Source organism: Podarcis erhardii (genome assembly GCF_964252035.2).
Source record: "Podarcis erhardii genome assembly, chromosome: 7".
NCBI classification, from domain to species: Eukaryota; Metazoa; Chordata; class Lepidosauria; order Squamata; family Lacertidae; genus Podarcis; species Podarcis erhardii.
The window spans coordinates 86299820-86418531 of NC_138511.1; the positions used below are offsets into that span (position 1 = coordinate 86299820).

Consider the following 118712-nt stretch of genomic DNA (forward strand, 5'->3'; position numbering starts at 1 on the left):
GGGCGGGTGCCACTACCGAGAAGGCCCTTTGCCTGGTTCCCTCTAACCTCACTTCTCGCAGTGAGGAAACCGCCAGAAGGCCCTTGGAGTTGGACTTCAGTGTTTGGGCTGAACGATGGGGGTGGAGATGCTCCTTCAGGTATACTGGAATTATGCAGAACTTGTCACCAGCCTAGAAGATGCACAAATGGTATAGGGGACTACAGAAATTCGGCTACATGTTGAAGCCATGAATACCTTCGTTTTATATTATTCCTTACTCACCTTCATCATAAGGTCTCAGGTGGGTTCTGGCCCAGGCATCTGGTTGGCCGCAATGAGAATAACATTGCTGGACATGGAGACTCACTGGCCTGAACCAGCAAGGCTTTATTTATGTTTTCAGTTCTAGTGTTTTTAATACATAAAACGCTTCCAAAACATTCTGTTCCAAATGCAGCAGAATTCAGCGAGAGTGGTGGATCCCAGAAATCAATACCGTAAGTGCCAAAGACCTTTAAAAACAAATGTGAGCACCTTGAATTTAGGCAGTTCCAAGTTGGAGACTGCAGACTGCATTAGTCTCTGCTAGGTGAGAGCTGAACCATAAAGAAGACTGATCGCTGAAGAATCGATGCTTTTGAATTATGGTGCTGGAGGAGACTCTTGAGAGTCCCATGGACTGCAAGAAGATCAAACCTATCCATTCTGAAGGAAATCAGTCCTGAGTGCTCACTGGAAGGACAGATCCTGAAGCTGAGGCTCCAATACTTTGGCCACCTCAGGAGAAGAGAAGACTCCCTGGAAAAGACCCTGATGCTGGGAAAGATGGAGGGCACAAGGAGAAGGGGACGACAGAGGACGAGATGGCTGGATAGTGTTCTCGAAGCTACCAGCATGAGTTTGACCAAACTGTGGGAGGCAGTGGAAGACAGGAGTGCCTGGCGTGCTCTGGTCCAGGGGGTCATGAAGAGTCAGACACGACTAAACAACAACAACAAGGTGCTAGGTGCTGCAACTATCAGGTTGTAGCTTGGCATTTGGGACAGAGAAGGAATCAATGGCTGGCCTCCATTTTAAAAAATATGAAGACCATCTGTTACCCAGATCTGTCCTGTTCACCTTTAATTGATTTGTAAGAGACTGTTCATTTTGCCAGCCAACCCAACCTTTTTACATTTCTCCCCTTCTACGTATGGCTGGATAAGACTCTAGTCCACCAATGCTTATATTATAATGGATTTGTTAAATCTGTAAGGTGCCACAAAAAACTCCTGGAAGTTACCGGCATCAAACTTCTGTTCTAGTTGTTACGAATTCAATTCGCCTCTGCCCACCTGCAGATCCACTTGCCATCTGGTTGGTTGAACTAGTTCACATGTGCAGCTGGAACATACACATGTGAACTCACCCCCTGTTAACACTCATATTGGAACTGAGGGAGATCCAATGTCATGGACTGGTTGGGTGCAGAGGAATGGTGGAAGGAACCAGCTGGGGAACCACCAAGCGAAGAAGACTCAGAGCCAGGGGGTGAGTGGTGGGATGACCATGAATGGTCAGAGAGAGAAGACTGGGAGGAGGAGATGTTTGAAGCTGAAGAGGTAACAGGCTTTAGTGAGCTGGGAGAGTCTGTGGCAGAGAGCAGTCCACAATCAGAGGCAGAAGCTGGCGAATGGGAGGTTGGTCAAGAGGCAGAGATGCGTAAAGCCCTCTACGGCCTAGGACCCTCGTACCTAGGGGACCGCCTCTCCTGGTATGTCCCACGGAGGACCTTACAGTCTTCAAACAAAAACATCTTGGAGGTCCCGGGCCACAGGGAGGTTAGGCTGGCCTCAACCAGAGCCAGGGCTTTTTCGGCTGTGGCCCCGATCTGGTGGAACGTTCTGTCACAAGATACTGGGTCTCTGCGGGACTTGACATCTTTCCACAGGGCCTGCAAGACAGAGCTGTTCCACCAGGCCTTTGGCCAAGGCACAGTCTGACCCCCTCCTTTGGTAATCCTCACAGAACTCTAGCCCAATGGTTGCCATTAATTTGATTTGAATTGATTTTTAAATGAATTGATTTTAGAATGCTGTGTTACTTTTATTGTTGTTAGCCGCTCTGAGCCCGGCTTTGGCCGGGGAGGGCAGGATATTAAAAAAAATTATTATTACTATTATTATTAGTAGTAGTAGTAAGGCTGTTGAAGAGGTAAAGGTCTCTCTCTCTCTCCTGCTGCAACAAGCTCCCCTTTGTCTCCCAGAACCACGAGAGTCATGAAAAGGGCGGAGGAGAGATTGGTGACTTGTAGACGCAGTCTCTGCTTGCTTGCGGGGGGGGGGGGATCCTGGAGAGGAGGGGACTTAGTCAGCTGTGAGGAAGTGAAGACCTTAAGTCTCAGCAACTGCTTCATGACCCACCAGAGATGAGTTGCTGTGCTCATTAGGCCTGACATTAGGCCTGTGCTACTAAAGAGTTAACTCCAACTTGCACAGTGCGATTGACTGCTGGCTTGCTCCTGTCACTCATTTTCCAGCCACCTCTGGGCCATGAATGTAAGCCAGTCACTCTCAGTCTAACCTTCCTATTTGTTTTGAGGACAAGAGAGAGAACACCTTGGGCTTTGTGTAGGAGAAAAAGGTGACAAATAGCCAGAGCCCGATAAAACCCTTGCAGGCACGAACAACTGCTTCTTCAGGGGGGAAAAAAGTATTGGGTTGCATCCAATGTAGGGCTAAATACCTTGTTCTTTCCATGCCAGGATTTTTGCTTGTGCAACAGAACTTTCTCCTTCCCTCCTCCCTGTGTGGCCCCTCTTTTCTGGGGTTCCCCAACCCACTGGAGCAGATTTGGGGAGGTTGTGAGGTGTGCCTTGAAGCGAGACAGGGGAGAGAAGTTATAATTGCATGTGCAGCAATCCTTGCACTGGACTACTGCAACGCGCTCTACGTGGGGCTACCTTTGAAGGTGACCCGGAAACTGCAATTAATCCAGAATGCGGCAGCTAGACTGGTGACTGGGAGTGGCCGCCGGGACCACATAACACTGGTCCTGAGAGATCTGCATTGGCTCCCAGTACGTTTCTAAGCACAATTCAAAGTGCTGGTGCTGACCTTTAAAGCCCTAAACGGCCTCGGTCCAGTATATTTGAAGGAGCGTCTCCACCCCCATCGTTCTGCCCGGACACTGAGGTCCAGCGCCGAGGGTCTTCTGGTGGTTCCCTCATTGCAAGAAGTGAGGTTACAGGGAACCAGACAGAGGGCCTTCTTGGTAGTGGTGTCCTCCCTGTGGAACGCCCTTCAGATGTGAAGGAAATAAGCAGCTATCCTATCTTTAAAAGACATCTGAAGGCAGCCCTGTTCAGGGAAGTTTTTAATATTTAACGCTGTACTGTTTTTAGCACTTGATTGGGAGCCGCCCAGAGTGGCTGGGGAGACTCAGCCAGATGGGTGGGGTATAAATAATAAATTATTATTATTGTTGTTGTTGTTGTTATACTGCACTGGCAGATTTGTTCGATGCTGCCAGAATGGTGTGGGATTGCAAACTTTATTGCCTTACTCATCTTTTGGAACAGACTCGCATGTGCTTGTTTTTGTAAAGCACAGAGCATGGTGATGCTCAGCTCCGACAATCCATCAGGTTCTGTTGCAGAAAGAACCTCTTCTCTCTCTGGCTCCTGTCCCAAAAGAACTTAACATTGGGCCAGAATGCCGGAGACCTCAGGGAGATGTGTTTTTAGCTGATTCCCGGGAGATGGGATACTCAAGGTAAGCTGTGTTCCAAATGGGCTGAAAGGGGGAGGCTCTCAGATGCACCAGCTGGGCGCCTGCCACGGCTAAAGAGATAATCACAAAGCATAAATGTGGTTATGTAAAAGGCCAGCATTCTGCAGCAGGGGAGGCTCTGCTGAGGGCGGCCAGGATGGGATTGGCGTTGTCTCTCGAACGGTGGGCTTGCTGGCAGGAGGACCAATGGGATTGTCCGAGCCAGAGACTGCCCAGTGCTTACAAAAACAAATAAATCCGACCTCGTTCCAAAGATGAGTAATGCAACGAAGTTTGTGCACGGTTGCACGTTCTGCACCATCCCTACCCCCCCTGTCGCCAGAAGCAGTGCAGAGCTTGGCAGGAGTAATTAAACCTCCCCTCCCGTCAAAAAAGTCAGAGGTTCATCTTGAAAGAGGATGGGGAAATGAGGCCCAAACTGGACACAAATGTTAAATGTGCATAATGCATTTACCGGTAACTAAGTTGAGTTTTGTGTTTGTTTTTTCAAGAAATGCTAATATCATCAGCTAGGGAGGGGGATTATTGGGTTTTCGGCAACAGCGGAGGGGGGTTACCTATTATTATTCTTTGGCGATCACTCGTAGCCAAGTAAGATTTTATTCGATAAAAACGGTTTTAACAATGAGTCCCTAAGTGACTGTGGAGGCCAATTCTGGACCCACACATCCTTCCACAGTGGGGACATTGGTTCCCAGGCGGGAGTTGATCACGGTGAGGGTTTGCCAAGCATGCCTTCCTCTTAGCGTGTTTCTCCCTTTTGTCCTGAGTTTGAGCGTCTTCAAAGCCCATGACATCTTTGGTAAAGGCTGGACTATGACTGGAGCGCCCACAGGCCAGTGTTTCCCAGTTGTCAGTGTTTATACTACATTTTTTTAGATTATACCTAGATAATTTTACCTATTATCTCCTCTGCTGCAGTCCTGAGGAAGACCCAAGTGTTTGTTTGTGCAGAGGGTGGGGGAATTCCCACCACACAACTGCCACAAATGTGGGAATTTACTCCCAATGCAAAGACTGTCTTCAGAAGTGGGGTTTTCCTCCGACTGTGGGCAGGAGAGGAAAGAGTTAATTTTCAAAAAACAACAACCCAACATTGTATTGGTTTTTAAACAAATACATAATTATACAGAAAGAGTTCGTTAAATTTCTCCTCCACACTTGGTGTGATCCAGAAAGCCTTCAGAAAAACCACAACTGAACCACACAGATATTTGATATTTTCCTTTGTAGACAATTCAGAGATCCACCTTTAAAGCCCTAAACGGCCTCGGTCCAGTATACCTGAAGGAGTGTCTCCACCCCCCATCATTTTGCCCAGACGCTGAGGTCCAGCGCCGAGGGACTTCTGGCGGTTCCCTCATTGCGAGAAGCAAAGCTACAGGGAACCAGGCAGAGGGCCTTCTCGGTAGTGGCGCCCGCCCTGTGGAACGCCCTTCCAGCAGATGTCAAAGCAATAAACAACCACCTGACATTCAGAAGACATCTTAAGGCAGCCCTGTTCAGGGAAGTTTTTAATCTGTGATATTTTACTGTATTTTTAGTTTCTATGGAAGCCGCCCAGAGTGGCTGGGGAGGCCCAGCCAGATGGGCGGGGTATAAATAATAAATTATTATTATTATTATTATTATTATTATTATTATTATTATTATTATTATTATCTCACGTCAAGCCTAGTTAGGTCCTAATTCAGCCACCCTCTCTGCCCTATGGACTTTTAAAAATCAGATTGCCAATCAAACTGCATTATATTGAAACCGTATGGTCTAGAAAATTGTGTGCTGTTTATTTTTATCATGAAAACGGATTCTCAGACCAGGGCATTGAAAAGCCTCCCCTTTCTCACACGACCCTGCCATCTCTTAATGGAGAGGGAATCCTTTGTGATGAGGCCCCCATCTGTGCGGAACCCTCCCCTGGCATCACCCCCAACATCTTTTAACCCCCGTTTAACACACCTGAGCTGCTCAGAACAATTCCATCTGGCTGTGGCTGCTTTGCAAAAAACACTGCTTGTATTAAGATCGCTGTGTTTTACCTAACAGAGTTGAAAAGGTGGCCATGTTTGCCCGAAAGAAAAATGCCAAAGTAGTCCGTAATTGGGCGATGCCTTTATTAAGCTCACCAAAACGTCCAAAAAACAAGGGTGCAAGGTTTCGGACCACCCAGACCTCTCCACCAGGCTACATGTTCGAAACATGGGAGTGGGAGGGAGAGAGGTTGGTGTTTGTCAAGGCATCCATGGCTGCTACACCTGTTAGGTTTTAAGATGAAGGCCGAAAGTTGCTAGCAGGCATTCAAATCAGGTAATTTCAGGTGCTCGCAGGTTTCGTGTTGCACAGCAGCCGCCTCTAGAGGGGAAACACATAGTGGCTGGACCTCTGTGAAGACAGCTGCCAGCTGTTCCTTCTTCACACAGAAAGGATGCCTTAATGCAGTGTTGTTAAACTGTGGAACTCATTGCTGCAAGAAGCTGTGACGGCGATCAACCTGGATGGCTTTAAAGAAGGACTGGGCAAATCTATGGAAGGGGATAAGGCTATTGATGTCTACTAGACCTGAGGCTCTGTCCTCACAATTGGAGGCCATCAGCAATGTCTAGGCAACACGACGACCATGTACATACGCAATAGACAATATTTTATAGACTTCCTTCAAACCATAACAAGTCCAAAATGAAATCTTTAGTCTCAAAGCCTCTGGAAATCTTTAAATGAAGCGAGGTACCAGACTTTGAACGATGAAAGGCAAGCTGTGAAGCTTTGTGTATTCAGCAAATAGGATGTCCAATGAATGTAAATATGATATCGAATGAATGTACAGTGTTACCTCAGGTTAAGCACTTAATTCGTTCCGGAGGTCCGTTCTTAACCTGAAACTGTTCTTAACCTGAAGCACCACTTTAGCTAATGGGGCCTCCTGCTGCTGCCGTGCTGCTGGAGCACAATTTCTGTTCTCATCCTGAAGCAAAGTTCTTAACCTGAGGTAATATTTCTGGGTTAGCAGAGTCTGTAACCTGAAGTGTATGTAACCTGAAGCGTATGTAACCTGAGGTACCACTGTATGTGACTACATTATTACATGAGCACTGTTCCGCAGCATTTGATATTTTCATTTACATACATTCATTCGATAGAAGATGGGTTTATGAAGCAATTCTGTATTGTCCCACCACGCTGATGAAGAATTCTAGAAAACAGTAGTCAATATCTGGAATCACTGTTCAGTGTTGGACAAATTTGCTGAATACACAAAGCTTCACAGCTTGTCTTTCATCATACAAAGTCTGGTACCTTCCTTCATTTAAAGATTTTCAGAGGCTTTGAGACTAAAGATTTCATTTTGGGCTTGTTATGGTTTGAAGGAATTTTATAAAAGATTGTCTATTGCGTATGTACATGGTCATCGTGTTGCCTAGACATTGCTGACGTTCTCTTTGCAACGGAGGAGTTTGTTTGATTACTTATTGCTGTACCATGGCCAAATGGGCTCATACCTTAGCCTTCACAGTTGGAGGCAGCAGTGCCTCTTCTCGTTTCTGCCTCCCTCTTTAGATTGTGGAATCATAGAATTGCAGAGTTGGAAGGCACCCTGAGGATCATCTAGACCAACCCCCTGCAATGCAGGAATACGCATTGTCTCCCACGGGGATCGAACCTGCAACCTTGGTGTTAATAGCACCATGCTCTAACCAACTGGGGACACCGGTGACGCTGTGGGTTAAACCACAGAGCCTAGGACTTGCCAATCAGAAGGTCGGTGGTTCGAATCCCTGCGACAGGGTGAGCTTCTGTTGCTCGGTCCCTGATCCTGCCCACCTAGCAGTTCGAAAGCACATCAAAAGAGCAAGTAGATAAATAGGTACCGTTCCGGTGGGAAGGTAAACGGCGTTTCTGGTTCGCCAGAAGCGGATTAGTCATGCTGGCCACATGACCCAGAAGCTGTACGCCGGCTCCCTTGGCCAATAAAGCAAGATGAGCGCCGCAACCCCAGAGTCAGTCACGACTGGACCTAATGGTCAGGGGTCCCTTTACCTTTACCTAACCAACTGAGCTATGTGACCATGAAACAAGAGGTGAGAGGTGGAGAAGAGGAAGAAAAAGAAAGCTAGGAAGATATTGATTTTAGCTGCTGTGCTGGGTAAAAGGACTACCTAGTTTTCCTTTCATTCCTTGTTCTAGGGACACCAGGTGAAACCAGTTGCAAAGACAATAAAAATCTTTGGGGCTTTTAAGAGCTGTTCTAGTATGGTGGCAAGAGAGGCTGAACTATGAATCAGGTCCCAGTTTTATTCTCTTCTCTGCTGCAAACTCACTATGTAGTCTTAGGCGAGCCATGACCCCATCTGCCTCTATTATCCCATCTGTACAATGGGTGTAATGACAGCAGCCCACTTCATTCTGCCCCTCATTTTGCATTTTTCAACCAACGCTCAACATTCCGCCGCTCCTGAGCATGCTCAGTCCTGATCGGGCTTTGCAATTTAACTCCGCGGTTTGTGCAAAGAAAGCCCAAACGACTCGCTTTATGAACCCCTCAGTCAGCAAATAAAAACGAGTGCAGAACCTCTGTCAGAAATCAAGGCTTATTTCTTTTCTCTTTTCTTTTTCCTGCTGTTTAATTTTTTTTTTCCTCTCTCTCTCCCCCCTCCACTCAAAAGTCATTTTTGAAAATGTCACACATGTACAGAGACAAACAAGCATATAAATATCAGTGTGAACAGGACTGGAGGAGATGAGGAAGGCACTCCACTTCGCCAGCGGAGCAGTACGGGTGGCAAGACTTTTCGACCGAAGTGTGAGGTTGGGGAAGGCTGCGGAGCGAGCCCTGATCGAGTTCTTGTAGGGAGGAGAGAAATGAGCAAGGTTTTTTTGGTGGGTAGGATGAGATAGATGGCTAAAAAACACCCAAAATGGTTGTGTTGTAGTGTGTGTGTGTGTGTGTGTGTGTGTGCGCGCGCACATATCTGGAGGGTAGGGGGAAGTGAAGTCTCTTAAAAGGCAACATGCGGAAGGACAACTCTTTAGGGGCCCCCGCCTTAAGGATGGATGGATCTAGGGAGGCCAGAGAAGCTCGTGTGGATTCCAGGTTGACACAGAATCCGTAAAGCGGCAGAGCTGCGCAGGAGAATTTTCATAGCTGCACCTTCTCCCTTTTGCCGGGCCAGCCTTGGGGACAAGCGATGGCTCTGGCGACTGCCTCCGCTGCGGAAATATTAAAAGCAGCAAGAACTGCCCTGTATGGAATCTGGGAAGAGTCTGGGGGAAATTTACGGGAGCCAACAGCCCAGCTGAGACTTTCAAAAGAGGACTAGAGAGGCGCATGGAAGTCTTTTGTTTTCTGTGGACTGGACAGCTCAGTGGAAACCGCCAGCTTTTCTCCAGAAAACCCAAGCTGATCTATTGAACAATGGAATCAGGGTGGGGGTCTCAGGACAATTCTTGGTCTCTAGCTGGACAGAGTTGTGGGGTGCAGGACAGAGAGCGCTGCTCCCCAGCAGAGATCAAATTTCCTTGCGCAGTGGAATATAAACTCCTCAATGGGGATTTCCTGTATTCAGGGAGGTTGGGAAAATTCCTTTGCTGCAGAATGGGTTTTCTCTGCCCCATTACGGTGGCTGGGGACGAGGGGAAGAAGGGGCCATGTAAAAAGTCAGGCGGTAGTCCTCTCTTTGGTACGGAAGGGGGTCTGACCTACCTGCCCAGGGCCCTGGCAAAGAACAAGGTCCCCCTAACCCGGTGGAGCCCCAGATGTCATGAACAGAGCCCTTAAGACAACGTGAGAGTTTGTAGCCCTAAGACGATGCACTGGGCATCAAAGGCAGACAGAGGTGATATGTCTGGGCGATGAAACCCTCTCCTGATTTTTGGGGGGTTGGGGGGGCAGAAGCACCCTGGCGTGGGGCCGTCGGACATGCAGCAAATTGCGGGCAAACATCAACCACAGTAGCAAGGTGTGGGGCCCTTCCTCTTCCGTCGTCCTTCCCCACTGCTGGGCTTGACTGTTAGGCAAAGCGACATGCCGCCCCCTTGCTTGCTAGCGCAATTCAGCGGGCAGACGGCGATATGTTTTCTCCTAGCGCTAGCAGACCTCGCGTTGGAAATTCCAGTTAAAACAAACCCCTATTCTCGGAGCCAAATGTTTTGTTTTTTTTGCAGCTCACAAGCAGGTGTCTGGGACTGGAAACCGCCTCTGTGCCACAAAGGTAACTCTTTTTTAAAGTGGTTCCCTGGCTTTTGGGGGGGTGAAGGGAACCCCCAGATTGGTTCAAACAAGGATGCAGAGGGCTTTCTGGCAGAGACTCCATTTGCCCTCTTCCTAGAACGATGCAATTTCAGCGCCGTTCCTCTCCAACTCGTAAAAAGGACTCAGGATTATTTTGTGGCTGTTCTATCCACCTGCCCCAAGAACGGAGGTCTGATTTGTGGGATTTGGAATGGTTGCATGTGATCCCAGAGCACAGAGTGTCTGGAAGGGTTTCAAAATGGCAGGGATTTGGGGATAAAGGAGGGTCTCTCTTTAACAGAGCAGGGGTGCGAGCTTCCCTTTGCGAGGCGACAAGTTTGCAGAGGGCACAGGCAGACACAGGAGAGATGGTTTGGCTGTAGGAACCGCAGCCAAAGTCAAGAGATCTAAATCAGTGTTTCCCAAAACAGCTTGGGTCTCCAACCTGTTTTGGAACTACAATTCCCATCACCCTTGACCACTGGGTCCTGCTGGCTAGGGATGATGGGAGTTGTAGTCCAAAAACCCAAGATCGTTGGGAAACACTGACCTAAATGACCCTCAAAACAGGGAAGCAGGGTCCTGTTTGCTCTTAACATGGACTTGGCAAACTTTGGCCCTCCAGATGCTTTGGCCTACAACTCCCATGATCCCTACCTAACAGGACCAGTGGTCAGGGATGATGGGAATCGTAGTCCAAAACATCTGGAGGGCCGAAGTTTGCCTATGCCTGGACTTGAGCAGCAAAGGGCCCGGATTCGGGGTGTGGAGGAAGAAGGAAGCAAAGCCAAGATTTGCAACTTGGGAAATCAAGGTTTATTCATTGTAAGGAAACAGGTGTGTCTTAAAAGCAGTCTTCCTCCAATAGGGGTTCCCTCCAGCTGTTTTTGGACTACAGCGGTGACTGATGGGAGTTGTAGTCCAAAATGTCCAGCGGGTACTAGGTTGGGGAAGCATGCTTTAAAGATACAAGCACAGTTTTCCCGTGGCAATGGGGAAACCGGACCGGTTTTGCTCTCTGGGCTGCCTCAGAATACCCTCCCTAGGAATGAGTTCTTGCAAGGGCACAGAGGAAATCCCTCTGATGCCCTCAAGGGTTTGAGTAGCTGGTTTTTTAAAAAGGACGGTGCAGGTATGCCACCAGGAAACCGCAGCACACTTTGCCTCTGGTTTCTACAAGTCAGCCGTGAGGCTGCATCCTCGATAGACACAAGGATGGATACAAATGGTCCTGCGAGCCTTGCATGGGTACCACCAGCGACGTGACGTCAGGAGAGCAAATTTCCCCAAATGGAAGTCTGAAACAGCTTAGGAAACATCCTATTTTTCAAAAACGGGGGTGGGACAAAGGCAACTCGAAGATTTTTCACATCATCTCCCTACACCAGTGACCAGAAACTTGCTGCCCTCCAGAGAGAGCCAAAGGCATGATGGGAGTTGCACAATGCCTGGAGGTCTGCAGGTTAACCCTTCCCCTCCCTTAAACCTGGAGATGAGCTGCAATGGCTGGAAGAGAAAACAGGTGTCATTTTAATCCCCGCCACCCACGATTTCCCTTTTCATTTCTAAGGGCCCTGTGCCTCCTTAGATGTAGATTTTATTTTCTACTTTTCCATACGTTGGCTTTTTGGCGCCCCCCCCCCTTCTGTAACTGGGGGCAGGCAAGAAATCAAACCCAAACGGGGGGAAACGCAACCAAATGCATTTTTTTTTGAAAAAAACAACCCTCAACACAACAAAAATCCTGTAAAACACAATCACACCACACCCTCTTGCAGACCCGAGGAGAGCGGAGAGGAGGGGGAGGCGATCCTTCTTCTTCGCCTCGTCCCCCGTCCCCGCCGGGCTCTGCCCCTCACCTCCCGTCCTCCCTCCGGGCCGCTCTCTCCCTCAGCATGTCGCAAGGCTGCACCCAGTTGTTGTCGTGCAGTCCCACCCGGCAGCCCGGCGTGTCCTTGTCCGTCCGCCGGCAGCACATCCAGTAGGAGCGTCCGTAAGGCAGGTCGTGATGGTAGGGCTTGGGGTGCCAGCGGCAGAGGGAGACGTCCCCTTTCTCGTAGTGCTTCTTGCACTGCTTGCAGGGGTCGTCGCGGTACAGGGGGTCCCGGGTCCAGCGCGAGTCCGTGGCCTGCACGCCAAACGTCTCGATGATGTACTTGAAGTAGTGGCAGGAGCACTTTAAGGCGGCCAGCGACTGCGTCGGCAGGTAGCTGAAGATCTTCACCATGATATGGTCCGGGAGAAGCAGCATGTACTGCCTCGGCTCCAGCAGACGCTGGATCTTGAAGCGGATCTCGAGGAAATCATGCGAGACGTGACGGTAGAGGCGGCAGAGCGAGGTGTCCGCGGACGTCGGCTCCAGGCCGGGCCCGTCGGCTCTCTCTAGGCTGCCCTCGCCACCGCTGGCAGGGTCCAGAAAAGCGCCGTCCACGTCGCGGCCGTCCTCCTGCCGAGGCACCTGGGCGTGCAGGAAGAAGAGCTGGCCCGGCGGCGGGTCGTCGCAGGCCGAGCACAGCCCCTCTTGCGTGGGCGAGCCCACCGTCAGGCAGACCGTCTCCTCCTTCATATTCTTGGTGCTGTCCTTGCCGAAGAAGACGCACTGGTCCACCACGCCGGTGACCACCACGTCGACGTGGAAGCCGGAGACGCAGTCGCGAGCCACCGCGGCGGCGGGGCCTACCGTCTTCTCCCCGCCGCCCCGGCAGCCCTCCGCGATGGCGTCCAGCTTGCCGGAGCCGCCGGGGCTCTCCCGGCAAGTCATCTCCACGTCCGGGGGCTCGCTGGTGACCCCGTCTGCCCCTTTCGGGGAAGCGTTGGCCAGCAGGAAGTCCACATTGTTGGGGAGTGTGTCCCGCGAGGGGCTGATGAGCTGGTAGAGGTCGCAGGTGATCTTGTCCTTGGCGCGGGTGGCGCTGCCCGTGGGCGACCCGCCGCAGCTCATGAACATGCAGTTGGGGCGGGCGCCCTGGCCGCCCTCGGTGGGCGAACGCGGGTCGCGGCTGCTGGAGATGCGGAAGGCGATGCGCACCTCACCGGGGCTGTGCTGGGAGTTGGCCACGCATTCGGGAGACTCCCGGCACAGGCCGTTGGGACGCAGGACGCTCCGCTCCCGCTGCTGCGACTCAAAGTGGGCCACCGCCTCCGCCACCCGGCTGCAGTCCGAGCCGCCGCCCGGAGAAGGCGCCCTCTTCTCCTCGCCCTCCTGCTCTGCCGACACGAAGACCATGGGGGACGGCGGCGCGGCCGGCACGCTCGGCCTGGAGTAGTTCTGCAGTGCCAGGGCGGTGCGCTGCTCCACCAAGGCCACCATCTCAGCCACCGAGAGCAGGTCGGTGGAGTCTCCGCCCGCCGGCTCGGCGTGGGACTCCGGGCAAAGGCACACATCCTCCGCTTCCTTGCTGCTGCTGCTGCTGCCGGCGTCCTTCGCCTTGACCGGGCAGGCCTTGCTCTTGCCGGGGTCGTGGGACCTCCGCCGCCGCTTGGCCTTGGAGCTGTCACTCCCCCAGTTGCCCTTGACCTTCATGGCGCTGGCTCGGCTGCCGCTGCTGCACTGATGGGCCACAAAGAAGGCAATCTTCTCCTTGGTGTTTCCCGGCTTGATCACGTACCACGTGTCCAAGAGCACCCGGCCCTCCTCCACCTGGCTGGGGCTGGGGGAGACCGTGGGGGGCGGCGGGGGCGGAGGCGGCGGGGCAGGGGGCGTGTTTTCGGAGCAGGCCTCGCCACCGCCTTCTTCTTCTTCCTTGGCTTTGCAGGCAAAGTCCCCAAAGGTCTTCTTCACCTGGCCTCCAGGGCACTGCTTGTTCTGGGAGTAGGTGCCAAAAGGCCGCGGGCACCATAGCTGGATGTGGGAGAAGGTGTTCTGATCCATCACTGTCTCATGGCAAGGGGGCAGGGGGGAAGGCGGCCCTTCCTTTCCCCTAGCTCATGGATGCGCAGCTCGTGGGGCCTCGGAGGTGCCTGGGGGAAGAGGAAAAGAAGAGACATCAGCCGGCTTGCAATCGCAACAGGTGGGCAGGACTGGGCGCGGGCTTTCTTTCCGCGCAAAGTTGTCACGAGGGGCGCAGAATTCAGCTTTCCAGCAGGCGGGAGGGGAAATAAGCTTTCCGGTTTTGAAAAGGCACCGTCAGGTTTCTAGCCCTCATTGTGTGAAAGCAAGAAGGTAACCTTTAGCAGGATGTCAGGAGCCACACAACAGACCGCTGCATTGTTCCTTACCTAGTACCAAACTGTGGGACAGCATAATAAGAATACACCACGCCTGGATAGCTCAATTGGTTAGAGCGTGGTGCTGATAATGCCAAGGTTGCAGGTTCAATCCCTGTGTGGGATAGCTGCATATGCCTGCCTTTCAGAGGGTTGGACAAGATAATCCTCAGGTCCCTTCCAATTCTATTATTATTATTATTCTACTGTTATTTTAATCACACACCGTAATTCAGGCCCATAGTATATCTACCTACCTAGCTAGCTACCTAGCTACCCAGATCCATCACAGAACGGGGTGTGGCACTAGAAATGGTGATTTCTCAAAGGTTATTATTACTAATATTATTATTTTGTTATTTATCATACAGTGGTACCTCAGGTTACATACGCTTCAGGTTACAGACTCTGCTAACCCAGAAATAGTGCCTCAGGTTAAGAACTTTGCTTCAGGATGAGAACATAAATTGTGCAGCGGTAGTGGGAGGCCCCATTAGCTAAAGTGGTGCTTCAGGTTAAGAACAGTTTCAGGTTAAGAACAGACCTCCGGAACGAATTAAGTACTTAACCTGAGGTACCACTGTATTTGCATACCACCCCATACCCATAGATCTTGGGGCGCTTCATGACAAAACTGCAATATAAGAAACACAGTGTACGAAATACAAATACCAGCCCCTTTCCACGACACATTTTAAAAGGGCATCGGATCTCAACCAGCCAAAGGCCTGGTTGAAGAGGGCCCTTTTCGACTGGTGCCTAATGAAGGTACCAGGTGAGCATCCCACAAGTGAGGAGCCACTGCGGAAAAGGCCCCGTTCTGCGGGGCCCAAACATACGGGGGCCATTCCCTCAACCCCAGCAAATTGAAAATCAACGCTTTGGTTTCAGGTCTCTGGATCTCATGATTGAAGCAAAGAAAGGCAACGAACTGGCAATGGTTGCAGAAGCGCTGGGGGGGGGGCGGCATCGGAGGCCTGAATCGCGCTCTCGGAGCCCCTCCACCCACTGCGTTCATCCACCAGCGACTACCTGCTCTAGTTATCTCCCGCTTGGACTACTGCAATGCGCTCTACGTGGGGCTCCCTTTGCAGGTGACCTGGAAACTGCAATTAATCCAGAACGCGGCAGCTAGACTGGTGACTGGGAGCGGCCGCTGAGACCATATAACACCAGTCCTGAAAGACCTACATTGGCTCCCAGTATGTTTCTGAGCACAATTCAAAGTGTTGGTGCTGACCTTTAAAGCCCTAAATGGCCTCAAAGGCCCAGTATACCTGAAGGAGCGTCTCCACCCCCCATCGTTCAGCCCAAACAATGAGGTCCAGCACCGAGCGCCTTCTGGTGGTTCCTTCCCTGCGAGAAGTGAGGTTACAGGGAACCAGACAGAGGGCCTTCTCGGTAGTGGCGCCCTCCCTGTGGAACACCCTCCCTTCAGATGCAAAGGAAATAAGCAGCTATCCTATCTTTAAAAGATATCTGAAGTTTTTAATATTTAATGCTGTACAGTGTTACCTCAGGTTACATACGCTTGAGGTTACAGACTCCACTAACCCAGAAATAGTGCTTCAGGTTAAGAACAGAAATCTGCTTCATGGTTGAGAACAGAAATCGTGCTCTGGCGGCGCAGCAGCAGGAGGAGGCCCCATTAGCTAAAGTGGTGCTTCAGGTTAAAAATAGTTTCAGGTTAACAACAGACCTCCAGAACGCATTAAGTTCTTAAACTGAGGTATCACTGTACTGTTTTTAACATTTGATTGGGAGCCGCCCATAGTGGCTGGGGAAACTCAGCCAGATGGGCGGGGTATAAATAATAAATCATCATCATCATCATCATCATCTGTGATATTTTAGTGTATTTATGGTTTTTATTATTATTATTATTATTATTATTATTATTATTATTATTACACCTGAGCCCCTCACCCCATGCATACCTTTGTCCATGGCTTCCTCACCTGCTTCCCCACCCCACAGTCTGACCAGCTATGGGCAACGCAGGCTGTGCCCCACCCACCCCTGGCCAGCTCAGGTTCTGCATGGCCTCCTGCTGCATAATTTACTCCAGGCTTATAAGGCAAGAAGGGAAGCTTGACAAGATTACGGATCCTATTACAGTGTCCTAAAGGGCAGGACAGAGGCAGCCGCTGCGGCACAGATGGAGCTGGCTGGCTGGGGAGGCAGCTGAAGGGGCAGCTGTCTGGGCAGGAGCTATGGGGCAGACAGGCTCGACAGCAGGGGCAAGGACAGCAGTTCAGTGTTTCAGGGAAGTTTCTCCCTGTTACCGCCTGCCTTCTTCGCGGGGGATTTTAAATTTTCGCTTTGCATTTGTACCCCACTTTCCCAACAACGCGCCACAATTCCCGCAATTCCCGCGCCGCAATTCCCGCTATAAGCTTCCGGGGTTCCCCGCACAAATGCTTTGAGAAAGCAGTGAGTGAGCTGGACCCCAAAAAATGGGTCCAAAAAATGATCGTTTATGCTAAATTAAGATAGCCTATCCGAAAAATTAAAGAACAAAACAAGGAAAGAATTCGTTTCAAAATGGGAAGTATTTAAAATATACTTGGAAATGAATGATACTGACCTAAAATCCAGTGTGACATTTGAATAACTCCAGCAATATCGTTTGCTAGTTATACGATTTAACATATTTTGAACATGTTTTGAGTAATAAAATGTGTTGGCAGTAAAGAATGGTAATTTGATTTATGGAGTAGATGGGAAGTCGAGTTTAAAAAGAAGAGACCATGACAGTGTAGGGATTATGAAATTTAAATTAATTCTCTAGGTATGGCGCGACTGGTGGTACTTTCACTTGGGTTAATTTTGTCCTTTTTTGTTGTGTGTTGAGCAAATAAATTAAAAAGGAGAGAGAGAAAGCAGTGGGCGAGGACAGGGCTCCCCCAAACTTTGGGGGATGTTTTGGCACTTTCGGAAATCTGGGTCAAGGGGGGAGGGAGGGAGAACCACGCATAGAACCTTGAGCTCACCGGAGGAGAAGATGGGATAGAAATCCAATAGGTAAAAAAATCAAAATAAAAATATGTTCTCAGTGCCCACCTAGGAAATTTGCATGTGAGGGGGGGGGGGCTTCCAGCCCCAGAGATGCAAGACTGCAGATACGGACTCATATTAGTTATTTCCTTCTTTCTTTGAAACCTTGCCAGAGCTTTTAAGGAAGGCCCGCCAAGCAAGCTCACCCTGGCCACCCACCTCGTGTGGGTTGGGGCCGCCTCCCAACACCGGAACGATCAGAGGCATGAAACAGGATTAAAGGCCTCTGGGTTCCCGTATTAAAGCTCACAATCATCCCCTTGCCCAGAGAGTCAGGAGCGACAGATTCATTTGCACAGAAAAAACTACAAAGGTTTGTGCAGAGTGCTGTACAGTGTTCACCCCCCCCCCACGATCTTAATCAACGCGGGTGGCGCTGTGGTCTAAGCTACAGAGCCTAGGGCTTGCTGATCAGAAGGTCGGCAGTTTGAATCCCTGCGACGGGGTGAGCTCCCGTTGCTCGGTCCCAGCTCCTGCCCACCTAGCAGTTCGAAAGCACGTCAAAGTAGATAAATAGGTACCATTCCGGCGGGAAGGTAAACGGCATTTCCGTGCACTGCTCTGGTTCGCCAGAAGCGGCTTAGTCATGCTGGCCACATGACCCGGAAGCTGTACGTCGGCTCCCTCGGCCTGTAAAGCGAGATGAGCGCCGCAACCCCAGAGTCGGCCACAACTGGACCTAACAGCCAGGGGTCCCTTTACCTTTACATATTCGCTCCTCTTTACCCAGTTAACTGAAGGAGAGCAAAAGATGAGAGGAGGGGCAAACCAAATTCAAAAAGTGGATTTACTCCTTTGCCAATTTGCAAGTGCTTTATTCGGGAAGAGAAGAGTGGTGCCAGACTAGCATAGGGGCAGATAACTCCAGATGTGTCCCAGGGCCAATGGTCTGGGGTGATAGGAACTCTAGTCCAAAACATCTAGAGGATGGTACCCACAGGACTAGCAAACCAACCTGCAAATATCAGGAATGCCTCCGGAGTAGCTGCAATGGCTGTTGCCCGTCTCTGTTATGCCCACATTTAGGGCTAGGTGATATCTGGTTTTCAACATCACGATATATCACCAGCTAAACATTGTGATGTATATCACAATGTCTGACTTCGATATATATCACGGTGTTACGTAACCTTCTGGTTACGTAAACTTCGGGATGCGCGCGCAGCAAACCCGGAAGTATTTTACTGGGTTTTGATGTGCGCACATGCGCAGAAGCGATCCTCCGGTTGCAAAAATCTCGGGATCCGGCCAGGCTTCCGGAACGGATCCTGCCCGCAACTGGAGGTACCACTGTAATAAGCTATGGAGAGGCCTTGGCTGGCTTCACGGCTTTTCCCACATTGTGATTTTTGCATCGCACACACAAACACATCACGATTTGCAATACAATGCCAGGTCAAGAGTTATGAAACCAGTCTCATGATATGGACTTGAAACCAGTTTGGGACAATATATCACCCAGCCCTAACACACATCCTGATTCGTGATATATTGGCAGGTCGAAAGCTATGAAACCATTATCAGAATACAATGGTACCTCGGGATGAGAACGGGATCTGTTCCGGAGCCCCATTCACATCCTGTACAAAACGTAAGACTGGTTGTGTTTCGCCGCTTCCGCGCGTGACATCATTTTGACCGCCTGCGCATGCGCGAGCGCTGAAACCTGGAAATAACGCGCTCCATTACTTCCAGGTCGCCGCAGAGCGCAACCCGAAAATACTTATCCTGGAGCATATATATCCCGAGATATGACTGTATGGACTTCAAACTGGTTTTGGACAATATATCAATATGCTGACCAGCCCAATGTACTTTAACTCTCAATCGTTTTTGCCTCTGAGCTTTTGACACACGGAGGTGGTTGCTGCTCATGCAAATAGGTCTGACATTAGGACGGGGATCGGTGCAAATGCCACAGAGGTCAAAAGCAATGATGTTTATCCATGTGAGATGCTTTTCCCCAACCTGGTGCCCTCTGTATGTTTTGGATGAGAACTCCTGCCAGCCTCAGTCAGCACTGCCCAGGAGAGGCAGGTGGGTGAAGACTGATCTCTGCAGTCCCTAGAGGCATTTTGAGACTAGGAGGGGCCCGTCAGCTCAAAGCCTGCAGCTTCCTCCAAGACCACCTATCACTTTTCCCTTCCTCCTAAGCCTTTTGGTGGCACCGGCCAAACTTATGGAGTAGCAGCGATTCCAGAGGAGAAACCAGGCAAGCAAAATTGCACCGGAACAGAATAATAGAATCATAGAGTTGGAAGAGACCACAAGGGCCATTGAGTCCAACCCCCTGCCAAGCAGGAAACACCATCAGAGCACTCCTGACATATGGTTGTCAAGCCTCTGCTTAAAGACCTCCAAAGAAGGAGACTCCACCACACTCCTTGGCAGCAAATTCCACTGTCGAACAGCTCTTACTGTCAGGAAGTTCTTCCTAATGTTTAGGTGGAATCTTCTTTCTTGTTGTTTGGAGCCATTGCTCTGTGTCCGCTTCTCTGGAGCAGCAGAAAACAACCTTTCTCCCTCCTCTATGTGACATCCTTTTATATATTTGAACATGGCTATCATATCACCCCTTAACCTCCTCTTCTCCAGGCTAAACATGCCCAGCTCCCTTAGCCGTTCCTCATAAGGCATCATTTCCAGGCCTTTGACCATTTTGGTTGCCCTCCTCTGGACACGTTTCAGTTTGTCAGTGTCCTTCTTGAACTGTGGTGCCCAGAACTGGACACAGTACTCCAGGTGAGGTCTGACCAGAGCAGAATACAGTGGCACAGGATACTAATAAGAGCGGTGGACTCGTAATCTGGTGAACCAGGTTCGCTTCCCCGCTCCTCCACATGCAGCTGCTGGGTGACTTTGGGCCAGTCACACTTCTCTCAAGTCTCTCAGCCCCACTCACCTCACAGAGTGTTTGTTGTCGGGGAGAAAGGGAAAGGAGAATGTCAGCCGCTTTGAGACTCCTGAAGGGGAGTGAAAGGCGGGATATCAAATCCAAACTCTTCTTCTTCTTCCTCAACCTCGGCCCTCCAGATGTTTTGAGACTACAGTTCCCAGCATCCCTGACCACTGGTCCTGCTAGCTAGGGATCATGGGAGTTGTAGGCCAAAAAAAACACCAGGAGGGCCAAGGTTGAGGAAGCCTGCCCTAGGCCTTAGGTACGTGTAAGGCCAGGCTTGTGGGAAGCTCCACATGACTAACAAAATTCTACTTCTCAAAGGAGCTGGACCATTCCAGATTGCAGGATTTTTTTGTGGGGGAGACGTCGCATGGCTGAATGCTTCCCCACAAAAAAAAAATTATGTGCACACAGAAAATGGACATATCAGGGAAAGCAAGCAGATGCAAGACTTCTCCAGAGTTTTTGCAGAGGGTTTCCCCCCTGCCCACATTCCATGAACCGGGGTCCCCCATTGCCAGGGATATTGGATGCCCCCCCTCAAAAAAGCACTCCTATGCAGATAATCTGCAAAAGTCAACTGGCACCAGAGTATTTTCCACTGCCCCTCCAATCCAGGGCAAAGGGCACCTTTTCCCACCCGAGGGCAGCATGCCCTTTGGGGTGGCCTTCCGAGGGTGCAAAGAGGATGTGGGGAAGGGGGCCAAAGGGGGCAGAGCAACCGATGCAAATTTCACCTTCGTAAAGCAAGGTAGAGGGACGCGGGTGGCGCTAGGAGCCTAGGACTTGCCGATCAGAAGGTCGGCGGTTCAAATCCCCGCGATGGGGTGAGCTCCCGTTGCTCGGTCCCTGCTCCTGTCAACCTAGCAGTTCGAAAGCACGTCAAAGTGCAAGTAGATAAATAGGTACCACTCTGGCGGGAAGATAAACGGCGTTTCCGTGCGCTGCTCTGGTTCGCCAGAAGCAGCCTAGTCCTGCTGGCCACATGACCCGGAAGCTGTACGCCGGCTCCCTCGGCCAATAAAGCGAGATGAGCGCCACAACCCCAGAGTTGGTCACAACTGGACCTAACGGTCAGGGGTCCTTTACCTTAAAGCAAGGTAGTTTCTGCAGGCGCTCCCACGCCCCTCTCCATCATCATCCCCCCACTTGCAAGCCAGAGGAACGGTCAGGGTTCAAGGGCAAGTTTCTAGCCAAGCAAGAAACACCTGGGATGCAAAGCAAGGCGCTGAGGAATGCTGCCTGGGGAGAGTTCAGAGAGGCGTGGAGGGCCACATCTGGCCCCTGATAGGTTCCTTATTCATACCTTAGAAAGCGGTATCATTTTAGCATGCATATTTTACTGGCAGAAGCTTAAAAAAAATGCAACTCTCAAGTTGTTCTAACATTGCTTTTGCACTAGGCATCCACTTGACAATTGATTATTATTTGCGTAAAGGTAAAGGGACCCCTGACCATTAGGTCCAGTCGTGGCCGACTTTGGGGTCGCGGCGCTTATCTCGCTTTATTGGCCAAGGGAGCCGGCGTACAGCTTCCAGCTCATGTGGCCAGCATGACTAAGCCGCTTCTGGCAAACCAGAGCAGCGCACGGAAACGCCGTTTACCTTCCTGCCGGAGTAGTACCTATTTATCTACTTGTACTTTGTGCTTTTGTACTGCTATGTTGGCAGGAGCAGGGACCGAGCAACAGGAGCTCACCCCGTTCCGGGGATTCAAACCGCCGACCTTCTGATCGGCAAGCCCTAGGCTCTGTGATTTAACCCACAGCACCACCCGCGTCCCTATATTATTTTCTTACTTGTTGCATATCACCCACTTGCTTCGCTCCACGGAGCTCAAGGCAGATCTCCATCTCCACATTTAATCCTCACTACAACCCTGGAGGAGACTCTTGAGAGTCCCATGGACTGCAAGAAGATCAAACCTGTCCATTCTGAAGGAAATCAGCCCTGAGTGCTCACTGGAAGGACAGATCCTGAAGCTGAGGCTCCAAGACTTTGGCCACCTCATGAGAAGAGAAAACCCTGATGTTGGGAAAGATGGAGGGCACAAGGAGAAGGGGACGACAGAGGACGAGATGGTTGGACAGTGTTCTCGAAGCTACGAACATGAGTTTGACCAAACTGCAGGAGGCAGTGGAAGACAGGAGTGCCTGGCGTGCTCTGGTCCAGGGGGTCCCGAAGAGTCGGACATGACTAAACGACTAAACAACAACAACAACCCTGTGAGGTAGATTAAGCTGAGAGGTGCAGTGACAGGCCCAAGTTCGGCCGATGAGCTGCAGGGATTTGAACCCTGGTCTTGCAGGACATCGCCCAACCCTTTAACCACTAACGTTGTGTTACTAATACAGGACACATCATTGGCTACGGCGCACTGTTAATAAACTTCTTAAATGGATTTTGTTTCCCCCACATGGGGAAAAAGAGCACCGGCCAGTTATACGGGAAACTTTTCTGTTTGGGGATATTTCCCGTAGCTACAGTTTGACCCCTTGCAAAACAGGCTTCAGAGGGGAGAGTGAATTATGCGCAAAGCCCAAACGACATCAGTGTCAGAAATTAGGCGGGCGCCAGGCGCGTTTTGCAACTGACACGGGTCCAACTGCACCCACATGGAGATCTCTGGATGCTAGGTTGGCAACAGACATCCCCACCTGGCTGGCCCCTCCGGCTTTCTTGAGCAGGTAAGCAGAAGGGCCAATTTATTGCATTTACATCCCAGCCTTTTCTCCAAGAGGTACATGGTTCCACACACACCCCCTCAGTTAATCCCCACGACGACCCTGTGAGGTAGGCTAAGAGGCTGTGACTGACTCCAAGGTCACCCAGCAAGCTTCCTGAGTGGGGATTTGAACCCTGATCTTCCAGGCCTTAGCCTGACACTCTAACCAATACTCCACACTGGCTTCCCACAGCTCTTCTGCTACGGGGCAGCTATATAAATCAAGTAGGTAAATAAATACAGTGGTACCTCGGGTTACATATGCTTCAGGTTACATACGCTCCAGGTTACAGACTCCGCTAACCCAGAAATAGTGCTTCAGGTTAAGAACTTTGCTTCAGGATAAGAACAGAAATCTGGTTTCGGCGGCGCGGCAGCAGCAGGAGGCCCCATTAGCTAAAGTGGTGCTTCAGGTTAAGAACAGTTTCAGGTTAAGAACGGACCTTCGGAACGAATTAAGTACCTAACCCGAGGCCTCTGGTGGCGAACGGGATCCGGTCCAGAGCCCCGTTCACAACCTGAGCAGAACGCAACCCGCGTATGCGTGTGCGCAGGTCGCAATTTGCCACTTCTGCGCATGCGCATGACGTCATTTTGAGTATCTGCGCATGCACGAGCGCCGAAACCCGGAAGTAATCCTTTCCGGTACTTCCGGGTCGCCACTGGACGCAACCTGAAAACGCTCAACCTGAAGCAAACGCAACACGAGGTATGACTGTATGGGGGAAGCAAAATGTCACTTAGAGAAGGATCTGAAATATTTTCCTTGAAGCCTGGATTTGTTTTGTTCTAGGTTGTTTTATATGATGTTTTAATGTTTGGAAGCCGCTTTGAGATAGATGATAGATAGATAGATAGATAGATAGATAGAGATAATAGAGAGATAGAGAGATAGAGAGATGATAGATATAGATGATAGATAGATAGATAGATAGATAGATAGATAGATAGATAATAGAGAGATAGAGAGATAGAGAGATAGATAGATAGACAGACAGATAGACAGAGAAACAGATGAATGAAATAAACAACAACAACAACAACTACAACAACAAACCCCACTGGTGGGCGAGGGAATGGTGCCCAGACATTCTGTTGTGACTCCTATAACCTAGGTTTAAGGTGCCACTTGTCGATTAGCTGATGCACCTGAATTTCTAACACCGCTTGGAACAATTGCACCCAACGTTCAGCACTGAATGAATGGAGTCATGTGAAATAACTACGGACAGGTAGACACAGGCACACACTTCCAAGGTGGCCCCCCAACCACCGATCAACTTGCCGTCCCACCTGCCAAACCGGCAGTCTGCCCAAGGCTGGCTTCTATTTCTGAAGCGCAAGGGTGCTGCCTCGCTTATAGCCAAAACAGCAGACCGAACCCCCTTTTCTTAAGGCAAATGGAGGTTATGTTCTATGTCTGCCTCTCCCCGCTGCACTCTTGCGAAGTCACCCAAATCCTGGGGAAGTCCACGTGGGGGAAAGGTGGGGGGGCAGCAGCGTTGGCCAACCTGGGGCTCTCCAGGACCCCAGGTTGGCCTTTGAGGGTTTCGCAAGAGGAAGCCCACCGGAGTCAACAAGTGCAAGGGGTGCCACCCATGCAGAACCCCCCAGGGAGTCTTCACACCCACCCTCCACCTCCTGCGCTGACTCGGGCCGTGAAGACAAACTTGGGTGCCGTCCCCCTCCTCCCTCCCCCCCCCCCGTGGCTTCTGGGATCTAGCTCTGCCAGGGCCCCGATCCTAATAAGGGAGGGGAGCAAGCGCTTGCGGAGTCTACAAGGGGAACAATGTCCTTCCAGGAAAAGGACCCGATGCGTCTGGGATAGGTGGGAGCCCGGCATCCTCAACACCACCCACGCAAGGTGTCAACTCGCCCGGGCAAGCGCCCAGGGGGAAGTTCTGCGCCCCTTGCACCCCAGCGCCAAGGCTGCAACCCGCAACACAGCTCTTTGCAAAGAAGGGGGGGGGAGTCATGCATTTGGGGGGAAAGGGGGGCCAGGCCAAGAGTCCCTCTCCAGGATCTCAGCTCAAGAATCCATCTGCACCCCAAGAGAGGGGGGAAAGGGCAACAACAGCACGCCATCTCCCAGGGTTCTTACCTGTTACTCCCAAGCCTGGGGTGGGAGGAGTGGGTGTGTTCTGGAGGAGGCCTCCGCTGAAACCTACATCCTTGCTTTGGGGCCTGGAAAAACCAGCATGAAATAAAGCAAAACAGATCCACAGGTTGCAAAGGATGTTTTTCCTTCCGTTTTTTTTTCTTACCACCCCCCTTTTGTTGTTTTTTTTTGCAAACACTGCTTAGAAAAGGGGGGAGGATCAGTTTGTAAAAAAAGAAAAGCAGGGAGAGATATTGGGATTTTGCAAGCAATCAAAGCTTCCCCCCCCCTTTTGCTCTGTGTGTGTGTGTGTGTGTGTGTGTGTGTGTGTGTGTGTGTTACTGCTCCCTTAAAGGGCCAGCAGGCCCATTCCACCGGCCCCTACATGCCCCCCCCTTGCAATACAATAGGGACCTTTAATCCATCAGATTGCAACTCTCCCTCCTGGCCCCCCCCCTCCGCGCACCATCCGCACCATCCGCCAGGCTCAGCCATTTGTTGACAGGCATATGCATGGCGCCTGGCAGCCAATCGGAGGGCCGCGTTTGGGGCATGCCCATATATGGATGACAGCAGAGTCTCAGCCTACCCAGGCTTGTTGTTTTGCCTGTGTGTGTGTGTTTTTTAAATCCCCACTCCCTGCAAGGGACCGTCTACAAAGTGCAGAATGCAAAGCAGGAGGAAGAATAAGGAGGGGACTCCAAGGGAGCAGCGATCATTCCCAAGCCTGACCGAACCATCGGAAAGAATGGAAACCTAGGATAAAAAAATAAAGTTCTGAGGCCCAAAGCTCTCAGGATGTCAGGGAGGGGAATTGTCGCTGGTGGGAAACTCTGTATATTCAGGGGCACTCACGGCCCATTGCTAAACCCCACATTTAAAAGAAAATAATAATAATAATAATAATAATAAATAATTTTATTTATATCCTGCCCTCGCCAGCCGAAGCCAGGCTCAGAGTGGCTAACAACAATAAAAGTAACACAGCATTCTAAAAATCAATTCATTTTAAAATCAATTCAAAATCAAATTAATGGCAACCATTGGGCTCCTGTTGATGTTTTTTTAAAGCTGAGGCCGGGCTCAGAGTGGATAACAGCAATAAAAGTAGCACAGCTTACATAAAATCATAATCATTTAACTAAAATACATTCTAAAATCCATTCATTCTAAAATCAAGAGTCAAATTAATGGCAACCATTGGGCTACAGTTCTATGAGGATTACCAAAGGAGGGCGTCAGACTGTGCCTTGGCCAAAGGCCTGGTGGAACAGCTCTGTCTTGCAGGCCCTGTGGAAAGATGTCAAGTCCCGCAGGGCCCTGGTCTCTTGTGACTGAGTGTTCCACCAGATCGGGGCCACAGCCGAAAAAGCCCTGGCTCTGGTTGAGGCCAGCCTAACCTCCCTGTGGTGCTGAGGGTGTTCTCCTCCTTGCCATTGTAACTGAAAATGTTCTCATGCTTTCTTTTAAATGCCAGGTTTAGCAAGGGGCTGCGAAACAACAGCAGGAAGAGTGCCCTGAGCACATACAGAGTTTCTCAGCAGTGACAAAACAAAGCCTCCCTGGCGTCCTGAGAGCTTTCACAGCAAGCCTGAGCCCCTCAACTTGTTTATTTATTGTAAGCAATGACAAACCTAGACGGCATCTTGCCAACAAAGGTCCGTATAGTTAAAGCTATGGTTTTCCCAGTAGTGATGTATGGAAGTGAGAGCTGGACCATAAAGAAGGCTGATCGCCAAAGAATGGATGCTTTTGAATTTTGGTGCTGGGGGAGACTCTTGAGAGTCCCAAGGACTGCAAGAAGAGCAAACCTCTCCATTCTGAAGGAAATCAGCCCTGAGTGCTCACTGGAAGGACAGATCCTGAAGCTGAGACTCCAAGACTTTGGCCACCTCATGAGAAGAGGAGACTCCCTGGAAAAGACCCTGATGTTGGGAAAGATGGAGGGCACAAGGAGAAGGGGACGATAGAGGACGAGATGGCTGGACAGTGTTCTTGAAGCTACCAGCATGAGTTTGACCAAACTGCGGGAGGCAGTGGAAGACAGGAGTGCCTGGTGTGCTCTGGTCCAGGGGGTCACAAAGAGGCGGACATGACTAAACGACTAAACAACAACAATATTTGTTTGGAAGCCGCCCAGAGTGGCTGGGGAAGCCCAGCCAGATGGGCAGGGTATTATTATTATTATTATTATTATTATTAGGCGAGAGGCGGCACTAAACTTTGGTGTCGTGGCAATTTTGGACCCCGAGGTCTGCCACTGACTTTGGACACAGTGGACAGGCAGCTATGTGACCATGATTCCAGCTCCAATGAAGAGGGGGTTGTCTCTCTCACACACATCGGTGGGTTATTTACTTATTGCATTTAAATCCCAAATTCTACCCAAGGAGCTCCATGGTTCTCCCCCTCCTCGTTTAATCCCCAGAACTCTGTGAGACAGGCTAGGCGGAGTGATGCAGTGACAAAGTCTCTCTCAGTGAGCTTCACACCCAAGCGGGGGATTTGAACCCTGGCTAACCAGGCCACAGTCCAAGACTCTAACCACTGTGCCACACTGCCGCTCAGAGGTACTACAATACCAGGTCCATGCACGGCGTGGACAGAGCAAGCCCCTATTTCATCTCCCAGCTCCCCAAACCAACGCAATAAATACGGTCCTGTTTTGGATACTGGATATTAAACTGAAAAGAACAGATTCTGCCAGCTTCTTGGAGGAAGAAGGGCACAAGTTTCTAGCTCTCATGCCTATTTGAAAACACACAACCCTCCACAAGGTTAAGGCAACCATTAAAGAAATATCCCAGTGCCTGAACTTTTTTTGTGTTTTAGCTTTAAAGATTCTAGTGGCTGTATTACGTCCAAGGCCTGGTGGCTGTTTTGGATTCAAACGGCAGAAAAACAATACCTTGTAGTGTTTCAGATGACAAGCGATTACGACTCCACACAAAAATCTTTTATTTCTGGACACTTCCTTTGGTTCCAGATGCTGAATTTTTAACAATTCAATGGACCCCCTGCCCTAGGTAATCACCCCAAAAGCACCAATCCTTTTTGCATAAAAGTGGGGGGGGGGGATTTTATTTTTCTTATTACATTTATATTGCTGCTTTTCTCCATGGACACAAAAGATGACATACAGGATTCTCCCCTTATTCCTGTGAATATAATTTGCTTTTAACTGTTTTTAATACTGCATTTCCGGCCCTGGGACCTGCTGGTGAAGGGCAGGTGAGAAATTTTGCTATTACTGTTGCTCATATTATTTAACCTCACAACAATCCTGTGAGGTAGGCTTAGGCTGAGAGGCAGTGACTGACCCAAGTCACCCAGTGAACTTCGTGGCTGAGTGAGGATTTGAATTCTGGTCTCCAAGGTCCTAGTCAGATGATGACTGACCTGTTTGTAGCTGAGATACAAAGCTAATGACAACAGATGCTCTTAAAATGCCCTCAGCTATTTCTTGGTGGGGGGTATTCAGTTCAACAATAACAGTGCTGAATTGGGGCCACCTACCTCCCTGAACTGGGACGCGGGTGGCGCTGTGGTCTAAACCACAGAGCCTAGGACGTGCTGATCAGAAGGTCGGTGGTTCGAATCCCCGCGACGGGGTGAGCTCCCGTTGCTCAGTCCCTGCCCCTGCCAACCTAGCAGTTTGAAAGCACGTCAAAGTGCAAGTAGATAAATAGGTAAGGTAAATGGTGTTTCCGTGCTCTGCTCTGGTTTTGCCAGAAGCGGCTTAGTCATGCTGGCCACAAGGCCCAGAAAAATTGACTGCGGACAAATGTCGGCTCCTTCGGCCAATAAAGCAAGATGAGCATCACAACCCTAGAGTCGTTTGCAACTGGACTTAACTATCAGGGGTCCCTTTACCTTTACCTTCCTGAAAGCTTTGCTACCGCCTCCTATTGAACCCTTCTCATTTTGCTCACTGAAATGTGTTTTGGCGCCTCTGCTCCAATTCACAAAACGGTTGCCAGAGTATAACATCTCACTAACTTGGTATTTTTCTGTCTACATGAAGATTTTGCAAGAGCTACTTCAATATGGTTTCCCGATGGGTCTCATCTTTTTAGCCAACATGCTTTCGCCCCCACCAAATCTCTGTGGCAATGAGTTCCAAAGATCAATGACGTATTGGGAGAGCATTTTTTTGTTGTTGTTGTTCCTTTCTTAGAACTGTGTCAGTTTCGGTTCCTTTCTTAGAACTGTTTCGGTTTCAGTTGGAGAAGGAAACAGGGATGTGGAACACACAAAAACACTGCCATGAATTTTTCTAACGTGTTGATAGAAAAGATATATATCACTGGAATAATCTTTGGAACAGCCATGTAAGGTAGGCTGCTCTTATCACATTATGGCAAAAACAGAAGCCTAACTTGAGGAAGCTTTTGCCAACTTAGTCCAGATGTTTTGAATTCCAATTCCCATCGTCCCCATCTAACAGAGAAAATTGCTTTAAAATTACCTGGGATATTCGTAGCCAAGGTAAGAGTGAAACTGGAGGCATCCCAGTTCACATGCTTCCAATTCAGTTTATACACTTCTACCAGGAACGAAGTGAGTATGGGATTGCAACCACAGCTCTCAACAGCAGCAAGGGCATCTGCAGGTCTGCGGCCAACATTTTGCAAAAGGAGGGACTGCAGGAGGCTCAGATCCAAGAAAGGCTCACAGCCTCACAAACGCCAAAGGTTAAGCATTTCCCGTCCGTACGCAAGGCAGTGCTCTGCTTCTGGCTCCTCGCCAAGCGCAATGCTTGAAATTAAATCTAGCTGTCAAGCGCTTCATCCGCAACCATGTAATTAACCTGTGTAGCTCGCCAACGCAGAGAGAGAGAGAGAGGGAGCAGGGAAAACTTTAGAGGCTGCAAAAATGCTGCAGTTGCGCAAGGGAAGGTGATAACTGCACGGAATTGAACGCTCCGGGGCATTGTCAGACAACCTGACTCACGAGTGCGCCTTTTTAAGTATTTTCAAGGCGCTCTGTTCCGAGGTGCCAATCATCTTTCGCAACGAAACAGCAGAGAGAGTCTGTCAACTCTTTTTGAGCACGCCAGGGTGGTTCAGATCCCCAAATAGCCATGGGATGCTCACTTGGGGACACCTTGTCCCTGCTTCTCTCTGCCAGTCACTGCCCCCCCCCCCCGCCTAAACCTGCCTCACAGGGTTGTTGTTGTGGGGATTAAACAGGAGGGGTGGGAACCATGCAAGCCATCTTGAATTCCCTGGAAAAGGAAGTGATACAGAAATGCAACAAATAAACAAATACAGGGGAGGGAAACAAATAAAGCCCAGCACTCACAACACATCACAGGCAGAAGCGAAGCCCAAAGGCACTAAAGAACAAAAGACAAAATTCCTGATATTGTTCAAAAGACAAAATTCCTGATATTGTCCTAAACTCCGGAAGGGGAGAAGATGGATTAAGTAGAGTGGATGAGGGGCTGGGATTTTGTTTCCATCTGAGGCAAGGCCAACTAGTTTTTGACTTAGGGTGGTATTCCACCACCGCCACCACATATTTCTCTTGTCTCCGTGTGGATTAGCTACGGCAACCATTTCTTCCACACACCTTTCTTGTTATTGGATTGGCAACATGATGGCTCAGTCACTAGAGCACACGGCTCTCAACCTCAGGGCTGTGGGTTCAAGCCCCACGTTGGGCAAAAAGATTCCTTGCATTGCAGTGTGCCAGATGGGACCCGCCACCACCTGCTCACTCCTGGCATATAATCTATTCGAGATCAGAACTAATCTCCTCCAGAAGCTGGGTTCTGAGACTTCAGTTGCGTCTGGTCCCAACTGGGCCTGTCCATTTCCTTAGCATCGAAGGGTAAGATTGCACCCAAGAGAAACGATCGTGCCAACACCTGCGCAGTGTGCCTTCGTGTTTGATTTACAACCAGCGAAAAAACTGATACGCGTTCCCTCAGTCTCCTTTCTACTTCCTTGTCCAGAGCTCGCAGCTCTCCCCCCCCCCATTTCCCTATTCCTCTCTCCCATCAAAAGTCAACCCCCCACTGCAGAAGCCCCACTCCGACCCACACAGAGAAAAGCTTAAACAACGACCACAACATTGCCAACAGCTTAGGCATGCGCCGCATGCACTGGGGGCTGGCTCCCTCGCCTCCCCTCAGAAAGGTTGCCAACTTTTCCTCTCCTTTCAGCTCCACCTGCTCCTGTGCCTTTGACACCAGCAACCTGCCCCACACCACGTGGAAGCAGGGCAACATTTCCTCCGTGTCACCCTGCCAGGAAAAGCTGCTCAACTCTGCGTGTCTGGCAGCTTTCTTTTTAAAAAAATTTAAAAAAATAAAAAGCAGAGGCGCAGCCCTGGTCAGAAAAATGTGGCAACCCTATTTCTACTCCCCACCCCAAAGATATCTCCCAAATCCCACCAACTCATTTCACCTGGCCCCATTTCTGGCTCTCCCCGCTTCTGGCCCCTCCCACCTCTTCCCCGCAACACACCTGGCCAGGTAGACAACCTCAGGTGCCTTCCTTACACCAGCAGGTCCTCGGACTTCCGGGTTGGAAGCCGCGCATGCGTCGAGCGCCCGCTTCCGCGCCCAGCCTCTCGCTCCGCCCCTCTCCCCTCTCGCTAATCGCTGCCGCAAAGGGTCCTGGGAAGTGTAGTCTTCTCTAATTGGCCGCCGCCCTTTCCTCACAGAGCCTGGCGTTCTGCGGAGAGGGGTGTCTGGGAATTGTAGTCCCTGACCATTATGAAAGGTTTCTCCCCACCCCACCCCCCGGACTTTAGTTCTGAGTTCCTCTGAGCACGTGGCGCTCTCTTTGGCTTGAGAGCAGTACATGGGAAAAGGATCTAGGAGTCTTGGCTGACCACAAACTTGACATGAGCCAACAGTGTGACGCGGCAGCTAAAAAAGCCAATGCAATTCTGGGCTGCATCAATAGGAGTATAGCATCTAGATCAAGGGAAGTAATAGTGCCACTGTATTCTGCTCTGGTCAGACCTCACCTGGAGTACTGTGTCCAGTTCTGGGCACCACAGTTCAAGAAGGACACGGACAAACTGGAACGGGTCCAGAGGAGGGCAACCAAAATGGTCAAAGGCCTGGAAACGATGCCTTATGAGGGAGCTGGGCATGTTTAGCCTGGAGAAGAGGAAGTTAAGGGGTGATATGATAGCCATGTTCAAATATCATAGAGGAGGGAGAAAGGTTGTTTTCTGCTGCTCCAGAGAAGCGGACACGGAGCAATGGTTCCAAACTACAAGAAAGAAGATTTCACCTAAACATTAGGAAGAACTTCCTGACAGTAAGAGCTGTTCGACAGTGGAATTTGCTGCCAAGGAGTGTGGTGGAGTCTCCTTCTTTGGAGGTCTTTAAGCAGAGGCTTGACAACCATATGTCAGGAGTGCTCTGATGGTGTTTCCTGCTTGGCAGGGGGTTGGACTTGGTGGCCCTTGTGGTCTCTTCCAACTCTATGATTCTATGATTCTATATCACACAACCGAAATCTGCAGCTGAGCAATGAATGCCTCTATTAGGAACAACCGAAAGGTCCACAATCTATGGGCAAGTTTTAATAATAATCATCATCATCAGGGCTTTTTTTGTAAAAAAAATTTAGGGGTACTCTCATTTTCAACATTTTCAGTTCATTTTCAAGTCTCAAACATAGAATCAATATTCATAAATACAGTGGACGCTCGGGTTGCGAACGTGATCTGTGCGGGAAGCACGGTTGCAACTCGCAGCGCTGTGTGTGCGCACACACAGGTTGTGATTCGGCGCTTCTGCACATGCGCAAAGAGCAATTTAGCCCTTCCGCGCATGCATATTAGCCAAAACCCGGTAGTAACCCATTCCAGTACTTCCAGGTTTTGGCGGGTCCGTAACCCGAAAAAACGCAAGCTGATGCGTCTGTAACCTGTACAGTGGTACCTCGGGTTAAGAACATAATTCGTTCTGGAGGTCTGTTCTTAAGCACCTGAAGCACCACTTTAGCTAATGGGGCCTCCCACTGCCGCTGTACAATTTCTGTTCTCATCCTGAAGCAAAGTTCTTAACCTGAGGCACTATTTCTGGGTTAGCGGAGTCTGTAACCTGAAGGGTATGTAACCTGAAGCGTATGTAACCCGAGGTACCACTGTATAACTGTACACACACATCTAAATATATAAAATAAACCGTGCGTTTGAAATAGTACAGGAGAGCAACCCTGAAGCCATTTTGACTCTCCCAATGACCTAAAATATTCCTCTGCAGTAAGGGAGGCAAATGGGGAAAGTCTTCCCATTGCCTTTTTCGCTTACAAATCCTGTTTTAAGGGCATATTTGTGTAAGAATAGGGTGGGCCTGTGACCTGGACTCAGGAGCTAAAGTATTAACCATCACAAAAGAATGGCCAGCTGCCCAGGTAATGCAATCAGCGACCATTATCAGGTATCCTGGCAGGCAGGATTTCTGCTGTAGACCGCCTCCTATAATGTACGTATGATGATTTTGGGGTGGTCTCTGGCTAAGGGGGTTGGGCAATGTGAAAAGTCTTTAAAAGTTCCTGCACACTTTTGTTCAGAGAGAAGGAGGGAAGGGAACTCTCTGTTGCAACAGAAAAATCAAAATCTGCCTTGCTTTCCACTGGATCCTGCCTCCATCCATTCTTCTCTGACCAATCATGGACTCAAGAGTCCCATGGGGAGTTGGGCAAGCAAAACCCAAACCAAACCAATTTCCCCCCCCCATCAATGGTTCTTGAACTTAATCTGTTCCTGGAGTCCATTCAACTCCCAAAACCGTTCAAAAACCAAGGAGCGGCTTCTGATTGGCTGCAGGAGCTTCCTGTATGCTCAAGCAGAAGCCGCGTCAGACATTCGGCTTCTGAAAAACGTTCGAAAACCGGAACATTTCCAGGTTTTCGGTGTTTGGGAGCCAAAACGTCTGAGTACCAAGGCATTCAAGAACCAAGTTACGACTGTACCGCTTAATATGTTAAATATATCCCTAAGCGGTGTATGGGAAACTGAAGCAACAACACACAACTTAGGACAAAATAATTGCTTAAAGACACAGTTGCATATAAAAATGGTTACGTGAATACAAAGTTACGAATATATAAAAATCGCTATCAATTCTTTTTCTTTCTGACACACTCTTCCTCTCCCGGGTCCAAACAAACTCTCAGCTCACCCACAAAAGTCTCACACCTGGAAATAGTGAAGGTTACCCTAATCTCTCACTCTAGACATGCTTTTTATTGGGAGGTTGTAGCTGGGGTTTTTTTTAGGAGCCCAAGGACAAAGTATTCCTAAGCATATACAGAGTGCAGTTTTCCCTTCTGAGAGGAGCAGCTTGGTTTTTTTCAACTCAGCCCGAGGACAGTGTGCCTTGCAGCATATGCAAAATACCCCTCCGTCAGAAGAGTACACCATTTATAGACAATAAGAAACACAGAGGAGATAAATAATGAAAACACAGTGAAACTTAATTTTTGCACATTTCATCAGTGAGGGGGTCTTATGTTTTTGGGTGTGAGGAATTCAAATCTGCTATTATTTTTGTGATTAGACAGCATTTAGCTTGACATTCAATGAAGAAGCACATAAACTGCTTTTGGGAAAAATAATAATTGTAACTTCTGAAGTTGCTAGGGAATGCTAAATAATAATGAATAAGGATAAAATATAATAACTGCAAGTACTTGGCAATCATTTTTAATGATCTCTGTGCAATTTCCACTCATTTTACTTTTCAAGCAAAACTAAAGTATATTTAACCAAATATAAATTTAACCATATTTAACTATATTTACACTATATTTAACCAAAATATCTTTTGAATTCTCTAGTTACGTCATAACTTTTCAGCACCCCTCTCAACGTGCCCCACCTCCCCATATTGGAAAGGAAAATGGCAGTGGAAAATGCGAGCCAACAATTTCTCTAACTTCATGAAACAGTCAACACTGTCTAAACTTCCTGCAAATGAATCGGGACAAATGCTTAATAGTGCACAGATTTGCTTGGAATGCCAGGAGGGGAAAAGGAAGAAGGAACTGTGATAGGAATTTTATTTTATGTGTATCTGAAGAAGTGTGCATGCACACGAAAGCTCATACCTAGAACTAACTTAGTTGGTCTTTAAGGTGCTACTGGAAGGAATTTTTTTTCTTTTATTTTGTTTTGACTATGGCAGACCAACACGGCTACCTACCTGTAACAGGAATTTTATGTTACAGATAAAATTGTTGGTCTGCCATAGTCAAAACAAAATGAAAAAATTCCTTCCAGTAGCACCTTAAAGACCAACTAAGTTAGTTCTTGGTATGAGCTTTCGTGTGCATGCACACTTCTTCAGGAATTTTATGGTCTTAGATATATGGTAATGTTCATAAGTGTACCAACCAAGCACGTCCATAGATCAGCACAGGAAGACCAACCAGGAACCATTTTGATTCCTAAACTGAGCAAATGTTTTCTCTGCAAGGTCAAAGAGGGAAACCTCCCCATTGTATCTTTCCTCACAAATCCTGTCTTAAGGACACATTTAAGATAGGAGTAGGGTGTGAGCCTGTGACCTGGCCCAGGAACTAAGTATTTATCACTACAAAAGATTGGCCGGGCTCCCCAGGCAATCCAATCAAGGAACCTGCCACAAGGACAGGAGAAAAACAACATTCAAAATTTCTGTTTTAGACCGCCTTTTTTGTGATGTAGGTGTGATGTATCTGAGGGGTGGTCTTAGGTTACACCCCTTCTGTGATGTATGTATGATGTTTCTGGGGGTGGTCTTGATCTACAGGGTGGCAATTTCAAAAGTCTTTATAAGGCCTTGCATGCCATTTTTCTGGGTCCCTCCTCATTTCCTGCATGTGAAGGGGGCACCCTGTTGCAACAGATAAATAAAGATCAGGCTTACTAGCTGCTTTGCTTCTCAATATTCTCTGGTTGGCCTCTGTTATTCTCTCCTACCAATAGGGAACCTATGTAAGGACTCTATATGGGCTCTTGGATACCCCATAAGGGAAAAGGGCAATTTTTGTGTAAAACAGAACGAAACCCCAATTGTTACCTTTTTCTAGAGAACAGCAACTGTGGTGTTAATGAGGTTCCAAGGCAGCATGCAACATGGATTCCAAGGAATACTTCACAAGTAGTTTTCGTGTGGTCCGTCTCAGCTAGCTATAAGGCTGAAGAGGTCTAGATCCAGCAGGTATCAGTGACAAGGAGCCGCTTTGAAGAGAAAAAGCATGGAGCACACAGCAGCGAACTTCTCTCCGAAGGATTGCACTAACCTACAGGACTGGGAGCTGCCCTTTATAGGGCCAGAACTGCAGAGGGAGGTGGTCTTAGAGACAAAGGATGATGAGATTAAGGACCATGTGGGGCAGAAAAATGATTAAGTAGTGAGGGACATTCCTCAACAGAAGGAATTGGGCGGGGAATTCCTGGGACACCCCAGTTGAGTGAATCAAAGACCATGCTCCCGGTGAAAATGGGATTAGGAAGGGGTTATCTCACTTCAAAGGGACGCGGGTGGCGCTGTGGGTTAAACCAGAGCCTAGGACTTGCCAATCGAATCCCCGCAGTGGGGTGAGCTCCCGTTGCTCGGTCCCTGCTCCTGCCAACCTAGCAGTTCGAAAGCACGTCAAAGTGCAAGTAGATAAATAGGTAAACGGCGTTTCCGTGCGCTGCTCTGGTTCGCCAGAAGCGGCTTAGTCCTGCTGGCCACATGACCCAGAAGCTGTACGCCGGCTCCCTCAGCCAATAAAGCGAAATGAGCTCCGCAACCCCAGAGTCGGCCACGACTGGACCTAACGCTCAAGGGTCCCTTTGCCTTGACCTATCTCACTTCAATAAGGATAGTTGTGCCTAAACACAAAAGGAGATGGATTTGGGATTAACGCAATCTATGAGTAATGGGCCTCCGCCCTACAGAAGGACAACATGCTAAGAACTAAATAACCCTTGATTAATTTAAGGAGGGTGTTGTTTTGTGTTTTGATTTCTGGGTTTGATTAGATCAGGGTTTAATTAGATTCTGCTTCTGGCTCATCTAACCTGATTTGGACCCAAGATCTGTTGCTGTCGCCTCTCACATCTAGCAGTCGGTCCTCTTTGTATCTCACATGCCGTACGTCACAAAGGTGACAGCTCAGTTTGAACAATGTACATGGAACTGGTTGTTGTGTTCACCGTTTCAAAACACTGGTTTGCCTTGACACCAATCCTCCCTTGTAGAGGAGCCCAGAGTGCTGTCACCCAGTGGCGTAGCGTGGGGGGTGCAGGGGGGCCGGCTGCACCGGGCGCAACATCTGGGGGGGGGGCGCTTGCCGCCTCCGGAGTCGCCAAAGAGCCTCAGGCGCAGGCTGTAGCAGAGCCCCATGTCTCGCGGAACTGACAAGCTGTGCGCGCTTCCGGGCTGAAGGTGTCCGGCAGGCAGCGGCTCTCAGCGCTCGCCGCGGAGGGCGCGCCAGGCAGCCCCTCCTCACAGCCCCGTTGCCGCTGCTGCTGCTGCAGCTGCTGGGTCATGTTGCATTTTCCTCGCCTCTCTGCCCTCCTCCTCCGGGCAAGCGGCGTCGTTTGGGCGGCAGCGCCAGCGGTAACTCGCCTCAGATCACCTGACACGGACCCCCCGCCGACGCCGTGGCTACCTTACCGTAAATACCCCAGCCCAGGCAGCAGCAAGAAGAAGCTGGCAGCGGCGGCAGGTTAGGGGTTAGGGGCACAAATTACTTGCCTTGCCCCGGGTGCTGACAACCCACGCTAGGCCGCTACTGTCACCCCTTAGCTAAAGACCCCCAAACACCTGTCGGTCAGCTAAATGTGTTCACCTGCCTATACCTGTATTCAAGAGACTGTGGTTCACAAAAATGACCTTTAGGTCCCTCCCAACTCTACAATTCTATGATTATACGATGTGCCACTAGGCATCTTGCCCAATGTCCACACACAGTGACACAAATCATTTGTGGCGCATTGGAAGGTTGACCAGAAGAAAAACACCATCAGCTCTTTTCCAGTTCATATTTCATTTCAGGTCATTTCACTTTAAATTCGTATTCCGCCTTTCTATATTGCTACACGCAAGGCGGTTGACAGCAACAAAATATACAGCAAAAAAACAAACGCCTTATAATAATCTGATCCAATACAAAAAGTCGTAATGAAAACATAGCTTTAAAAGGGAATGGTTTATAACAAATAAAGTAACATTCAATCTATTTGAATATAATACAGTGGTACCTCATGTTAAGAAGGGACACAGGTGGCGCTGTGGGTTAAACCACAGAGCCTAGGACTTGCCGATCAGAAGGTCGGCGGTTCAAATCCCCGCGACAGGGTGAGCTCCCATTGCTGGGTCCCTGCTCCTGCCAACATAGCAGTTCGAAAGCACGTCAAAGTGCAAGTAGATAAATAGGTACCGCTCTGGCGGGAAGGTAAATAGTGTTTCCATGCGCTGCTCTGGTTCGCCAGAAGTGGCTTGGTCATGCTGGCCACATGACCCGGAAGCTGTACGCCGGCTCCCTTGGCCAATAAAGCGAGATGAGCGCCACAACCCCAGAGTCGGTCACGACTGGACCCTTTACCTTTACCTCGGGTTAAGAACTTAATTCGTTCTGGTGGTCCGTTCTTAACCTGAAACTGTTATTAACCTGAAGCACCACTTTAGCTAATGGGGCCTCCGGCTGCCGCCGCACGATTTCTGTTCTCATCCTGAACCAAAGTTCTTAACCCGAGGTACTATTTCTGGGTTAGCGGAGTCTGTAACCTGAAGCTTCTGTAACCTGAAGGGTCTGTAACCCGAGGTACCACTGTAGTACCCAAAAAAATTTAACTATTGAAAAATATAGTTCTTATACTGGGTTGCATCGAGGCGATTCTTACACACACTACAGGTGAGTAGGTGAGTCCGCAGGGGCACAAACAGTTTCAGAAGCCTCTCCAAAGATGGGCTGCTAACCTTTTTCTCCAGCTGGTCCTTCCAGACAGTCAATAAAAACAGCCGCACGCAATGTGCCATTCACATATCTTGTTATACGAGAGTTTTTGCATCTTCCAGGAATCCACAGCTGCACCGGGTAGTCTTTTCTTACCACTGCCCCGGGTAGCCTCCTTATCATGTTTCGGAAAAGCTGACAATCTTCTTCCATATCCTCTCGGATGTCAGAAGACACCGGCGGTGGGGGGGTGCTCAGCAGCTGACTGGGGGGCAACCAGGGCTCGGAAAAGTCTGCCTGGCGACAGCGGACCCCGCAACTTTGTCCTCCTGGGACTTCATCCTGACGGGGACGTACTGAAAAGATTTGGTGCTGGTGTGTACCTGTGGAGCACACGCTGTGTTGCCAAGGCCGCCGGGAAGGCCCTTATCTCCCGGGTGTCTGTGGAGCGCAGGATAAGCAACCTTTCTGCGGCGGCTGCTTCGGCTGTGCCAGGAAGCCCAGTGGCTGAGGGTCTGGCCTTGCTTCTCCAGCAGGCTGCTGCCCACCTTCCACCTCTGCCATGTCCTTTGGATCTGGGATTGGACCTGGAGGGAGAAGAAAGAAAATTGGGGGTGATTGGTGGTGCCACGGCAGCCTGCCTAGCACCATCAGAAGCCAATAGAGTGGTACGGTGGTGCCTCGCAAGACGAAATTATTCCGTTCCGCGAGTCTCTTCGTCTTGCGGCTTTTTCGTCTTGCGAAGCAAGCCCATTAGCGGATTAGTGGATTAGCGCTATTAGCGGCTTAGTGGATCAGCTGATAAGCGGCTTAGTGGATCAGCTGATAAGCGGCTTAGCGGCTTAGAAAAAGAGGGGGAAGGGGAAAAAAACCCGCAGGAACTCGCAAGACATTTTCGTCTTGCGAAGCAAGCCCATGGGAAATTCGTTTTGCGAAGCACCTCCAAAACGGAAAACCCTTTCGTCTAGCGGGTTTTCCGTCTTGCGAGGCATTCGTCTTGCGGGGCACCACTGTACTTCGGGTTACCTACGCTTCAGGTTACAGGCTCCACTAACCCAGAAATAGTGCTTCAGGTTAAGAACTTTGCTTCAGGATGAGAACAGAAATCGTGCTCTGGCGGTGCGGTGGCAGCAGGAGGCCCCATTAGCTAAAGCGGTGCTTCAGGTTAAGAACAGTTTCAGGTTAAGAATGGACCTCCGGAACGAATTAAGTACTTAACCCGAGGTACCACTGTAGAAAAAAGACAGTCACAGAACCGAGAAATTGCACAAAACAAATGAAATACCGTGAAAATCCCTGAAACGAGAAGTACCGGTAATTGACTAGAAATATTATCTTATAGGGGACGCGGGTGGCGCTGTAGGTTAAACCACAGAGCCTAGGGATTGCTGATCAGAAGGTCGGTGGTTCAAATCCCCGTGACGGGGTGAGCTCCCATTGTTCGGTCCCAGCTCCTGCCAACCTAGCAGAGAAGAATGGCAGATTCCGAAATGGCAAAAATGATTGGAAGAATTAGAAATGAGGAAGACCAAAACCTTAATAAGGAATGGGGAAAATTTACAATTTATCTTAAAAACCATTGTAAACAGTTAAACAGTTAAACCCGTTAGTAGGATTGGAATAGCACTTGTAGTTTAATGGTGAATTATGGATGTAACGGAGATGTAAAAGGTTTGGATTATTATAAAAGATGCAGGAGGAAATGACTAACAATAGAACCCACGAAGTGGAGGAGGGAAGTCCAAGAGATTTTTGGGAATCTTATTTCTATGTTGTATGTTGCATATGTGATTGTAAAACTTTAATTTAAAAAATCAAATACCGTATTTTTCGCTCTATAAGATGCACCAGACCACAAGACACACCAAGTTTTTGGAGGAGGAAAACAAGAAAAAAATATTCTGAATCTCAGAAGCCAGAACAGTGAAAGCAGCAATCCCTCTTGCTGTTCTGGCTTCTGGGATAGTTGTGCAGCCTGCATTTGCTCCATAAGACGCACACACATTTTCCCTTACTTTTTAGGAGGGAAAAAGTGAGTCTTATAGAGCAAAAAATACGGTAAATAATTTATTTATTTTTAATTAAAGCCATCCAAATTGGTGGACATTACTCTAACCACGACACAGCGCTGCCTTAGAATTCAGGGGAGAGGGTGCCTCTGAGCACATGCTTAGCCCAGGAGTTTGTGACCATTACCTGGAACAAGCTTAGTAGTCCAAGTTTGCACAAAAAACCACTCCTGGACTTTGAGCCAGCCAGCTCTACACTTGCACAAGGAGGAGCAGAATGCCTTTTTGATGACCTACCTCTTTATTGACAAAGCAGTAGAGGACGCTCACCAGCAGGCCCTGAAAGATTAATAATAATTTTATTATTTTTTTTAAAATGTGACAGGACAGAGGACTGATAACACGCTGCAAACTTATAATTGCAGCAGGCTGAAAAGTCAGGTAAGGTAAAGGGACCTCTGACCATTAGGTCTAGTCGTGACTGACTCTGGGGTTGCAGCGCTCATCTCGCTTTATTGGCCGAGGGAGCCGGCATACAGCTTCCGGATCATGTGGCCAGCATGACTGTTATGTAGTGAGGTTTCACCCTGGGCCAGCAGGGGGATACTGTATATAGTTTTCACTCAGGTCTGTAGATAGTTTTCCCTCAGGTCCACGTCAGTTATTTTAGGCGGGAACTCTGGGCTGTTGTTGTTACAATGTTGACAGCCGGCTGCCTATAAAAGCAGGCCGGCTGAGCTGTTTGCAGTCAGTTCTATTCCAGCTTACAAAATAAAGAGCTACTTGGAGAAATCGCTGTGCCGTCCGCTATGTCAACCCACAACTTAACAATGACTAAGCCGCTTCTGGCGAACCAGAGCAGCGCATGGAAACGCTGTTTACCTTCCCGCTGGAGCGGTACCTATTCATCTACTTGCACTTTGACGTGCTTTTGAACTGCTAGGTTGGCAGGAGCAGGGACCGAGCAACAGGAGCTCACCCCGTCGCAGGGATTCGAACCGCCAACCTTCTTATCGTCAAGTCCTAGGCTCTGTGGTTTAACCCACGGCGCCACCTGCTTCCCATTGAAAAGTCGGGTGCACATGCTCTAAATGATAAGAACAAGGATATCAAAGATCTACCCAGTACCTGTAAGGAGTTGAGCAACAACTCAAAGAAGAATTTGACGTAGCGCAAGGTGCCCTGGGCCTGTTCCTCAGTGACCAGCACAAATACCACCTCATGAATCCCCAGCAGTGGGATGAGGGTCAGCGTTGACTTGGCCAACCTAAAAAGAAGCGAAGAAATGGAGTGAATTTCTGGGCATGTGCGAAGCAGAGAACTAAGAGGCTTTGCCACATTGGTCACGCACGCTGTAAATATCCCCTCAAAAATCCACAGTGGGTTGTGTTGCGCTGCACACACCTATGGAAGCCATTTTGTGACATGCCTCACCCTCGCGGCAGCCATTTTGTGGCTGGCGCCCATGACACTATCTCATCCCGAATTTGTGCTCACTAGCCAAAGCAAGGGTTGGGGAAAGAAGCAGGGAAGCTTTGCTCCAGAGGTTGCAAAGTATTTATCTGGATGTAGCTCTCTTGCTTTTGTTCTCTTTTGAAGGAAGTTCTACAAGTAAAGCTTGAATTCAACTTATGGGCCTGGGCAATGTTTTATTCCAAAAGGAGTCATTTTTTTATTCCAGTTGCATCATGCTGTGCATTGTTAATATCAGCAATAAGCCATGGGTGGAATGGGTGCATGCTCTAGTTATCTCTTGCCTGGACTACTGAAATGCGCTCTACGTGGGGCTGCCTTTGAAGGTGACCCAGAAACTACAACTAATCCAGAATGCGGCAGCTAGAGTGGTGACTGGGAGCAGCCGCCGAGACCATATAACACCGATCTTGAAAGACCTACATTGGCTCCCAGTACGTTTCCGAGCACAATTCAAAGTGTTGGTGCTGACCTTTAATGCCCTAAACGGCCTCGGCCCAGTATATCTGAAGGAGCATCTCCACCCCCATCGTTCTGCCCAGACACTGAGGGCCAGCACAGAGGGCCTTCTGGCGGTTCCCATGCTGCGAGAGGCCAAGTTACAGGGAACCAGGCAGAGGGCCTTCTCGGTAGTGGCACCCGCCCTGTGGAATGCCCTCCCAGCAGATGTCAAAGAGAACAACTACCACCTCAGGTTAAGTACTTAATTCGTTCCGGAGGTCCGTACTTAACCTGAAACTTCTTAACCTGAAGCACCAATTTAGCTAATGGGGCCTCCTGCTGCCACTGCGCCGCTGGAGCACGATTTCTGTTCTCATCCTGAAGCAAAGTTCTTAACCTGAAGCACTATTTCTGGGTTAGCGGAGTCTGTAATCTGAAGTGTATGTAACCTGAAGCGTATGTAACCTGAGGTACCTTGCTGGTACCACTGTACCAGACTTTTAGAAGACCTCTGAAGGCAGCCCTGTTTAGCGAAGCTTTTAATGTTTAATAGACTATTGTAATTTAGTGTTCTGTTGGAAGCCGCCCAGAGTGGCTGGGGAAACCCAGCCAGATGGGTGGGGTATAAATAATAATAATAATAATACAGTGGTGCCTCGCAAGACGAAATTAATCCGTTCCGCGAGTCTCTTCGTCTAGCGGTTTTTTCGTCTTGCGAAGCAAGCCCATTGACGGATTAGCGGATTAGCGCTATTAGTGGCTTTTAGTGGCTTTTAGCGGCTTAGCGGCTTAGCGGATAAGCAGATAAACGGCTTAGCGGCTTAGAAAAAGGGGGGGGGGAGGGAAAAAAACCTGCAGGAACTCACAAGACATTTTCGTCTTGCGAAGCAAGCCCATAGGAAATTTGTTTTGCGAAGCACCTCCAAAACGGAAAACTCTTTCGTCTAGCGGGTTTTCCGTCTTGCAAGGCATTCGTCTTGCGGGGCACCACTGTAATAATAATAATAATAATAATTATTATTATTATTATTATTATTATTATTATTATTATTATTAACAGATAGTTCAAGAAGTCAACTCTTTCTACAAAACGCCTGATTCGGTGATGGGCAATCTCTTGCCTTTCGACTGCCCCGGCGATTTCTCACCTACCTGAATTTGTAATCTGTGTAACGCATCTGTTGCGCCCGGAGTTTGGAGACCAGGATGTTGATGATGCGTATGAAGATCACAAAGTTGACCTGGAAAATGGGAAAGAAGGAAAGGGGTCTGATTGGCAGTAACCCCTTCAATCCAGCCGTGTCACCCCTCTGATGTCTGCCACCGATGTCATCGATGCCACAGGCACATCAACATTAGACAATCAGCACGTCCTCAATAATTGTTTTTTTAGTCTGCCTGTTCCTGTATTGGGGGGGGGGTTAAGAACCACATGACATTCCCTCTGTTCTGTTCACATACCTGATGTCCCAGGGCAAAAAACACCAGCGTTTCTCCTATGCTAGTACAGTGGTACCTCGGGTTAAGAACTTAATTCGTTCTGGAGGTCCGTTCTTAACCTGAAACTATTCTTAACCAGAGGTACCATTTTAGCTAATGGGGCCTCCCGCTGCCGCCGTGCCGTTGGAGCACAATTTCTGTTCTCATCCTGAAGCAAAGTTCTTAACCCAAGGTAATATTTCTGGGTTAGCGGAGTCTGTAACCTGAAGCGTCTGTAATCCGAGGTACCACTATAGTGCAAAAAGGATATTTGATACACTCACATGACACTTCCTCCTTAATATGTGTTTGGTTTGCTTGCCTCGTGTCAGATTTCCCCTGCTTTTCCCCCTTGAACAGTGCACAAAATGGGGTGTTTTCAAGGGACGTGTGGAAACGCCCAATGGTACCTCAGGTTAAGAACTTAATTCATTCTGGAGGTCCGTTCTTAACCTGAAACTGTTCTTAACCTGAAGTACCACTTTAGCTAATGGGGCCTCCCCCTGCCGCCGCACCGCCAGAGCACGATTTCTGTTCTCATCCTGAAGCAAAGTTCTTAAACTGAGGTACTATTTCTGGGTTAGCGGAGTCTGTAACCTGAAGCGTCTGTAACCTGAAGCGTCTGTAACCCGAGGTACCACTGTAAATCTTTCTAACCTACTGAGAGGCACCAATGCTCTGAAAGCGTATAAGGCAGTTTCTCTGTTCCTTGGCAACTTACAAAGATTGCTAGCAGAATCGGGCAACGGATGATCCACCAATAGCCCATGTTGTCGTTTCTCTCCCAGCATCTGTAGAAGGAAGTGGGGAGCAATTAAAAAGGGGTCAGCGGGTCGAAGGAGGGATGCCAACCCCCGTCTACCATTTACAGTGCTACAATTCCCGGTACCCTTAACAAACTACGTCTCCCAGGATTCTTTGGATGAAGCCACGTGCCTTAAATCATAGCCTCGTGGAGTTGGAAAGGGGACGTGAGGGTCATGTTGTCCAACCTCCTGCAAGGCCGGAATCTTTTGCCCAGCGTGGGATTTGAACCCACAACCCTGGGATTAAGAGTCTCATGCTCTACTGACTGAGCTGGGCTCTAAGTGGGGGGGTGTCTTACAACAATAACCCAGCTATTGTCCATGGTGGGTGGTTCTGATTGGGACTGGCAAGCAGTGGCGTAGCGTGGGGGGTGCAGGGGGGGCCGGCCGCACCGGGCGCAACATCTGGGGTTAGGGCAAATCCACGGGTTAGGGGGCGCAAATCCACGGGTTAGGGGGCGCAAATTACTTGCCTTGCCCCGGGTGCTGACAACCCACGCTACGCCACTGCTGGCAAGGCAGAAGACCGGGAGCCCAATGTTAGGTGCAGCCAGAGAGACAATGGCACGTGGAACCCTGGTCTAAGAGGATGGTCTGAAGGTGCCTGGGACCCTCAACTTGCTGAGGCTAAGCAAGCTGGGGTTGGGGTCAGTGCCTAGATCATCATCATCATCATCATCATTATTATTTGTGAAAATATTATTTTCCCCCCCAGCCCCAAAGAGCAGCGTACAGGCTGTGCACAACCTCTCCCTGCTGGAGGGGTTGCGCGCGGCTATGGCACAAGTTTTGGCTTCCTCTTTAGCCCCATGCAACCTCTCCCTGCCAGGAGGGGCTGCGCAGGGCTAAAGAAGCCATAGCCACGTGCAGCCTCTCCCTGCCGGAGGGGCTGCGCGCTGCTATCCCTGAAGCCTGGAGAATGAGAGGGGTCGGTGCGCACCGACCGCTCTCACTCTCCAGGCTTCAGCAAAAGCAACGCAAAGCCTCCAGAGCGCGGGGGGAGCTCTCCCTCTGCGCTTCGCGTTGCTATCGCTGAAGCCAAGGAGCCTGCATTCACTCCATAGGACGCACACACATTTCCCCTCAATTTTTGGAGGGGAAAAAGTGTGTCTTATAGAGCGAAAAATACGGTAGATTAAATAGGGACTGCTCCGGCGGGAAGGTAAACGGCATTTCCATGCGCTGCTCTGGTTCGCCAGAAGCGGCTTAGTCATGCTGGCCACATGACCCGGAAGCTGTACGCCGGCTCCCTCGGCCAATAAAGCGAGATGAGTGCCGCAACCCCAGAGTTGGTCACAACTGGACCTAATGGTCAGGGGTCCCTTTACCTTTAAGTCGTTGAGAGCAATTTTATACCACCCTTTTTCCAAGGAGTTTACAGAACAAGCACAGCATTCCTCTCCCTCCCCCTGTTTTATCCTCTGACAACCCTGTAAACTGGTTTTGACCGTTGAGGTTCCACTAGGAAGTCTGGCATGATAAATAGCCACTGCTCTAGAAGTGCAACCTATGCTCTTTTATAACCCTAAGAAATATATACATCAGATGTGAAGTAGAATATTTTTTTGGCCCAGGTACTTACTCATTGTTTTCATAGAAGTATCTCACAATCACCCAAGGGATGACAAAAAGGATTGGTGCCCCTGCAAGAGACATAATTAAGAAGACTCAGCTAACGTATCTGGATAATGGGTACATTTGCCTTCTACCTCTCATGATTCCTTTTTGTTTTACAGGTAGCTTTGAGCACTGTTGCCTCCATTACTGAGCATCCCAGCCCCTGAATTAAGCTCTCCCGCATGGTTCGCAACCACCACCGTTCTCCCAATGTCTCTTTTCTCGTCAGGACTTGGCACTGGGCGGCTAACTCACCCCATCCGATGAGCAGGTAGCCTGAGAAATAGCTTTCTTCCGAAAAGGCCATTGGTCCTAGTAGGTTGTGTAGATAGAGGCCTTCTACCAGGAGCCAGTAGTAGTTTGCACAGACGCAGTATTGGGTTAAGATCTGTGCCAGCCGGCAGCTGGCCACAGCCTGAAAAGGAAGAGGAGGAGAATGTGAACGCTCGTTTTTTTGGTTCCCGAGCTCTCGTGGGAGCCAGCTGATTCGCGCCAGAGTGCCAGTCCCCAAAGCTGGACATTTTGGGATGCAATCAGAAGCCCGAAATAGCTTCTGTAATTATCAGGGACTGAGAAAAGCAATGACAAACCTAGACAGCATCTTAAAAAGCAGAGACATCACCTTGCCAACAAAGGTCCGTATAGATAAAGCTATGGTTTTCCCAGTAGTGATGTGTGGAAGTGAGAGCTGGACCATAAAGAAGGCTGATCGCCAAAGTATTGATGCTTTTGAATTATGGTGCTGGAGGAGACTCTTGAGAGTCCCATGGACTGCAAGAAGATCAAACCTCTCCATTCTGAAGGAAATCAGCCCTGAGTGCTCACTGGAAGGACAGATCGTGAAGCTGAGGCTCCAAGACTTTGGCCACCTCATGAGAAGAGAAGACTCCCTGGAAAAGACCCTGATGATGGGAAAGATGGAGGGCACAAGGAGAAGGGGATGACAGAGGACGAGATGGTTGGACAGTGTTCTCGAAGATACCAATGTGAGTTTGATAGAACTACGGGAGCCAATGGAAGACAGGAGTGCCTGGCGTGCTCTGGTCCATGGGGTCACGAAGAGTCGGACACAACTAAATGACTAAACAACAAGAGCAGAGGAGGAATGGTGGAGATCCCATCCTGACCCTTCCAGGAAGAGGAAGACAGTTTAGATTTACAACAGGGGTTTGAGGGAGGTCACAGCTCAGAGGCAGATGAGGTGGAAAGTTGGGAGATAATGAGAGAGGAGGAAGAGGAAGAGTCTTTAGAAAGCATTCCAGACTTCCCCCCTCTCCCAGAACCCAGCGAGCCTTGAAAGTAGGAGAGCAAAGACCTCAAAGGCAGAGGGGCACTTATCAGCACCCATAGGAGAGACGATGAGACTGACGAATGAAGAAGTGGGAGAGGCGGGGGGGGGTGGAGATTCACCTGGGACAACGCCATTATCCAAGGGGCTGGGTTCTATAGCCTCTCTCTGTAAATACTGAATAAAAAGCAAACGGTAAGGAACATGAGACTAGGGCCCTTCAGGATTTGACCTCCTTCCGTCGGGCCTGTAAGACAGAGCTATTCCACCTGGCCTTTAATTTGAATTCAGCCTGATCTTTTACTTCCCTTCTCTTCCTTCCCCCTCCCCTTTTATGAACATCACACGCTCTGAGACCCCACAGCTAATTCTCCCCTGGCCTCCTCGCTGGCCCAAGTAGGACCAATTCAGCCAGCTAGCCCTGGGAATTATCTTATTTCCCCTAGATTGATTTTTGAGTTTTATTGTTATTCATGTTTTATACTATATTTTATGCTGCTTTTATAATTAAGTGTTTTAAATTTGTTGTGAGCCCGGTTTTTGAACCGGGAAGGGCAGGGTATAAATAAAAATTGATATTATTATTATTATTATTATTATTATTATTATTATTATTTCATTGTCTTTCTCCGTTCCTGGGCAACTGGCCATGGGAGTCGCTGGCAGCGGCCTGACACTAATTCTGGGATGTCCCACTTAAATTGGGACAGTTGAGCGGCACACAATGGCCCATTTAGTCCAGCCTCCCAATTCTCACAAACAGATGCCCGGGATAATACTATCAGCAGGATCTATGCTCAAGAGCCCTCTCCCCTCCCTTGATTTCCAGCTACCGCCTTCTGCAGGAGTAAGTTCCATAGTTTATGGAACATCTCCACCCCGATCGTTCTGCCCGGACACTGAGGTCCAGCTCCAAGCACCTTCTGGCGGTTCCCTTGCTGCGAGAAGCCAAGTTACAGGGAACCAGACAGAGGGCCTTCTCGGTGGTGGCGCCCGCCCTGTGGAACGCCTTCCCACCAGATGTCAAAGAGAACAACAACTACCAGACTGTTAGAAGACATCTGAAGGCAGCCCTGTTTAGGGAAGCTTTTAATGTTTAATAGGTTATTGTATTTTAATATTCTGTTGGGAGCCGCCCAGAGTGGCTGGGGAAACCCAGCCAGATGGGCAAGGTATAAATAACAAATTATTATTATTATTATTATTATTATTATTATTATTATTATTATGCCTTGCTTGAATTAATTTCTTTGGTCTGTCCAGGATCTCCCAGCACTACGCCAATGCTGCCCCTCTGGTCCCAGCTGGACCCTTCCCACCTTGTTGTTCTTATTGTCGTTTAGTCGTTTAGTCGTGTCCGACTCTTTGTGACCCCCTGGACCAGAGCACGCCAGGCACTCCTGTCTTCCACTGCCTCCCGCAGTTTGGTCAAATTCTTGCTGGTAACTTCGAGAACACTGTCCAACCATCTCGTCCTCTGTCGTCCCCTTCTCCTTGTGCCCTCCATCTTTCCCATCATCAGGGTCTTTTCCAGGGAGTCTTCTCTTCTCATGAGGTGGCCTCAGCTTCAGGATCTGTCCTTCCAGTGAGCACTCAGGGCTGATTTCCTTCAGAATGGATCAGTTTGATCTTCCTGCAGTCCATGGGACTCTCAAGAGTCTCCTCCAGCACCAGAATTCAAAAGCATCCATTCTTCGGCGATCAGCCTTCTTTATGGTCCAGCTGTCACTTCCATACATCACTATTGGGAAAACCATAGCTTTATCTATACGGACCTTTGTCGGCAAGGTGATGTCTCTGCTTTTTAAGATTCTGTCTAGGTTTGCAAACCTTCCCACCTACCCTCCCTCAAATTGCAGTTGCAGCGATACCTGTCCCAAAGGAAGGTGGGAGAGGTCGCCTTTGTCCTGGAAGTCCTTGGGGAAGTGCAGCTGCAGGAAGGTGTCCCGGGTGAGGATGGAGACGGCCCGCAGCATGAAGGACGCGAAGAGATTCATGTGGATGTAATTGCGGATGCAACGGAGTTTCCTGTTAGTGGGCAGAGAACAATGGGCAGGGAGAAGTCAGTTGTGCCCCATATCTGCACCTCGAGCCAGGATCCAAGACGGCTAGACAGGGTTTTAACGGAGACCAAAGCTCATTCTTGCACTTGTTGTTTTTGTTTTATTCATACAGTGGTACCTCGGGTTAAGTACTTAATTCGTTCCGGAGGTCCGTACTTAACCTGAAACTGTTCTTAACCTGAAGCACCACTTTAGCTAATGGGGCCTCCTGCTGCTGCCGCGCCGCCGGAGCACGATTTCTGTTCTCATCCTGAAGCAAAGTTCTTAACTTGAAGCACTATTTCTGGGTTAGCGGAGTCTGTAACCTGAAGCGTATGTAACCTGAGGTACCACTGTAATAATAAATTTTATTCATACCCTGCCCTCCCCAGCCAAGACCGGTCTCAGGGTGGCTAACAACCAATAATAAAAACAAGTTGATTAAAATACAACTTAAAAAAATAAGATTAAAATACAACATTAAAACATTAAGATGCAGTCTCTTCACAGGAGGAGAAAGGAAAAAAGAAAGGGGGAGGGAATCAAGTTGATTCCAAGCCCTCTGGGGCACAAGTCTGGGCAGTGTGTATGGAGGTCCTGGGTTGCCCAGATGACAAGAAACCCCACTCTCAGCCTGGCTGATGTGGTCCAAAGGAAAGCAGAGCAATATGTTTGGCACCAGCTTGGCTGCAGGAGTTACCAAACAAACCCTTGTGTTGCAAAGAGAACGTCAGCAATGTCTAGGCAACACGATGACCATGTATATATGCATAGACAATCTTTATAGAATTCTTTCAAACCATAACAAGTACAAAATGGAATCTTTAGCCTCAAAGTCTCTGAAAATCTTTGAATGAAGCAAGGTACCAGACTTTGAACGATGAAAGACAAGCTGTGAAGCTTTGTGTATTCTGCAAATATGATGTTTAACACTGAATAGTGATTCCGGATATTGACTACTGTTTTGTAGAATTCTTCGCCAGTGTGGTGGGAGGATATAGAATTGCTTCATAAACCCATCTTATATCAAATGAATGTATGTAAATGAAAATATCAAATGCTGTGGAACAGTGCTCATGTAATAAAGTAGTCACATACATTCGATATAAGGTGGGTTTATGAACCCCACACATCCCATCCTTGCACTAGTGTTTACTGAACCACACCAAAGTGCATTGATGTGCACTGTGTGGTTAACTTTTTAATAGTCAGCAGGGGGAGCTGTTGCACTACTCTGTTCTAAGGGGCATGCCTTAGTGCATGGGTAGGCAAACTAAGGCCCGGGGGCCGGATCCAGCCCAATTGTCTTCTAAATCCAGCCCGCAGACGGTCCGGGAATCAGCATGTTTTTACATGAGTAGAATGTGTCCTTTTCTTTCAAATGCATCTCTGGGTTATTTGTGGGGCCTGCCTGGTGTTTTTACATGAGCAGAATGCGTGCTTTTATTTAAAATGCATCTGGGCATAGGAGTTCAATAATTTTATTTTATTTTTCAAAATATAGTCCGGTCCCCCGCAAGGTCTGAGGGACAGTGGACCGGCCCCCTGCTGAAAAAGTTTGCTGACCCTTGCTTTAGCGGAAGCCTCTCTTGGCAGGTGTGATTATTCAAACCACACACCCACATCTTTCAATACCTCTCGTTTTTCCTGCGTGGTACCCCGGGGGAAGGCAGTGCCCCATGTCGTCTTTCTCAGTACCTGAAAACTGCCAACAGGATGAAGGCCGCAAGCAGAGCCACCAACGAAAGGGAGTAGCCCACTGTGTACATCAGTCGGAACTGCTCCAGAATCCACAAATGTTTCTGGGGGGGGGGGGAGGAAACAGAAACACAGCTGGAATACACCTCAGCGGAAAAGGGCACCTCCATCACAGGTTGCAAGTGACGCAGGAAAAGCATCACTATTAATAGGCTTATGAGCAAAAGGTCTGGAAGGAAAGAGTGTTTAAAGTGTTGGTGCTGACCTTGAAAGCCCTAAACGGCCTCAAAGACCCAGTATACCTGAAGGAGCATCTCCACCCCCATCGTTCTGCCCGGACACTGAGGTCCAGCACTGGGGGCCTTCTGGCGGTTCCCTCCCTGCGAGAAGTGAGGTTACAGGGAACCAGGCAGAGGGCCTTCTCGGTAGTGGCACCCGCCCTGTGGAACGCCATCCCATCAGATTTCAAGGAAATAAACAACTACACTTCAGGTTGCGTTTTTTGGGGTTACAGACCGCCGAAACCCGGAAGTACCGGAACGAGTTACTTCCGGGTTTCAGCAGTCACGCATGCGCAGAAGCGCCGCATCGCAACCCACGCATGCGCAGATGCGCCACTGCGGGTTGCGGACGTGAATCCTGCATGGATCGCATTCGCAACCTGAGCGTCCACTGTATCTGGCTTTTAGAAGACATCTGAAGGCAGCCCTGTTTAGGGAAGTTTCCATGTTTGATGTGTTATTGTGTTTTTAATATCCTGTTGGAAGCCGCCCAGAGTGGCCGGGGAAACCCAGCCAGATGGCCGGGGTGTAAACAAACAAACAAACAATTATTATTATTATTATTATTATTATTATTATTATTATTATTATTATTATTATTATTCAGAACCAGTGCAGCGCACGGAAACACCGTTTACCTTCCCGCCGGAGCGGTACCTATTTATCTACTTGGACTTTGATGTGCTCTCGAACTGCTAGGTTGGCAGGAGCTGGGACCGAGCAACGGGAGCTCACCCCGTCGCGGGGATTTGAACCCCCGACCTTCTGATCGTCAAGTCCTAGGCTCTGTGGTTTAACCCACAGAGCCACCCGCGTCCCACAGCGCACCCGCGTCCTTTCCCTTAAAGGTAAAGGTACCCCTGCCCGTACAGGCCAGTCTTGACAGACTCTAGGGTTGTGCGCTCATCTCACTCAAGAGGCCGGGGGCCAGCGCTGTCCGCAGACACTTCCGGGTCACGTGGCCAGCGTGACAAGCTGCATCTGGCGAGCCAGCGCAACACACGGAAACGCCGTTTACCTTCCCGCTAGTAAGCGGTCCCTATTTATCTACTTGCACTTAGGGGTGCTTTCGAACTGCTAGGTGGGCAGGCGCTGGGACCGAGCAACGGGAGCGCACCCCGCCGCGGGGATTCGAACCACCGACCATGCGATCGGCAAGTCCTAGGCGCTGAGGTTTTACCCACAGGGCCACCCGCGTCCCTGTCCTTTCCCTTACGACATCCCTATTTTCATCAGAGGAATGTTGGAGGGTATGGAGTTATGCCACCCTCAAGCCAAGTAGATACAATCTTTAGAAAACATCTGAAGGCAGCCCTGTATAGGGAAGGTTTTAATGTTTAACATTTTATTATGTTGGAAACCACCCAGAGTGGCTGGGGCAACCCAGTCAAATGGGCAGGCTTACCATTATTATTATTATTATTATTATTATTATTATTATTATTATTATTATTATTGACATCCCTATTTTCATCGGAGAAATATCAGAGGGTATGCTTCTGCATCTAAAAAGCCTCCCTAGGCTTCTTTGCCCAGAGTTACCTCCAATTTTGATGGCGAAATGTTTGATTCTCAAAATCCTGATATGTGCTATTATTCATTTGCAAAAGGGAAAAAGATCCGTCCAGCGATTCAAGGCTTTTTAGCTAATTGAATATCTGCCTTTTCTCGGCGCAGCAGGTACATGAAATACGTTATCGTGTAAATCAAAACCTCAGTGCAGCTGCCTTTTTTTGAGGTGGGGATGAAAGTGGAAGATCACTGAGAGTTTAATGGATGAAAACTGATGCCGTTTGTTAGATGGAAAGGCATATTTAATTCCTTCTTTCCTCTTCTCCCAATTTTCTACTATGGTCAATGTATTAAAATACATTGGTCTGTTAAACATTAAAAGCTTCCCTAAACATTATCATATCATGTCATATCATATCATATCATATCATATCATATCATATCATATCATATCATATCATATTACACACACACACACACACACTGGGACACACACACACCAAAAGCATTAATCTGTCCGTATAACTCATCATCATCAAAATTCAAGTCCACAATATTCACAGCATCCAGAAAGTTTTGTACACTGGTAGGAGATATCTTTAGTTGAGTTTTTGTCGATTAATCTACTCGTGAGATGGATTACGGCTTGCAGCAGCCCTCAGTAGCAGTGCTTTCCAAAGACTGAACATTTTTGGACCTGTCCCAAGGTGAAAGACTTGTGAAAGGGAAAAGTTTTATAATGAATTGAAAAAAATGTTGAAATATACATTTATAAAGAAACCAGAGGCCTTTCTTCTTGGAATAACAGGTTTGGAACTGCCCAAGAAAGATGTTAAATTATTTTTGTATGCCACAACTGCTGCTCGCATTTTGTTAGCTAAAAAGTGGAAAACCCAAGAATTACAAAACAACAGAAGAATAGCAGATGAAGATGATGGATTTTTCGGAGCTAGCTGACCTAACCGGAAGAGTCCACGACCAGAAGGAGGAGATCAAGAAGAGTGGAATAAATTTAATGGTTATTTAGTTAAATTTGTTAAGTTAAACTAACTGAAAACAGCTTGCAGATACTTAATGGGCTTCGGATTTTATTTATGTTAAGTGATGAATCAATATGTTTAATTCCATAAGATGAAGATCTAAGGATCTTTAAGTTAAATCTCATAAAAATTGGGATTTGGAAAACCTTTAAAAGGACATGCAATGCAGTGGCATAGCGTGGGTTGTCAGCACCCGGGGCAAGGCAAGTAATTTGCGCCCCCTAACCCGTGGATTTGCGCCCCCTAACCCTAACCCCCAGATGTTGCGCCCGGTGCGGCCGGCCCCCCCTGCACCCCCCACGCTACGCCACTGATGCAATGAAATTCAACCAAGGGGAAGCGAGGAAGTCACTTAACAAAGTTAATAACTGTAATTTTGAATAAGGCTATGATTTATGTTTGTCTGTTTTGTGTGTTTGTTTGTTTGTTTGTTTATAATATTGTGAAAACTAATAATTTTTTGGGGGGGGAGGGGAAACCAAAGACTGAGCATTTAAAGCACAAACGCATTAAATATGGATTAAGAATCCAGAGCGACTCTTATTAAGGAAGGTCTCTTCTTTCCCTCCTCCCTGCTTTTCAGATGTGGAGTTTGTGGTGCAATGAGTTCACCTGGAAGGGGAGCTCTTTGTCGACGGCTTCGCACTGAGAATGATCTCGCCATGGGTGCCCCGACTCATCCACCACCCACTGTCCGTCTGGGCCGCATTTCTGGAACACAAAGCCACCTCGAACTGCAGAGGACGTTTTGGGGAAGGAGGAAGAGGCAGGAAGAAGATACAGATGGTTTGATTATAATAATAAAAATACGAATAACGTATATCCATGACAATACAATTTGATTTCATAGTTGTATCCCATTCTGCTGTGCTCAGAAGAATCATTGGTGACACCATTTAAAGCCCTAAACGGCCTCAGCCCAGTACTGTATATCTGAAGGAGCATCTCTACCCCCATCGTTCTGGCCGGACACTGAGGTCCAGCTCCGAGGGCGTCTGGCGGTTCCCTCCCTGCGAGAAGTGAAGTTACAGGGAACCAGGCAGAAAGGGCCTTCTCGGTGGTGGTGCCCGCCCCATGCAACACCCTCCCACCAGATGTCTTTGGAAGCCCAATGTCCGACACAGTTTCCAATTGGGTGCAGGAAGCTCCTGCAGCCAATCAGAAGTCGCGCCTTGGTTTTTGAACAGTTCCGGGAGTCAAACAGACCCCCAGAACGGATTAAGTTCGACAGCCAGGGTACCACTGTATCTGACTTTTAGAAGACATCTCAAGGCAACCCTGTTTTTAATGTTCAATGTTTCATCGTGTTTTTAATATTCTGTTGGGAGCCGACCAGAGATGGCTGAGGTATGTATGTATGTATGTATGTATGAATGAATAAATAAATAAATAAATAAATGTTGCTGTTTTGTTGTTGTTGTTGTTGTTGTTGTTGTTGTTGTTGTTGTTGTTGTTGTTATATAGAATCATAAAATTGGAAGGGAACCCGAGAGTCATCTAGTCCAACCCCTTCCAATGCAGAAACAACAGTTCTGAAAGTTAGCAAACATTGCAACCAGTCTGGGGGCCCAGACTTAACAACAACAACAACAACAACAACAACAAAATTTATTTATACCCCACTCTCTCCAGCCAAGACCGGGCTCAGGGCGGCTAACACCCGATATAAAAACAAATTGATTGAAATACAACTTAAAAACAAGATTAAAATACAACATTAAAACATTAAAATACAGCCTCATTTCAATGGAAACTCAAATCAAAAACTTTTTTGGGGGATGAAAACGTCAAGTCTTCATTCACCAAGGCTAACTATCCAGACTGGTCCTACATGGGCCAGAAAAAAGCCAGGGAAGTCCCCAAATAGGAGTTCCATCACAGGAGGAGAAAGGAAAAAGGAACAGGGGGAAGGAATCAAATTGATTCCAAGACTTAAGAGATGAATGAACCGTATTGGGTGCCTTTGCATCTATACTTACCTTGCTGGTGCCAAGGCAGGTACCAGGGGCAAGGGACCTTGGCAGAGGTGTTTGGAAGAGCATCGCCCCAGCAGGCGTACATGTCAAATGTACGGTTGCACACCAGACCTGGAAGAAGGGCAGAGCAAAGGGGGAAGAGGTCGTTCAACGCTTTTGAAAGGGGGATTAAGCCAAGGGACAGAGCAACAGCAGGAAGAAGGGGATCTCTCAATGACTGCTGTTCATGGTGGCATAATAGAGCTTCTGCCTTCAGGAGAAGTCTACCTTCCGAATGTCAGTTGTTGGGGAGCCATGTTTGTGAACATTAACAAGTAAATCAGGTATCGGAAAACACCCAACCTATACACTTTAAAATGTGTTTGTGAGTGGGGTGGGGGGGAAGGGTTTTTTGTTTGTTTGTTTCTTGTTGTTTTTGGTTTATATTATGTATTCCGTGTTTTTTATTTTGTGTTTTTGTGTCGCAAACCGCCCCGGAATCGACGGATGAAGAGCGTTAATGCAAATTTAGTAAACAAACGAAACAGAAATAAATAAAGCGAAACGCCATTCTTGGGAAAAGTTGGGCAAATTTTGGCGTACCGGCCAAACAGCCTTGCACAAGAAATTTCATTTGCAAGATACCGCTTCTTGGCGACATTTGAACTTAAAAAACTTTGGATTCCTGGAGAAGGCAGGATGAAAGAGAGGGAGGGTGGGCAAGTTGGGACATTTCAAAGCTGTGCCTATTATTGGAGATTCAATCACATGCTGTCAAATTCAGGTTGCATGATCAGATTGTATCTCATCAGCTTTGATCATGCAACACCTTTCATCAGCAACCTTGGATAACAGATCCTTTTCTCCCCCCGCCCCCCACAACAGACTTTTTGCAATACGGAAAATGAATGAACTGGAAAGCGTGGCTATGATAGGAATTTTATGGTCTTAGATATATGGAAATGTTCATAAGTGTACCAACCAAGCACATACATAGATCCACACAGGAAGACCGACCTGGAACCATTTTGATTCCTAAACTGAGCAAATGTTTTCTCTGCAAGGTCAAAGTGGGAAACCTCCCCATTGTCTCTTTCCTCACAAATCCTGTCTTAAGGACACATTTAAGATATGAATAAGGTGTGAGCCTGTGACCTGGCCCAGGAACAAAGTATCACTACAAAAGACTGGCCAGGCTACCCAGGCAATCCAATCAAGTAACCTGCCAGACAGGAGATAAACAACGACAGGAGAAAAACAATATTCAAATTTCTGTTTTAGATCGCCTTTTCTGTGATGTAGGTGTGATGTATCTGAGGGGTGGTCTTAGGTTACACCCCTTCTGTGATATATGTATGATGTTTCTGGGGGTGGTCTTGATCTACAGGGTGGCAATTTTAAAAGTCTTTATAAGGCCTTGCACACCATTTTTCAGGGTCCCTCCTCTCTCCTGCGGGTGAGGGGAGCACCCTGTTGCAACAGATCAATAAAGATCAAGCTTACTAGCTGCTTTGCTTCTCAATATTCTCTGGTAGGCCTCTGTTATTCTCTCCTACCAATAGGGAACCTATGTAAGGACTCTATATGGGCTCTTGGATACCCCATAAGGGAAAAGGGCAATTTTTATTTACAACATGGGACAGCAATTACTTGACGCAACGCTATTTAACCTCTCTGCAGACACTGTGCAAACAAACCAGGACGGATGCTCAATAAAGCAGTGGTTTGGAAGAGACTTCATTATACTGCTAAGAGCATAAGAAAAACTCCGTTGAATCAGGCCAAAGGGGAAGAAGATCCCATGCTCTCTCTCTCACTTGTGGGACGCGGGTCCTCCAGGATCTTGCGATAGCAGGCTGCCTGGTACTGCTGCCATGCCTCAAACATCTCTTTGGCTGAGTTTTCGGTGGAGCTTGCCTGCGACAGGGGAGGGAAATGAAACAACAACAACAGGTACATATCAGCTAGTCACCTAAAGGTTTTGTCCAGAGGACATAGCTCTTCCAAAAGTTGCCTGATGTTTAGTTAGGTTACTTAAAGGTAAAGGTAAAGGGACCCCTGACCATTAGGTCCAGTCGTGGCCGACTCTGGGGTTGCGGCGCTCATCTTGCTTTATTGGCTGAGGGAGCCGGCGTACAGCTTCCGGGTCATGTGGCCCGCATGACTAAGCCGCTTCTGGCAAACCAGAGCAGCGCATGGAAACGCCATTTACCTTCCTGCTGGAGTGGTACCTATTTATCTACTTGCACTTGGACGTGCTTTCAAACTGCTAGGTTGGCAGGAGCAGGGACCGAACAACAGGAGCTCACCCCATCGCGGGGATTCGAACCACCAACCTTCTGATTGGCAAATCCTAGGCTCTGTGGTTTAACCCACAGCGCCACCCGCGTCCCTTGCCAGAGTACATAGCTCTTCCCAAAGTTGCCTGACGTTTACTTAGGTTAGTTGCCCACTTATTATGATTATTATTTTTGCAAGCCTTGCACCTGAGCCTTGAAATTGCAGCCTGGTCCACAGAAAGCAAGCAGAGAAAGCAATTTCTATCGCTTCATCATCACACCAAAGAAAAAGCTTTGCTTGCATTTTTGCGTGTCAGGCCCCTGAACAGCAGCAGGACGTATATTTATTTTGCTTAGTGTGTACTTTACCTGCAGGTTCATTCCCCCACCTTGCCCCTCTCATTTAAAAAAAATAAATTGAGGGCTTTGGGGCAGGGGGGGGGGCTGCCTGTGCTTTATTAGGTTTTGTTTTTGTTTTACCTGTTGTTTGTGTTGGTGCCCCCTTCCTGCTGTGATTTGGGTGATTCTGTGGGGCCCATGTTTCTTAGATTCCCAAAGGTGCTCCAAAGCCCGAAAGAATTAGGCAACCCTCCCAACTGTACGATCAGTGCCGGATTTACGTAGAAGCTAAACAATCTATAGCTTAGGGCCCCACTCTCTTGGGGGGCCCCCAAAAAATTAAAGAGGAAAAAACCCCTGGATGTACATTTCCAAAATATAAGATAAAAAACTAATAAAATAAAACCTACATACAGCAACGGTGTTTTGTGTTGTGTAGGCTCCTATGATGTAAGTCATGGGCCCCCGCCTGCTAGCCTGCTCCCTAAAATATCACGGGTTTGCTCCTTTCTCTATATAGGGTGCCTACATTCTGTATGGACTGGTTGTGTTATGTACTGAAGTTCTCACCCTGGGCCAGCAGGGGGATACTGTAGATAGTTTTCACTCAGGTCCACATATGCAAATAAGGGATTGAAAGTGACATTCAGTGATTGGATAGTTACAGAAAGTTGTTACTGTTGCCTTCTAGCTGAGCTCTATGTAAGCAGGCTGGCTGAACCCTTCAGTTCAGTTCTGTTCTGGCCTGTGAATAAGCAAGAGCTGTTTAAAGAATCGCTGAGTCGTCTGATATGTTCACCCACAACTTAACAGGTTGCATGGCAACATGCGCAAATGGCTTTAGATACCTATTAGGCCCATAAATTACCCTGTACAGTGGTACCTCTGGTTGTGAACGGCATCTGTTCTGGAGGCCCGTTCGCAACATGAATAGAACGCAACCCATGCCTGCACATCTGCGCATGCACGGGTCGTGATTTGCCGCTTCTGCGCAAAGCACCGAATCACAACCTGCGCATGTGCAGACGTGCCGCTGCAGGTTGCGAATGTGCATTCCCGCATGGATCATGTTCACAACCCGAGTGTCGGCTGTTTTAGGATGCGGATGAGACCCTGCTCCTCGCCCCCAGCCTCACCTCCGCGTTCTTTTGGAGCAAGACAAGCAAAAGGAAGAGATCAAGGGATCCCTGCATGCTTCGGCTGAGGAACAGACACGAGGCCAGTGAGGGGCATCCATCTCAGGCTCCTCTGGCTAGCAGCCTTCTGCAGTGGGAGTCCGCCTCCATCCACACTGGACCCACGTTCGGTGGAAGAGTTCTGGGGGTGAAATAATAATAATAATAATAATAATAATAATAATAATAATAATTTATTTATATTCCACCCATCTGGCTGGGTTTCCCCAGCCACTCTGGGCTGCTTTCAACAGAATATTAAAATACAATAGTCTATTAAACATTTTACGTTCTTCTCTGTAGAACTACTAAGCTGCATATTCCTTGTATGGGTTTGTTACCTGAAATTAAAAATAAATTAAAAAAAAATTTAAAAGAGAAAAACCACAGAGTCTTTCCAGGTAGCTCCGATTTCTAGATGAGATTCAACTGCATACTGGCAAATTCGGGATGCTCAATTCACATTGATATGGGGCTCTTGTTCAACAAAAGCAGAGACATCACCTTGCCAACAAAGGTCCGTATAGTTAAAGCTATGGTTTTCCCAGTAGTGATGTATGGAAGTGAGAGCTGGACCATAAAGAAGGCTGATCGCCGAAGAATGGATGCTTTTGAATTCTGGTGCTGGAGGAGACTCTTGAGAGTCCCATAGACTGCAAGAAGATCAAACCTCTCCATTCTTAGGGAAATCGGCCCTGAGTGCTCACTGGAAGGACAGATCCTGAAGCTGAGGCTCCAATACTTTGGCCATCTCATGAGAAGAGAAGACTCCCTGGATAAGACCCTGATGTTGGGAAAGATGGAGGGCACAAGGAGAAGGGGAAGACAGAGGACGAGATGGTTGGACAGTGTTCTCGAAGCTGCCAGCATGAGTCTGCCCAAACTGCGGGAGGCAGTGGAAGACAGGAGTGCCTGGCGTGCTCTGGTCCAGGGGGTCACGAAGTGTCAGACACGACTAACAACAACAACAACAAGCGACAAGGAAATGCACCAGAAAGTGTGGGTGACGCTTGCATGACTCAGCTTTGTCTAACCTCCCTGCAAACAGATCAGAATAAATGGGTCACCTGGAATTTAACCGACACTCCCCTGTTGGGCAGAGGTTTATGCAGGCTGCTATTGCCAGTTCCCAAAATCTGGGCTCCTTTTGGGTCCTTTTCTGCAGCTAATCCACTTCCTTCCAGCCCGAGTCCCCTTGCCCCTATATTCCTAGGCCACAGAGGGATGTTCAAAACTAAGTGCCCTAAAAATAGGCCCTAGACTTCTCATTCTGTCAGCTGCTGTTCCGGAAGGTTCTCACGGGAACCCGCCAAGAGTGTGTGCTTAGCAAGATGCCTTGAGAGACCGACTCCCTCCAACCAGTTGCTCTCCGCCAGCTTTGGCTGTGTGCTGTGGTCCCAAGCAGCCAAAAGCAGGCTGGCGAAGGCTGCTCTAACCACTGGGCCGCACTCCGCTTCTCCTCCCTCCTTTCGCTTTTCAGGATGCAAAAGAAGCCCTCAGGCATTTATCCACAAGCTGTCAGTGTCTTGTTTCCGCGCTCAGCGATGTTTACTTGGCTAAAAGCTGTCAGGAGGAAGTAAAAATTGGAAATCGATGCTCACTTCTCCGCAATGCACTTTAAAACAGGAGGGGGCCGGCCTCATCCGGCTGGGCACATTAGGGGTGCAGCAGCAGGACAGAGGAAACAGGGAAGGGACAACAAGGCAAGTCGTGTGTCGTCTTCTCCCCGTAATTCCAAACAGAGCCGGTTCAAGACATTTTGCTCCCAGAAGCAAAGGGCAAGTTGGCATTCCAGTTTCATGTACAGAAGCTGGTTTGACCAGAAACTGAATCTTATTTGGGCACCAATATCAGAGCTGGACCATAAAGAAGGCCATTCCATCATTATAATTTTACTATTTATACCCCACACATAAGGTCCGTATAGTTAAAACTATGGTGTTCCCAGTAGTGATGTATGGAAGTGAGAGCTGGACCATAAAGAAGGCTGATCGCCGAAGAATGGATGCTTTTGAATTATGGTGCTGGAGGAGACTCTTGAGAGTCCCATGGACTGCAAGAAGATCAAACCTCTCCATTCTGAAGGAAATCAGCCCTGAGTGCTCACTGGAAGGACAGATCCTGAAGCTGAGGCTCCAGTACTTTGGCCACCTCATGAGAAGAGAAGACTCCCTGGAAAAGACCCTGATGTTGGGAAAGATGGAGGGCACAAGGAGAAGGGGACGACAGAGGACGAGATGGTTGGACAGTGTTCTCGAAGCTACCAGCATGAGTTTGACCAAACTGCGGGAGGCAGTGGAAGACAGGAGTGCCTGGCGTGCTCTGGTCCACGGGGGCACGAAGAGTCGGACACGACTAAACAACAACCAGAGCTGTTCCAATGCCTCACTGCTTGTCCCTGGCACCTGCGGATACTACCTTACTCTCATACCCTCCAAGTGTCCCTATTTTCCAGGGACAGTCCTGCAATTACAGAAGCCATGCCATTTTCTGATTTGATCCCAGAATGTCCCATTTTCCCTTTTTTTTTTTTTTTGCTCCCCTCCATGTCTTGGAGAACAGGTAGCGTGTCTGTGCATAGGTGTAAAAAAAACGGGAGTCCTGTTTATCCTGAAAACAAATCACCTGTGTCAAATGAAGGTAATGGCGAGCATGGCGTACAAATTTTGTAATTTTGAAGGAAAATGTCGCCAATCCACGTTAAATGATTGCATTGCAATGTTTCAGCAGCCAGCCATTTCTTAGGAAACGTGTGGACTGTTTATTATTGTCAATGGAGCCTTATACTGCAATCCTAAGCAATTTTACTCAGAAGTAAGTCCCACTAGGTTCAATAAGATTTTACTCTCTGGTATGGTCCTGATCATTCCCTCAGTTGTTTCTTCTTCTTCTTCTTCTTCTTCTTCTTCTTCTTCTTCTTCTTCTTCCCCACCTTTTTCATGACAGGGACTCAAGGCAGCTTACCCCTAAAATTTTATTTCATTCCATTTATCTGTTGACGGTCTTGCACACGTTCCCTTCCTTCACACATTTTTTTTCTTTACAACGACCCTGTGAGGTAGGCTTGGCACAGAAGTTGCAATTGTTGACTGATGTAGATGTGTCATAGCTGTAACGTTTGCCTTTTTTTAAGGGAAATTCCCTTATTCCGAATAATAATAATAATAATTTTTATTTATACCCCACCCTCCCCAGCCAAGGCTGAGCTCAGGGTGGCTAACAAGAAATAATAAAAACAAGTTGAATGAATACAAGTTGAAAACAAGATTAAAATACAACAATTAAAATACTGAAACATTAAAATATTAAAATGCAGCCTCATCACAGGAGGAGAAAGGAAAAAGAAAAAAGGAATAGGATTCCTCGCAAGTAAAGAGAAAAGTTGACAGCTGTGAGATGTGTGCATTTGACATCTATGTGTGCAGGAGATGAAAAGGCGGGAGAAGCTTCCGGATGCAGAGATGTCACACCCTGTCTTTCTCTGATGAAAATGTTGTTGTTGTTGTTTAGTCATTTAGTCGTGTCCGACTCTTCGTGCCCCCATGGACCAGAGCACGCCAGGCACTTCTGTCTTCCACTGCCTCCCGCAGTTTGGTCAAACTCATGCTGGTAGCTTCGAGAACACTGTCCAACCATCTTGTCCTCTGTCGTCCCCTTCTCCTTGTGCCCTCCATCTTTCCCAACATCAGGGTCTTTTCCAGGGGGTCTTCTCTTCTCATGAGGAGGTCAAAGTATTGGAGCCTCAGCTTCAGGATTTGTCCTTCCAGTGAGCACTCAGGGCTGATTTCCTTCAGAATGGAGAGGTTGGATCTTCTTGCAGTCCATGGGACTCTCAAGAGTCTCCTCCAGCACCAGAATTCAAAAGCATCAATTCTTCAGCGATCAGCCTTCTTGATGGTCCAGCTCTCACTTCCATACATCACTACTGGGAAAACCATAGCTTTAACTATACGGACCTTTGTTGGCAAGGTGATGTCTCTGCTTTTTAAGATTCTGTCTAGGTTTGTCATTGTTTTTCTTCCAAGAAGCAGGCATCTTTGAATTTCGTGGCTGCTGTCACCATCTGCAGTGATCATGGAGCCCAAGAAAGTAAAATCTCTCATTGCCTCCATTTCTTCCCTTCTATTCTCTATCAGGAAACTTCGGAGGTCAAACTCTCTTGTCCCAAACCAGGACTTTGCCACCAGCCTCCTCTTCCCTCTTCCCTCATCCTTCTCTCTCCCTTCCCGCTCCCTAGGCTTCTGACGCAGACCTGGTCTGTCTGCTCCTCCTCATGTATAAACTAAATAAAAATACCTTTTTATTTGATTAAAAGAAGGAGAGACGGCCTGGCCAGAAACCAGGATATTATAAGGATCAGAAACAGCCCTGTGCCCTTTCTTTTACATGGAGATAATCTGCAAAACCAAACAGAAGGAAAGGAAATGATCCTGCGTGTCCTCAGCAGTTTTACTCAGAAGCAAGCCTTAGCTTGCGAGAAAATTTGGCTTATTTTCAGCCTTAAGGACACACCGCTGCTCCCCTCGCATAGGGTTGCCAACTCTTTTTCCTTATTCCTGCTCCTCTGCCTTTAATAGCAGTTGGCTTCACAAAGATATCCTTTGATGGGAATGCTTTTCTTCGTTCTGTGAAAAGCTACTTCTTCTTTCTTCATTTATTCATTGACAGTTATTCAGAAATTCAGTGCAGGTCATATGGAGGGGTGGCTTCTGTTATCCTGAGCACATCGTGGCCCATCTCATAAAAATATAATGAAATGACAACTCCCTCAGAATCTTAATATATATATATATATAAAAATAAAATTATGAATGTAGTGGGTGGAGATATGTGGGTCATTCAAAATGAATGCCCATGACAAAGAATATTTTTATAATATATTGATATAAAACAGCTACTTAATGTTTAAAAAAACAAAACAAAGGCAGAAAAGAGACAAGAAAAAGGAAGACCAAAGGAGAGACAAAGCAAAAGAGGAAAGAGAAAAAAAGAGAAAGAGAAAAAGATTTCCAGCTCTCTGTCCTGCAGCTAAATATAGTATTCAGTCCATAAGATCCATCCATTCTACCTTCTATAAACCAGTATTTTTCTCATCTTCATTTTCTCCTTCACACAAAAAGTCCACAAGAAATTTCCAATCCTTAATAAATGTCAGGAATAATTTTTCTCCAATTAAACACCTCAACTTTGCCATCTCAGCCAAGTCCCTTTTATATTCTATGAAAAGCTTCCACTGTTCATATACTTTCAGAACCAGCTGCTGTTAAAGGCATTTCCCATATATTAATTTTAAAAAATAAATAAAAGTTGTGGCCTTCCCTTTGACTCCCCTGCCCAAAAAACGCCTTGGTTGCCTCTTCAATAATGAGAAGCCCCACAGAAATCAACAGGACTTATTTCCAAATTCTAAGATCAAAGTCAGGGTCATAGCAAAGATTCCATTATTGTGTTCCAATTGATCCTTGCAGAATTTCAGAGCTGGAAAGCAACCAAAGGTTGTTATCCAAAGGAGTTTTGAAACTTGTGTCCGCCTGTCATTATCAATACAGTGCCTATTTGAAATCTTCAGGGGCTAGACAACAGTTTGCAACATGAAAGCTGCCCAAATCACCTTCCGCCTGGCAACCAGTCAGGGGTAGTTTCACACCCTCCTCCCAAAATTGTATTTTCTCTGCCACACAAAACAAAAGATTGCTTGCCAATCAGGAAAAAACAACAACCACCCTCTTCTTTCTCTAATCCAGGCATAGGCAAACTCGGCCCTCCAGATGATTTGGGACTACAACTCCCATCATCACTAGCTAACAGGACCAGTGGTCAGGGATGATGGGAGTTGTAGTCCCAAAAACATCTGGAGGGCCGAGTTTGCCTATGCCTGCTCTAACAGATCTTCAGAAACCTTTCAAGCCATAGGGTTGCGGCGCTCATCTTGCTTTATTGGCCGAGGGAGCCGGGTGTACAGCTTCCGGGTCATGTGGCCAGCATGACTAAGCCGCTTCTGGAGAACCAGAGCAGCGCACGGAAACGCCGTTTACCTTCCCGCCAGAGTGGTACCTATTTATCTACTTGTACTTTGAGGTGCTTTCGAACTGCTAGGTTGGCAGGAGCAGGGACCGAGCAACAGGAGCTCACCCCGTCGAACCGCCGACCTTCTGATCGGCAAGCCCTAGGCTCAGTGGTTTAACCCACAGCGCCACAAGCAGTAGTAATAAGTAATTGAGGTTTCAAGGGCAGGATTCAAGCACAAGAGCCCTCTGCCCTCCAGCAACTGGTATTCAGAACAATTTCTGCCTCTGACTGTTGGGGTCAGAGCATCGTCCTTGTGGCTCATAGCCACTGCTAGCTTTCTCCTCTATGAATTTGTCTAATTCACTTTTAAAGCCATCCTAATTAGTGTCCCTCGCTCCTTCCTGGGGCAGAGAGTTCCACAGTTTAACACTGCACTGAGCGAAGAAGAACTTTCTTTTATTTGTCCTGTTAACGGAGAAATCTGAGGGCTCCCTTGGACAAAAAAACAAGGACACCAGCCAGGAATACCAGAGCAAAACAGCAGCCAGTAGGCTTGGTCTTTATTGAAGACTGTCCGCAGGACTCCCACCTGCCACAAGGTGGAACAAGATGGAAACCCCAAACAAAAGAGCCTCCAAACTTTTATTAGCTGCTCATCCCTATGTTACACCCCCCCAAACTACATCACAGTTACATCACGGTTACATCACGAAAGGGGAGGTCTGGTGGCCGTAATCTGAGCATCCTGGACCCTGCCCCATGGTTTTCCTTGCCCTCCACCAAACACCCATCAAGGAAGCAAAAGAGATATTTACATTTCCCTGTTTCCCAGCCAAGTTCATCGCACCCTTTTGTCTTCATCTGGGTTTGTTCTTTCTGGAACGGCTACCTGTCTGGCACTCAGGTATCAGGATGCCAGGGATTATCACCCAGGCAGAGGGGCTGCTGAGTAGCTGAGCTCACAGGTCTATATGAATTTCTGAAGTTTTCCCTGTGAGCCAGTACATAGATACATTTATCAGTGAATTCTTACATTTGGTATCGTGCAGCAAAGGCCCTTGGAATAGATAGGAAGAAACTGCGATGAAGTGTTTTGTAGGGACAAATCACAAAAGTCCCAAAAGCGATTGTGCTGGTTTTGGTAGTGGGCTGCATGTGCATGATATCTGCTGGAGGGGCAACCCCCCCAACCTATACATATATTCCTGCAACAGTCCCAAACCTTCCAACATTTAGCCTCCATGCATTCCAGTGTTATTATTCCAGTCGCCTCCTCTCGAAATTAAAGGATCCCAGACGAGCGAACGAGAAAGCAGAAGGGACAGAGTCCCGGGACCCTGTTGCTAGGGTCTCTGTTTACTAGGATGAGAAGCAGACAGGCTTACCTGTTAAGGTGAGCGATTGCTTCCTGGCTCCTCTGCCATCCAGCCGCAGCCCAGCGCATCTGGCAGTCTTCTCTGCTGATGCTCTGGAGTTAAAAGGCGCCTTGTCAAGGCAGGAGGAGTGGGTGATTCAAGAGCGGGGAGAGAGAGGAGACAGCTGCTGGGAGGGAAAGCATGGGGGCGAAGAAGCATCATTGCAGACAGGTGCGCTGCTCCTCTCGACTTCGCTTCCTCTCTGGGGACCGTGGGCTGTGCTCCATGCCCTCCCCAGGGCTTGACTGCGCATCGCACCCCTTGGAAGCTGTTCCCACAGCTGCGTTGGATTGAGGAGTGGGGGCCTCATCCAGAGATGCACAAGCAATCCAGGCCTCGTCCAGCAACTTTGAGGCAGCAGCAGTGGAAGGGGGGGGGGGAAGGGGTGGCGTCTAGGGAAAACCTTATTGCTCTCTGTTGTGTTTACCATTGCTGGAGATGCAGGCTGGGGATGTTTGCTTTGCAAAGGGCAGGGGGAGAAAATAAAAAAGAAAGAAAGAAAGAAAGCAGGGGAAATGGTGACAAAACATTTGGCGCTCTTCAAAGTCCTATGGAAATAGCAACGACGTTTTTTATTTTTATTGTTTGCAGTGTTTCCCTAAGAGCGGTGCACAAAAACGATTTAAATCATGGGTAGGGAAACTAAGGCCCGGGGGCCGGATCCAGCCCAATCGCCTTCTCAATCCGGCCCGCGGACGGTCCAGGAATCAGCGTGTTTTTACACAAGTAGAATGTGTCCTTTTATTTAAAATGCATCTCTGGGTTATTTGTGGGGCATAGGAATTCCTTCATTTATTATTATTTTTCAAAATATTGTCCGGCCCCTCACAAGGTGTGAGGGACAGTGGACCGGCCCCCTGCTGAAAAAGTTTGCTGACCCCTGATTTAAATGATACAATGGCAGGATTTTGGGTTTTATTTTCCCTCCTTTTTTTAAGCTTCAGACAACAATTCAAAGAGAAAACGGTTTTATTAAAGCCACTCGCCATATTATCTTTGTCTTAGAAGAGGTACATCTGTAAGATTATCAGAAGGGTTGTGTGATTATTGCAAGTTACACCGATTTAATGTACAGTGGTACCTCGGGTTACATACGCTTCAGGTTACAGGCACTTCAGGTTACAGACTCCACTAACCCAGAAATAGTACCTCAGGTTAAGAACTTTGCTTCAGGATGAGAACAGAAATCGTGTAGCGGTGGTGCGGCAGCTGCAGGAGGCCCCATTAGCTAAAGTGGTGCTTCAGGTTAAGAACAGTTTCAGGTTAAGAACGGACCTCTGGAACGAATTAAGTACTTAACCTGAGGTACCACTGTACTTATCTTCCACCTTCCTCCAAAGCTGGGATGCAAGGCGGCTTACGATACTTAAAAACATCATTATAAAATACAGAGTGATGAAAACAAACTAGTTAAAAGCAGTAATTAGAACACATCAGAAGAGATTCAAAACCAGCAATTAAAATAGAAGTTTCCCCCCAACAGCTGCCCAATGATGAGTGTTGTCTGATTGTGTATAATTGTAATGGGGCATTAAAGGGATGCCCAGCTATAATGACCATGAAAAGACGGCACTTTTTAATTAGGCAGACAGAGTGCTCTCAAAATTAGGATCATTAGCATGGATGGCAGCCTAGGAGGCTGGGCGATACTGGCAAAATTCGGGTAAGTAAGATCTGGCTATGTTTAAATTAGAGTATGGTTTAAATTTTTTGGCAATGCTATCCAGGACCTAAGCCTTAGCTTCCGAAGTTGGCTAAGGGGTTGGCTGTTGTTGTTTAGTCGTTTAGTCGTGTCACTCTTCGTGACCCCCTGGACCAGAGCACGCCAGGCACTCCTGTCTTTCCCTGCCTCCCGCAGTTTGGTCAAGCTCATGTTGGTATCTTCAAGAACACTGTCCAACCATCTCGTCCTCTGTCGTCCCCTTCTCCTTGTGCCCTCCATCTTTCCCAACATCAGGGTCTTTTCCAGGGAGTCTTCTCTTCTCATGAGGTGGCCAATGTCTTGGAGCCTCAGCTTCACGATCTGTCCTTCCAGTGAGCACTCAGGGCTGATTTCCTTCAGAATGGAGAGGTTTGATCTTCTTGCAGTCCATGGGACTCACAAGAGTCTCCTCCAGCACCAGAATTCAAAAGCATCCATTCTTTGGTGATCAGCCTTCTTTATGGTCCAGCTCTCACTTCTACACATCACTACTGGGAAAACCATAGCTTTAACTATACGGACCTTTGTTGGCAAGGTGATGTCTCTGCTTTTTAAGATGCTGTCTAGGTTTGTCATTGCTTTTCTCCCAAGAAGCAGGCGTCTTTTAATTTCGTGGCTGCTGTCACCATCTGCAGTGATTGTGGAGCCCAAGAAAGTAAAATCTCTCACTGCCTCCTTTTCTTCCCCTTCTGTTTCCCATATATTCTGCCCAGTGTAGTTGTCGAACATCAAAATTAAAAGTCTTTTTATCTTCAGGACTTAGCTGGCTCATGAGCATATTGATGTTATCCGTGTTTTGGCATGTCCGTCTTAAGCATATCCTGCACCCTGGTGCAAAGATCCGTCTGGTGTGGTGCCCCTCCTTTCCCAGAGTTGCCAACCTTTTTTAGGGAGGATGGCGCTGCCGGGGCTGGAGGAGGCGGGCAGCAGCTGGAGGGCAGCTCCTCCAGCGAGGAAGAGGCGGAGTCTAGGCATGGCAGCTCCTGGCTCAGCTGGCTGCTTCGTGCCATGGTGGCCATGGCAAGTGGAGGCTCCGGGCACGGCGCTGATTTGGCATGGTGGAGGCGGGCAAGGGCAGCAAGTTGATCTCAGGAGGCGCCGCGTCCAGCCTCTGCCTTTTCCCTGGCGCCCTCCAGAATTTGATGCCCTGGCACCTTGCGCCACTAGCCTCTATGGCTAAGACGGCCCTGTGTTTTCGCCTACAACTCCCATGATCCCTACCTACCAGAGGGAAGAAGAAGAAGAAGAGGAGGAGTAGGAGAAGGAGTTTGGATTTGATATCCCGCCTTTCACTCCCTTTAAGGAGTCTCAAAGCGGCTAACAATCTCCTTCCCTTTTTCCCCCACAACAAACACTCTGTGAGGTGAGTGGGGCTGAGAGACTTCAGAGAATTGTGACTGGCCCAAGGTCACCCAGCAGCTGCATGTGGAGGAGCGGAGACGCGAACCCGGTTCCCCAGATTACGAGACTACCGCTCTTAACCACTACACCACACTGGCTCTCAGGGCTGTCTGAAAGGCACTTCCCGGGCCCTTTATCTGTCTAGGAACTGCTGCGGATTAATACCTGGCAACCAACGATGAAAAGGAGCTGGCCCTTGAAAGGGTTTGCTGAATGGAGAAACCTCCCTCTCTCGCTCTAGGGCTGGCAATGTCGCTGTCTGCCGGCAAAGATTCAGCACTGCTGCCGAGAGATAAAAACCAAGGCCCACAGAGCCAGAGCCAGTTCTGAGAGATCTTGTCAGTGAGATCTAGGCTGCAGTTGGATGCAAGAAACAGAAAAGCCCTGAGAAGGGTGGAGTCACCACCCAGAGAGCTTTACTCTAAAGTAAAAATGCTGGGCTCTGCACTGGGGCCTTATACCAGGATGGATCAAGCCTACAAAGTCAGAGTAACGGTTCGTGAACAGAACATGTATGCAAGCAAGCAGCAGATCGCAGGGAACTGAGCAGCCTGTGTCAGATAGCAGGAGCTGCAGGACCCCGGAGAGCTCCCAGGGATCACAGATGTTACTCTATAGCAGGCATAGGCAACCTCAGTCCTCCAGATGTTTTGGGACTACAATTCCCATGATCCCTAGCTAACAGGACCAGTGGTCAGGGATGATGGGAGTTGTAGTCGAAAACATCTGGAGGGCCAAAGGTTGGGGATGCCTGCTCTACTATGTCAATGGGATGTATAGGGTGTTGGGGGGGGGACACACACATTGTGCTTCTTTTGGGGTAGCTTCGCCCACCCCGGAATAAAAGATCTTCCGAGGATTCTTTGCGACGATCGGAACAAGTTTCTTAATCATCTTCCAATGTATTCAGCCTATGAATGTTTCCCACCTCCGTGGCATACTAGTCAGAAAATGAGTGTCACGTTTTGAGGAAAGTTTGAGAAGGAAGAAACTCAAAGGAGCAGAACGGGAAGCCTAAAGACGGGCGGCAGAACTGCAGAGTCAGGGAACACTCTTGAGGGAGTAAACGACGTGAAGCACAAGTCGTAAACACATTAATAAAATGGGTGGTTTTTACAGAAAATGACAAAATTGCAGATGCTTTTGCATCTATTTACGGACTCGGGTTTGGAAATGTCAGGAGTGTTGTGGAGTAACAGAAAGGGTCCCAGGAGACAAAACTGGGTTAGAAACACTCAGGGCAATTTCCTCATCAGGGAGAAAAACCAAAATTAAACACTACTTTGTTTTAGCATGATGTTTGTTCCTAGGCTTGCATGTTTCAAATCGGATCGGAAAACCATCAAATCAGATTGGAAAACCATCTTCGGGCAAAGTCCCACGGAACTGTAATCCAAGCTCACACGATAATATATAAGTGGAACAATTTTTCTCCCCTGTGTCGAATGACGTCTGCACTTTGGCCTAAAATTAAATCATTTCTACCAGACAACCACCAAACTCGCTCCCTTAAACATTTGGCAATTAAGTTTGAGGTTCCGGGTAGAAATAATTCACTTCTATGCGGAACTGAGCCCTCAGCACTTAATTTCCGAGAAACGGGTAAACCCCTCTGAAATATACTCAGAGTCGCAAAGTGATTTCATGCTCTTTATTCAGCTCATAGTGGTGAGGAGGAATGAATGAATGTCCCCTCAAAGTATCTGCTTTATATACATTATTTACACAATGGGCTGCACATGATTGGCTAATTCCAGGATTCTACTGTAGGCCAATCAGGTTGTGGATTCACTTCTATCTGGAGCATGATTGGGTGGTTCCTGCTAACCAATCATACTGCTGCATTGTTCTAGGACCAATCAGACTGCTGCATTCTGAATCCTATTGTTCTAGGACCAATCAGACTGCTGCCTTTTGGAGCCTATTGTTCTAGGACCAATCAGACTGCTGCAGTTTGGATCCTATTCAACTCAGTACATAACACCCTCAGGTGGATAATAACAGTAACAGGAAAAATGGCAAGGGAATGTGTGCGGAAGGTGGTCAGGACCTCTGGTGGATAGTTTTGTGGGCACTGGATAAGTTTCTTTCTCATTCTCCCTTGTGAGAAAATAATAATGACCTATCATACAGAGTTGCTGTACAGAAGGTCAGCAGTTCGAATCCCCGCGATGGGGTGAGCTCCCGTTGCTCGGTCCCTGCTCCTGCCAACCTAGCAGTTCGAAAGCAAGTCAAAGTGCAAGTAGATAAATAGGTACCGCTCCGGCGGGAAGGTAAACGGCATTTCCGTGCGCTGCTCTGGTTCGCCAGAAGCGGCTTAGTCATGCTGGCCACATGACCCGGAAGCTGTACGCCGGCTCCCTCGGCCAATAAATCGAGATAAGTGCCGCAACCCCAGAGTCGGCCGCGACTGGACCTAATGGTCAGGGGTCCCTTTACCTTTACCTATCATACAGAGTTGCTGTACAGGTTCATCTACATTGTAGTTTAACACGGATAGGAATAATAATAATAATAATAATAATAATAATAATAATAATAATAATAATAATTTATTACTTATACCCTGCCCATCTGGCTGGGTTTCCCCAGCCACTCCAGGTGGCTTCCAACAAAAAATTAAAAATATATTAAAACATCAGCCATTAAAAACTTCCTTAAACAGGGCTGCCTTCAGATATCTTCTAAACGTCAGATAGTTGTTTATTTCTTTGACATCTGATGGGAGGGTGTTCCACAGGGTGGACGCCACCACCAAGAAGGCCCTCTGCTGGTTCCCTGCAAACTCACTTCTCGCAGTGAGGGAACCGCCAGAAGGCCCTCGGAGCTGGAGCTCAGTGTCCAGGCTGAACGATGGGGGTGGAGACGCTCCTTCAGGTATTCTGGGCCTTTGAGGCCATTTAGGGCTTTCAAGGTCAGCACCAACACTTTGAATTGTGCTCGGAAACATACTGGGAGCCAATGCGACCGGTGTTATATGGTCTCGGCGGCCGCTCCCAGTCACCAGTCTAGCTGTCGCATTCTGGATTAATTGCAGTTTCTGGGTCAGCTTCAAAGGTAGCCCCACACAGAGTGCATTGCAGTAGTCCAAGCAGGAGATAACTAGAGCATGCACCACTCTGGCGAGACAGTCTGCAGGCAGATAGGGTCTCAGCCTGCGTACCAGATGGAGCTGATAAACAGCTGCCCTGGACACAGAATTGACCTGCGCCTCCATGGACAGCTGTGAGTCCAGAATGACTCCCAGGCTGTGCACCTGGTCCTTCAGGGGCACAGTTACCCCATTCAGGACCAGGAAGTCCTCCACACCAGCCCACCCCCTGTCCCCCCAAAACAGCTTTCTGTTTTTCCATTAATCTGTTATCCAAATCCCTGCCTCCCCACATTTTCTCCTCCTTTGATCCATATTTTCTCATACCCTCTCCATTAAAGAGTGCCCCTACGGGGAGGCAGGGATTTAAAGGAAGATGTCCTATGGACAAGGGCAAATTAATTAACTGAGTTATAGGAAGCTTACAATTCATGTTAAATGACAGTGTGGGTGAACCCTAAATGTTAGTGGTCACAGGCAGCCTCAAGAGAAATTCCCAACTGTATTCCTGAGAATGTGCCATACAGTGGTACCTCAGGTTACATACGCTTCAGGTCACATACGCTTCAGGTTACAGACTCCGCTAACCTAGAAATAGTGCTTCAGGTTAAGAACTTTGCTTCAGGATGGGAACGGAAACCGTGCGGCAGCAGCAGGAGGCCCCATTATCTTTTTTTTTTTTAAATAATTTTTATTAATTTTCATAAAACAAAAAAACACACAAATAAACAAACAATACATGACTTCCCCATGCCTCCCCTTCACTGCACCCCTGTTTCAAAAATTTTTAGCAATCCTTCATTCCTTTTCAAAATTTGATTTCCCTCCAAATTTTCTTAACTTGAATATTTACAGCTATAGTTCTCTGTTTCTTAACCCTTAACATTTTATCAGTCCGAGATTTTGCAACAGTTCTTAAGATATAATTTAAATTTTTTCCAGTCCTCTTCCACTGTCTCCCTCCTCTGATCACGGATTCTGCCGGTCATCTCTGCCAGTCCCATGAATTCAGTCACCTTCGTCTGCCATTCTTCCAGAGTAGGTAATTCTTGCATCTTCCAATACTTTGCCAGGAGAATTCTTGCTGCTGTAGTTGCGTACATAAAAAAGGTCTTATCTTTCTTTGGTACCAATTGGCCGACCATGCCCAAGAGAAAAGCCTCCGGTTTCTTTACAAATGTCCACTTAAGGACTTTCTTAATAGGAGGCCCCATTATCTAAAGTGGTGCTTCAGGTTAAGAACAGTTTCAGGTTAAGAACGGACCTCCGGAACGAATTAAGTACTTAACCTGAGGTACCACTGTATTTCTGTTTTGCTCAGTGAGGAGTTCTGTGTAACTTGGAAGTCTCCACACTGGCAAAAGCCATTCCAGTAAATGATATTATCTAAATTTACCATATCTTCCTTTCAGGTAGCCTTTAAGTGGAAACCCCACATTGTACGTTGTTCTGGGATACTCTTAAGGAATTCTTCAAAGAAAGGAGAGCCACCACATTCCTAGCCCTCTCACCCACCAGTCGCCAGTGTTCACTGTATACCGTATTTTTTGCTCTATAAGACTCACTTTTTCTCTCCTAAAAAGTAAGGGGAAATGTGTGTGCGTCTTATGGAGTGAATGCAGGCTGCGTAGCTATCCCAGAAGCCAGAACAGCAAGAGGGATCGCTGCTTTCGCTGCGCAGCGATCCCTCTTGCTGTTCTGGCTTCTGAGATTCAGAATATTTTTTTCTTGTTTTCCTCCTCCAAAAACTAGGTGCGTCTTGTGGTCTGGTGCGTCCTATAGAGCGAAAAATACGGTATTTGCATCTATCCAGATTTGAAGTGCCTAGGACATCTCTTTATTTGTAGTTCAACGGGGGTCACATTCTGTGACTTCTGGGATTGGCTGCTTGTGTTTAGTACGAAGAAGTAAAATAAAATACTCACTGGAGTATAGTTTACATTCTTTGCTTTTCCCTGTCTGAACATATCAATCCTTGTCATTGAGGAAGAAAAGCAAAAGTTCGCCAGACGTCAGAGAGGCCCAACGATGGGGGTAAAAATTAAAAAAAAGGAACTAGGTATTGGAAAGGCATGTTTGCAAATACTGTAATTTTAACCCACTGGTTTTCTTATTTCTCTGCATGTATTTATTTGATTTCTAAGTTTATTTTCCACTACTAAACGCTTGAGTAGCCACTTCATCTCTGCATTTCCAGGAAGCAGTCTCTGTTCCAAGCTGTTGTGCATACTTTTTAATATTAACTGGAAAGCCATTACCTATGGATACATTGCATGCAGCGTCAGGGGCGATATTTCTGTGAATACTAGTTGCTAGGGAACACAAAACAGGACAGGGCAATTGCCTCCATGCTCTGCTTGTCGACTGCCCGGAGGCATCTGGTTGGCCAATGTGGGAACAACATACTGGACGAGGACAGCGTTTGATCTGATTCAGCAGCCAGCATTTTCTCAAGTTCTTATGTACTAAACACTTCACTTACCTTCGAACAGGGGGCGGACTCTGATAATACAGCACCCTGGGAGAGGACAAAATTTACGCTGTGGGTTAAACCACAGAGCCTAGGACTTGCCGATCAGAAGGTCGGCGGTTCGAATCCCCACGACGGAGTGAGCTCTCGTCACTCTGTCCCTGCTCCTGCCAACCTAGCAGTTCGAAAGCACATCAAAGTGCAAGTAGATAAATAGGTACCGCTCCTGCGGGAAGGTAAACGGCATTTCCGTGCGCTGCTCTGGTTCGCCAGAAGCGGCTTAGTCATTCTGGCCACATGACCTGGAAGCTGTACGCCGGCTCCCTCGGCTAATAAAGCGAGATGAGCGCCGCAACCCCAGAGTCGGCCACGACTGGACCTAATGATCAGGGGTCCCTTTACCTTTACCTAACATAACAAAACACACAACAAAGAAAAAACACATTACAACAATAAACTAAACACCAAGAAAAATGATTTCTTCAAATACCTAATTCTCATTACATTGATAACTGACTTCCTCAAATCCCCTCTAACTGAATTTCATTCTATCACCTATATAACAGTTCTCCAAATTCATATTTCTAATTACATTGATTTCTTTCATTTACTAACCCTTCCTCATTTATTAATATTTTAATCCTTAATATTTACTACCACATATTCTTATTCTACCCCTAAGCCTATTTATTACTTCCAAGAATTTTCTATTTATCTAATATCACAATATTTAGCTAAATATTATTTAAATTTCTTGCAATCCTCTTGTATCTTCTCTTCTTTCTGGTCGCAGATTCTTCCAGTCAGGTCAGCCAGCTCCCAAAAATCCAACATCTTCATCTGCCATTCTTCTATTTTTGGTATTTCTTACGATTTCCAGGTTTTGGCTAATAAAAGTCTTGCTGCTCTGGTGGCATACAAAAACAGTCTAGCATCTTTTTGGGGCAATTTCAATCCTAGCATTCCAAGTAGAAAGGCTTCTGGTTTCTTAATAAATGCATATTTCAACATTTTTTTTCAACTCATTATAAATCTTTTCCCAGAAGTCTTTCACCTTGGGACACCACATATGAAAAAAGTATCTTTTTTTCTTTGCATTTCCAACATTGATTTTCATTTGTATGGTAGATCTTTGCTAATTTCACCGGGTTTAAATACCATCCATACATCATTTTCATAATATTTTCTTTTAATACAGTACATGCAGTACTTCTTCCACAGCCTTTCCCAATCTTCCAACATTATATAGTTTCCTACATCTCTTGCCCAATCAATCATCACATATTTAACTTGTTCATCCTTTGTATGCCATTCCAACAATTGTTGTTGTTGTTTACTCGTTTAGTCGTGTCCGACTCTTCGTGACCCCATGGACCAGAGCACGCCAGGCATTCCTGTCTTCCACTGCCTCCCACATTTTGGTCAAACTTATGCTGGTAGCTTCCAGAACACTATCCAACCATCTCGTCCTCTGTCGTCCCCTTCTCCTTGTGCCCTCCATCTTTCCCAACATCAGGGTCTTTTCCAGGGAGTCTTCTCTTCTCATGAGGTGGCCAATGTCTTGGAGCCTCAGCTTCACGATCTGTCCTTCCAGTGAGCACTCAGGGCTGATTTCCTTCAGAATGGAGAGGTTTGATCTTCTTGCAGTCCATGGGACTCACAAGAGTCTCCTCCAGCACCAGAAGTCAAAAGCATCCATTCTTCGGCGATCAGCCTTCTTGATGGTCCAGCTCTCACTTCCATACATCACTACTGGGAAAACCATAGCTTTAACTATACGGACCTTTGTCGGCAAGGTGATGTCTCTGCTTTTTAAGATGCTGTCTAGGTTTGTCATTGCTTTTCTCCCAAGAAGCAGGAGTGTTTTAATTTCGTGGCTGCTGTCACCATCTGCAGTGATCATGGAGCCCAAGAAAGTAAAATCTCTCACTGCCTCCATTTCTTCCCCTTCTCAGCAGGTACCCATATAAATATATGCACTATGTCACACGAGGCTGGCAACATCAACCCCACCATGTGTGGGAATCCCTTGCAGATGACCAAAGGCCAGGAGAGAGACAGTCAGGTTGTGCATCCGTAGGTGTGACCAGAGGAGGAATGACCGCTGGGAGAAGAAGAAAAAGAAGAGTTTGGATTAGATATCCCGCCTTTCACTCCCCTTCAGGAGTCTCAAAGCAGCTAACATTCTCCTTTCCCTTCCTCCCCACAACAAACACTCTGTGAGGTGAGTGGGGCTGAGAGACTTCAGAGAAGTGTGACTAGCCCAAGGTTACCCAGCAGCTGCATGTGGAGGAGCGGAGACGCGAACCTGGTTCCCCAGATTACGAGACTACCGCTCTTAACCACTACACCACACTGGCTGAGAGAAGACCACACTGAGAGAAGACACGCCATGCTGCATCTACGGCAGCACAACAACTGGACACCTTCCTCTGCCCCAGCTGCAACAAAACATGTCTCTCCTGTATCGGTCTCTACAGCCACAACAGACCCCATGACTCTTCAAAAGTTTGACTTGATCCCCAAAAGTGCACTCCTCCATTGTCTCCCAAGACAGGTGGATGCTAACAAGGCATTGAAAAATCCTGCACACACCCCATTCTGCCCCGCCCTGCTCCGCCTCTTTCTGTGATTTTTTGGGATCACTTCCGGGTTCAGCACAATGCATGGTCACAGTCGAACACATATCAGACGTGCCTAAAATGGCAGACCCTCCAAGTGTCTCTATTTTCCAGGACAAAACAAATTCCTTCCAGTAGCACCTTAAAGACCAACTAAGTCAGTTCTTGGTATGAGCTTTCGTGTGCATGCACACTTCTTCAGATACACTGAAACAGAAGTTTCCAGACCCTTCTATATAGTGAGAAGGTGGGGAGGGGTATTACTCAGAAGGGTGGTGGGAATGGGTGATTGGCAGATAGCTGTGATGAGCCTGTTGACGACTCTTAACGACTGCAATAGGTCTTACAGGAAAAAGCAAGGGGTGAGAAGGTGAAAAATGGCTTTGTCATGTATAATGAGATAAGAATCCAAGGTCTTTGTTCAGACCAGGTTTCTCCATGGTTTTGAGTTTGGTGATAAGTTGTAATTCAGCAGCTTCTCTTTCCAGTCTATTTCTGAAATTCCTTTGTAGTAAAACAGCTACTATTTTCCAGGGACATCCCTGATTTAGAGAAGCTGCGCCAATTTCTGATTTAATCCCAGAATGTCCCACTTTTCACTGGAGAAATGTTGGGGGGTATGGTGATTTCTGACCCCCGAGCCATTTGAAGGCAATCCTGTATAGGAATTATGTTATGTACTAAGCTTGGATCCTAGAAGAATAGGCAAGTAGGATCCTAAAATGCAAGAACTGATTGGCTTGCAGGAAAAGACCAATCAGGCTCCAGGATAGAAGCAGAATCAGCCAATCAGATGGGACTCATTGTGTAAATAACGTATATAAAAGCCTGACGTTTGGGGGGGGGCAATTCAATCACTGCTTTACAAGCTGCAAGAAAGAGCATGAAACCACTACAGGACTCCAAATATATTTCATGTTTAATGTTTTATTATTATTTTTATATATGTTGGAAGCTGCCCAGAGTGGCTGGGAAAACCCAGTAAGATGTGTGGGGTATAAATAGTAAAATTATCATTATGGAATGGGACATCCCTATTTTCACTGGAGAAATGTTGGAGGGTATGAAACAGTTGTTGCCTGTACATTCACCATAGTCCATGAGCTGGCTGTGACCAGGTGACCTGTACAGGTGCTGCTAACTGCTGCTGGGACAATCTCCTCCTTCTTCATTGTAGGATTCCTTATCTTTCATGGGACTTGGCCTGGCAGAGAGCTTTTCTAACAGAGGAATATCCTCTGTGGAGTAGGATATCCTAGAACTATGTGATCATAGGGTGTCCAGCTAATTTGTAATTTTGCATTTATATATTAAATGCAGAATGCCTCAGCAGGTTCATTCTCCATTTTAAAAAATTACATAGGTGCTGAGAATGACTCTTCTTTGCCTAAGATTTTGGAGAGCTGCTGCCATCAAGGTAGACAATACTGGGTTAGACGGACTGAAAGAAAAATAATCTGGTCTGGTATAAGGCAGCTTCTTGGAAAGTTTTATACTATGTGTTTTGTGTCAGACAGGTTGCAATGTAGATGAGGAGGGGTTTGGAGATGATTCTGCTACAGCAGGCATGTCCAAAGTCTCTTTCGGGGGCCTAATCTGGCCCGCTCGTCGGTTTAATCCTGCCTCTGTGGCAGTTTATTTCTTTGTTTGGCCCTTTCGTTGGTCCTCACGGCCCTTCACTTCATCAAATACAGCAATACCCTTATTGGTTTCAGTAAGGCACATAAGCATATAAATTGACCCTATTCCCCATACAGCTTTACATGTGCAGTTTGTCCAGTGAACATAGTCTTTTAAATATGGGCTACTGGCCTTGCAGATTTCCTGGGCGGAGAGTTCAGCAGCTTCTGAGGCCACGGCCTCCTCAATGGCTTTCTGCAGCGTGAGGTCTGGCTTGGCAAGGAGACGCCGTTGCAGATGGATGTCCCGGACCCCGCAGACGATTCGATCCATCAGGGCATCGTCTAAGTCTTGGAACTTGCAGTGCATTGCAGCCTGTCGCAGGGTGGCGGTGTAGTTGTTGATTGGCTCCCCCTCTGCCTGGTTCCGGTGGTAGAACGCATGGCGGGCAGCAATCTTGGATGGCTTTGGCGCATAGTGGTTGCGGAGCTTCTCTTGAATCGTGTCCCACGGTGTTGCCTGGACTGCTAGAATCGCAACCAATGCTCGGGCCGTCTCAAACACCTCAGGCCCACAGAGGCTGAGGAATAGGCCCCGCTTACGCTCCTGTGATACTTGCGTCAGCTCGTTGGCTTGGAGGTAGCAGTCGAACCGAGCGAGGTAGGAGTCCCATGATTCAGAGGCTGGTGCAAACGGCGGTAGAGGCACAAGTGAAACCATGGTTCCGATGCCGGCGTGAAGGGCGATGGATGGAACACTGTGCTCTAGCCAGAACCATCAGCTCTGAATTGGGTCTGTTCAGTGATTTCGCTCAGTGATTCAGCTCAGTGATTCAGCTCAGTTCAGAGGGTGGCTACATCTGGCTGTGCTCTGTTGTCCATCCATCCCACCTTTGTCGCCAGTGTTAAGTTGTGGGTGAACATATCAGATGACACAGCGATTCTTCAAACAGCTCTTGTTTATTCACAGGCCAGAACAAAACTGAACTGAAGGGTTCAGCCAGCCTGCTTATATAGAGCTCCACTACAATGCAACAGTAACCATTTTCTGTAACTATCCAATCGCTGAACGTCCCTTTCGATCCCCTATTTGCATATGTGGATCTGAGTGAAAACTATCTACAGTATCCTCCTGCTGGCCCAGGGTGAGAACTTCAGTACATAACAATAGGTACTGAGAATGACCCTTCTTTGCCTTCTTTGTTTTATACTATGTGCTTTGTGTCAGACAGGTTGTAGTGTAGATAGGGAGGGGTTTGGAGATGATTCTGCTACAGCAGGCATGTCTAAAGTCTCTTTCAGGGGCCTAATCCGGCCCGCCAGTCGGTTTAATCCTAACCTCAACGACTAAAAAAAGGTCAACAACTTTGGCCGGCCCTTTGGCCAGCCCTCATTGTTATGTACTGAAGTTCTCACCCTGGGCCAGCAGGGGGATACTGTAAATAGTTTTCACTCAGGTCCACGTCAGTTATTTTAGGCGGGAAACCCTGGGTTGTTGTTGCTACAATGTTGACAGCCGGCTTCCTATAAAAGCAGGCCGGCTGAGCTGTTTGCTGTTCAGTTCTGTCCAGCGTACAAATAAAGAGCTGCTCTGGAGAAATTGCTGTGTCGTCTGCTATGTTCGCCCACAACTTAACACTCATGGCCCTTCACTTCATCAAATTTGGCCCTCTCTGAAAAAGGTTTGGACACCAGTGTGCTACAGGATTTAATGTCTAGTGAGGTCCCTGCTCCTAGTGAGATTTGTAGGCCGGGTGCCCAGGGCTGGGCTTTTCTGTGGTGGCCCCTTGCCTTTGGAATAAACCTTCCCTCTGAAATAAAGGCGCACCTCTTTGCTCAGTCTTCTGGGAGGCATATTGTGCATCTGAATTTGTTGATTTTGCTGGTTTTGTCATTAAAAATTGAATTATGTTTTTTGCTCTTTTGGCTTGGGTTGTCTCTATTTCTGCCCTGGACCTTTGGCTGCATGATAAACAAACACCTTTAAGAAATAAAAAACGGAATCAGGGTTTCCTACTGAATTTCAAAGGTATTTAAAGTATAATAAATTTTGCATTTTGTGTCGCCAATTAAAAACATACATTTTTCCAAAGGCTTCTGACAAATTCAAATGATGTTGTTTGCCGCTCATGTTTCTGATACTGAGGCTTTTTGCTTGTTATTGGGAGTTGCTTCGTGTATTTTTTAAAAATAAATGAATTGGGCATGTTTCTGCGTAAATGTTTCTTTTAAAATATATATGATGTCTTTTTATTTGTGCTTAAATTTCACAAGTTGCTAGGGGAAAATTCTGTGTAACAAGTATTCACCATGTACTGTTTTTGTTTGAAACTTTGGTCTCCGAATTTTATTTGAACATGACATAAAAATAAGCATAGGCCTTAGTTGAGATTCCTGAATTGCAGGGGGTTGGACTAGATGACCCCAGGATCCCTTCCAACTCTTAATATTCTATCATTCTATAATCCTTGTAAGTAATGTGAAGGAGATTATGCGTAGAAATATTTTAGTTGATGTTTTAGATTGTAAAATGCTATTTTATTTGTTGATTTATTTTACCTTGTGGGCTTATAGCCGAATAAAGTATTATCTATCTATCTATCTTAATATTCTATCATTCTATAATCCTGCCTTAAAGGGGAAACCTAACCTTCCCCATGGCAACCAAATCGAGCTTGGGCGGGCCTAGCTGCGCCTCTGATTGGTCCGCCGGCGACGGAGGCGCTCTGTCATTGGCCGGCGATCCCGTGTCACATGACCGACCATCATGGCGGCGCCCATGAGGCTGTGCCGGGGCCTGAGGTTGCGCCCGCGGTTTATGCGCCGGGGGCTTCCGCTGCTGTTCTCGAGGACGCGGAGCGGCCACCCGGCGGAGGCAGCCGCTGGGAGAAGCCGGCTGTACGAGCACGCGCGGGGCGGCTGGACGGCGCGCCCTCGGCTGAACTTGGAGGCGCTGAGCGCGCAGCTGGGCGAGGCCGAGCGGGAGCTGGAGACGCGCAAGGGGCCCCTCGGGCCGCGGGACCTGCGCGAGATTGTAAGCGCGGGCCGTGGGTGGGCTCGGCTGGGCGCGCAAGAGCTGTTGCTCCCGCTCTCCTGAGGGCTTAGCCCCAGAAGGTGCTTTAAGCGCCAGGAGTTTAACCCCGTCTTCACCAGCTAGCGTTTATTACTGAAATTTTATTGATGTTAGCCGCCCTGAGCCCGGCTCTGGCCGGGGAGGGCGGGGTATAAATAAAAAAATATTATTATTATTATTATTATTATTATTATTATAGCCGCCCTCTTAGGTGGCTAACATTGTGTATGCAAGCCGCTTTGCCCTGGCTTTAAAAATGATTCATTCAAGTTTCAAGTTCCTGTGGCAAAGTACTGTTACATTGCAACAAGAATAAGACGAGCAATGATGTCAGCAACGGAGTTCAAATTGTAAACACCAAAGGAACGATAACAAACAGTAGCAACATTTGAATTTAATTCTCAAGACCTTAACAGACGAAACCTGGTCATAAATATAAGCACCAACTCTGTGAATTGGCCATATTTCCACTGTTTTTTGTAGCATAATACTGCTTATAATGTCTTATTTCTTTTATAAATTGCTTTCTGGTCATTGACCATATTAAAGATATTATTATTATTAAGTTTCAGGTTCCACCTGGCTGTCAAGATTAGTAACAGCCTGGTCATGAGTGTCTAAATAAAGGCTGTGAAGCCATGCCAGGGTAAAAGGTAACGGTTCTATGGCTCTCAAGCATCTGGGTGTCAAGGGAACTGTTTCCAGGTTCTTGCATTAGCAACTTAACGTAACTGAAGCTCCATACATTTTCTTTCCATTGTTTTTCACTCTCCACTTCCAGTACTACCTTCTTCTGTGCATATGATCTGTTTTTGAATAATCTTATTAAACTGCTGTTAGGCTGTATCATATTTTTCTTCTTTTTTCCTGATGCCTACTAGGTTGCCACTTGGCAGAGATTAGTCGAGGTGCAAGAAGAAATTGCAGTACTTGAAGCTGAGAAAGAGAAGGTGGCTGAAGAAGTGGGGAATATTGTGGTGAGTCCACATTATAGCAACTATTATGGAGCAACTAAAAAGGACGCGGGTGGTGCTGTGGTCTGAACCACAGAGCCTAGGGCTTGCTGATCAGAAGGTCAGCAGTTCGAATCCCCGCGACGGGGTGAGCTCCTGTTCCTCGGTCCCTGCTCCTGCCAACCTTGCAGTTCGAAAGCACGTCAAAGTAGATAAATAGGTACAGCTCCGGCGGGAAGGTAAACGGCGTTTCCGTGCGCTGCTCTGGTTCGCCAGAAGCGGCTTAGTCATGCTGGCCACATGACCCGGAAGCAGTACGCCAGCTCCCTCGGCCTATAGAGTGAGATGAGCGCCACAACCCCAGAGTCGGTCATGACTGGACTTAATGGTCAGGGGTCCCTTTACCTATGGAACAACTCAGAACCACTGTAGAAGATATGTTTCAATAAATAAAAGAGGAGGAAGGAAAAGCCGGATGCTCAGGGCTGCCTACCACAAATTCTGGTTTTGTGTTTCCTTTCTTGTTGTTGTGTTACAGCCAGAAATTTGGGGGCGGGGAGAGAGAGAGAGAGAATATGTGTATATGTATCTTGAGAATCTCCTGCCAACCTAGCAGTTCGAAAGCACGTCAAAGTGCAAGTAGATAAATAGGTACCGCTCTGGCGGGAAGGTAAACGGCGTTTCCGTGCGCTGCTCTGGTTTGCCAGAAGTGGCTTAGTCATGCTGGCCACATGACCCGGAAGCTGTACGCCGGCTCCCTCCGCCTATAAAGCGAGATGAGTGCCGCAACCCCAGAGTCGGTCACGACTGGACCTAATGGTCAGGGGTCCCTTTACCTTTACCTATCTTGAGAATAATTCTAACTCGCTCTTTCATCTTCCCTTTCCAGAAAACCCAAGACAGAAGTACTTTTCAGTCGGTAAGAAAGTTCTTTATCCTTTCCTGCTACTTTAACATCTGTAGCTTTAAAACAGAGAGCGAGTGCTTTCTGGTATGGCAAAGGGAGAAGAATCACTTCTGGCATTTCTTTGCCTACAGATTTGACAACTCTCTCCCAAACCTTTGGCTCGTATAATCTTGTCAGGTCTGTGCCATATTCCTTCTAGTATTTGAGAATTTTACTTTCCTTTTTTGGGGAGCTAACAACGGTGCAAGAGAAAGGACTGCACTGGTGTAAACAGTGGCCAAGCTTCCAAGCCATTTATTGTTTCCTACCCATGGCGGCTGTGTTTCATTTCCACGGCCAGAGACAGTATGCCCTGAATACCAGTTGAGCAATTCCATTTTCCAGTAAATAATATAAACCCCCCAAGGCATGGCAAAATTCATGCACAGACAGCTTTGATGGAATTTAAGCAAGCCCCAATCTTGCTTCCAATGTTGGCTTCAAACTCTGTTTCCCCCCATTTTGTAGCGCCTTTTTCTCACCTCTCAAACTTGAGCAGGAAGCAAACCAACAAAGCAACTGTGTGCACCAATCTTAAATAGAAGCGTACAACTTCTGAACTCTAAATTGGAGCAGAACTGTTGTGACATGTTAGCCAAATCTGAGAACTCTTTCGTAGGCTTGAAGTCTGTGTTTGGGACCACTTCACGGGCTAGGACCCTTCCACCTATGGGACCGCCTCTCCCAGTATGCCCTGCAGAGGACCTCAAGGTCCATAAATAGCAACACCCTAGAGGTCCCGGGCCCTAAGGAAGCCAGATTAGGCTCAACCAGAGGCAGGGCCTTTTCAACACTGGCTCCGGCCTGGTGGAATGCTCTGTTTCATGAGACCAGGGCCCTGTGGGATCTGATTTCTTTCCGCAGGGCCTGTAAGACAGAGTTGTTCCACCTGGCCTTTGGCTTGGAATCAACCTGATCCCCTCCCCCTCTTTCCTTTTTCCTTTCTCCTTCTGTGATGGAACTCCTATTTGGGGACTTCCCTGGCTTTTTTCTGGCCCACGTAGGACCAGTCTGGATAGTTGGCCTTGGTGAAGATTTGACGTTTTCATCCCCAAAAAGTTTTTGATTTGAGTTTCTACTGAAATGAGGCTGCATTTTAATGTTGTATTTTAATCAATTGTTTTTATACCTGGTGTTAGCCACCTTGAGCCCGGTCTTGGCTGGGGAGGGCGGGGTATAAATAAAATTTATTATTATCACTTGTGTTTGGAACTGCATTTGGAACCTCTTTTGCCCACGTGGAAATGAAGCAAAGGGCTTTTCCTGTCCGGTTGGCCTGGAAGCTTTTTAGAATCACTAAAATCAAAGCCTCTTGAAGAATCATGCCAAATTCTCTTGAGGGAGTTCCCTGTTAACATGTATTTCCTTCCTTTTCTCATTGCTGTTGAAAGACCGGAACTGGGATCCAAATAGCAATAAATGCCCTGCTTCTTATTCCCTCCCTGCTTGGGTCTGACAGCATCCTTCTCCTCCTCTCCTTCCCTTTCAGCACCCTGCCTACAATGCGTTGCGGAAGCAGGGAAGGGAGCTCCGCCTTCGTCTCAATGCTTTGCGCCAGCAGGAGCTGGAGCTGGATGAGAAATACTACCTGCGCGCCCTCAGGCTGCCCAACAGGACCCATCCAGATGTGGTAAAAGAGTCTGATGCGAGAGGAGCAACCTAGAACACTCGGGGACTCAAATTGAGCATGACTGGGGGCCACTGCCAAGAAGGCCCTGCAGTGCTCTCCAGCTGAGAAGACTTCCCGGGTCAAGGATATATGCAGCCAAGGGTTCTTCTGCAGATAAAAAGAAGGGGGATGCTTGGATAATGCAGTAACATTTTACTCCATTCCTTCCCTTGCTTGTGGGTGGGGGTGCACACAGAACAGTTCGCACCTTTGTGAGTTTCCCTAGTCACCTTTCACCTGATAGTTGTGGCTGAGTGACTGGCCAGTGCCCAGTCGAGAGGAGGTGCTGGGAAGGAGCTTGAGACCTCCAGCTGGCTAAATGTGTGGGGCTTCAGGCTATGCCCACCCAGTACTCCAACAAGGAGCTGCAGGAGAATATTCCCTGGGGGAAGAGCATGTGTCTCCTCCTCCTTCGTGTGCCCCATAGCCGAGAGCTCCAGAGGGTGGCAGCACGAGAACGGGGCCTTCTCTGCAGTGGCTCCCCATCTGTGGAATGCTCTCTCCATTATACACTTTTAGGCACCAGGCAAAAACATTCCTTTCTATGCAGGCCTGTGGTTGATCTGATTTGCATCCTATGCCTTTTTAAAATGTGGTTTTTGGGGGGAGGCGGCCACTGGGTTGTTGTTTTTATTTTTATTACGTATTTTGTGGTTTGATATCTGGATTTTATTCTGTGAACTGCCCTGAGACCCATGGCTATAGAGTTGTATATGAATTCAATAAATTCAATAAAATAAAATAAATGAAGAGCGGGTGGTGTGGCACCCAGCAACGGTAAACTGAATAATAGTAGTACAGTGGTACCTCGCAAGACGAATGCCTCGCAACACGAAAAACGGGCAAGACGAAAGAGTTTTCCGTTTTTTGAGTCGTTCCGCAAGATAAATTTCTCTATAGGCTTGCTTCGCAAGACGAAACATCTTGCGAGTTTGTTTCCTTTTTCTTAAAGCCGCTAAGCCGCTAATAGCCACTAAGCCGCTAATAGCCGTGCTTCGCAAGACGAAAAAACCGCAAGATGAAGAGACTCGTGGAACGGATTAATTTCGTCTTGCGAGGCACCACTGTGGTAGTAGTAGTAATAATAATAGTAGTAATTATTATTATTATTATTATTATTATTATTATTATTATTATTATTTATTATTTATACCCTGCCCATCTGGCTGGGCTTCCCCAGCCACTCTGGGTGGCTTTCAACAAAATATTAAAATACAGTAATGCGTCAAACATTAAAAGCTTCCCTGAACAGGGCTGCCTTCAGGTCTTCTAAAAGTCTGGTAGTTGTTGTTCTCTTTGACATCTGGTGGGAGGGCGTTCCACAGGGAGGGTGCCACTACCGAGAAGACCCTCTGCCTGGTTCCCTGTAACTTGGCTTCTCGCAGGGAGGGAACCGCCAGAAGGCCCTCGGCGCTGGACCTCAGTGTCCAGGCAGAACGATGGGGGTAGAGACGCTCCTTCAGGTATACTGTGGTCGTGGCAATACGTGTGCAGGAATAGAGGGATGTGGGGGCATGGGCACCAAGCCTTTTGACATACCCCTGCCCATGGAAGCTTCATAGAAGCATAGAATTATAGAGTTGGAAGGGACCCTGGGGGTCATCTAGTCCAACTCCCCTCTTCCATGCAGGAATACGCAGCTGTCCCTTATGGGGATCAAACCAGCAACCTTGGCATTATCAGCACCAGGCTCTAACCAACTGATGGCCCCTTCAAGCTCCTTTGCCTGAAACCAGTAACCGTTCCATGTAAAATACCCTGGTGGTTAGCTCCTCAGAGCTAGTGTGGTGTAACGGTTAGAGTCAGACTAGGACCTGGGAGGGAAAAAGGAAAGGGAAAGGGACCCCTGACCATTAGGTCCAGTCGTGGCCGACTCTGGGGTTGTGGTGCTCATCTCACAGAGTGTTTGTTGTGGGGGAGGAAGGGAAAGGAGAATGTTAGCCGCTTTGAGACTCCTTCGGGTAGTGATAAAGCAGGATATCAAATCCAAACTCCTCTTCTTCTTCTTCATCTCGCTTTATTGGCCGAGGGAGCCGGCGTACAGCTTCCAGGTCATGTGGCCAGCATGACTAAGCTGCTTCTGGCGAACCAGAGCAGCGCACGGAAACCCCCCTTTACCTTCCTGCCGGAGTGATGCCTATTTTTCTACTGGCACTTTGAGGTGCTCTCGAGCTGCTACGTGGGCAGGAGCAAGGACCGAGCAACGGGAGCTCACCCCGTCGCGGGGATTCGAACTGCCGACCTTCTGATTGGCAAGTCCTAGGCTCGGTGGTTTAACCCACAGCGCCACCCGCGTCCCACAGCACCAGGGAGACCGGGGTTCAAATCCTTACCTAGGCCATGAAGCTCTCTGGGGAGGGAAAAAACCTTAGGAACCTAACCTACCTCACAGGGTTGTTGTGTGAGAATAAAACAGGGAGGAAAGGAGCTCTGGGCACCACCTTGTGCTCCTAGGAGGAAAACGTCAGCTAGAAAATGGATAATAAGTAAATAATAGGGAGCAGAAATTCCTCTGACGCTTCCATGCCTTTAACCTCTGACCTCTTCCTTTCCCCAGCCAATTGGAGATGAGAGCCAAGCACGGGTATTGGAGGTTGTTGGTGAAAAGCCAGGTGAGAAAAAATTCCTTTCATCACCACTAGGGGGGGTTACTTGGTTCTTTCCAGGCAGCGCTTGCGTTGCCTTTTTAAAAAATACCTGGATCTGTTAAATTCTTCCTTATTCCTGGTTTAATCTTCATATCCCCCTGTGTTTTTCTTTTCTTTTTTTAAACAGCATTTGACTTCAAGGCGAAAGGGCACCTGGAAATTGGGGAAGACCTGGATATCATAAGGCAAAGGTGTGTATGAGAAATTGGCGGTCTCGTCCCTTCCCATGCAAGGCTTTCTGCTTAAAAGGGACCATTTGGGGAAAAAGGAGACAGTCCTGAATCCCTTTCAAGCACAGAGAAATGAAGCAACAGCTCCACTTGCTGGTAGAGAATGAGAGAGTGCCATTTACCGTATTTTTCACTCCATAGGGCGCACCGGAACATAGGGCGCACCTAGTTTTAAGGGGGGGTGGAAATCAAGGGGGAAAATCTTATTCTCCCCCCCACCAGCCCCAAAGAGCAGCGTACAGGCTGTGCACAACCCCTCCCTTCCTGAGGGGTTGCACGCAGCTATGCCACAAGCCAAGACAGTGCTGTCTTGGCTTTCTCTTTAGCTGTGCGCAACCTCTCCAGCCGGGAGAGGCTGTGCGGGGCTAAAGAAGCCGTAGCCCCGAGCAGCCTCTCCCTGCCGGAGGGGTTGCGTGCGGCTAAGGCACAAGCCAAGGCAGCCAGCGGGATCCATCCCGCTCGCTGTTTTGGCTTCCTCTTTAGGCCCGCGCAACCTCTCCGTGCCGGGAGAAGCTGCGCAGGGCTAAAGAAGCCATAACCACATACAGTGGTGCCTCGCAAGACGAAATTAATCCGTTCCGTGAGGCTCTTCATATAGCGGTTTTTTTGTCTTGCGAAGCAAGCCCATTGACAGCTTAGCGGATTAGCGCTATTAGCAGTTTAGCGGCTTTTAGCCGATAAGCTGATAAGCGGCTTATCAGCGGATCAGCTGATAAGCGGCTTAGCGGCGGATCAGCTGATAAGCGGCTTAGTGGCTTAGGAAAAGGGGGGAAAAGGGGGGGAACTCGCAAGACATTTCGTCTTGCGAAGCAAGCCCATAGGGAAATTTGTTTTGCGAAGCACCTCCAAAACGGAAAACCCTTTCGTCTAGCGGGTTTTTCGTCTTGCGAGGCATTCGTCTTGCGGGGCACCACTGTACAGCCTCTCCCTGCTGGAGGGGCTGTGCACGGCTATCCCTGAAGCCTGGAGAGAGAGAGGGGTCGGAGCGCTCCCTCTGTGCTTCGGAGGCTTAGCGTTGCTATCGCTGAAGCCAAGGAGCCTGCATTCGCTCCATAGGACGCACACACATTTTCCCTCAATTTTTGGAGGTGAAAAAGTGCATCCTATAGAGTGAAAAATATGGTACTTTCAATAGAGTCTGGAAAAATTAAGTTTCCCCCTTCTTCCCTTAGTCAGTGCCACTAATATTCTCTAGGCAGCTGCCTCTTCCTAGGGAGAAGTTCATGGCTTAACGGTAGAGGATCTGCCTAGCATGCAGAAGGTGTCAGGTTCAATCCCAGTGGCATCTGGGAAAGGTAGAACTGGAAATGTCTCTAATCTGTCGCCTCGGAGATCTGCTTAATCATCATAAAAAATTGTATTCATACCCCACCCTCCCCAGCCAGAGCCGGGCTCAGGGCGGCTAACACCAATAAAATCACAGTAAAAACATAATAGGGGGGAAAGGGGGGGGCAATTTAAAACACAGGTTAAAATGCAGTTTAAAATGCAGCCTCATTTTAAAGTACAGTGGTGCCTCGCAAGACGAAATTAATCCGTTCCGTGAGTCTCTTCATATAGCGGTTTTTTCATCTTGCGAAGCAAGCCCATTGACAGTTTAGCGGATTAGCGCTATTAGCGGTTTAGCGGCTTTTAGCGGCTTATCAGCTTAGCGGATCAGCTGATAAGCGGGTTAGCTGCTTAGAAAAGGGGGGGGGGGAGGGGAAAAAACCCGCAGGAACTCGCAAGACATTTTCGTCTTGCAAAGCAAGCCCATAGGGAAATTTGTTTTGCGAAGCGCCTCCAAAGCGGAAAACCCTTTCGTCTAGCGGGTTTTCCGTCTTGCGAGGTGTTCGTCTTGCGGGGCACCACTGTAGCTGATAAATCAAGACCATAAGGGGAGGGAAACGTAAGGGTCAGACTGAGTCCAAACCAAAGGCCAGGCAGAACAGCTCCGTCTTGCAAGCCCTGAGGAAAGATGTCAAGTCCCGCAGGGCCCTAGTCTCTTGTGACAGAGCGTTCCACCATGTCGGGGCCAGTGCTGAAAAGGCCCTGGCCCTGGTTGAGACCAATCTAACAACCTTGAGGCTCTGGACCTCCAAGGTGTTGTCATTTGTGGACCTTAAGGTCCTCCGTGGGGCATACCAGGAGAGGCGGTCCCATAGGTACGGGGATCCTAGGCCTGCTTCCTGTCTATTCTGACAGTGCTGACCCAGAAGTGACTGACTTGCAATGTAAAGGGGAAATGACAGTTTCAGAGTTGCCCTGTAATTTGTAAACACATACGCAAATCATATGTTCCTCAATTATATAAATTCCTCCTCCGAGAGCCCTGCCATCTACCATATTGTTCACCCTTCTCTCTCTGTTTGTGTGTGTTGAGCGAAATTTCTAAAGTGTGCGTGCGCACACACTGGAATCCCAGTAATGTGCCCAAAGCATAGCTGTCAACCGTCCCTTATTTGGCAGGAAAGTCCCTTATCCCAGCACGGTGTCCCGCTGCTGTCCCTTATTGATGATGTCCCTTAAATTTCCCAGGTTTCAAAGGAAGCAGCTCCCCTCCCTCCCTCCCTCCCTCCCTCCCTCTCTGCCGGCCAGGGAGGAGGGAGGCTCCAACTGTGTTGCTTGGCTGCGTTGCTCACCCAATAAGGAGTCTAAGAACGACCGGGGGGTGGAGCTTGCATGCCTTGTGCCGATCCAATCGGCCGCGTTGCCTGGGGACTCGCCTTTGCTCAGCGCTTCCCAGCGGAGAGGGGACGGTGGTTTTCCCTGCTGCATCCCCTTTGCTGGGTTGCTGCTCTGTGAGAACCACCGCTTGAGGCTTTGTCTGGCTGCTGGCTGGGCTTTCTGCCTTTGGCTTGGAGGGGCTCAGAAATTGAACATACCTGTGCTCTGAAAATCCCTTATTTTGGCTGCTGATCCCTTATTTTCGAGGCTGCTGGTCCCTTATTTTCAAATCTGTAAGTTGACAGCTATGGCCCAAAGTTGTTGGGTATCAAATTTTGGCCTTGCACAGGGCGCCATATTACCAAGGTCTGCCCCTGATTAAACCTGGAACCTTCTGCTTGCAGGGCAGACACCCTGCCACTGAGCTGTGGCTCTTTAAAATATAAAAAATATCTACATGCTGCTAGGGAACAACTTGCACCTTAATATCAGCAAGACAAAGGAGATGGTGTTGGACTTTCAGAGGAAGAGAGGAGAACTAGCCCCGCTGTACATCGGGGAGGGCTGTGTGGAGAGAGTCTCTTCCTTTAAATTCCTAGGAGTTTATCTCCATGAAGACCTTACTTGGAAAATAAATACAACCCAGGTGGTTAAGAAAGCCCAACAGAGACTCCATCTCCTCAAGAGTATTGCGGAAGAATAAGGTCAATCAACATTTGATGATCTCCTTCTACTGGTCAACAATAGAAAGTGTCCTTTCATACTGCATCACGGTGTGGTACGCTGGTTTGACATCATGTGATAGGAAGTGCCTACAGAGGGTGGTGAATACAGCACAAGATGTTATGGGCTGTCCTGTGAATCTGCTGGATGAAATAGCGGAAGAACGTTGCCTCAGGAGAGTGAGGAAAATTCTCAGGGATGATTCACACCCTGGCCGGCACTTTCTTGATCTCCTGCCCTCAGGCAGAAGATATAGAAGCAGAATTAGTCGCACCAACAGGGTAAAGAACAGCTTCTGTCCATGGGCTGTTAGGCTGTTGAATTAAAAGATAACAACTGACTTTCGGGTTTGGTGGGTGTGCGTCAGTAAACAAGGGGAATTAAGACTAAGAGCGCTGAGTGGGGGGTGCTCGTGTAATCTCACTGCATACAAGTTGTACAAGGGACAATAAAGTACCGTATTTTTCGCCCTGTAGGACGCACTTTCCCCCCTCCAAAAATGAAGGGGAAATGTGTGTGTGTCCTATGGAGCGAATGCAGGCTCCTTGGCTTCAGTGATAGCAACGCGAAGCCTCCGAAGCCTGCGCTCTGGAGGCTTCGCATTGCTTTCGCTGAAGCCAGGAGAGTCTGCTCTTTGAGGTTGGCGTTGGGGGAAAGCAGCGCTTCCCCCTATCGCCAGCCCCAGAGGATTGGGGGGCAGCAGGAAGGCGCACGACACCTTCCCGCTACTCTCCGACCTGGTTTGGAGGCTGGCGGTGGGGGAAAGCAGCGCTTCCCCCCACCGCCAGCCCCACAATCTGGGTCGAAAAGCCCGCAGGAGCCGCACAGCCCTTAAAGAGCGCACTGCTCTTGGGGGCTTTTCCCCAAGGAGGGAGAAGGGACTGACTGGCCGAGTCCGTCCCTTCTCCCTCCTGTGGGCTTTTGCGGGAGGTGGGGGAATTCCCCCACCTCCCGCAAAAGCAGGGAGAAGGTCTTGGAGCAGCGCACAGGCTGCGTGCAGCCTGTCCGCTGTTCCCAGAGCTGGGGGGGGGGAATCATTTTTTCCCCCTTGATTTCCCCCCCTGAAAACTAGGTGTGCCCTATGGGCCGGCGAGCCCTATAGGGCGAAAAATACGGTATTTCAATTTAGCTGGATACAACCCCACGTAAACAGGCTCTGAGGCCTGGAATAAATTGCCCCATTGTTGCAGCCACCAGCTCCCTGAAAAAGCGTTGGAGGAATTGCGTTTGTGCGAAGGCAAGCAGAGGAGCGAGTGAGCAAGCAAGACAAATTGCCTAATGCCCTGATGGAGGGACAGGGTGCTAAATATGATTCAGGCAGGACAAAGGGAGCCTTTGGTCTCTGAGTGGATATTTCCAGAATTTGCCGGCACCCATTAGCTGATTGGAAGCCCTTCTCCTTCCTGCAAAGGGATCAATATTTGATGGGTGGCCTTTGAGATGAGCTGTTTGGCCCCAGGGCCTTTTCCAGTAGCAGGCTGCTTCCCACCCACCACCCACCCCCGTGATCTGTTTCACAAAGCTCCCTCTGAGCCTCGGGCCAAAGCTAAGAGCCTCTCCTGTCACGAAAGGAAGCCTGCCATTGACTAAATGCGTTCGTCATGGAATTGGCACTCTTAACGTGGCCGTGGGGACATGTTTCCTGGAGAGTGTTGTTTTCCTTGGTGCAGCTGGATATTGGGAACATGGCAGGGAAAGGACCAAAGCTCAAGGGTCAAGCATCTGCCTTGCAAGCCGAGAGTTCAATCCCCAGTATCTCCAGGGAAGAGCTCCAAAGAGACATTTGTTGCAACAGGGCTCTTTAATCCAATTTGTGCAAACCTAAGTTTCTTTTTTTTAAATTTTTTATTTTTTATTGAATTTTGCAAGAAAAGAAAAAGAAACAAAAACCAATACATAACACTGTAAGGTAAAGGTAAAGGGACCCCTGACCATTAGGTCCAGTCGTGGCCGACTCTGGGGTTGCGGCGCTCATCTCGCTTTCTTGGCCGAGGGAGCCGGCGTACAGCTTCCGAGTCATGTGGCCAGCATGACTAAGCCGCTTCTGGCGAACCAGAGCAGCGCACGGAAACACCGTTTACCTTCCTGCCGGAGTGGTACCTATTTATCTACTTGCACTTTGACGTGCTTTCGAACTGTTAGGTTGGCAGGAGCAGGGACCGAGCAACGGGAGCTCACCCCGTGGCGGGGATTCGAACCGCCGACCTTCTGATCGGCAAGTCCTAGGCTCTGTGGTTTAACCCACAGCACCACCCGCATCCTTACATAACACTGTAAACACATCTATATACATGTTTTCCAAAGTGCAAACTAAAAAAGAAAATACTTTTCATAACCAATAATATAACCCTAACCCAAAATCATGCTTCAGACATTACAATAGATGAATCTTAGTTAAAATATTATAAAAGGCTTCCACCGCATTCACCGCACATCTCTTAGTTATCTTGCTCGCCTTCGCATCTGTTCTTCAATCATTTCCCTTAAATTCTTTCATAATCAGTCAAATCTTTATGTTCTCTATATTCTTCACAAAGTTAGTCTAGGCACAACCAAACTTTCATATTTGAGCCCTACTTGTATAAATATTCATTTAAGCATTCCCATTGTTTCTGAATTCTAATTTTTGATTTATGCCTTATTAAATCCTTCAGTTTTGCTAACTCCAGGTACTCACATAGTTTACGTAACCATTCCCCTTTTGTTGGGATATAATTTCCTTTCCAATGACTGGCTACCAATATTCTACCAATGTTGTTGTTGCATACAGAAAGATGTTGATTTTGTCTTTGGGGATATCCTTACTCCAGATTCCTAATAAATATGCTTCTGCCTTTTTGATACATGATACTTTTATCAATTTTTTAATCTCTTCATGAATCATCTCCCAAAATTCATTGATCTCTGGACATGTGGTGGACATGTCCAGTTTGCGCAAACCTAAGTTTCTGGTGATGGAATGGCTCCCTGCAAAATAGTGACAGTCTGATAACTTAAAATAGAATTACTTGCAAGTATCAGGCTCTGCCTAGGATTTAAATATGTGATGTCGTAGAATACTATGGTAAAAGTTAAAATGAAAAGAAAGAAAGATGTTAATCGACCAAGTAAATTTTATGTGAAAATAGTTTTGGAAAACTGTTACAATGATTTACTCTATTTTTTGCTCTATAAGACTCACTTTTTCCTTCCTAAAAAGTAAGGGGAAATGTGTGTGCGTCTTATGGAGCGAATGCAGGCTGCGCAGCTATCCCAGAAGCCAGAACAGCAAGAGGGATTGCTGCTTTCACTGTGCAGCGATCCCTCTTGCTGTTCTGGCTTCTGGGATTCAGAATATTTTTTTCCTTGTTTTCCTCCTCCAAAAACTAGGTGCGTCTTGTGGTCTGGTGCGTCTTATAGAGCGAAAAATACGGTATGTGGAAACTCAGCCAGGAGGAATTGAGGAAGTCACCCAACTATGTTAACAAAAGGGGAATTATTACAGTTTGGATAAATGTTCGTTTGTTTTTTGATGTTTTTGTGTTTGTGGATTTGTTTGTTATAAATTTCGAAAACGAATAAAAATAATTGGAAAAAAAATAATAGTGATAGTCTGGGAGTAGCTAGTGACTCCTGAAGCTCTTGGCTTAAAAGGCCAGCTAGCCCAGCCTTACCTCCCAGGAGCCAGTGTGGTGTAGTGGTTAAGAGCGGTAGTCTCGTAATCTGGTGAACTGGGTTCGCGTCTCCGCTCCTCCACATGCTGCTGCTGGGTGACCTTGGGCCAGTCACACTTCTCTGAAGTCTCTCAGCCCCACTCACCTCATGGAGTGTTTGTTGTGGGGAAGGAAGGGAAAGGAGATTGTTAGCCGCTTTGAGACTCCTTCGGGTAGTGATAAAGCGGGATATCAAATCCAAACTCTTCTTCTTTTTCTTCCCCCAAGCAAGGTGACCCACATGAGCAGATCAAGCCCCACATCCCTGGGAAGCTCCTCAATGCCTTCTTCTTTCCTCCCCTCTGTTCCGCAGGCGCCTATCCCACATCTCGGGCTACCGGTCATTCTACCTCCGTGGGGCTGGAGCAATGTTGCAGCAAGCCTTGGTGCAGTTCACTTTCGACAAGCTGCTGAAAAAGGTACCGAACGGTCTTTTTTTGGGGGGGGGGGTACCCTGTGGAGCGGATGTGGGTGGCGCTGTGGTCTAAACCACAGAGCCTGGGGCTTGCCGATCAGACGGTCGGCGGTTCGAATCCCCACGATGGGGTGAGCTCCCGTTGCTCGGTCCCGGCTCCTGCCAACCTAGCAGTTCGAAAGTGCAGCAAAGTGCAAGTAGATAAATAGGTACTGCTTCGGTGGGAAGGTAAATGGCGTTTCCGTGCGCTGCTCTGGTTCGCCAGAAGCGGCTTAGTCATGCTGGCCACATGACCCGGAAGCTGTACGCTGGCTCCCTCGGCCAATAAAGCGAGATGAGCGCCACAATCCCAGGGTCGGTCACGACTGGACCTAATGGTCAGGGGTCCCTTTACCCTTTACCTTTACCCTGTGGAGCAGAGTGTCCTGATCTGCTGGGCCAGAGGAGGGCTTGTGGGGGTGGTGCTTGGGTGCATGGATGCCAAAGAAGGACTTCAAAAGCGACGGAGTGATTGGTTCTAGTGCTTTATTTAAAAAAAGGTGTGGACTTACTGCAAATCAGCCTGCCAGGTCTCCCAGCCTTTACAGTACAGTGGTACCTCGGGTTACATACGCTTCAGGTTACATACACTTGAGGTTACAGACTCCGCTAACCCAGAAATATTACCTAGTTAAGAACTTTGCTTCAGGGTGAGAACAGAAATGGTGCAGTGGCAGCGGGAGGCCCCATTTGCTAAAGTGGTGCTTCAGGTAATAATAATAATAATAATAATAATAATAATAATAATAATAATAAATAATTTTATTTATATCCCGCCCTCCCCAGCCAAAGCCGGGCTCAGGGCAGCTAACAACAATAAAACAGTACAACATACCAAAATCATTCATTATAAAATTAACTCAAATCAAACTGATGGCAACCACTGGGCCAGAGCTCTGCGGAGATTGCCAAAGGAGGGAGTCAGGCTGTGCCCTGACCAAAGGCCTGGTGGAACAGCTCTGTCTTGCAGGCCCTGCGGAAAGATGTCAAGTCCCGCAGGGCCCTAGTCTCTTGTGACAGAGCGTTCCACCAGATCGGAGCCACAGCCGAAAAAGCCCTGGCTCTGGTTGAGGCCAGCCTAACCTCCCTGTGGCCTGGGACCTTCAAGATGTTTTTATTTGAAGACCGTATGTTCCTCTGTGGGACATACCAGGAGAGGCGGTCCCATAGGTACGAGGGTCCTAGGCTGTATAGGGTTTTTAAGGTTAAAACCAGCACCTTAAACCTGATCCTGTACTCCACTGGGAGCCAGTGCACGAACGGTTTCAGGTTAAGAACGGGCCTCCAGAACGAATTAAGTTCTTAACCCGAGGTACCACTGTACGTGGCTTACTAGCTGAACGTGTGAAAAGGATCTAGGGGTTTTGGTGGACCACAAGCTGAACATAAGTCAGCAGTGTAATGCAGCTGCAAAAAAAAGTGAATGCTATTCTAGGCTGCATCAACAGAAGTTGTGTCCAGATAACGGGATGTAATAGGACCACTCTATTCCGCCTTGGTCAGAGCACACTTGGAATACTTTGTCCAGTTCTGGACACCACAATTTAAGAAGGGATATTGACAAGCTGGAAGGTGCGCAGAGGAGGGCAACCAATAATAATAATAATAATAATAATAATAATAATAATAATAATTTATTATTTATACCCCGCCCATCTGGCTGGGCCTCCCCAGCCACTCTGGGCGGCTTCCATAGAAAGCAAAAATACAGTAAAATATCACACGTTAAAAACTTCCCTGAACAGGGCTGCCTTAAGATGTCTTCTGAATGTCAGGTAGTTGTTTATCGCTTTGACATCTGCTGGAAGGGCGTTCCACAGGGCGGGGGCCACCACCGAGAAGGCCCTCTGCCTGGTTCCCTGTAGCTTTGCTTCTCGCAATGAGGGAACCTCCAGAAGGCCCTCGGAGCTGGATCTCAGCGTCCGGGCAGAATGATGGGGGTGGAGACGCTCCTTCAGGTATACTGGACCGAGATGATCAAGGGTCTGGAAACCAAGCCTGATGAGGAATGGTTGAGGGAGTTGGGTATGTTTAGCCTGGAGAAGACTGAGAGGGCATAGGATAGCCATCTTCAAATATCTCAAGGGCTGTCACATGGAAGAGGGAACAAGCTTGTTATCCCTGCTCCGGAGAGTAAGCCTTGAACCAAAGGAGATTCCGACCAAACATCTCTTGCATGACTCCTCTGTTCAAGGACAGAATATGTGAGAACCAGGCATGCAGCTCTTCATCCTCTTCCTTTCCCCCTACAGGGCTTTATTCCCATGACTGTTCCAGATCTGCTGAAAGGAGCCGTCTTTGTAAGTAGCTTCACCCCCCCCCCAAAAAAAATATTCATGGTAAGGTTACCAGATTTTTTTCCAGTGAATCCGGGGACACTTTTCAACTTCAGTAGGAATGATAGCATTTTGTCAGGGGACTGATTTGTAAATCCGGGGACTCTCCCTGGGAAACGGGGATGTCTGGTAACCTTAGAGCCTGCTTCATATGGAGGCAGATCTTTGGTCCATCTAGTTCAGTATAGTCTACACTGATTGGCAGTCATGCTCCAGGATTTCAGGCTGGGGTGTGTGTGTGTGTGTGTGTGTGTGTGTGTGTGTCTTCCAGCCCTACCTTGAGATGCTACTGGAGCCTTCTGTATGGAAAGCAGAAGCTCTGCCTCTGAGCTTCCAGAGCATCCTCTCTGGCACCCCCACCGTGTGTGTGGTTCTTGTGGCACACAACAACAACAACAACAACAACAACAACAATAATAATAATTTATTATTTATACCCCGCCCATCTCGCTGGGTTTCCCCAACCACTCTGGGCGGCTTCCAACAGAACACTAAAATACAGTAACCTATTAAACATTAAGACGCAGGTGGCGCTGTGGGTTAAACCACTGAGCCTAGGGCTTGCTGATCAGAAGGTCGGCGGTTCGAATCCTCGCGACGGGGTGAGCTCCCGTTGCTCAGTCCCTGCTCCTGCCAACCTAGCAGTTCGAAAGCACATCAAAGTGCAAGTAGATAAATAGGTACCACTCTGGTGGGAAGGTAAACGGCATTTCCGTGCACTGTTCTGGTTCACCAGAAGCGGCTTAGTCATGTTGCCCACATGACCCAGAAGCTGTATGACGGCTCCCTCGGAGCCGAGATGAGCGAGATGAGCGCCGTAACCCCAGAGTCGGTCACGACCGGACCGAATGGTCAGGGGTCCCTTTACCTTCACCTTTATTAAACATTAAAAGCTTCCCTGAACAGGGCTGCCTTCGGATGTCTTCCAAAAGTCTGGAAGTTGTTTTCCTCTTTGACATCTGATGGGAGGGCGTTCCACAGGGCGGGCACCACCACCGAGAAGGCCCTCTGCCTGGTTCCCTGTGCTCTCACTTCTCGCAATGAGGGAACTGTCAGAAGGCCCTCAGAGCTGGACCTCAGTGTCCAGGCAGAGCGATGGGGGTGGAGACGCTCCTTCAGGTATACTGGACCGAGGCTGTTTTCAACACAGTGTTCCTCACAAAGCCAGAGTCTGGTTGCCCTCTGAAGACGGGGGTTGGCACGTGGCCCTTTTTAGCCTGGAGGCCACATACCCTTCTGAGCAGTCTTCCGAGGGCCACACAATAGTGGTGGGCGGTGCCAGAGGCAAAAGTGGGCGGAGCAACGGATGTAGTTCCTTCTCTCTCTCTCTCTGACTCTCTCGTTTATTTGGTTTTTCAGATTAAAATTTTACAGTCATACAGTGGTGTGGTACCTTAGTTCTCAAACTTAATCCGTTCCAGGAGTCCGTTGAACTCCTGAAACCCTTCAAAAACCAAGGTGTGGCTTCCGATTAGCTGCGGGAGCTTCCTGCCTTCAATCGGAAGCCGCGGAAGAATTTGGCTTCCGAAAAATGTTCACAAACCGGAACGCTCGCTTCTGGGTTTGCGGCATTTGGGAGCTGATTTGTTAGACAATTAAGCCGTTCGGGAAAAAACAAGATTCCAAGGAATCTCCTGGACTTCCATCCTCCCCTTAGTTGGTCCTATTATTAATCTTTTCCTCCTGCATCTTTGATGGTGATCCAAATCTTTGGCGTCTCCACTGTGTCCAGAATTCACCATTGATCTATAGTTTATTCTTGCTTGTCTGGAGACGGAGGAGACTCCTCTTCTGAATAAGAGTCCAGAAGGGACCTGCAACTAATTAGAAATGTCAAAATATCCCCTCGGTATCCACTCTTGAGAACAGAGCATTTTAGAGCTAGTTTTCTGACCAAGTTCTGAGCATCTCCCTTAAGAAATACCTTTCACTGAGCTGTGTTTTTAGGTGATGCCCGCTGCAAGCAGGCCTCAGCTTTCAACCTGGCACCTTCCCGTTGTTGCTGGATTACAGCTGCTATCATCTCTGACCACTGGGCATGCTGGCTGGACCTGATGGGAGCCCTGTAGACTCACCCACCCACCCACCTGTGTCACATCTCTCTCCTCTTGCTTCCCAGGAAGGTTGCGGCATGCCCCCAGAAGCCAGCTCTTCCCTCCTGTACAACATAGACCCTTCTCGCTTTGAAGACTTGAGCCTGGCAGGCACGTCCGAGGTTGGCATTGCAGGTATGGCAAAAGGGTGAAACTCTGTGGACTTGTAAAAGGGTAAAAGAGTATTGGGAAATGATCCATAATTAAAGTTGTTGTTTAGTCATTTAGTCGTGTCCGACTCTTTAGTCGTGTCCGACCAGAGCACGCCAGGCACTCCTGTCTTCCACTGCCTCCCGCAGTTTGGTCAAACTCATGCTGGTAGCTTCGAGAACACTGTCCCACCATCTCGTCCTCTGTCATCCCCTTCTCCTTGTGCCCTCCATCTTTCCCAACATCTTTTCCAGGGAGTCTTCTCATGAGGTGGCCAAAGTCTTGGAGCCTCAGCTTCACGATCTGTCCTTCCAGTGAGCACTCAGGGCTGATTTCCTTCAGAATGGAGAGGTTTGATCTTCTTGCAGTCCATGGGACTCTCAAGAGTCTCCTCCAGCACCAGAATTCAAAAGGATAAATCCTTTGGCGATCAGCCTTCTTTATGGTCCAGCTCTCACTTCCATACATCACTACTGGGAAAACCATGGCTTTAACTATACGGACCTTTGTTGGCAAGGTGATGTCTCTGCTTTTTAAGATGCTGTCTAGGTTTGTCATTGCTTTTCTCCCAAGAAGCAGGCGTCTTTTAATTTCGTGGCTGCTGTAACCATCTGCAGTGATCATGAAGCCCAAGAAAGTGAAATCTCTCACTGCCTCCATTTCTTCCCCTACTATTTGCCAGGAGGTGATGGGACCAGTTGCCATGATCTTAGTTTTTTTGATGTTGAGCTTCAGACCATATTTTGTGCTCTCCTCTTTCACCCTCATTAAAAGATTCTTTAATTCCTCCTCCCTCTTTAAAAGTACTTCCCCACAAAACCCCAGAGTCCTTCCTGTTGGGGATAATCCAGACTGAAATTCCCAGGTGTCAAAAAAGGTTATTTAGGTATGTTACTACTGTGGCCCGTGTTTCATTAGTCCCAAAATGGAAAACGAGCGAGGTCCCAACCAAAGAAGAATGGCAACTTAAGTTGACAGGATATGCACAACTTGCAGACTTAACATATAGCATAAGAGCGCAAGAAGAACAGAAGTTTAAAGAAGATTGGAAAACGTTTACTGAAGATATGGGAAATAATTGTGTACAGCTGAAAACACTGGCAGCATTAAGATAAATTCAGCAGTGTAAATAAGTTAAGATGGATGCAATAATGGAATACTGAATGGTACAGTGGTGCCTCGCAAGACGAAATTAATCCGTTCCGCGAGTCTCTTCGTCTAGCGGTTTTTTCGTCTTGTGACACAAGCCCATTGACGGCTTAGCGGATTAGCGCTATTAGCGGCTTTTAGCGGCTTGGCGGATAAGCAGATTAGCGGCTTAGAAAAAGGGGGGGAAAGGGGGGGAACCGCAGGAACGCGCAAGACATTTTCGTCTTGCGAAGCAAGCCCATAGAAATTTGTTTTGCGAAGCACCTCCAAAACGGAAAACTCTTTCGTCTAGTGAGTTTTCCGTCTTGCGAGGCATTCGTCTTGCGGGGCACCACTGTATATTGAGTCCTGGGAGAGAACTTCCTTAGGCTCCAGAGAAGCCACATCGGCCTGCCCCATCTTTATGTCCCAAGATGTTTTCGAATTCCCATCGTTTCTGGCTGTGCTTGTTCCTTTATTATTCATGACACTTTTCACTCATACGAATCACAAGCAAAAAGAATTACCGTATTTTTCGCTCTATAAGATGCACCAGACCATAAGACGCACCAAGTTTTTGGAAGTGGAAAACAAGAAAAAATATATTCTGAATCCCAGAAGCCAGGACAGCCAGCGGGATTGCAGCGCAGCGATCCTGCTGGCTGCCCTGGCTTCTGGGATAGCCGCCTGCAGCCTCTCCCGGGCAAGCGGAGCCAGGCAGGGCTCCCCCAAGAGCCACACTCCCTTTAAAGAGAGAGTGCAGAGTGTGTGTGCAGCTCTTGGGGGCTTTTCCCCGAGGAGGGAGAAGAGCTGCCCTCCTCCCTCCTCGGGGAGAAGCCCCCAAGAGGCACACGCTCCAAGCGGCTCATTAAAGGGAGCGGTGAGCAGAGCCTCGCACCTGCATTTGCTCCATAAGACGCACACACATTTCCCCTTAATTTTTAGGAGGGCAAAAGTGTGTCTTATATATTTTTTCTTTTTTTTAAAATAGTATTTATTCAAATTTTAAAGATTACAAAGATAAAAAAAATAAAAGGACAAAAAAAAGAAACAGAAAACAGAAACAGAAAAAAACAGAAAAAATACAATTGACAAAAAAAAAACCAGATCAAACCTTTACATAACTTTCTTTCCTTTGCTTATTTCCTTGACCTCACAGCTCCCTCTTTTGTATTCTAGTTCAATTAGATGTTTCAGCAAATCCTTTCCAGCTTTGTTTTTATCCTAGTAATTTATCTTAATATGCTGTAATTCTCGTCTTTCACCAATTAAAAAATCAATTTTAACCTAGTCCTTTATATCATTTCTGCTAAAACCACATTACTTCATTCCAACAACCTTCTAAGATTCCTTAATTTTGCAATGTTTCTGTAGATAAACTTTAATTTTTTTCCAATCTTCTTCCACCAACTCTTCACCTTGGTCTCGGATTCTGCCAGTCATTTCCGCCAAAAAAGTGTGTCTTATAGAACGAAAAATACGGTAGCAATAATGTACTAGAACATCCCAATTACAGCATGAGCTATATAGAATAATTAACAAATCGTCAGCAAAACAAATACAAATCGTCGGTAAAACAGCCACCTTCTATGAAACACCATAGCTAACTCCACTGTGACACGAGGGTTATGTTCCCGGGTACTGTGCATAACCGTGAATCACGTACCGCGGGGAACACTCTCTAGCCCACGGAAATTCTTGAAAAACCCTTTAAAAAAACAAAAAAATCCGCCAAATTCCATCCCAATTGCTCCCTCCAAACCTCCTTTCTCAAGCTCCCAACTCTCCACAGGCCTCAAAGGTTGGTGCAAAGGCTGTTTTCCAACTATTTTTGTGCCGTTTTTGCAGATTTCCTGCTCTTTCCAGGCCTTTAAAATTGATTAAATCAATTTATTTAATTATTTGCTGGAGCTGTGTGTATACGTGGTCATGTGTAAAAGTGGGGAGTAGGGCTGGGCGATGTATCGATACACTGTCCAAGACTGGTTATAAGTCCATATTGTGATATTGGCTTTATAGTTTTTGACCTGGCGAAATCATGTTGTGAATTATGGTGTGTGTGTGTGTGTGTGTGTGTGTGTGTGTGTGTACGCGCTATGCAAAAATCACAATGTGGGAAAAACCGTGAAGCCAGCCAGTGCCGTTGCAAAGCTCCATCCTTCTTTCAGACATCATGATATCTCAGTCTATCACAATGTTTAGCTGGTGATATATCGTGATGTTGAAAACCAGATATCGCCCAGCCCTAGTGGGGAAACACTTGTATTAACAAAACTCTGCTCTTATCTCCAAAAGAAAGAGAGAGGCAGGCTGCACATAAAATGTAGAAACAAAACTCTTTTGAAAAGTTATTGATAGTTCCTTCCTCATCCCTGGTTGAAAAATGTACGTTAGCAAGGCGGGGTTGGCGAGAGCAACCGGGGCAAAGGAGTTAAGGAATTGTGCCCCAATTTCTTCCCTCAAATCCATTCCCACCGCCTTCTCTTCCTACTAGGGTACTTCATGGATCATGCGGTGAATCTGAAAGACACCCCCGTCAGGTGAGAAACTTTCTTCGCACCTTGTGGATGCATTCAGGTGCCGCTGCGCACATGTTCAGAACGTTAAAGGTAAAGGGACCCCTGACCGTTAGGTCCAGTCGTGGCCGACTCTGGGGTTGCGGCACTCATCATGCTTTATTGGCCGAGGGAGCCGGCGTACAGCTTCCAGGTCATGTGGCCAGCATGACTAAACCACTTCTGGCGAACCAGAGCAGCGCACGGAAACGCCGTTTACCTTCCCGCCGGAGCGGTACCTATTAATCTACTTGCGCTGGTGTGCTTTTGAACTGTTAGGTTGGCAGGAGCAGGGACCGAGCAACGGGAGCAGCAGGGATTCGAACCGCCGACCTTCTGATCGGCAAGTCCTAGGTTCTGTGGTTCAGGTTCCGTTCAGAACGTTACACATGATGAAATACGGGCTGTGGCATTCTAGAGTCTAACGTTAGTAATTCTTGGGGTCCGTGCGTCTGCTCTGAGCCTGGATACACCCCACCCCCTCAATTCCAGAGAGGGCCGCAGCTTTTGTTTACGGCATTAGAAAACAACTGGTCGGCCCCTGTGAGAACAGGACTCTAGACTAAATGGGCCATTGGCCTCATTCTGATGTTCTCCTTTACATCATAGGGTTTTCTGCAGGGGGAATCGGCTGCTTCAAACATCAGCTGCTCCCTGGCTGCGTGCTTTAGAAGTCTTAAGGCTGCACATCTTCACAGCCTTGAAAGCTATGGAAAGATCACGAGGCTCCAAAAATAACAGAGTGGCAAATCAAATTACAGGAATTGGTGGAGACGGCCCAATTGACTAGTAAACTCAGTGGAAACTCAAAGCAAAAATTTGCGGTGAAATGGGATGGTTATAGAAGATATGTTCAAAAATACAGTAATAGTTTTGACTATGTGCTAGCATTCGAGTGATAAAGGAACTAAAAGGAGGTGGATAACAATTAAGGATTTATTATGTTTTCAGAATGTATTAGAAAAATTATATAGAAAGGTTTATTGTTTTGTCTACATTCAAATGTAAGTTGAAATATATGCAAAGGGTCTTGACAGGAAGTCAAAGTTGAAGAAAAGATTTTGGAAGATAAAAGGGGGGAAAATATTTACTTTCATTATCATCATTTTGTGTGCGGGTGTGGGTGTGTGGGTGTCTGCACATATGTGTGTTGTTGTACGCAATGTTTGGGAGGAAATAAGACGGTAAATAACAAATAACAAACTAAATATCGATGTATGTAATTTTTATTTCTTAATTATATTTAGTGGCAGTATGGTTGTATTGTTTTTTGTAACATAAAATCATTCAATAAAAATCATTTTTCAAAAAAAAAAGAAAAGAAAGCTACAATCTGAGGTGTTCCCAAAGTAAAGGAAGGATTGAACTCTGATTAATAAGAATACACACAGAGGCTTGAACCAGCAAGACTCTGGGAAGGGTGCGTATAATAATCGGTCTCCACCCTCCAGCCCAGGTCGTTTTATTCACAAAAGAACTTTTTACAGAGTTCGTAAGAACCAATCAGATTTCTTCTGAGCATTTCAACAAACCCCACTTGGGGACAAAGTTAAACTACCCAAACTAATTAAGCACACATATTTCTGGGGTAAGCAAAACAGAACTACAAAGGAGTGCATTTGGCAACCCCAAGCAATATACATGATAAGAAGTATAGCCAGGAAGACAGGGATCATTAGCACCTTCAGGTGAGATCTGTTTCCTGGCCCTAAGATTAACATCCTTCAGGTATCTGAAGAAGTGTGCATGCACACGAAAGCTCATACCTAGAACTAACTTAGTTGGTCTTTAAGGTGCTACTGGAAGGAATTTCATATCAAAATAGTTTAAGCCCAGTCAATGCAATGCTTTCATTGCTGACACAGGTGGCTTACTCTATATTTGCTATAATTCCTCATAGCAACCCCACCTGATCACTACAACAATCTGAATCATTTAAAAGAAAGTTGAGGGGTTCGCGCCCCCCCCCCAATTAGGAAGCCAACTATTTGTTCCATCCTTGTAAGGTTTTCTGCCCTCCCGTGGAATTGCGATGTGCACCCACCCACAGACCCCTCTGCCCTCCTCTGCCCAATTCCTCTTGACCATTGACCTCACCAGCCCTTCTGTCTCTTCTTCCGCCTCGGCCAGGACGGTGTGTGTCAGCACATGCTACAGGGCGGAAACAGAAACTCGCCATGAGTCGTGGGGACTGTATCGAGTGCACCAGTTCACCAAGGTGAGGATGACGTGCGCTCGAGGTGTGGCGCCGTTGGAGGTGGGGAGAAGGGACAAGGTCTGCAGCACAGGCCTTGGTCCTGTATACCTGAAGTAGCATCTCCACCCCCATCGTTTGGCCTGAGGTCCAGCTCCGAGGGCCTTTTGGCAGTTCCCTCCCTGCGAGAAGTGAGGTTACAGGGAACCAGGCAGAGGGCCTTCTTGGTGGTGGCGCCCGCCCTGTGGAACGCCCTCCCTTCAGATGTCAAGGAAATAAGCAGCTATCCTATTTTTAAAAGACATCTGAAGGAAGCCTTGTTCAGGGAAGTTTTTAATATTTAATGCTGTATTGTTTTTAACACTCGATTGGAAGCCAACCAGAGTGGTTGGAGAGACTTAGCCAGATAGGCGGGGTATAAATAATAATAATGATAATAATAATAATTATTATTATTATTATTATTATTATGGCACTGACCCAGGCCTCAGCAAGCTGGGGGTCCCAGGCACCTTCAGACCATCCTCTTAGACCAGGGTTCCACGTGCCATTGTCTCTCTGGCTCCACCTAACTTTGGGCTCCCTGTCTTCTGCCTTGCCAGTCCCAATCAGAACCACCCACCATGGACAATAGCTGGGTTACTGTTGTAAGACAACCTATCTGACTTTTAAAAGATATGTGAAGGCAGCTCTGTACAGTGACGTTTTTAATGTTTAAAGCTGTATTGTGTTTTTAATATTCGGTTGGGAGCTGCCCAGAGTGGCTGGGGAAACCCAGGCAGATGGGCGGGGTATAAATAATATTACAGTGGTGCCTCGCAAGACGAAAAGGATTAGCGCTATTCGCGGCTTAGCGGATCAGCTGTTAAGCGGCTTAGCGGATCAGCTGATTAGCGGCTTAGCAGATCAGCTGTTAAGCGGCTTAGCGGATCAGCTGATAAGCGGCTTAGCGGCTTGGGAAAAAGGGGAAAAGGGAAAAAAAACCGCAGGAACTCGCAAGACATTTTCGTCTTGCGAAGCAAGCCCATAGGAAATTAATTTTGTGAAGCACCTCCAAAACGGAAAACCCTTTCGTCTAGCGGGTTTTCCGTCTTGCGAGGCATTCGTCTTGCGGGGCACCACTGTAGTATTATTATTATTATTATTATTATTATTATTATTATTATTATTATTATTGGTGCATCCTGAGATTTTTTGGGGTGGGGTGGAGCAGGATGGAGCTCAATGAGAAATTTGATACCTTAACAGATGCTAATGGCACATCAAGCGTGTTGTTCAGTTCGGCGCAAGCACAGCAAATGCATGGGATCTGTTAATCGGACTCATCCCAAGGCTCTCTTGCTTTTCGCTTTAAACAATGCAAGTTTCTAGTCCTCAGCGCTGCAAAGATAGCCCGTTCTCCTTGAAAAAGCAGAAAGCCAGAGGGCCCAGGTGATGTTAGCTTTCCTGCTGGGATGTTGGGCTTCAGAGCTGGCGTTCATAAGAGGTGCATTGTAAGAGGCACGCAAAGTTTACATGGGGCCTTGGAATGCTTCCTGCAGGGTTTGGGTTATGTTGGGCTCCCTCCGCTGCTTCAGCACAGAAAGTGGAGAGGTGGTGTTGTGTAGTGGTTAGAGTGCTGAACTAGGACCTGGGAGAGACCCGAGTTCAAATCCCCACTTGCCCCGGAGCTCAGTGGGTGAGACCTTGGGCCAATCAGTCACTCTCAGCCTAACCTACCTCTGGATTGTCGTGGGGATTAATTGGGGAGGGGGACAGATCAGATAGATAGATAGATAGATAGATAGATAGATAGATAGATAGATAATTTATTACGGTCAGAGACCAGCTTATAAAACACAATTGGGGGTACAATCCCAGAAGGAAAACAAACAATTAAAACAATGTACAACAATAAATTTAAAAACAATGTACAGCAATAAACTACCGCAGGGAGCTGACCCAGAGTCACTCATAGAACAGAGTTTGGGGATTTTCTTAACGAACTACTTTGAGTTGGGAGTTCGTCTGCACCTACAGATCTGTACACAGAATCTGGCGACCATTCGGGTCGTCTTCTGATCTTTGCCTAACAGGAAAAGGTCAAATTTTTGCTTTTCCAGGAGGTCAGCGAGCCTCACCAGCAGGGGATCAATGGTCTCACTACATGCCTCTTCATAAAAGGGACATCTCTATAATCATACACTCTCTCCCCACAATCCAGGTGGAAATGTTTGGGGTCACTGCCAACGAGACGGGGTTCGAAAGCGAGACCTTGCTGGACGAATTCCTGGCCGTGCAGAAAGAAATCTTCTCTGAGCTGGGACTGCACTACAAGTAGGGAGTTGCGCCAGAGCTGGGGGGGTGGCGGCTGAGGGACCCCTGCTCGCCGCTGGCAGCTGGGGACGTGGGTGTGTGATTGTTGAGGAGGGGGAAAGAGGGCTGCTAGGCCAGCCAGCAGAGACATCCCGAACCCACCTTAGAGGTTATACTTAAAGGGACCCCTGACCATTAGGTCCAGTTGTGGTCGACTCTGGGGTTGTGGCGCTCATCTCGCTTTACTGGCCGAGGGAGCCGGCGTACAGCTTCCGGGTCATGTGGCCAGCATGACTAAGCCGCTTCTGGCGAACCAGAGCAGCGCACGGAAATGCTGTTTACCTTCCCGCCGGAGTGGTACCTATTTATCTACTTGCACTTTGGTGTGCTTTCGAACTGCTAGGTTGGCAGGAGCAGGGACCGAGCAATGGGAGCTCACCCCGTCGCGGGGATTCAAACCGCCAACCTTCTGATCGGCAAGTCCTAGGCTCTGTGGTTTAACCCACAGCGCCACCCGCGTCCCTAGAGGGTATACTTAGGCATGTTTAAAATACAGTACAGTCATACCTCTTGTTATGTTTGATTCATGATACGTTTTTTCTGGTTGCGTCCGGCGGCGACCCGGAAGTACCGGAAAGGGTTACTTCTGGGTTTCGCCACTCTCGCATGCGCAGACACGCAAAATGACGTCATGCGCAGAAGCGGCGATTCGTGACCCACGCGCAGACCCAGTTTGCGTTCTTTGCAGGCTGTGAACGGGGCTCCGGGACGGATCCCATTCGCAACCAGAGGTACCACTGTACTAACAAAGCCAAGCAACGTCCAGGGAACATCAGAATGCTGCAGCACAATTGCTGACAGGAGCGAGATCTCACCAGCCTATCACGCCCTGCTCAGAGACCTGCGCTGGCTGCCGATTCGCTGCCAGGCCCAATTCAAGGTGTTACTAATAGCGCATAAAGCTTTTAACAGTACAGTTTACAGTGGTACCTCGGGTTACATACGCTTCAGGTTACAGACTCCGCTAACCCAGAAATAGTACCTCGGGTTAAGAATTTTGCTTCAGAAAATGAATGAATGTTAGAAAAATGTTGGAATGATGTTATATGGCTTTAGCAGAAATGTTATAAGGAATTAAGGACAAATGGATTAATAGAGTATTAAAGGGAAAATAAGGTTAGAATGTGTTAAGATAATTATAGGATTAAAAATAGTGGAAGATGGAAAGGAATTGCTGAAAGAATTAATAGAAGTGGAATACAAAAAGGGAGGTGTGAGGAGGTCACGGAAATAAGGGAATAAAAGATAAGATATTGAAACTATTTGATGTGTTTTAAATTGTGTGTTTTTTGTCTTGTTAGTTTAATGTTAGTGTTTTGGGGTTTTTTTGTTTTGTTTTTTGTATTGTATTGTATTGTGTTGTGTTGTATTGTATTGTATGGTTTTCATTCTTTGTAGTGTTTAAACTGTTGGAAAAGGTAATAAATAATATTATTTTTTTAAAAAAAGAACTTTGCTTCAGGATGAGAACAGAAATTGTGTGGCAGCAGCAGGAGGCCCCATTAGCTAAAGTGGTGCTTCAGGTTAAGAACAGTTTCAGGTTAAGAACGGACCTCCAGAACGAATTAAGTTCTTAACCCGAGGTACCACTGTACCTACAAGATGCTCAGAAAGTTGAGGTCATTTTAATCTATTTCTGTACAGTGGTACCTCGGGTTAAGTACATAATTCGTTCCGGAGGTCCGTAATTAACCTGAAACTGTTCTTAACCTGAAGCATCACTTTAGCTGATGGGGCCTCCTGCTGCTGCCGCGCAGCCAGAGCACAATTTCTGTTCTCATCCTGAAGCAAAGTTCTTAACCTGAAGCAATATTTCTGGGTTAGCGCAGTGTAACCTGAAGCGTATGTAACCTGAAGCGTATGTAACCCAAGGTACCACTGTATTTTAACTTTTCTGTGCTTTAAACTATTGCAACTTTTTCTTGAGTTTGCTGTTTTATCTTTTGTAAATGGCTTTGAGGGTTTGCTCGCTTGCTTGTTTTCAGTCCAGCGGTGTATGAGTTCTACAAAATACAGTGGTGCCTCGCAAGACGAAATTAATCCGTTCCGTGAGGCTCTTCATATAGCGGCTTTTTCATCTTGCGAAGCAAGCCCATTGACAGCTTAGCGGATTAGCGCTATTAGCGGTTTAGCGGCTTTTAGCGGATCAGCTGATAAGCGGCTTATCAGCGGATCAGCTGATAAGCGGCTTAGGGCTTAGGAAAAGGGAGGGAAAAGGGAAAAAAACCCGCAGGAACTCGCAAGACATTTTCGTCTTGCGAAGCAAGCCCATAGGGAAATTCGTTTTGCGAAGCGCCTCCAAAACGGAAAACCCTTTCGTCTAGCGGGTTTTCCGTCTTGCGAGGCGTTCGTCTTGTGGGGCACCACTGTAAGGCCCCAAAAGGTAATCTCACTTATTTACTTAGCAATCCTCAGGCAGCAAGACCTGGATAGAGAAGGCCAATCAGGTTCCTGAGCCTATGCCTTCCGGCCAAGGTGGCGGCAGGGCCTGCCCAACTTCAATGGCTGCCGTTACGCATCTGATCCCGATTTCTCTTTACCGATAGGGTCCTGGATATGCCCACACAGGAACTGGGCCTACCTGCATACAGGAAATTCGACATTGAGGCCTGGATGCCAGGCCGGGACAAGTATGGAGAGGTGAGTGGGGGAAGAATCCGCTCGCTCCTGAATCTCTAGCCCAAGGGCCAACCCAACCCCAAGGTGGAAGAAGCCCTGGGGAGAGTCCGATAGATCCTTCTCAATCTCCTTCTGCAGAGAAGCGGCGCAGAAGGATAAGAAGAACACAGGAATGTAGGAAATCGGACTGTGGATACGTCTAGCTTAGTACAGTGGTGCCTCGCAAGACGAAATTAATCCGTTCCGTGAGGCTCTTCGTATAGCGGTTTTTTCGTCTTGCGAAGCAAGTCCATTGACAGCTTAGCGGATTAGCGCTATTAGCGGTTTAGCGGCTTTTAGCAGATCAGCTGATAAGCGGCTTAGCGGCTTAGGAAAAGGGGGGGGAGGGGAAAAACCCCACAGGAACTCGCAAGACATTTCGTCTTGCGAAGCAAGCCCATAGGGAAATTCGTTTTGCGAAGCGCCTCCAAAACGGAAAACCCTTTCGTCTAGCGGGTTTTCCGTCTTGCGAGGCGTTCGTCTTGCGGGGCACCACTGTATTGTTGTCACAGTCTAGAGACTTCGCCTCCCTCCCTCTCCTGCGAAACTCTCCCCCTTTAATTCTGAGGGTGGTGGGTCCACCAAGAGGGTCCTGACCATATCGAACTCCGACTCACTCTCTCTTTTTTTAGTTTTTTATTTATACTTTTCAAATTTATACATTTCATTATATTTACAATCCAATTCACATTTCAAAACTTCCCACTCTTTTCTGCGGTTCCTTAAATTTACTTTTTCATATCTTTTCTGCATATCCAAATTCATTTAACTTACAAATTTAATTACCTACTGTAAATATATTATAAAACTGCAGGCTGTTGCAATAACCCTGCTAATGTTTTTTATCTGTTTACAATTTATCTGTAAATATTCAATGAACCAGTTCCATTCTTTTATAAAAAGTTTGTTATCTTGATTTCTTATTCTTCTGGTAAGTGTCGCCATTTCTGCATATTCCATGTTTTTGTATCCATTTTTCCTTTGCTGGGACTTCTGCTTCTTTCCATTTTTGGGCGAGTAACATTCTTGCCACTGTAGTAGCATACATAAAAAAATTTCTATACAATTTAGGTAGTTCTGGCCCTATAATTACCAAAAGAGAAGCCTCTGGGTTGTTGTTTTTTATAAAAGTTGTTTTGAACATCCTTTTCAATTCATTGTATGTCATTTGATGATGACAAAATCTGACTCTCATATCTACAATCATTTCTGAGATCTGCCCCAAGGACTCCCAACGCAACTTCTGCCTTGGCCATTTATGTAACAACAAACCCCTGAGCAGTGGTTACATATCCTTATGACCACTGCTCCTTGTGCATTTTACTAATCTATGGGTTGTGCTGAAGAAGATTCCAGCAAAACAGTCAGATTATCCGGGATCACTGTCCTACGTTGTTATTCACTTACTACTTCGGCACCATGAACGCCTAAAAAGTTTTACCGCTTAGCCTGCAGGATAGCATCTATTACTTTGTTTCAACCATAGACTTATTATACTTCTACGGACTTTCAAAGATTGACAGACGTGTGTTCATTTGATTTCAAATATATAATAATAATAATAATAATAATAATAATAATAATAATAATAATTTATTATTTATACCCTGCCCATCTGGCTGGGCTTCCCAAGCCACTCTGGGCGGCTTCAAAAAAAATATTAAAATACTGTAATACATCAAACATTAAAAACTTCCCTAAACTGGGCTGTCTTCAGATGTCTTCTAAAAACCAGAGAGTTGTTTATCTCCTTGACATCTGATGGGAGGGCATTCCACAGGGCGGGCGCCACCACCCAAAAGGCCCTCTGCCTGGTTCCCTGCAAACTCATTTCTTGCAGGGAGGGAACCGCCAGAAGGCCCTCAGAGCTGGTCCTCAGTGTCCGGGCTGGACGATGTGGGTGGAGACGCTCCTTCAGGTATACTGGGCCTTTGAGGCCGTTTAGGGCTTTAAAGGTCAGCACCAACACTTTGAATTGTGCTCGGAAACGTACTGGGAGCCAATGTAGGTCTTTCAAGACCAGTGTTATATGGTCTCGGCGGCCGCTCCCAGTCACCAGTCTGGCTGCCGTGTTCTGGATTAGTTGTAGTTTCTGGGTCATCTTCAAAGGTAGCCTCACATAGAGCGCATTGCAGTAGTCCAAGCGGGAGATAACTAGAGCATGCACCACTCTGGCGAGACAGTCCGCGGGTAGATAGGGTCTCAGCCTGCATACCAGATGGAGCTGGTATATTAGAGAATTTACAAGTGTACACATTTTGTTTTTGTTGTGCTAAATTATGTATATTATGCAATAAGAATTGCATGCTATCTAGTATACTGGTCATCGTGTTGCTTGTGTTGTTTGTTTTGTTTTGTTTTGTTGCTTGTTGGCCAGTTATGTGACTGCCCTTCGTTTCCCCTGCTAGATCTCCAGTGCCTCTAACTGCACAGACTACCAGAGCCGCCGGCTGAACATCATGTACTACAACCAGGAAGGCCGCCTGTCTTATGCGCACACAGTAAGCTGGGCCCTGGGCCTGTGGCCTGAGATACTGGGATGGGTAGGGAGAAGGAGAGGCCAGGTGTCGATAACCTGTGCTCTTTTTGCTCCTTAACCCGATGCCACACTGGGGGCCTCCAGTGTCTCAGCACAACTGTCTGTTCTTTGCAGGTCAACGGCACAGCCTGTGCTGTTCCCCGGATGCTCATTGCCCTCCTGGAATCCAACCAGCGCAAGGTTCGTTGCCAGCATAATCATCATTATCATCATCATCTGTTATTTATAACCCACTCATCTGGCTGGGTTTCCCCAGCCACTCTGGGCGGCTCCCAACAGAATATTAAAAACATGATAAAACATCAAACATTAAAAACTTCCCTAAACAGGGCTGCCTTCAGATGTCTTCTAAAAGCCAGAGAGTTGTTTATCTCCTTGACATCTGATGGGAGGGCGTTCCACAGGGTGGGCACCACTACCAAGAAGGCCCTCTACCTGGTTCCCTGCAAATTCACTTCTTGCAGGGAGGGAACCGCCAGAAGACCCTCAGAGCTGGCCCTCAGTGTCCGGGCTGGACGATGTGGGTGGAGACGCTCCTTCAGGTATACTGGGCCTTTGAGGCCGTTTAGGGCTTTAAAGGTCAGCACCAACACTTTGAATTGTGCTCTGAAATGTCCTGGGAGCCATTGCAGATCTCTCAGGACCAGTGTTATATGGTCTCGGTGGCCACTCCCAGTCACCAGTCTAGCTGCCGCATTTTTGATTAATTGTAGTTTCCAGGTCACCTTCAAAGGCAGCCCCACATAGAGCGCATTGCAGTAGTCCAAGTGGGAGATAACTAGAGCATGCTCCACTTTAGGCTGGGCTCTGTGCATGGCAGCGGGGCCCCACCTCCAGCCCAGAGGCAATGTCCATCTGCTTTGTGGGGGGGGGGGGAGGCGGACCCCTCAAATATTTTATTGCAGGGGCCAGAGGAACCTCAGCCCCTGGGAGTTGGCTCCTGTGGATTGTTCCAAGAGGTCTATAGCTCCCATCCACTCCAGGGCTGATGGGGATTTTTAGGGGCTAGGAGCTGGCATACCCTGTTAGAAACAAGTTTGGTGTGGCTTTCATTTGACGCTGTGTTCTTACAGTCATACCTCGGGTTACAGACGCTCCAGGTTGCGTTTTTTCGGGTTATGGACTGCTGAAACCCGGAAGTACCAGAACGGGTTACTTCTGGGTTTCGGCGATCATGCATGCGCAGAAGACCAAATCGCAACCCACGAGTGCACAGACGCGCCACTGCGGGTTGCGAACGTATCACATTCGCAACCCAAGCGTCCACTGTATTCTTGTTATTTATTGAATTTATAGACCGCCCTATACCCGGAGGTCTCAGGTCGGTTCACAGAATAACCAGGGCGGTTCTGCAGAGGGCAGAAGGTGGCCGGCACAGGGTCTTCAACCCCCCTCCTCTACCTTTGTCCCTCCTCTGTAGGATGGCAGCGTTCGGGTACCAGAGGTCCTCCAGCCACTGATGGGCACAGAGATCATCGGCAAGCCCAGCTACACTCCGTTGAAATACATCGGCCCAAACCAGCCCAAAAGGCACTGAACACCCCCAAATGCTGGGGTGCCTTGGAAAATCTGAGAGGATCCAGAATTCCAGAGACACAGGAGAGGAAGGAAGGCTGAGCGCTTGAATAGTGACGCTGCCTTGTGGGTGGGGTGGGTGACTTTGGGTTGGGGGGGCCTGAAATGCCAGCGAGGTGACCTTTACCCCCAATTAGGCACTGTGGATAGAGAGCTCACTTCTTCAGGACAGAGGGGAATGTGAGCCGTCCTTCCCAAGGTGATCTTCGTGGACCCAGAGCGCTTCCAGAAAAGGCTGGCTGTGAAGTCCCAAGATGTAACTTGCGATGGGAATCCCTTGTGCCCTTCCCTGGAGATCTTGCCATTTTCCCATCAGCCAGACTCCAGATCGCAGCTTCCTCTCTTGTCCTAACCTCTATTGTATTTCGTTGGTGGGGAAGCGGGGTACATTGATCAGAACCATCGACGGAGCAGAGAAGACATTCGCCCAATAAAAATCACTAACCAAAACATCTGTTTGCTTCTAGCAGTGATGGTTTTTGCATGCTGCGTCCCCTGGGATGCGGGTGGCGCTGTGGGTTAAACCACAGGTTGGCGGTTCGAATCCCCATGATGGGGTGAGCTCCCGTTGCTCGGTCCCTGCTCCTGCCAACCTAGCAGTTCGGAAGCACATCAAAAGTGCAAGTAGATAAATAGGTACAGCTCCAGTGGGAAGGTAAACAGCATTTACGTTTGCTGCTCTGGTTCGCCAGAAGCGGCTTAGTCATGCTGGCCACATGATCTGAAAGCTATACGCCGGCTCCCTCGGCCAATAAAGCAGGATGAGCGCCGCAACCCCAGAGTTGTTTGCAACTGGACCTAATGGTCAGGGGTCCCTTTACCTTTAGTTTAGACAAAAAGCAAGAGGTGATACGATAGGCGCTTATGAAACGATGCATGGCATGGAGAAAAATGGATAGAAACAAGTTTTTCTCACTCTTATAACTTTTAGAACATGTGAACACCCTGTGAAGAGTCAGGGCAGATAGAATCGTAGAACCGTAGTGTGGGGAGGGACCCTCAAGGATCATCCAGTCCAAGCCCTTGCAATGCAGGAAACTCCGCTAAAGCATTCCTGACAGATGGTCACCCAACCTCTGCTTAAAAACCTCCAAGGAAGGAAAGTTAATCACCTCCGAAGAGAGACCACTCCACTGTCAAACAGCTCTTACTGTCAGAAAGGTTTTTTTCTTGATGTTTAGTTAGAATTTCATTTATTGTAACCAGATGGGTGGGGTATAAATAAATTATTATTATTATTATTATTATTATTATTATTATTATTATTATTGAGTATTTCACACAGCGCACAGTTCAGCTATGGAACTCGTTCCCATGGGAGATGGTGACGGCCCCCAATTAATTTGGTGTTTTTTTAAAAAAAATATTTTTATTAGGAATTTCAACATCACATTTTATCAAAAAAAAATCATCCTTAATTCCCCCCTCCCCAAACTATAACCCCCTCCCTCCCCTCCCCAGACCTCC

General features: G+C 47.8%; 3 protein-coding genes and 1 long non-coding RNA gene across 6 annotated transcripts; 1 reads left to right on the forward strand and 3 right to left on the reverse strand.

Moving 5' to 3' along the window:
- Positions 1–10771: 10771 nt before the first annotated feature.
- FBXO46 (F-box protein 46) lies at positions 10772–31551 on the reverse strand. 3 transcript variants are annotated; one of them, XM_081869005.1, is made up of 3 exons: positions 31436–31551; positions 24966–25048; positions 10772–13938 (listed from the first exon to the last, which is right to left on the reverse strand). In XM_081869005.1, the coding sequence occupies exon 3, from the start codon at positions 13847–13849 to the stop codon at positions 11834–11836; it is 2016 nt and encodes a 671-aa protein (XP_081725131.1). In that variant the 5' UTR covers positions 13850–13938; positions 24966–25048; positions 31436–31551; the 3' UTR covers positions 10772–11833. The 3 variants fall into 3 exon arrangements, with proteins under 3 accessions (XP_081725131.1, XP_081725132.1, XP_081725130.1); XM_081869006.1 differs by lacking the exon at positions 24966–25048 and having other exon boundaries at positions 31436–31523; XM_081869004.1 differs by lacking the exon at positions 31436–31551 and having other exon boundaries at positions 24966–25380.
- A 7072-nt stretch (positions 31552–38623) lies between these two features.
- On the reverse strand, positions 38624–67953 carry GIPR (gastric inhibitory polypeptide receptor). The gene is made up of 14 exons (XM_081869169.1): positions 67695–67953; positions 60262–60442; positions 58325–58424; positions 56532–56639; positions 55165–55286; positions 51720–51823; positions 49851–50007; positions 46947–47106; positions 46657–46717; positions 44990–45059; positions 43942–44030; positions 42004–42142; positions 41173–41214; positions 38624–39453 (listed from the first exon to the last, which is right to left on the reverse strand). Exons 2-14 carry the CDS (start codon positions 60316–60318, stop codon positions 39121–39123), a joined length of 1542 nt encoding a protein of 513 aa, XP_081725295.1. The 5' UTR covers positions 60319–60442; positions 67695–67953; the 3' UTR covers positions 38624–39120.
- Positions 67954–83378: 15425 nt separating this feature from the next.
- Positions 83379–117699, forward strand: SARS2 (seryl-tRNA synthetase 2, mitochondrial). The gene is made up of 16 exons (XM_081869173.1): positions 83379–83662; positions 84583–84678; positions 85544–85573; positions 87090–87230; positions 89827–89881; positions 90045–90108; positions 97522–97627; positions 99915–99962; positions 102118–102226; positions 105864–105909; positions 108055–108142; positions 110322–110434; positions 113020–113113; positions 115540–115632; positions 115785–115850; positions 117091–117699. The coding sequence occupies exons 1-16, from the start codon at positions 83396–83398 to the stop codon at positions 117205–117207; spliced, it is 1533 nt and encodes a 510-aa protein (XP_081725299.1). The 5' UTR covers positions 83379–83395; the 3' UTR covers positions 117208–117699.
- On the reverse strand, positions 109331–109873 carry LOC309346296. Its single transcript, XR_014158577.1, has 2 exons — positions 109749–109873; positions 109331–109649 (listed from the first exon to the last, which is right to left on the reverse strand). It is a non-coding gene; the product is annotated as an uncharacterized lncRNA (long non-coding RNA).
- Positions 117700–118712: the final 1013 nt, after the last annotated feature.

Bases quoted from the DNA above. Each gene is read 5' to 3' on its own strand.
- FBXO46 (XM_081869005.1), bottom strand. From the start codon at position 13,849: ATGGATCAGAACACCTTCTCCCACATCCAGCTATGGTGCCCGCGGCCT.
- GIPR (XM_081869169.1), bottom strand. From the start codon at position 60,318: ATGCAGGGATCCCTTGATCTCTTCCTTTTGCTTGTCTTGCTCCAAAAG. The intron at 55,287-56,531 runs GTAAGTATAGAT...CGTCCTCTGCAG, and splicing joins CCTGCCTTGGCACCAGCAAG to TTCGAGGTGGCTTTGTGTTC. The intron at 39,454-41,172 runs GTAGGTCATCAA...TTCTCCCTCCAG, and splicing joins ACTGCTTTGTCAATAAAGAG to GTCCAATCCCAGATCCAAAG.
- SARS2 (XM_081869173.1), top strand. From the start codon at position 83,396: ATGGCGGCGCCCATGAGGCTGTGCCGGGGCCTGAGGTTGCGCCCGCGG. The intron at 89,882-90,044 runs GTGAGAAAAAAT...TTTTTTAAACAG, and splicing joins GGTTGTTGGTGAAAAGCCAG to CATTTGACTTCAAGGCGAAA. The intron at 97,628-99,914 runs GTACCGAACGGT...TTCCCCCTACAG, and splicing joins TCGACAAGCTGCTGAAAAAG to GGCTTTATTCCCATGACTGT.